General features: G+C 44.4%; 2 protein-coding genes across 2 annotated transcripts; one reads left to right on the top strand and one right to left on the bottom strand.

Annotated features, from left to right (window-relative positions):
• Positions 1-41,145: 41,145 nt before the first annotated feature.
• FEV (FEV transcription factor, ETS family member) lies at positions 41,146-80,079 on the bottom strand. Its single transcript, XM_040441536.1, has 4 exons — positions 80,029-80,079; positions 74,986-75,016; positions 60,530-60,601; positions 41,146-42,091 (listed from the first exon to the last, which is right to left on the bottom strand). The coding sequence occupies exons 1-4, from the start codon at positions 80,077-80,079 to the stop codon at positions 41,556-41,558; spliced, it is 690 nt and encodes a 229-aa protein (XP_040297470.1). The 3' UTR covers positions 41,146-41,555.
• A 7,217-nt stretch (positions 80,080-87,296) lies between these two features.
• CRYBA2 (crystallin beta A2) lies at positions 87,297-89,957 on the top strand. Its single transcript, XM_040440295.1, has 4 exons — positions 87,297-87,454; positions 87,622-87,763; positions 88,028-88,170; positions 89,750-89,957. Exons 1-4 carry the CDS (start codon positions 87,297-87,299, stop codon positions 89,895-89,897), a joined length of 591 nt encoding a protein of 196 aa, XP_040296229.1. The 3' UTR covers positions 89,898-89,957.
• Positions 89,958-112,952: the final 22,995 nt, after the last annotated feature.

The raw sequence follows: 112,952 nt of genomic DNA, 5'->3' as shown, positions 1-112,952 counted from the left end.
ATTATAGGTCAAAAGTTCTGTGCTGAGTAATTTCATGATGCATCTTTACAGTGATCAGAGCTCTGCTTTTTTAGGAGCTTCAATTCCTAAGTGTAGACATCATAAACAGTGTCTGCCTGCAGCCACCACAAGGGGGAGCTCAGGCGCTTACTGCAGACTTTATTAGGAATGAGTTGGTGTATGAGCTCCCCCTAGTGGTGGCTAAAGGCAGACTAAATTTCATCATTTTACTCTTGGGGTTTGGAGCCAATGATGCTCTGACTTGTGCAAAGATTAAATGATTCAGAACAGAAAATTGAACCTTTACATTAATATTTTCTAGAAAATGTTCAGTAGCACCAAGTAATGTCAATCTCCCTGGGTAAAGCTGGAGTGCAGGCACAGGATGTACCCATCATATGTAATAGTTTGTGCTTTGCACTGGCCACCTATGATGCCAACCCCATGCGCCCACAACAATTGCTCACCCAATCTACTCTACCTTGTGCCAAGGCATTCGTTAACTCCCCACCATGGACTATACTGGCCTAGAAAAGACAGTCCAACTGCCGCTTCCAATTATCTTCAGTTTACTATCACTGAGATTCTCCTCCATATGGTTGCCACATACACAAACATGGCTTCCCTGGAGACCTCCTACCCCTCCCTGTCCTTGTACTCAACCATCGTCCCGTGATCCCACTGGGAGAGCAGAATAGAAAGTGAGAAGTCATCGTCACCATGTTATTTCCCTCCTCCACATACACAGAGATTCACAGCCGCCATTCCACGCATAACCAATCTATATATACTGGAGCAGGGATCGGCAACCTTCGTCAAGCCAGCTGTTGTGAAACTACAATTCCCAGCATGCTCTATTCTATTAGCGTTCTAAGAAGTATGCATGCTGGGAGTTGTAGTTTCACAACAACTGGAGTGCCAGAGGTTGCCTATCCCTGTACTAGAGGATGAGGAGTAGAGCGTACGAGATTACAAGGACGGTGCATTGATACGATTAGTAAATACATCTTTTAGTAAGGGCATCTTTTCTTAGAACTCTCTGTTGTTTGGTTCCTCTGTTATTCATCATGAATAAATTGACAAGTGATCATTATCATTCTTGCCTATAGGAGTCTTTTCCTTGCTACTGTCAGGCCGTACAGTAAAAGGACTGCTAACCTTCTGGGTTTTTTCAAACAGTTCCATGAGGAATAACAGAGGAACAGCACAACATAGAGTTCTAAGACGCTCCAGGCATCAGGAATTTAAGAAACAAACAATGTCAAGTAATTGGAAATTAAAGCCACTGACAGGAGAGGTGAAAAACATTAATTGCCTCGCCATAATGGAGCCCGTCAGGGGGATATATTACGTAGCGAGTGAACAGTCAGTGCTGGAGGCAGGAGAGATGGACAGACGTAAGGATCTCCAGAACAGCCGGTCCTGTAGGTGCTGCCGGTGTATAGTGGTCAGTACCTAACAAAGGTGGTCCAAGATCGGACAACCGGTGACAGGTTCCTGGACGTCCAAGGCTCATTGATGTGTAGGGAGAGTGAAGACTAACCCGTCTGGTCTGATCCCACAGAGGAGGTACTGTAGAGCAAACTGCTAGCAACGATATAAGGTGTCAGGACACCATTCCTTATTCTCAGGGGTCTCTGATGCTCTCGTGAACATCAGAACTGAAGCAATGGAAGAAGATGGCCTGGTCTGATGAACCATGCTACATCAGGTATGCCCAACCTGAGGCCCTCCAGCTGTTGCAAAACTACAACTACCAGCATGCCTGGAACGCCTACAGCTATTAGGGCATGCTGGGAGTTGTAGCTTTGCAACAGCTGGAGGTCCGCAGGTTGAGCATCCCTGTGCTACATCATGTGGACAGCCAGGTGCGCCATTTACCTGAGGAAGAGATGCCACCAGGTGCACTATGGGAAGAAGGCGGCCCGGTCTGATGAATCACGTTACATCACACGGACGGACAGCTGCGCGTTCAACACTTACCTGAAGAAGGGATGCCACCAGGTGCACTATGGGAAGAAGGCGGCCTGGTCTGATAAATCACGTTACATCACATGGACGGACAGCTGCGCGTTCATCACTTACCTGAAGAAGGGATGCCACCAGAAGAAGACAAGTTGGTGCAGGTAATGTCCTGCTGGAAACCTTGGGGCACATTTATTAAGCTCGTTTTTTTTTTGTTTTTTTGGAGTAAATATAAACAGGCGTATTGGCAACGTCTGTCTTTAATTTGTGTCTCATTTGTTATACAGGTTTTTCTTTTTTGGTTTAGGTCTGACCTCTAGTGGTTATTTTCTTGTAAGACAGGTTCATATTCCCTAAGACTTGTCTCATTGGTTTGCATGTGAAATAAACTGAGCAAGTGACTGGAAAAAAGTTGCATCTCTATCTCTTTCAATGTAAGAAAATTGCACCTACACAGGTTTAAAAAAATTAGCAAAAGTTAAAAAAACTTCTGAATTAGTTTTACAACTCAAAATAGGCGCAGCAGGCACAAATTCTTCCAAAACAGGCGCAAAATCAGTTGGCAAATACGACTTAAAGAAATAAAACAGTCAGAATCTGGCTTTTTACTCATGAAAACAGGTGCAGACACCATAGTAAATGTGCCCTGCTGGCACCATGTGGATGTGACACCTAGCACCTACCTAACACTGTAAGGTCATGTACCTCCTTCATGATAGTGGTGCCCCCTAATGGCGGTGCCCTCTTGTTGCAGGATCACGGCGCAGCCACACTGTAAACACTGACCAGGAACGGGGAACATGACACAAAGATGAAGGTGATGACTTGTCTCCAGCTTCCCAGACCTCAGTCCGATGGTCATCTGTGGGATCTATGGAGCAACGTACAGGATCAGATATCACAGGACACCTCCGAGGTCTTGTGGAGTCCAGAGAGGGGGAGGTATAAGGTATTAGGTTTTAATGTTATGGCTGATGGGCATATTGTTCTTTGTTAATTGGACTTATGTTTCATTATTCTGTGACAGAACGTGTTCGCACCAGATGCTGAGATGAGGCTTTTCTGTAAAGGTGTCGCTGAATTCTGCGCGTTGAGCACATGGTTCTCACTCTGCAGATTGCTGGGAATTATCACCTCATTTGCAGAGTGAAGGATGATGGGGGTTATTCCTTTTGTCTTAAAGCGCCGGTCACTGCAGACGTTTGTCCCATGTGTCCCTGCGAATCTCCGAGGAATTCCTACATGCAGCATGTATTATAGCTAAGAGTGTATAGCAGGGGGGATATGGCGTCTGCACCCACATTGGCCGGGCGTGTTCCTGACGTTTAATAATTAGTTCATCGGCATCTCCTTCTGCTCCAGAATTTGTGCAATAGAAGCAAAATGAGAGGTTCGCCTCCATAACAGCAGCGCAGGAATGAGTCATGTTATGTACAGTAGATGTGAAGTGAGTGGGGAGTAAAAGCAAGGGGGCTAAGAGCAGGATCCCCAGCAGCACAGAGTACTTCAGGAGAAGAGTGTGCTGATATTTGTGGTAATGTCATAGTTTCATAATGGAAGGAGCAGGGTATCACAGCTGCACAGAGTATTTCAGGAGAGGAGTGTGATAATTTTGAAGTAAGGTCATAAATTGTGAGTTTCATAATGGAAGGTATCACAGCTGCACAGAGTATTTCAGGAGAAGACTGTGAATAATTAGAGATGAGCGAGTTTTTTAAAAAATTCGATTTGGCCGGTATGACATGCAGATGACAGGCGTCGCTCTTAGAATCACTGCACACTTCACTTATTTGGGCAGTCACGGGGCCAAAACTGACCAAATAACTCAAGTGTGAACTCAGCCTTACAGGTCGATGTTAGCGCCACGAAGAAGCGCGCTCCTTTTACACCGCCATCAGCTGATTCCACACAGATGTCTACAGAACCTGTTCTATTAAACGCTTATACAAGTAGAGCCCCCGACAGAGTGCAGAGGGGGTCAGCAGTAAGTTTGTGGTGACGTCACTGATTATTTTGCCCTTCCTCTGATCCGTCAGAACAATAACCCCCAAAAATCGGATCCTGTCTGTTCCGCATACGCCTTCGCTCGGTCAGCATTTGGTCAGTAATCCATCAGTATTGCTAATGCCCAAAAAAACAGGAGTGGATCCAAAACAGAGATGACCGAGTCAACCATTGAAGAACCACTGGATTGCTGGTCAAGACACGACCGCTAGATGACACTGGGAGCTCAGGCCTCTCGCTGCGACTCCTGCTGCCGCGCTCCCTTACACTGCTGCGACCTGTGCCTGCGCCGGAAACATTTCACTTCACCCAGGCCCGGCGCTACCATAAGGCAGACCAAGCGGCTGCCTTAGGGCGCACCCGGCGCAGAGAAGGGGTGGGCGGAAAAATGTACCTTTTTTTTAAAAAATAAATCACTTGCGAGTACTCGAAGTAGTACTTGCGCCGCAGCGCCGCCGGGTGCCCAACCCAGCCTGTGTGTGCGTGTGTGCCGTGCGGTCCCAGCGTCAGCTCTCACAGGGTCAGCAGGGGGTGTGACTGGCGTGGCGCCGCGGCGTGCGTCGGCGGGCAGCAGCAGCTGGAACTGGAGGGAACTGGTGACTCATGCTGTGACTCACACACAGCCAGACTGCCGACTGGTAGGCGATGATGAGCGCACGCAGAGCGCATAATGTTTATTACTGTAACTTACACAACATTAATGGGGGGGTGGATTGTCTGTAGTCTGTGCCAGTGCCATGGTGGGGGAGAAATGTGCCATGGGGGGGGGAGAAATGTGACACAATAGGGGGTCATGGGGTTGATGTATGTAAAAAGGAGGGGGTGATGTGCCATGGAGGGGGAGAAATGTGACATGGAGGGGGAGAAATGCGACATGGAGGGGGAGAAATGTGAAATGGGGAGCTGATGGCGGACAATGGGGGCCTGATGGCTGACATGGGGGACTGATGGATGGGGGCTGATCTGAGGCATTGGGGGTCTGATCTGAGGTCTGATTAACATTGGGGGTCTGATTGCTGGTCTGACCTGAGATGTAATGGAAAATATTTTTTTCTTATTATCCTCCTCTAAAACCTAGGTGCGTCTTATGAGCTGGTGCATCTTAGAGGGCGAAAAATCCGGTCCTCAAACCAACGATTGTCTGAAGCAGAGAGAAGATATCAGGACCACACAGAGGAGAAGCCAGCTGCTGCAGACGGGACCAGGGCCAGGTGAGCTGCGAGTGCGGGGGGGGGGGGGGGGGGGCACCAAAATGTAGCTTCGCTTGTGTTGGCAAAAATCCTTGCACTGGCCCTGACTTCACCACACAACGGCTAATAAACCCTTTTTTTCCCACTAATACAAGCCAAAAAATGCTTTAGAACATATACCTGCACCGCACAAGGGCAAATAAGACATAGAAATATTTCCTTGTAATAACCCCTGTTAATGGCGGTATCACACGGCACTTTCACCCCAATAACAATAAACGTTTGCTGGAATTACAGAGCTGTATAATGGCAATTTGGGTCCGCAGTCAGTGCAGCAAGGTGTAATAGGATTGTTCCTATTCCCCAGGCTGTAACCTTCCCTACTGAACCCCATTCTACATAAATGCTGTGGAATGATTCCGTCTAGAGATGAGCGAACTTCTGTTTTAAGTTCGGCGTCTAAAGTTCGGCTTCCGGTTAGCGGAGGATCCCGATATGGATTCCGAATTCCGTTGTGGTCCGTGGTAGCGGAATCAATAATGACCATTATTGATTCCGCTACCACGGACCATAACGGAATTCGGAATCCATATCGGGATCCTCCGCTAACCGGAAGCCGAACTTTAGACGCCGAACTTAAAACAGAAGTTCGCTCATCTCTAATTCCGTCCTATCCTTTCTCTACACCTTGAATAATCTTTCCCTGCACTGGCAAATCGTTTTTGTAGCACAATGAAGTCCTTCCTAGCACTGTCCCTAGCGCCTTCTGACGTCTCTCCCTGCACTAAGTACACTGGAAAATGGCAGAATACAAGATGGCTGAGGGTATTTATAGGGCTGTGACATTACAGGGCTGGCTGGCTGCTGATTGGCTGCATGCATGGCATTATGGGTGATCCCACCTTCCCAGAGTTCCTTGCTCCATGTCATCAAACGTTACGAAGCGTGAGGAAATTCGGATTCGTGCAAATCAAATTTTTCCTGAAATTCGGATCGAATTCCACTTCGTCAACTTCGATTCGCTCATCTCTAGTGATAATCTTCTGGTAAGGTCATAAATTGTGAGTTTCCGAATGGAGGGAGCAAGGTATAACAGCTGCACAGAGTATTTCAGGAGAAGAGGGTGTGGAGTAACACAGGACCTCAGGAAATGACTATACAGGGTTTGTTTGTAGTCTGTAACCATGGAGACACATAGGAATGCACAAAAGTTGTATACAAAAACGGTGATAGATTTTTAACCCCTTCACTACCGAGCCACTTTTCACCTTAAATCCCAGGCTGATTTTTGCAAAAGGTGATAACTTTAAACCACTTTTACTTATCCAGGCCATTCTGAGACTGTTTTCTCGTCACATATTGTACTTCATGACACTGGTAAAATTGAGTCAAACAATTTCATTATTATTTTTTTTTTTAAATACCAAATTTACAAAAGATTTAGAAAAATTAGCAAATTAGCAAATTTCTATTTCTCTACTTTTATAATAGATAGTAATACCTCCAAAAATAGTTATTACTTTACATTCCCCATATGTGTACTTCATGTTTGGATCATTTTGAAAATGACATTTTATTTTTTTGGGACGTTATAGAAGGCTTAGAAGTTTAGAAGCAAATCTTGTAAGTATACAGCCGCTGATTACCCTGAACCTTTATATATTAACAATGCCTACAATTATAGATAAGATTATATACAGTGAGCGGGGCCCGTGTAGTAGAATACAGTCACTGCACGGGCCCCGCTGTCATTATAAAACCAGATGCCGGCCCCCAGCCCCTCCTGCCTCTCAACTGATACACCCACCACGCGGCATCGCGGCACGGCGTATCATTGAAAATTCGGGGGAAATGCAGCATTCGCCCTATAAGACGCATTGCTATTTTTCCCCCACTTTTGGGGGGGGTGCGTCTTATAGGGCGAAAAATACGGTAACAGCTAAACAAAACCCAAAATTTATTACCCTGAATCTGGAGTTTACAGAAACACCCCATGTGTGCTCAAAAACTGATGTATGGGCACACAGCAGGCTTCAGAGTGGAAGGAGCAGCATATGGCTTTTGGAGAGCAGATTTAGCTGGAATGGTAATTGGGAGCTTTGTTGCATATGAAGACACCCTGAGGTGGCCCTACAGTGAAAACCCCCAAAAAGTGACCCCATTCTGGAAACTACACCCCTCAAGGAATATTTCAAGGTGTGTAGTGAGCAATTTGACCCATCAGGAGTTTCACAGAATTTGGAAACGCTTGGCTGTGAAAATGAAAAATTTATATTTTTTCCAGAAAAAGTTGCTTTACACCCACATTTTTCACTTTCACAAGGGGTAACAGGACAAAATACACCCCACATTTTGTTCCCCATTTCCCCCCCGAATACGCCAACACCCAATATGTGCTCATAAAATGATGTATGGGTGCATGGCAGGGTTCAAAAGGGAAGTAGCGCCATAGGGCTTTTGGAGGACAGATTTAGCAGGATTGGCTTTTGGGAGCTATGTCGCATATGAAGACACCCTGAGGTACCCCTAAATTGGAAACCCCAAAAAAGTGACCCCCTTCTGGAAACTATACCCCTCAAGGAATATTTCAAGATGTGTAGTGAGAACTTTGTCCTCACAGGGGATTCATGGAATTGGCTGTGAAAATTTTTAAAATTTTTTTTTCCAGAAAAATGGACTTTAGGCCCACATTTTTTCACTTTCACAAGGGGAAACTGGAGAAAATGCACCCCCTAATTTATTGCCCATTTTCACCTGATTACAGCAATACCCCATATGTGATTGTATACTTCTATATGGGCGTACCACAGGGGTCAGAAGGAAAGGAGCACCAAATGGCTTCTGGAAGGCAGATTACAGGCGCCATCTTGCAATTGAACACACCCTGAGGTACCTCTAGAGTGGAAACCCCCAAAAAGTGACCCCATTCCAGAAACTATACCCCTCAAGGAATATTTTAAGGTGTGTAGTGAGCACTTTGACCCATTAGGCGTTTCACAGAATTAGGAAACGCTTGGCTGTGAAAATAAAAAGTTAAAATTTTTTACAGAAAAAGTTGCTTTACACCCACATTTTTCACTTTCACAAGGGGTAACAAGACAAAATGCACCCCACATTTTGTTCCCCATTTCCCCCTGAATACGCCAACACCCCATATGTGCTCAAAAAATTATGTATGGGCGCACAGCAGAGTCAATATTGATTTTGCTGACCTGAATTGGCAGACATGTATTTTAGGAGCCATGTAGCATTCAATAAATTTCCTGAGGTCCCCAGAAATTAAAAACCCCAAGAAGTGACCACATTTTGGAAAGATCACCCCCGTATGAATATTTTAAGGGGTTGAAAGGGCACTTTTGACCAAACAGGTGTATTACAGAAATTAATATGTAGAGGTTGGTGAAAAGTGGATATGTAAGCTCTGTGGACAAAATCAGATATAAAGTGGTAAAATTACACGGTCCATCAAGAATGAAATTATTGATAGATTCTAAAATAATCCTTGATGCACAGGCCAGGTTTTTCAGGGCAGGTTTCGCAGTGGTAAATGGTGTCTTTCCTTATCCCCCTTATGGAACACACCCTGCATGTTTTTTGGGTCCTTCCCTTCCTCGCTGTTTGGGGGACTTTACCAGGAAAAGGTTGGCCTGGTACAACTCGGGCACCGTAACTTGCAGAAATACTGGGGCCCCCCGATTGCTTGGTTAGAAAAAATTAGGGCCTTTATCACCACCTCTTGAAACTGTAGGAATGTTTTTGGATGGCCTCTAGATTTAAAAAGCACAAACGCATTGTACAGCGCCATCTGTACGAGGTGCACGGCCAGCTTTTTGTACCACACTTTTGTTTTTCGTGTGGCATTGTAGGGCGTCAGAACTTGATCTGAAAGATCAACCCCCCCCCCCCCCCCCCCCTACTATATTCCCACTAACTCATAGGACGGGGGGCATTCTGGGGGTTCAATCCGGGTGTCCCTCCCTTCGTAAACCCGGAACTTGTGAGTGTACCCAGAGCTACAGATTTTATACATTTTTATGCCATACCTTGCCCGCTTGCTGGGCAGGTACTGGCGGAATCTTATCCTCCCTTTGAAAAGTAATAGGGATTCGTCTACGCAGACATTTTTCTCTAGGGTGTACACTCCTGAAAACTTTGCGTTGAAGTGGTCAAGGATCGGGCTAATTTTATACGGACGGTCAAATGCGGGGTCATTCTGGGGCGGCCACTGTGCATTATCGCTGCAATGCAAAAATTTCAGGATTGCTTGGAATCGATTAATGGCCATGGCATTACCGTAAATTGGAGTGTTGTACAAGACATCCGCACTCCAATACTGAGTAATCTTTGGTTTTTTAACAACGCCCATATGCAGCAAGAGCCCCCAAAAGGTCATCATCTCTGCTGCATTTACTGGGGTCCAACCTTGGGGTCTAGCATAGGGCAATGTGGGGTTCTGGGAAATAAATTGCTGAGCGTATACATTTGTTTGGGTTACCATCAAATTTATTAAATCTTCAGAGAAAAAGATTTAAAAAATTCAATTTCAGTGAAGCCCGTACAATCTATCTGAATTCCTGAGCTCAGGAATTTGGGGCTGATAATCGTCAGGGGGTGGGGTCCATATGGGGTCACTGGGGACTGCTCCGCTGCTACCCTGGGGCGCCTTCTAGAGGGTCCCTCATCAGCGGATGATGATGATAATGATGAGGGGGTAGAGGAGTAGAGGAAAGCGGCATCCTCTTCTCCCTCACTGGCCGACTCAGTATCAGAGGCAAGACACGCATATGCCTCTTCAGCTGAGTGAACTCGTTGGGACGGACGGCCATTTTTATTTTATTGGGGTGTAAAGTGTGAAATGTGTAAAACTTTATTTAGTGTGGGGTGTGTATGAGGTGCTTTCACATGTGAAGGGGCTTGTAATAAATTGGAAAATAAATTTAGGAGAAAGGAGAACAAAAATTAGCAAAAAACGAATTCTTTTCTGCACAAAAAAAAAGTCTCTTCTGTACAAAAAAAAGCAGTAAAACTGAGCAGACGCGATCAGTAATGATCGGTGCTCAGTGGTTGCAAAACGCACGCAAGCACATGGTGCGTTCGTGCAAAATCCTAAACTGACACTAACTGAAATCGATTTATATATATATATAAAAACTAACTACCTACCACTAACTGCAGGTCTATTTTCATAGAAAAAAAAAAAATGTGCAGATGTAAATGAGCACACTAGTTATCGGTGCTCTTCTATATATAAGTAAATATAGAGCTCCATATATATTTTTATAAACCCCTAACTACAGTTTCTTCTTATTGACCAAAAAAAAAAAAAAGGAAAAATTGGCTAAAAAATTAACACGGATGTAAAAAAAAAAAAAAAAAACGATCAAAAATAATCCCCAGATGCTGATCAGGCAGGTATGGCACGCAGAAAAAGTTGTGCAGAGCTGGAAAATTGTAAAAATAAGAATAAATTAAAAAACGCACGGACCAAATGGTGTCCGTAAAAAAAGGATGGGGGGTTTAGGAAGGTACAGGAACAGGGACGGAGGGTGGTTTAGGGATCTAGAACTGCTGCAAATGGAAAAAAATAATCACTGCAGCAGTTCCAGATGTTCTTCTTTTCTTATTTCTTCTTCTTTACAGGAACAGTTGAAGTCGCAGTGGTGGTGCACCACAAGTCCCAGCAAGCCAAGCAGCAGCCCAGAGGGACACAGAACCTCTCTGCATGCAGTCACCAGCTAGAATGGCTGCATGCAGGGAGGTTCAGCCTTTTCCTGTGCAGCTGTAGCTCTGCCATTGGCTGGAGCGTTGTTCCTGGCAGGGAACGCCAAACACTGACCAGTTCAGCGCCAGTCACCCCTGTACAAACCCTGTTCCACCCCCCTGAAGCTTCCTCGATGAATGAAAAATCATCCGGAGCTGCGATTGGCTGGTCTGCAGAAATCGGCCAATCGTAGCGATCGATGTTGCATGGGGGCGGAAAAACCTCCCTGTACCCCTAGGGAAGGGATGGTTGCCTGCAGTCCTGAGCAGCCATCGTCACCCAGTCACCGAGCGATTTCGCTTAGGGACCGGGTAAACACCGCGCCGTAGCTGTACTGCGCTGGTATTTTGCACCTAGTTCGCAGCGCCGTACAGCTACGGCGCTGGTATCAAACGGGTTACCAAGACTGTTTGCAAATTCACCTTTTTTGTTCATAGGTTCCTGGTCTTAACCCCTTCCTGCTCTATAATACTACATAATGGCAGGAAGGTAGTTAGTGAACAGCGCTGCACTATTATGACGGCGTGGGCTCAGGAGCTGTTCCTACGCTATTGTTTTTTAACCCCTTAAATGCTATGGTCAATACAGACTGCGGCAACTAAAGTGGTTAGAGATAAGGAGGAGCGATTGCAGGGTGCCGAGGGGCTGCCTTGTACAAAAGCCTGTTAGGTCTTTTCCTTTGGCGCCTGTCCGTGAAAGAACTGATGCTGTGTTATTAGCGAGTTCTAATTCTGCTCTAATTGTCACTTTTCTTTCCCTTTTCAATTATTCACAACTGATTTACATATACGCAGTCTGTCCGATATTGACTTATCAGACTGATGCAATAAAGTCTTCTCCATCTGTACACATTAGCCAGCACTTTATTTTTTGCTTGACAACAGCCCCCTTACACGTCAGCGCAGATTTCCTTATTCCTTTCCCAGCAGGAGAGGCTGTCGATCTGCTTCCGCTCATTCCACACACACACGCATTTCATTCACAGGAATGGGAGAGCAGAAAGCAGAAGGATCTGCGACTGACTCAGCGGCTGCCTCTTGTGTTGCTGGGGAAGGACAGATCAAATGCATCCGGTTGCATTATTATCTCTTGCAGGAGCAATGTCATTAGAAGAAGATCTGAATTAAATTTATTACCCCCCATATGTTTTCCAGGAATACTTTATTGGTCTCATATATCTATAGGCAGGGTCACGATTATCCAGATAATAATCAAGTCAAAAGATACTAAACCCAGTACTATAATAACAATGGATGATCCAGACCTAATACTTCTAGTGTCTAAGGGCTTGTTACCATTGTATAATCCTCTGTGAGCTGAATGCCTGGGCTGATACATTTCACCTGTTTTGATACATTGTATCAGAGAGAATTATACCACTGAATTATTTAAAGGGAACCTGTCAGCAGATTTGCACCTATGACACTGTCTGACCTGTTACATGTGCACTTGGCAGCTGAAGGCATCTGTGTTGGTCCCATGTTCATATGTGTCTGCATTGCTGAGAAAAATGATGTTTTTAGTTATGCAAATGAGCCTCTAGGAGCAACGAGGGCGTTGTCATTACACCTAGAGGCTCTGCTCTCTCTGCAACTGATGCAGAGAGACAAGGTCAGGCGTTATAATGTTTTAAATGGCTAGACCTGTCAATTAAAATGCAGAGGGTGCAGCAGTTGCAGAGAGTGCAGAGCCTCTAGGTGTAACGGCAACGCCCCATTGAAGTGAATGGGGCTTCAGTGAAAAACACATTGCACCCGGAAGCAAGTCCAGATGCAATGCATTGGTCAATGATGGTTGCTAGGAGATCTTGTTAGTAAACCTTCAGTTTTTATCACGTGCGTAAAAAACACTGAAAAAGCTGAACGCAATCGCAAAAAAAACGGACTGAACTTGCTTGCAAAATGGTGAACGCATCCGGACCTAATCCGTCACGCCTGTGTGAAAGAGGCCTTAGGGTGCCTTCACATGTGGCAGGTTTTGTGGCAAAAAATTCCCAGACTGAAAATCAGTTGAATGGGGCAGCAAACACGTGGATTTCTGCAAGCCCCATTTAGAGCTCATGCACACGACCGTGGGGCAGCCACATGCGTATCGCGGACCCATTCACTTGAATGGGGTCTGCGATCCGCATCCGACGGTCCGCACCGCAAAAAGGTAGTGCATGCACTACTTTTTTGAGGTGCGGAGGCACGTGCAATAAACCCACGGAAGCACTTCGTAGTGCTTCCGATCCGTTCCGCATCTCCCGGATTGCGGACCCATTGAACTGAATAGGTCCGCGATCTGTGATGCGGGATGCACACGGCGGTGCCTATGTATTGCGGGCCGCAATACGGCCATGGCCGGGCAACGGCCGTGTGCATGAGCCCTAAGGTAAATGGAACAGATTTTCAGTAGCGGAAATTTCTGCCACTGACATGTCGTAGATTTTTTCCGGTTGCCTCAAGACCGCTGGCCCAGCCCCATGATAGTGAATGGGGCCGGAGCGGACTTCCGGCGGCATGTGGGCACTAGCGGCAGCACAGATCCGGCAGGCTGTTCACCAACCGGAACAGCCTGCCGGAGAAGGCTGCCGCTAATGTGAAAGTAGCGTTAGGGTTTATTCACAGGTCATGCTCATTTTGCATTTTTGCTGTATTTTTCAAAAAAAAAGCTGTCAGAAAAGAAACAGCTTTGCTGCGATTTCGGAAAATTGTGTCAAAACAGTAAAATGTCAATAAACCGGTTGGATGTTGTTAAAACTGCAGCACAAACCACAGAAGAAAACTGCTATTTTTGACATGGCCACAGGTAAAAAAAAAACAAAAAAAAAACCCCATAAGTCTATGTAAAACCGCAGCAAAAAAAAAAATTGTTCAATGTTTTTCCAATGTTATGTTTTTATGGGGTTTTAATTGCACCAAACCATCTGTGATGCAGCAAATGAAGAAAGTATCCAAGGCAGACACTTTATTACCAGATTATTCAATGTTCTTTAGATTCATTCATGCAAACGACCGTATTTTGTTTCCGTGTCCGATCCGTTTTTTTTGCGGATAGGATGCGGACCCATTCATTTCAATGGGTCCGCAAAAAACGCGGACAGCACACCGTGTGCTGTCCGCATCAGTATGTCCGTTCCGCTGCTCCGCAAAAAAATTGTGCATGTCCTATTTTTTTCTAGTTTGCGGACAGGGATAGGCATTATTACAATGGATCCGCAAAAAAACGGATCCGCAAAAAAAACGGATGCCATACAGAACGTCATCCGTTTTTGATGTGGATCCGCAATTTGCGGACCGCAAAACACATACGGTCGTGTGCATGTAGCCTTATTTTGTTGCTTTGCTTTTTTTTTTTTCCATCAGGTGAATTCTGCCTGAGCTCAGATCTATAAAGCCTTTGTTCTTCCAGGCTCTAAAGAGTTAATGTAACAATACCCTGCCAGAAGAAAAGCTTTTAGTCAAGGCCTTCCATGATCAATATTCTGTGCACTCCGGCAGTGGTTATGAAGGGCTTAAAAGGAAATTCAGTAAGAAATTATGAATCAACAGCACATGGCATCGGGGAGCAGAGCAGCTGATTGGCTGCAGTTTGCTGCAGTCTGCTCTGAGCAAACAGCATGGCCATGAGTGAAAGGTGCAGAGCAGCCTGCTCCTAGTCCTCAGCCTGAGCATCATACAGGACTGCGGAAGCTTCCGTGTTTCCATGGTGATGCTATTCCAGGAGGTGCATAGATGTGTAGGTGGAATCCATAGGGGATAACATTAGTGTGTCACAGGGAGAGAGGCGTTTTTTTAGCCAACACAATGCAAAAGAAACCGAAAGGTTTCGCTCTGTGCGGAAAAAAGGTGTGGCCGAAACAACAAAATGGGGAAAAAAGAGAAAATCACAATGATCTGATCATTAGAGGGCTTTATCCCTCAAATTTTTGGGAATCGACAACCAACTTTAGTGTCATGTCTTTAAGAGAAATGACAGAATAACACTAAAGAAAAGAGGTATTTCTGGAGCACAGAAGTGATAATAACAATATAATTACTGTACTAACAATATCAACCCCCCTAGGTGCAAAAATATAATACTGCCCCCTATGTACAAGAATATAACTACTATAATACTGCCCCCTATGTACAAGAATATAACTACTATAATACTGCCTCCTATGTACAAGAATATAACTACTATAATACTGCCTCCTATGTACAAGAATATAACTACTATAATACTGTTCCTATGTACAAGAATATAACTACTATAATACTGCCCCCTATGTACAAGAATATAACTACTATAATACTGCTCCTATGTACAAGAATATAACTACTATAATACTGCTCCTATGTACAAGAATATAACTACTATAATACTGCTCCTATCTACAAGAATATAACTACTATAATACTGCCTCCTATGTACAAGAATATAACTACTATGATACTGCTCCTATATACAAGTATATAACTACTATAATACTGCTCCTATGTACAAGAATATAACTACTATAATACTGCTCCTATGTACAAGAATATAACTACTATAATACTGCTCCTATGTACAAGAATATAACTACTATAATACTGCTCCTATGTACAAGAATATAACTACTATAATACTGCTCCTATGTACAAGAATATAACTACTATAATACTGCCTCCTATGTACAAGAATATAACTACTATAATACTGCCTCCTATGTACAAGAATATAACTACTATGATACTGCTCCTATATACAAGTATATAACTACTATAATACTGCTCCTATGTACAAGAATATAACTACTATAATACTGCTCCTATGTACAAGAATATAACTACTATAATACTGCTCCTATGTACAAGAATATAACTACTATAATACTGCCTCCTATGTACAAGAATATAACTACTATAATACTGCTCCTGTGTACAAGAATATAACTACTATAATACTGCTCCTATGTACAAGAATATAACTACTATAATACTGCTCCTATGTACAAGAATATAACTACTATAATACTGCCTCCTATGTACAAGAATATAACTACTATAATACTGCCTCCTATGTACAAGAATATAACTACTATGATACTGCTCCTATGTACAAGAATATAACTACTATAATACTGCTCCTATATACAAGAATATAACTACTATAATACTGCTCCTATGTACAAGAATATAACTACTATAATACTGCTTCCTATGTACAAGTATATAACTACTATAATACTGCTCCTATGTACAAGAATATAACTACTATAATACTGCTTCCTATGTACAAGAATATAACTACTATAATACTGCCTCCTATGTACAAGAATATAACTACTATAATACTGCTCCTATGTACAAGAATATAACTGCTATAATACTGCCTCCTATGTACAAGATTATAACTACTATAATACTGCTTCCTATGTACAAGAATATAACTACTATAATACTGCTCCTATGTACAAGAATATAACTACTATAATACTGCTCCTATGTACAAGAATATAAGTACTATAATACTGCTCCTATGTACAAGAATATAACTACTATAATACCGCTACTATGTACAAGAATATAACTACTATAATACTGCTCCTATGTACAAGACTATAACTACTATAATACTGCCTCCTATGTACAAGAATATAACTACTATAATACTGCTTCCTATGTACAAGAATATAACTACTATAATACTGCTCCTATGTACAAGTATATAACTACTATAATACTGCCTCCTATGTACAAGAATATAACTAATATAATACTGCTCCTATGTACAAGAATATAACTACTATAATACTGCTCCTATGTACAAGAATATAACTACTATAATACCGCTCCTATGTACAAGAATATAACTACTATAATACTGCTCCTATGTACAAGAATATAACTACTATAATACTGCTTCCTATGTACAAGAATATAACTACTATAATACTGCTCCTATGTACAAGAATATAACTACTATAATACCGCTACTATGTACAAGAATATAACTACTATAATACTGCTCCTATGTACAAGACTATAACTACTATAATACTGCCTCCTATGTACAAGAATATAACTACTATAATACTGCTTCCTATGTACAAGAATATAACTACTATAATACTGCTCCTATGTACAAGTATATAACTACTATAATACTGCCTCCTATGTACAAGAATATAACTAATATAATACTGCTCCTATGTACAAGAATATAACTACTATAATACTGCCTCCTATGTACAAGAATATAACTAATATAATACTGCTCCTATGTACAAGAATATAACTACTATAATACTGCTCCTATGTACAAGAATATAACTACTATAATACTGCTCCTATGTACAAGAATATAACTACTATAATACTGTTCCTATGTACAAGAATATAACTACTATAATACTGCCTCCTATGTACAGGAATATAACTACTATAATACTGCCTCCTATGTACAAGAATATAACTACTATAATACTGCTCCTATGTACAAGAATATAACTACTATAATACTGCCTCCTATGTACAGGAATATAACTACTATAATACTGCTCCTATGTACAAGAATATAACTATTATAATACTGCTCCTATGTACAAGAATATAACTACTATAATACTGCTCCTCTGTACAGGAATATAACTACTATAATACTGCTCCTATGTACAAGAATATAACTACTATAATACTGCTCCATGTACAAAAATATAACTACTATAATACTGCTCCTATGTACAAGAATATAACTACTATAATACTGCTCCTATGTACAAGACTATAACTAGTATAATACTGCCTCCTATATAAAAGAGTATCACTTGGAGATACCCCGCTGCGTGACCCCAGGGACAGATACAGAGATATTATGTAACTTGGCCTTTTAGACTTATAATTTGTTTACTTACTAACCAGGACTCCAGCTCTTATAGACCAGTAATTCTCTTGATTTTTTTTATCGGTCCAGTGACTTTTTAATGGTGAATCAATTAATATTTTTTATACAATTCCAGGGAGCCCTCTGGCTTCTCCTCTTCATTCTGGCCCTGCTTGTTCATGTATAGTAGTTTGACAAATATGTCAGAATTCTGGTTTATTTGCCTCCATAGTCTTTATCTATAGACCCTGCAATGGCTGCAATCAGGCTCATCACACGGGTCACAATCACCAGTCACATGCAACTTTGTTGCAAATTTTATACAGTCCCCCCCCCCCCCTATTCTTAATAATGCAGCATTGAAAAGTGAATCACCTCCCACTGAAATGAATGAACATTGTCCATTCATGGGACAGCAGGCTCCTTGCGTGCTTCACTTTAACCCTTCGCTTTCTATTGGCCAGTTGCCTGGCGCACTAATTGGCTTAATGATTTAGTAATCACGTGTTGCCGCCTCTGGTTTGGGTCTGTTAAGGAGACAAGCGGAATTAAGCAGCTTTGATTCTCATGGCTGCAGTTAGGAATAAATAGATTTTGGAGTAATCCTCCATGGGTCCACGGCACCTCGGCCCAGGAATAGAACAGGAGTTCCCGGTGACACGGCCACTGACAGCGCCCCCTTTACTTCGGAGCTTTATACATTAACTATTAACTCCTTCAGGACCTAAAATCTAAATATACTAAATTTCAAAAATAAAACTACAACTCCCAGAATGCTTCTGTCAGGACCTTGTAGAAGTTGCAGTTTCAGAATAGCTGGAGAGCCATAGCCATAGCTCACCGACTTGTAATGGACTATTATTTGATGAGGGGTCTACTGTACGTAGAAGAGAGAAGGGACCCCATAGCTAAAATTGTCAAAATGCTCCCCCTCCCCCCGGACCGTCACACCCCTGCAACGGGACGGGAGAATTCAATGCTTGCTCAGACCCTCCTCTTCTGGGATCTGTTACCTGCAAAGAGGGGCACCCATAAGAAAGGATAGAGCGGTCACATGTCCCATGACAGCTGCCTCTATGGTCCATCTTATTGCACACCTACAACTCTCAGCATGCCCAAGGCTGCGATTCAATGTCTCAGAGGGGTTATCCTTTTAACTTTTACATTTCTAAGCAAGTGATGTGCCATTTGCAGCATTTTAGCTTTTGCAAAACTACAACTCTCAGCATGCCCTGAAGAACTTTCTAATCCAGTAGACCTAGATTTGGAAACTCAAGCTATTAACCAATAAAACCAGTCTTGTCCTGGGTACACAGAGGGTTAAATAGGTTGCGCTGTGCGAAGCCGAAGTGGAGCACAGACCCTTTGTACCATGCATGCTGCCAGCCTCTCCTGTACATTGCTATAGCAACTGATGGATGTGCTTCAGGACCATGGATAGCGTCCTTGGCTGCAGCATGGGCTTCATCTGTTTCATAGATGCGGAGGATAGGAGTATTGATTGCAGCCTCTGATTTCAGCTGACAGTGCTGATATATGAAGAGGATCACCCATCATCTTCCATGTATGTCTTACATGATATATACTGTTATGTCCATATCAGGGGTGATTCTATCTGCGCTAGTAATAGCCTGTCACCCCGGGGCACATTTACCATCACACAGGGTACTTAAAGTCACTCATAACCTCAACACAACCAGTTAACTCGTTCAGGACCCTGGGATTTTCCATTTTTTGCGTTTTCGTTTTTCACTCTCCGCCTTCCCATAGTCCTAACTTTTTTATTTTTCCATTCACATAGCCTTATGAGGGCTTATTTTTTGCGGGACAAGTTGTACATACCATGTAGTAGGGAGCTGTAAAAATGCAAGGTTTTTATTTTATTTTTTTTGCACTGTACACTATGCAGTAAAATTGACCTGTTATCTTCATTCTCCAGGTCAGTACGGTTCTAACGATACCACACTTGTATAATTTTTCCTGCGTTTTAATACTGAAAAAAAAATTAAAACCTTTGAGGAAATTTTTTTTTTCAGAACCATATTCTGACCCCTATTTTTTGTAGCTCTGTGCACGGGGCTGTGTGAGGGCTCATTTTTTGCGGGACGATCTGTTCATTTCAGTGATACCAATTTTAAGTGTGTGAGACTTTTTGATCACTTTTTATAAAAAAATTATTGGGTAGTTGAAGTGACAAAAATGGCAATTCGGCTGTTTTTTTCCCGCTACGCCATTTGCGGTATGCCATTAATATTGTTATATTTTAATAATATGGGCATTTTCACACGTGGCGATGCCCATGATGTTTATTTTTTTTATTGGTTAAGTATTTTTATTTTAAGGAAAGTGGGGTGATTTGAACTTTTTTGTTTTTGTTTTTATATTTGTAAAAACTTTTTTTACTTTTTTTAAGTCACCTTGGGTGACAATAACTAGCAATCATTCCATTGCCCATAGTTTTCAGTGATGGCTAAATAGCCATCATTGAAGACTTCATTTGCACTATAGCACTACAAGGTTGCCACCTAGTGGCCTGTATTGAAATAGACGTCTAATTGACTCTGAAGCCTGCTTGAGGCTTCGGTCAATTAGCGCAAGGTAACAGGTCCCCCGGTCTCAGCCGGGGAACGCTGTTACCGTGCCGGAAGCGCGCGACTTCCGGTTCCGGTCTGCGCAGATGCCGTGGTCACATTTGTCCACGGCATCTGAAAGGTAACATGTATGCGATCATCCTTATGGCTGATCGCATACATGTGCCGTGGGTCTCTGCTAATTAAAATTGTCAGAAACCCCGCGGCTAAGGCGCCCCCACTGCACGCGCGAGCGGGCACCATGTTTAGGGATCGGACCCAAGACGTACAGCTACGGTCCTTAAAGGGTTAAACCCCAGAAAAGATTAAAGGGTGTGTATTATTTTGCAGCCATTTGGTTTATTGCTCCAGTGCATCTAAAATGTAAACAAGAAACAACTTTACAAATAATCTCCTTCCAGTTTGTGTAAACAACTTCTGTGTTACCTATGTGTCTCCATGGTTACAGACTACAAACAAGCCCTCTGTAGTCTGAGCCATGTACTACTCTGCCTCTTCCTCCTGATAACCCACAGACAGTAGAAGAGAAGCAGAAGAAAGAGATGAACGCATGACCTTCGGATCAGACCGCACAGGGTTTGTTTGTAGTCTGTAGCTATGGAGATATGTCGCTCTGCACAGAAGCTGACAGGTGAAGGGTTGCGTTCCCTACATACTTCGGATTGACAGAGGGCCTGGGGATATAAGGACCCCACCACTTTAAAACTGATGGTCTACTTTAAATCAGGCTATCAATATTTAAGTAATAGATATCCCCTTTAAATAATTCTGAAACAACTCTTCCTTGGAAGTGCTGCAGACATGGGAAGGCCACATTTGGTGCCACAGATTTTTCACGTTAAAGTTTTTTGGGAAATAAATAGTAACCTGTATATTATTTTCTAATAAACGGTTTGCCTTTTCTTACTTTTCAATATATCTGCTTCCTGAAGGTTTGTTACAATTGTCCCCTGTCTAGATAATTCTCTAAGAGCTACAAATTGTAACAGTCAGAACAAGATGGGCTGGTTTTAAGTCTCTGTACATAAACAAGGATGTTTTCATTCACTGACAGCCAGCAGAGATCTTGAAATTTAAAAAAGGCTATAACATGCCACCACCATGGCTACATTTTATTATACCACACATTATATATACATACTGGCGAGACAAATGTGGGCGGCAGATACCCACATAGCACAGACGTTACACTGAAACAAATCCCATGCTGTACGTGTTGTATTGTGAGAATGGGCGCTGTAATGAAGCCGTTATCATCTGCGGCTCAATGACCAGTCACATATCATTCTGCTGCGGACAATGGGAAGACACTTCATTGTGAGTAATTGAGAGATTTCTCTATTCAGCTGCTGTTTTATGGACGGTGCTGGACTCAATGAAGGCCCGGAAAGATGGATGCTCTGTACTTACTGCACTTACCTGAAGGATCTTCATCTAGATCACTGGCCTCTAACCCGGGGACAAGCGCAGCACAAATCTCCCTCCTGTCCTGATCACTGGCATGCCTACCTACCACAGAGGCAGAATATGTTACTGCTGTGGTCTCAGGGGGCTCAAGCTCCATCACAATGTCATTGCATCCCCTGCATTCGCCACTAGAGGGAGCTCACTACATACCACTTTTATACAACTCCCCATTTAGTTCAATACGGTGTGCATCCACATGCAGTGAGCTCCCCCTGGTGGTGGCAGCAGGCAGACAAAATGTTATCCTATAAAGGGGTATTCCAGGATTTTAGTATTAATAGCCTATCCCCAGGATCGGTGAGGGGTCTGACACCCTGCATGCCCACCGATCAGCTGTTTTAGAGCTTCTCTGTCCATTGTTTAGTTGTCAGAAGGGGTTAATGCCGTCCTCCTCCTATTGAAGTGAATGGGAGCAGCAATTGCAGTAACCAGTTGGGTCCACTACACAAGCGCGGAAGCTACTTTAAGGCCTTGTTCACATCTGTGTCTGCTTGACGTCCATGTTTCATCTATGTAGTTGTCTGTGGTGAATTCGCATTTGGTCCTTGTGTCATAAAAATCTATCCAGCTGAAAAGATCATGGGAGACATCAGATTTAAATAGACCCTTTTTATCTGGATGATCTCTGTTACTATAGAACAAATCCCTCCTTTCACGTTGTGTGTGAATAAGGGCTTTATGTAACACATCCCTAATCCCCCGCTATCTCAGTCTTTTAGTATTTATCTATATTAGATAAGGATACGATTTTAAGGAATATTTAGAAAAATAGTTGTAAGTGTGGAGCAAAAAGATCAAAAACTATTGGGAATATTATTTCACGTGTTGTTTTTTGAAACAGGTCAAACCCTATGTATGTGAATTGGCTGAGGTGGGTTCACCCCATGCGGTAAAAAGAGAGGCGGTTTATGTAAACACATGGTGAAGACTAGAAGTCTTAAAGGGAACCTGTCACCATTAAAATGCAAATTAAGCTATAGGCAGCATGTTATAGAGCAGGAGGAGCTGAGCAGATTGATAGTTTATATATACAGGGAGTGCAGAATTATTAGGCAAATGAGTATTTTGACCACATCATCCTCTTTATGCATGTTGTCTTACTCCAAGCTGTATAGGCTCGAAAGCCTACTACCAATTAAGCATATTAGGTGATGTGCATCTCTGTAATGAGAAGGGGTGTGGTCTAATGACATCAACACCCTATATTAGGTGTGCATAATTATTAGGCAACTTCCTTTCCTTTGGCAAAATGGGTCAAAAGAAGGACTTGACAGGCTCAGAAAAGTCAAAAATAGTGAGATATCTTGCAGAGGGATGCAGCACTCTTAAAATTGCAAAGCTTCTGAAGCGTGATCATCGAACAATCAAGCGTTTCATTCAAAATAGTCAACAGGGTCGCAAGAAGCGTGTGGAAAAACCAAGGCGCAAAATAACTGCCCATGAACTGAGAAAAGTCAAGCGTGCAGCTGCCAAGATGCCACTTGCCACCAGTTTGGCCATATTTCAGAGCTGCAACATCACTGGAGTGCCCAAAAGCACAAGGTGTGCAATACTCAGAGACATGGCCAAGGTAAGAAAGGCTGAAAGACGACCACCACTGAGCAAGACACACAAGCTGAAACGTCAAGACTGGGCCAAGAAATATCTCAAGACTGATTTTTCTAAGGTTTTATGGACTGATGAAATGAGAGTGAGTCTTGATGGGCCAGATGGATGGGCCCGTGGCTGGATTGGTAAAGGGCAGAGAGCTCCAGTCCGACTCAGACGCCAGCAAGGTGGAGGTGGAGTACTGGTTTGGGCTGGTATCATCAATGATGAGCTTGTGGGGCCTTTTCGGGTTGAGGATGGAGTCAAGCTCAACTCCCAGTCCTACTGCCAGTTTCTGGAAGACACCTTCTTCAAGCAGTGGTACAGGAAGAAGTCTGCATCCTTCAAGAAAAACATTATTTTCATGCAGGACAATGCTCCATCACACGCGTCCAAGTACTCCACAGCGTGGCTGGCAAGAAAGGGTATAAAAGAAGAAAATCTAATGACATGGCCTCCTTGTTCACCTGATCTGAACCCCATTGAGAACCTGTGGTCCATCATCAAATGTGAGATTTACAAGGAGGGAAAACAGTACACCTCTCTGAACAGTGTCTGGGAGGCTGTGGTTGCTGCTGCACGCAATGTTGATGGTGAACAGATCAAAACACTGACAGAATCTATGGATGGCAGGCTTTTGAGTGTCCTTGCAAAGAAAGGTGGCTATATTGGTCACTGATTTGTTTTTGTTTTGTTTTTGAATGTCAGAAATGTATATTTGTGAATGTTGAGATGTTATATTGGTTTTACTGGTAAAAATAAATAATTGAAATGGGTATATATTTGTTTTTTGTTAAGTTGCCTAATAATTATGCACAGTAATAGTCACCTGCACACACAGATATCCCCCTAAAATAGCTAAAACTAAAAACAAACTAAAAACTACTTCCAAAAATATTCAGCTTTGATATTAATGAGTTTTTTGGGTTCATTGAGAACATGGTTGTTGTTCAATAATAAAATTAATCCTCAAAAATACAACTTGCCTAATAATTCTGCACTCCCTGTATATATATATATACAAGAAAGAACAAAGAGAGGCAGCACCGACTTAAATTGCAAAATAAAAAATAAAAACCGGGTGCACACTCAATGTGGACAAGCTTACCCAATATATAAACTGTAAAAGCGAGCAGCACTCCAACACGTAATAAAGTGAAAAAAAGAAAGTTTATTCACCCAACTTTCTTTTTTTCACTTTATTACGTGTTGGAGTGCTGCTCGCTTTTACAGTTTATCTATATATTAGTTTTATGGGGAAATATTCAGTAAAACTTGTAATTTATATATTTATATTCCTGCTCATTCTGGGTTGTGAAGTTCAGGAGGCGGTCCTATCTGTGATTGACAGCCTGACCTCTATGAGGAGGCGGTCTTATCAATGATTGACAGCCTGCCCTCTATGAGAAGGCGGTCCTATCAGTAATTGACAGCCTGCCCTCTATGAGGAGGCGGTCCTATCAGTTATTGAAAGCCTGACCTCTATGAGGAGGCGGTCCTATCAGTGATTGACAGCCTACTCTCTATGAGGAGGCGGTCCTATCAGTGATTGACAGCCTGCCCTCTATGAGGAGGTGGCCCTATCAGTGATTGACAGCCTGCCCTCTATAGAAGGCGGTCCTATCAGTGATTGACAGCCTGCCCTCTATGAGGAGGCGGTCCTATCAGTTATTGAAAGCCTGACCTCTATGAGAAGGCGGTCCTATCAGTGATTGACAGCCTGACCTCTATGAGGAGGCGGTACTATCAGTAATTGATAGCCTACCCTCTATGAGGAGACGATCCTATCTGTGATTGACAGCCTTCCCTCTATGAGGAGGCAGTACTATCAGTGATTGACAGCCTGCCCTCTATGAGGAGGCGGTCCTATCAGTGATTGACAGCCTGCCCTCTATGAGGAGGCGGTCCTATCAGTTATTGAAAGCCTCCCCTTTATGAGGAGGCGGTCCTATCTGTGATTGACAGCCTTCCCTCTATGAGGAGGCGGTCCTATCTGTGATTGACAGCCTTCCCTCTATGAGGAGGCGGTCCTATCTGGGATTGACAGCCTGCCCTCTATAAGGAGGCGGTCCTATCCGTGTTTGACAGACTGCCCTCTATGAAGAGGCGGTCCTATCCATGATTGACAGCCTGCCCTCTATGAGGAGGCGGTCTGATTTATGATTGACAGCCTGCCCTCTATGAGGAGGTGGTCCTATTTGTGATTGACAGCCTGCCCTCTATGAGGAGGCGGTCCTATTTGTGATTGACAGCCTGCCCTCTATGATGAGGCGGTCCTATTAGTGATTGACAGCCTTCCCTCTATGAGGAAGCGGTCCTATTAGTGATTAACAGCCTGCACTCAATGAGGAGGCGGTCCTATCCATGATTGAGAGCCTGCCCTCTATGAGAAGGCTGTCCTATCAGTGATTGACAGCCTGCCCTATATGAGGAGGCGGTCCTATCTGTGATTGACAGCCTGCCCTCTATGAGAAGGAGGTCCTATCAGTGATTGACAGCCTGCCCTCTATGAGGAGGCGGTCCTATCTGTGATTGACAGCCTGCCCTCTATGAGAAGGCGGTCCGATCTGTGATTGACAGCCTGCCCTCTATGAGGAGACGGACCTATCAGTGATTGACAGCCTTCCCTCTATGAGGCGGTCCTATCAGTGATTGACAGCCTGCCCTCTATAAGAAGGCGGTCCTATCTGTGATTGACAGCCTGCCCTCTATGAGGAGACGGACCTATCAATGATTGACAGCCTGCCCTCTAGGGCTGTGTATACAGAGAGAGCCGTCAATCACTGATAGGACCGCCTCCCGGACTTCAAAGCCCAGAATGAGCAGAGATATTAGTGTATAAAATACAAGTTATAGTGAATCTTTTCCCATAAAACCATATATCAATCTGCTCAGCTCCTCCTGCTCTATTACGTGCTGCCTTCAGTTCAGACACCATGTGACAGGTTCCCTTTAAATCAGTGCATCTTGGATAGGATTTTCCTAGCAGGTGATTTATAAATTGTGATTCTATACATTGTTTGTGTGACGCGTCCAATATGTGAACATCACCCGCACTCTTAGAAAGAGGACAAGGGAGCAGCTTTTTTATATAAATAATTCTTCAACCAGACATTTGTCCGGAGCTGCAGAACATTTAGCACAGGTACAACAGAGTAATGTGAACAGTCTTCAAGTGTTTGCAATTGAGAAGGTGTGAAAGCCGTGTCGAGGTGGAGATTGGATGGCCACAGGGAAGCCTGCCGGATCCTGACTTCAGATACTAGATGTCCCAAAGGTATGAATATCAAACCTGCTCTATCTTATATATACCGGTGATATTAATGAAATGTATCGTCAGTGAATGATTACAGCATGATTTATGTGATATATTTCTTTTGCATGGTTTGGGATGGAAACAGTTAAATGGGTTTACCAAGATTTTTTTTTACTGATGACCTATCATCAGGATAAGACATCAGTATCTGATAGGTGGGGGTCACCGGGGTCATCTGGGACACCCGCCGATCAACTGTTCGAAATGGCAGCGGTGCTCTGTGAGCGCCACAGCCTTCTCGTACCTTTTCCTAGGCCAGTGATGACACGTTCATCGGTCACGTGGCCCAGAAGCAGCTCAGCTCCATTCAAGTGAATGGGGCTGAGAGCGAATCCAAGCACAGCCACCATACAATGTACAGCGCTGTGCTTAGTAAGCTGCGAGAAGGCCGTGGTTCTCACAGGGTGTCGGACCCCCAGAGATCAGATACTGATGACCTATGCTGAGGATGGGTCATCAGTATAAGAATTTTTTAGGTGATCCAACACCCCTATGATAGCAGATTATTTTCCTATTTTGTGCGGGTCGTGTTATGATTAAAAGCCCTTGTTTGAGGCGCGAAACGAGTCACTGTCCCGGGATGTACTGTACTGATTTTAACACATGGAATAAAGAAGTGTTTTTAATCGCCGAGTCCTTCATTGCTGGAGTTTCCGGTTTATGTTCTTGTATCCAATGTTTCAGTGCAGATACAATGTATCAGTCGGGAGTGTAGCCTGTTCAGCGGATTGTGTAGACTGGATACAATTGTAGCAAATTCTCAGTAAACATAAATGATCACCTAATACACTGCGTGCAGAATTATTAGGCAAATGAGTATTTTGAGCACATCATCCTCTTTATGCATGTTGTCTTACTCCAAGCTGTATAGGCTCGAAAGCCTACTACCAATTAAGCATATTAGGTGATGTGCATCTCTGTAATGAGAAGGGGTGTGGTCTAATGACATCAACACCCTATATTAGGTGTGCATAATTATTAGGCAACTTCCTTTCCTTTGGCAAAATGGGTCAAAAGAATGACTTGACAGGCTCAGAAAAGTCAAAAATAGTGAGATATCTTGCAGAGGGATGCAGCACTCTTAAAATTGCAAAGCTTCTGAAGCGTGATCATCGAACAATCAAGCGTTTCATTCAAAATAGTCAACAGGGTCGCAAGAAGCGTGTGGAAAAACCAAGGCGCAAAATAACTGCCCATGAACTGAGAAAAGTCAAGCGTGCAGCTGCCAAGATGCCACTTGCCACCAGTTTGGCCATATTTCAGAGCTGCAACATCACTGGAGTGCCCAAAAGCACAAGGTGTGCAATACTCAGAGACATGGCCAAGGTAAAAAAGGCTGAAAGACGACCACCACTGAACAAGACACACAAGCTGAAACGTCAAGACTGGGCCAAGAAATATCTCAAGACTGATTTTTCTAAGGTTTTATGGACTGATGAAATGAGAGTGAGTCTTGATGGGCCAGATGGATGGGCCCGTGGCTGGATTGGTAAAGGGCAGAGAGCTCCAGTCCGACTCAGACGCCAGCAAGGTGGAGGTGGAGTACTGGTTTGGGCTGGTATCATCAAAGATGAGCTTGTGGGGCCTTTTCGGGTTAAGGATGGAGTCAAGTTCAACTTCCAGTCCTACTGCCAGTTTCTGGAAGACACCTTCTTCAAGCAGTGGTACAGGAAGAAGTCTGCATCCTTCAAGAAAAACATGATTTTCATGCAGGACAATGCTCCATCACACGCGTCCAAGTACTCCACAGCGTGGCTGGCAAGAAAGGGTATAAAAGAAGAAAATCTAATGACATGGCCTCCTTGTTCACCTGATCTGAACCCCATTGAGAACCTGTGGTCCATCATCAAATGTGAGATTTACAAGGAGGGAAAACAGTACACCTCTCTGAACAGTGTCTGGGAGGCTGTGGTTGCTGCTGCACGCAATGTTGATGGTGAACAGATCAAAACACTGACAGAATCTATGGATGGCAGGCTTTTGAGTGTCCTTGCAAAGAAAGGTGGCTATATTGGTCACTGATTTGTTTTTGTTTTGTTTTTGAATGTCAGAAATGTATATTTGTGAATGTTGAGATGTTATATTGGTTTCACTGGTAAAAATAAATAATTGAAATGGGTATATATTTGTTTTTTGTTAAGTTGCCTAATAATTATGTACAGTAATAGTCACCTGCACACACAGATATCCCCCTAAAATAGCTAAAACTAAAAACAAACTAAAAACTACTTCCAAAAATATTCAGCTTTGATATTAATGAGTTTTTTGGGTTCATTGAGAACATGGTTGTTGTTCAATAATAAAATTAATCCTCAAAAATACAACTTGCCTAATAATTCTGCACTCCCTGTATAAAAGACATAATAGTGATAGTGACAATATTACACTAGACAGCTGCTAATACTCGGAAGGACTTGCATATGTCCTCACACCCCCAGTGGCTGTTTGCTTCCTATCCTGCTGCTGACATGGAAAGTTAATAGGATTGTGCAGATTATGAAGGGCAGGACGGTGCACGTTCTTTTCTTAGGACCATGTGAGATATAACAGGATTCTTACATAATTACCCAGAAGAAACACCGACCAGCTATTAACACAGCAGAGTCCTTACAGCGGGGGTCTCTCCAGCAGTCGCACAACTACAACTCCCAGCATGCCCTAACGGCCTGCAAATCACTGGTGTAATTAAAGATAATTGGTCGATTTATACAAAATAGATTGAATACCAGTTGCCCCAGTGTCCATACTGTCTGTATATTTTAGAGGGACATTACTGACTAGGACCATTAGTACTGGGATTCCAAATTATGCAGAATTCCCAATTATTGGACGTTTGCTCCTTTATATGGACTGTGCACATGCTGAACCAACATTTACATGATGGGTGTGGAGCAGGAGCTTACATGGAAGGGGCCTGACAGCAGAATTCAAAATGGGGTCCCACCTCTTGCAGGGGTTCACACTGTTGCATGTCAATATTAAAGGATAAAGGGCGCAGGGCTTGCTTGCCCCCTACTTTGTTTATTCCTTATAGTACAATACTGGGGGTAACTGCTTAGGTTGAAACGAACCTGCTCTGGCCCTTATAGCAGCCGTATGGTATCCCTTACATACATACGGTCGTGTGCATGAGCCCTAATGCTGAGACTGTACAAGAGCCCATAGACTTTAGAAGAATTCAGTGAGACCTGGCGACTATCTAATGAGTATGAGGATGTCCTAACCCTGCCCTGATGGCAGATTTAGGGGAAAAGAGGGCTGGGCATGCTGGATTTCAACATGTTCAATCCTTTGTTCCCTTGTGAGACAAGCTGCTGCCAGAGATTAAGATGTATGATAGTAATAGTGTCCGCATAACAGTAAAACTTACAGCACCCCCATAACAGTAACAGAGACCCCATAACAGTAACAGAGACCCCATAACAGTAACAGAGACCCCATAACAGTGGGGAAGAAGACTAAGACGAATGCATTGGGAGCTGCTGGTGCCAAATATCTCATGGGACACAAGTCTGGAGGAGCTGGAGGACCACCGAGTGATGACAGAGGCTTCTGCTGCTGCTTCCCTTTGGTCTACATTGTGGAGGTAGCATGGATTATTTGTGTGCATGGAGCGCCCTCTAGTGCCAGAATCCAGGTACTGACCAATCACTGCAGGTTTTACTACCATGGATGAGTTCTTCAGATAATATTCTGTCCTTCATTACTTTTACGGCCACAGTAACTGTGAGGACTCCTGCACATGACCATTTTTCAATCTGCAAACCAGGGAACCACAAAATACAGATACCAGCCGTGTGCACTCCGCATTTTCAGCAGTTAGCATTTTTTGTGGATCCATAGAAATGAATCGGTCTGCGTGCAGTCTGCAAAACATGCGGATCATACACAGAACCAAGCTGTGGTCTTCAGCATGAGGCCTAAAGCAGATCTACAGGACCATTTACTGAGGCCCCTCCCCGTAGTGAGGCCCCTCCCCTTACTGACCTTTCTCACTTTACTGAGGCTCCTCCCTTAACTAAGGCTCCTCCTCTCAGTCTACATGCAGCAGTTCCCTTACTGTAATGGAAATCACCTCTCCATGAACTGACTTCGTGCTGCTCTTATGCACAGCAGTCAATCTGAACAAGCATAGCTGCAGTGTAAAGCATGGGGGCAATGGAAGAGTAGCAGCCTGAGTTTCTAAAGAGACAGGAGGTGGATAGCATGTTTTCATTCATTTCAATGGGTGCAGTGCTGCAGTTACCAGCTTTAACTTCAAATCGGTGGGATTACAGGTGTTGGACCCTGATCAGATATTGATGGCCTATCCAGAGGAAGGGCCATCAATATTATAATCCTGGGCAACACCTTTAAGGGCGCCTTCACATATGAAGTAATTCTCTGCTATGGACAAATAGGTGACCTGCAATACCACATACAGCCTATGCACAGGGGTGGCACTGTTTCTGGAACAAGGCCACCATGTCTTTCTAATCCTTTAAAGGGGCTTTCCCAGAATTTTTTTTATCATTTACCTCTATCCATAAGCACTACTGCCCCATTCAGTCTGTAAGGAAGTGATGGAGATAGCTGAGGACACATGCACGACTGCTGCTTCATGTAAAAGGGGGGCACAGGACCCTCTCTCTTGATAGGAGGGGATCCCACTGATCGGACCCTCAGCAGTCATACACTCATCATCCATCCTGTGGCTAGATGGTAAATGTTTTTGTGGGACAATCAGACCCCCACCAATCCTAGTGATTTACCATCACTGCATGAAGTGGGAATATTTGTCTCTCCTGCCTCAGTCACACGTCAGTGTTCGGTCAGTGATTTCCATCAGTGATTTTGAGCCAAAACCAGTAGTGGGTCTAAACACAGAACAGCTGCAGATCTTTCCCTTATACCTTATGTCTGTGGAGGCTCCAATCCTGGATTTGGCTCGAAATCACTGATGGAAATCACTGACCGAACACTGATGTGTGAATGAGGCTTAATAGAGAACTAACTCCTCAATACTATTTCTTTATGGTAGAGCAGAGTATATATGTAAATCTCTATAAGAGTCTAACATGATATAGACTGTATTATCCCGAGACCATGAGCACAATTCTACTGCCTTAACCATCATAGTATGGTATCACCCAGCTGAATATATATATATACACTTCATTATTACTAGTACATGGCAGAAGAGTATGTAGGTATTGTATTATTACCAGTAGACGGCAGCACAGTATAGATGTCTATAGGGTCTTGGATGATGGGTGTTGTATTATTCTGTCACAACCAGTAGACGGCAGCACAGTATAGATGTCTATAGGGTCTTGGATGATGGGTGTTGTATTATTCTGTGACAACCAGTAGAGGGCAGCACAGTATAGATGTCTATAGGATCTTGGATGATAGGTGTTGTATTTTTCTGTGACAACCAGTAGACGGCAGCACAGTATAGATGTCTACAGGGTCCTTTATGATGGGGATTATATTATTCTGACTACCAGTAGAGGGCAGCACAGTATAGATGTCTATAGGGTCCTTTATGATGGGGATTATATTATTCTGACTACCAGTAGAGGGCAGCACAGTATAGATGTTTCCGTCATTTGGGGGATTGTATTATTCTGTGGACACCAGTTTAGTTATAGAATAAAGCAATACTAGTATATGCCATGTGTTACAGGGGGAAATGTCACACTACTAGGATCGCTGCGGGAAATGTTATGGGGGTGTTAGGCTATGTCATCATTATGACTGACCGGACCCTCCACCAGTCCTGAGAATGAAGGGTCTGAAGTTCTGCTGTGGCCCCGTGTCACCTTCACTGTTCTTCTCTGCAGGTGTCCTGGACCCGAGATATTTGGTGAGTTGCTTATGGCCTCATTCACTTGAATGGACTTACACTGCAGTTCTCTGCACAGTAGGTGTCAGAGGCAAGAAAACCGATCAAAAATGCCCCCCCCCCCCCCCCCCCCCATGCCAATTTCTTAACCTAACCCCTTTGCCACAATAAAAGCGCTCATTGCCCATGGTCCTTCTGCTGCCCCCACCCTGGTGCTGTCTGAGGCGATCGCCTCACCTGGCCTCATTGGTGGTGCACCCCTGGATACAACTGTAACAAATTCTCAGCTGTGAGAAGTATTATGTCTGTAGAAGTTTTCAGCCTTTGGTTGTAAATAAGGATAATCCAAGAACCTTTCCTTCTACGACAGGGATGGCCAACCTGAAGCAAGACTACAACTCCCAGCATGCCCACACTGCCTACAGCTATTAGCCTACAGCAGGGCATGGTGGGAGTTGTAGTTTTACATCAGCTAGAGAGCCGCAGGTTGGCCATCCCTGTTCTACGATGATTACATTTTTCTACGGGTAACAGGAAATCCCTTTAAGTGTTTACTTTGTATCCAGTGAAATCGTTATGTGGAGCAGAATACAAGGATTCCATGATTTATGGAGTATACAGAGTATCAGATACATTGTATAAAGGGGAGATACATGAATCATTAGTCACATATCTGCCTGAGACACGATGTGCGGCAATATTGGGGGCAGCAGTGACCCGTTCCTCCCTCCTGTGACACAGGCACAAGCCTGGCGGAGAACTAGACCACGGTGACCACATGTTCTTCCTCCTCTTCTACGCTGCCATCCATAGTTATAGTTCCTGGTGGCTCCGAGGTCAGCACTGGTGCCATGGGGTCCTGGGTCGGAATCAGACCGGAGCCAACCTCTGCATGGAGATTGTATGTTCTCCCCGTCTTTCCCTGGGCTTCCTGCAGGTTTTCTGGTTTCCTCCCACACTCCAAAAATATACAAATAGGCAAAACTGGCTCCCTTTGAAATTGCCCCTCGTGTGTCCTGGGGTTGGGCACCTATATGGCTGCCACTGACTTCCCAGGGAGTCACTAGGGCCTCACCACTATCCCTGCGCCTTCAGTCAAAAGTGCATCACAAAAGTTTGTCATTTATTCTTTAAAGTCAGGCACAGATGACAATGGACAGGAGCATAGCCATAAGGGATGCAGCTGTCCCCAGGCTCTGGTGCCTTATGGTGCCCAGTGACTAGAGATGGCCTTGCGGTTCACCCGGCGGTCGTTTCGCGGCGAACTTTGCTCACTCGCAGTTCGCCGAACAGGCGAACATATGGCGATGTCCGCCAGTGCCATATTCTTTTGCATTGTGCCGAACTTTGACCCATGAAACATCCATCAGGTGGGACAGGACAGCCAATTGAGACGTTTCAGCACATGGACACACCCCCTACCCTATAAATAAACCTGATCTGGCCGCCATTTTACATTCAGTGTTTTGCCAGTGTAGGGAGAGGTTACTGTGTGGGGCAGGGACAGGCTGATAGGGACACCAAAAGCTAGCTAATAGGGCCACAAAAGTCCTTTTAGGGACTGGTATAGGTGTGCTATCGATATGTGTGATATACTGAGGGGTGTGATATACTTATAATATACTTTCTAACATAGAAATTATATTATAGTGCATTTGTATTGTGCAGCGGTTGTGTGCGGTTCTGCTGCGATACCGCAGCTATACAGAGGGACAAACGCTATTGGAACAAATAATTCCAAGGCCTGCGATATACCGGCTTCCACAAATACTGCTCTTCTCTAGGGACTTTGTCACAGGTTTATTTAGAAAATGACAGGCAGAGGAAGAGGCCGTTCCGCAGGGGTGGTAGGGGTCGGGCAGGTTGACCAGGTCGGAGCCTAAGTGGAAAGTTGGAGAAGGTGCGTGCGATTACGTCAAAGGACGCACCAGAGTTGGTTGAGTGGCTCACTGAGCCTTCTACCTCTGCACCCTCCTCATCCTCTGTATCTGCACCCTCCTCACTCTCTGCTGGGTGCACCCCCAAATACACCACCACCACCATATTCCCTCCACTCCAGTCACAGGAATTATTTTCCCATCCATTCCCAGACCTTACCGATGCGCAGCCTTTCTTGGCATCGGGTCAGAAAGCGGAGGCATCAATGGCAGCCACTCAGCGGTCTGACGACAGTACCCAGATCAGCCCAAGGAGGGTGGTCCCCGCTGTTGCCGCCAACTCCGAGATCTCTGTCAGTGGTGGTGAAGGTGACGATGATGACGTGTCGATGGACGTCACGTGGGTGCCCACAAGAGAGGAAGAGGAGGGGAGTTCAGAGGGAGAGACAGAGCAGCAGATAGGGAGGAGAAGGAGGAGAAGCAGGGAGAACTCGCAGGGCACAGGAGGCAAAAAGCAGACTGCAAATGTATCTGGAGCGAGCCATCCACCATGCACGGTCACTTCTGGCGCTCCCAGGACGCCGGCACATGGCTCCGCAGTGTGGGCTTTTTCTAACGTGTCCGCTGCTGACATAGTGTCGCCATCTGCAGCCTGTGCTGTCAACGCATAAGTCGCGGTAAGCCCAACACTCACCTAGGGACGACCGCCTTAAGAAGGCAACTGGCCTCCCGTCACCGAGCCCAGTGGGAGCAACAGAACCAACAAAGACACTACTGGTGCTCCACGTCCTGCCTCTTCTCCTTCTCCTCCCATTTGTCCTCCACTCCACCTTCCACTGTGCCGTTGTCGCGTTCATCTGGCAGAAGGCAGGCTTCCATGGTCCAAATGTTTGAACGCAAAAAGTTGATGACGCCGGATAACCCTCTTGCCCAACGGCATCCCAGAGCTATATGGCCACGTTCAGCGGCAAGTGAATCTATCTCTGGCACACAGTGTCGGTGCCAAGATACATCTGACCACAGACACGTTGTCTAGCAAACACGGGCAGGGAAGGTATATAACTTTCACTGCCCACTGGATGAACCTTCTGACGGACGTCAAGCATGTAACCCGTGGCACCCGTGTGTATTTGGTGTTACCGCCACGGATTGCATTCTGAGCTGCCTCTTCTTCTCCTCCTCCTATTCCATCCTCCGTCTCCTCCTCGGCTGACTCCTTCTTTTCCACTGCACCCCCCCATCTCCTATTCGACGTGCCAGGTGAGACGTTGCCATGCTGTGCTGCGGCTGTTGTGCCACATCGGTCCTGCACTGCTTTCAGCTCTGCGGTCACAGGCCGATCAGTGGCCGACCCCGCTCAATTTGACAGTTGGTAAAGTGGTGTGCGACAACGGTGCCAATCTGCTGAGCGCGCTGAAACAGGGCAAAATGACACACGTCCCGTGCATGGCACACGTTCTGAACTTAGTCGTGCAGCGATTCGTTGCCAAATACCCCGGGGTCCAGGACGTCTTGCGGCAGGCCAGGAAACTCTGGCCATTTTAGAAGATCTTACATGGCCATGGCTCGCCTTGCTGACGTTCAGCAGTGACACCACCTGCCCGTCAGACGTCTGATTTATGACAGCCCGACGCGCTGGATCTCCACCTTGTATATGCTTCATAGGCTGCTCCAGCAGAAACGTGCCGTTAACGACTACCTGTACGAACTCTGCGGCAGGACAGGATCTGGGAGCTTGGTTTCTTTTCACCGCGCCAGTGGCTGCTCATGTGCGACGCATGCAGACTTCTGTGGCCATTTGATGAGATCACAAAACTGGTCAATCACAGCCAGGGCGCCATCAGTGACATCGTACCTTACGCCTTCTTTCTGGAGCGTGCATTGCGTCGTGTCATTGATCAAGCCGTCCAGGAGCAGGAAGATGGAAGATGAGGAGGTTGCAATGCTGAATGAATTCCCAGGGGGGGCTACTCCATCTGAGACAAGTCAGCAGGAGCCTGAAGAGGAGTCAGAGGAGGATGGTGCCGGGGAGGAGGAGGAGGAGCAAGAAGAGCAGGCTGTGAGGGGGACTTTAAACTTTTCGGGGATCCCTGGTGTTGTCCGTGGCTGGGGGGAGGAGACCGAGGACAACATTATCCTGGGTGATGAGCAGGAGCCAGGGTGCTCCACCGCTACCAATTTAGTGCAAATGGGGGCCTTCATGCTCCAGTGGTGGAAGATGGATCCCCGTATAAAGAACATAAAGGGCAAGGACCAGTACTGGGTGGCAACGTACTTAGACCCCCGGTACAAACACAAAATGGTGGACATGTTACCAGTATCACAGGGGGCTGTCAGAATGCAGCATTTCCAGGCCTTGCTGCGAGAGATGCTGCATTCTGCTGTTGCGGGCGCTGGCAGAGGAATTTCCACCCACGGAGAAACAGTTGCAGGTACCAATCCTACCGCTCCTGCAAGAAGAGGGCGGTTTGAAGATGTGTTGGTCACTTCGGATATGAGGTCATTCTTGCAACCAACCCATCGACAGCCGCCCTCCGGATCCAGCCTCAGAGAACGCCTAGACCGACAGGTGTCCGACTACATCGGGTTAACGGCCGATGTGGACGCTCTGAGAAGCGAAGAACCCCTGGACTACTGGGTGTACAGGCTTGACCTGTGGCCAGAGCTGGCACAATTTGCCATGGAACTCTTGGCTTGCCCCTGGTCGAGTGTCCTGTCCGAAAGGACGTTCAGCGCAGCAGGGGGAACGTGACCGATAAGCGCGCTCGCCTAGCTCATGACAGTGTGGAGTACCTCACATTTCTAAAAATGAATGAGGCATGGATCTCGGAGGAATTCAACACCTGTGACGACCACGTTTAATCGAATTTCCTCATGCCAGCCCACAGATATCCGCCACCACCCAGAACAGAGAATGGTCCTTGTCTTATGTAAATACAGCGGCATAAAAGGCCTTTTCTGTCCAGTGAATGCCTAATTTTTGGGACCTCGGATGAATTCAACATCTGTGATGACCACGTGTTATCGAATTTCAACTATTATCTTATTTTTTTTTTTCAAGAGGGGGGATTTCATTAGCCATGTTTTTAATCCAATTTTATATTTTTTGTTCTTTTAAACATATGTATTTGACATGTATTTGTACTGGCCTGCAGTAAAATTGATATCCAATGACCGTCTAATATACCTCCAGCCACATAATCACTTGATGTTTTCTGTCCGGTGAATGCCTAATGTTTGAGGCCTGTACTCCCGTGGCCTAAAATAAATTTTTTCTAGGCTCCAGCAGGGCACATTTTTGAGAGTTTCCCTTTAAGATGCATAAAAATGGCCTCTGATTAAAATACATATTTTTTGTGGGAATTTTTGCCATTGATCCCAGCCGATGTTCGTCCATCACTACCAGTGACCCCTTTATCACATCAGAGGATGGCAGATCCGCCTGGGCCCCAGCACAGATTGAGTATTGGGGCCCAGGAGCTTCAGTGGAAACCAACAGCTCAAACCTGCAGAGTATCATAAAGCAGAAACAAATCCATTGAAAATGTCAACATTTATTATTATGGTGTTTTTTTTTACACAAAAACATTCATCATATATACGTATATATGTTATCTGACTGCTGCTATACATGGCTGCTGGAAAATATAAAGCATGTAATACGGGGAAAAATGTGGGCTCTGGTAAGTGATGCATAGAAAGTAATGGTACTTGACAAATTTAGCTCTGCTACATCAGTATTTAATATAATGTATTGATATTGGTAGAACAGAGGGGTCTTCAGACTTCGAGTCCAGGAAAGCCGACCTTACATGCTCGGATGTGACAGCCCATAATAGTAGAGACATCGACCAGTGCACTTATCTCAGCTCATCCAGCGCTGCCCATAATATCTAATGCGGCATGGGAGAATTGCATTGTTTATCCATCGTGATAGAAAATGGGGGTGAACTGACGCCGCTGCAATCATCGATCTTCATGCACAGCTGTTTTGTGGTGTGGATTTGCAAGATGTAACCCTTTTATAATGTACAGATCTGCAGTACATTTGCAGTTCAATTCCTCTGCAATTTCAATATCTCTGCTTGCTGTTCTTTTTTTTTTTTTTTTAATACCACCAGAGGCTGAAAACCCTGTTTGTAGAATTCTACATAGTGTAGACAATTATCTGTGATCATAGAATGAATATGAGCAACAGAAATATCTCTCCTGTACTGACAGTTTGTAACAATGTATCAGTGCAGGTAAAATGTACCAGACTAAAGTCCAGACAGTTTAGCTCTAGATCAGGGATGCCCAACCTGTGGCCCTCCAGCTGTTGCAAAACTACAACTCCCAGCATGCCTGGACAGCCTACAGCTATTAGGGCATACTGGGAGTTGTAGTTTTGCAACAGCTGGAGGGCCGCAGGTTGGGCATCCCTGCTCTAGATAAAGTGGATGCTATTGTAACAAACTCTCAGAGGTAATAGGTGTATAAAGGTTGTCTGCACATAAACTCTTCTATTTACTGACAGCATGCAGAGATATTGAAAATGGTGAGGAATTGAAATACAAAGTATATATATATTTTCTCATTATATGCCGGTAAAGCTTTATATAATTAAAACAAAAACATTTAACCTCTCTCCAGCCTGAAGCACCCTATAAGTTACCACATCGATGACATTTGTCCGTATATATAATATAATGTGAAGTGACTACAGGTCCTCATATCCATCAGTCTGACCTGTATATCTACAGTCTATAGTAATTTCACAGCTGTAGGCGTTTCTGTCACTTCATACTTCATTTTATTAGTGTGCAACCGAGGGTAGAGGGGCTGAGCTCAGTGATATAAAGTGTATTGACTAGTATTTTCATCTAAAAGGCTGTTTAAATACTACTGCATTTTCATAGAGAAAGCCTGTGAGTCCTGCAACCCTGCCTCCTTATAGAGGAAGCCTGTGAGTCCTGCTTCTGTGTCTCTACACAGAGAAGGCATGTGAGTCCAGATTCTCCCACATACTTATACAGAAAGCAAGTGAGTCCTGCTTCCCCTGACTAGTCATAGAGAAAGCCTGTGAGTCCTGCTTCTTCTGCCTCTTCATAGAGAAAGCCTGTGAGTCCTGCTTCTTCTGCCTCTTCATAGAGAAAGCCTGTGAGTCCTGCTTCTGTGTCTCTTCACAGAGAAAGCCTGTGAGTCCTTCTTCCCCTGCCTGCTAATAGAGAAGGCCTGTGAGTCCTTCTCCTGTCTACTCATAGAGAGAGCCTGTGAGTCTTGCTTCCCCTGTCTACTAATAGAGAAAGCCTGTGAGTCCTGATTCCCCTGCCTCTTCATAGAGCCTGTGAGTCCTGCTTCTTCTGCCTCTTCATAGAGCCTGTGAGTACTGTTTCTGCTACATCACTATAGGGAAAGCCTGTGAGTCTTGCTTCTCCTGACTACTCATATAGCCTGTGAGTCCTGCTCCCCTTCCTCATTATAGAGAAAGCCTATGAGTCCTTCTTCCCCTGCCACTTCATAGAGAAAGCCTGTGTGTCCTCGTTCCCCTGCCTCTTCATAGAGAATGTCTGTGAGTCCTACTTCCCCTGCCTCTTCATAAAGCCTGTGAGTCCTGCATCCCCTGCCTTCTCAAAAAGAAAGCCTGAGTCCTATTTCCCTACCTCTTCATAGTGAAAGCCTGTGAGTCCTGCTTCTTCTGCCTCTTCATAGAGAAAGCCTGTGAGTCCTGCTTCTTCTGCCTCTTCATAGAGAAAGCCTGTGAGTCCTGCTTCTGTGTCTCTTCACAGAGAAAGCCTGTGAGTCCTTCTTCCCCTGCCTGCTAATAGAGAAGGCCTGTGAGTCCTTCTCCTGTCTACTCATAGAGAGAGCCTGTGAGTCTTGCTTCCCCTGTCTACTAATAGAGAAAGCCTGTGAGTCCTGATTCCCCTGCCTCTTCATAGAGCCTGTGAGTCCTGCTTCTTCTGCCTCTTCATAGAGCCTGTGAGTACTGTTTCTGCTACATCACTATAGGGAAAGCCTGTGAGTCTTGCTTCTCCTGACTACTCATATAGCCTGTGAGTCCTGCTCCCCTTCCTCATTATAGAGAAAGCCTATGAGTCCTTCTTCCCCTGCCACTTCATAGAGAAAGCCTGTGTGTCCTCGTTCCCCTGCCTCTTCATAGAGAATGTCTGTGAGTCCTACTTCCCCTGCCTCTTCATAAAGCCTGTGAGTCCTGCATCCCCTGCCTTCTCAAAAAGAAAGCCTGAGTCCTATTTCCCTACCTCTTCATAGTGAAAGCCTGTGAGTCCTGCTTCCCCTGCCTCTTCATAGAGCCTGTGAGTCTTTCTTCTGCTGCATCATCATAAGGAAAGCCTGTGAGTCCTGCTCCCCTTCCTCATTATAGAGAAAGCCTATGAGACCTTCTTCCCCTGCCACTTCATAGAGAAAGCCTGTGTGTCCTGCTTCCCCTGCCTCTTCATAGAGAAAGCCTGTGAATCCTGCTTCCCCTGCCACTTCATAGAGAAAGCCTGTGTGTCCTGCTTCCCCTGCCTCTTCATAGAGAAAGCCTGTGAATCCTGCTTCCCCTGCCACTTCATAGAGAGAGCCTGTGAGTCCTGCTTCCCCTGCCTCTTCATAGAGAAAGCCTGTGAATCCTGCTTCCCCTGCCTCTCCATAGAGCCTGTGAGTCTTTCTTCTGCTGCATCATCATAAGGAAAGCCTGTGAGTCCTGCTTCCCTTGTCTATTTATAGAGAAAGCCTGTGAGTCTTGCTTCTCCTGCCTCTTCATAGAGAAAGCCTGTGAGTCCTTGTTCTCCTGTCTACTCATAGAGAAAGCCTGTGAGTCCTTCTCCTGTCTACTCATAGATAAAGCCTGTGAGTCTTGCTTCTCTAACAGGTTCTCATAGGCTTTATCTGTGAGTCCTGGCAGCAGTTAACAGCTTTTTACATGAACATACTAATAGAAAGTGATGTATCCATGAGCTCAACCCATCCCCCTCTATCCCATCTTGCCCTCAAACAGAGATCTGACAGATGCACGTCAATCATATTCACATAGCTGCTGTTATTGGGCTTTCCACAAGTGATTGACTTAACATGACTGACTGGTGACCTGTGCACTTATTTTGAAAGATTTTGGACGATGGCCCGATCCTCACCAGTATCTGGCAAACAGGGAGTTAATGGTAATGCACACTCATGTTGCCCACACTGTTCATGGAGCTAAGGTGAGAGGTGGACATTGTGCCAAACCCGCCAGGGGCAGGCTGCAGGCTGTGACTGGGGTACAGAGCTGAGGGGGTGCCAGGCCAGTATGAGAATCCAGCTGGTGAGACCCCAGAAGTCATGAGGTTCAGCTTGGAGAGGCCAGGGAAGGGTAAGTGTGGCAGATTGCTCTGGAACTTGTAGAGAGACTGTTCAGTGCTGGGTGCAGACTGGCACACCTGTGCCAAGCCATGGAAGTCAAACTTATAGGCATATCTCTTGCCATGGACCTTGGCCATGATGTTCTTGTCGTAGTAGTAGCGCAGGGCTCGGCTCAGCTTGTCATAGTTCATGTTTGGTTTGCTTTTCCTCTCCCCCCAGCGTCTGGCAACCTCATCTGGATCAGTCAGCTTGAATTCTCCATTGGTGCCTTCCCAGGCGATGCAGTTGGCATTGGAGTGGTCAGACAGGAGCTCTAGGAGGAACTGCCACAGCTGGATCTGTCCGCTGCCTGCAGGAGAGACGGATACAGGTCAGATCTACCAGTAAGGATGGGCACAGAAATCATAGGGCCCCATAGTGAAGCTCTGAATGGGCCCGTCCAGGAAAAAAACAGGGGAAAAAACTTGAAGTACATGTACAGGATATATGTATTATAGACGTACGTTACTACAAGGAACACTGGAAATGTGCAGGTATTTCCAACTTCTAGGTGCAGATCATAAGTATAAATGCAGCAGATCTGAACTTGGCTTATAAAGAATGGATCAGAATAATGGCTGAATAATACTACCATATTGTACTTAAAAAATGACCATATAGTGTTGGTATAATGGTACTACAGTGTATATAGTATATAGTATGCACAAATGCTCAGAGCGATAGTCAGATGGCACAAGATCACTGCCACACGCAGGACGCCATGGAGGACGCCCGCACCACCTTTCTCTGAACAATGATCTTGTACCACAACAGCATACTCGTCCCCTGAGGAGTTGGCAGATGCCGATGAAACGCGTCGGGACATTTGTTTGTGTATTATAGGGCGTCGGTGTGACTCTATATCTGTCTGATGAAGCTAGGCAGGAACAGCCAGTTGCACAAGTTGTATATGTCAAGGTGATTATTTTTCTGATATTCAGCAGCGTCAGGGGTGAATTGACCCTGTTCACATCTGTCTGACAAAGCTGGGCAGTCAAAAACGGACAAGAGGGATGTTTTAGGGCTTGAAAGTGAGGTTTTATATATAGGCAGAATTAAGGACACCTAGGGTAAGAGACCCAGCATTGTGTCCCTCTGCCTATTTTTTCCTCTCAAACTATAACATACTACTATCTCTAGATTGGGTTGTCTTGTATGAGGAAATAATTTTGCAGCTAGCAGTTGTTTTCAATGCAATATAATTCTTGTAACATTATGGGCCTATTTTTAAACTATATTATTAAATGTTAAGTTTTAACCACCTCAGCCCCCAGTGCTTAAACACCCTGAAAGACCAGGCCACTTTTTACACTTCTGACCTACACTACTTTCACCGTTTATTGCTCGGTCATGCAACTTACCACCCAAATGAATTTTACCTCCTTTTCTTCTCACTAATAGAGCTTTCATTTGGTGGTATTTCATTGCTGCTGACATTTTTACTTTTTTTGTTATTAATCGAAATTTAACGATTTTTTTGCAAAAAAATGACATTTTTCACTTTCAGTTGTAAAATTTTGCAAAAAAAAACGAGATCCATATATAAATTTTGCTCAAAATTTATTGTTCTACATGTCTTTGATAAAAAAAAAATGTTTGGGTAAAAAAAAATGGTTTGGGTAAAAGTTATAGCGTTTACAAACTATGGTACAAAAATGTGAATTTCCGCTTTTTGAAGCAGCTCTGACTTTCTGAGCACCTGTCATGTTTCCTGAGGTTCTACAATGGCCAGACAGTACAAACACCCCACAAATGACCCCATTTCGGAAAGTAGACACCCTAAGGTATTCGCTGATGGGCATAGTGAGTTCATAGAACTTTTTATTTTTTGTCACAAGTTAGCGGAAAATGATGATTTTTTTTTTTTTTTCTTACAAAGTCTCATATTCCACTAACTTGTGACAAAAAATAAAAAGTTCTATGAACTCACTATGCCCATCACGAAATACCTTGGGGTCTCTTCTTTCCAAAATGGGGTCACTTGTGGGGTAGTTATACTGCCCTGGCATTCTAGGGGCCCAAATGTGTGGTAAGGAGTTTGAAATCAAATTCTGTAAAAACTGACCAGTGAAATCCGAAAGGTGCTCTTTGTAATATGGGCCCCTTTGCCCACCTAGGCTGCAGAAAAGTGTCACACATGTGGTATCGCTGTACTCAGGAGAAGTTGGGCAATGTGTTTTGGGGTGTCATTTTACATATACCCATGCTGGGTGAGAGAAATATCTTGGCAAAGGACAACTTTTCCCATTTTTTTATACAAAGTTGGCATTTGACCAAGATATCTATCTCACCCAGCATGGGTATATGTAAAAAGACACCCCAAAACACATTCCTCAACTTCTCCTGAATACAGAGATACCAGATGTGTGACACTTTTTTGCAGCCTAGGTGGGCAAAGGGGCCCATATTACAAAGAGCACCTTTCGGATTTCACTGGTCAGTTTTTACAGAATTTGATTTCAAACTCCTTACCACACATTCGGGCCCCTAGAATGCCAGGGCAGTATAACTACCCCACAAGTGACCCCATTTTGGAAAGAAGAGACCCCAAGGTATTCGCTGATGGCCATAGTGAGTTCATGGAAGTTTTTATTTTTTGTCACAAGTTAGTGGAATATGAGACTTTGTATGAAAAAAAAAAAAAAAAATCATCATTTTCCACTAACTTGTGACAAAAAATAAAACATTCTAGGAACTCGCCATGCCCCTCACGGAATACCTTGGGGTGTCTTCTTTCCAAAATGGGGTCACTTGTGGGGTAGTTATACTGCCCTGGCATTCTAGGGGCCCAAATGTGTGGTAAGGAGTTTGAAATCAAATTCTGTAAAAAATGACCAGTGAAATACGAAAGGTGCTCTTTGGAATATGGGCCCCTTTGCCCACCTAGGCTGCAAAAAAGTGTCACACATCTGGTATCTCTGTATTCAGGAGAAGTTGGGGAATGTGTTTTGGGGTGTCATTTTACATATACCCATGCTGGGTGAGATAAATATCTTGGTCAAATGCCAACTTTGTATAAAAAAATGGGAAAAGTTGTCTTTTGCCAAGATATTTCTCTCACCCAGCATGGGTATATGTAAAATGACACCCCAAAACACATTCCCCAACTTCTCCTGAGTACGGAGATACCAGATGTGTGACACTTTTTTGCAGCCTAGGTGGGCAAAGGGGCCCATATTACAAAGAGCACCTTTCGGATTTCACTGGTCAGTTTTTACAGAATTTGATTTCAAACTTCTTACCACACATTTGGGCCCCTAGAATGCCAGGGCAGTATAACTACCCCACAAGTGACCCCATTTTGGAAAGAAGAGACCCCAAGGTATTCACTGATGGGCATAGTGAGTTCATGGAAGTTTTTATTTTTTGTCACAAGTTAGTGGAAGATGAGACTTTGTATGAAAAAAATAAATAAATTAAAAATCATCATTTTCCACTAACTTGTGACAAAAAATAAAAAATTCTAGGAACTCGCCATGCCCCTCACGGAATACCTTGGGGTGTCTTCTTTCCAAAATGGGGTCACTTGTGGGGTAGTTATACTGCCCTGGCATTCTAGGGGCCCAAATGTGTGGTAAGGAGTTTGAAATCAAATTCTGTAAAAAATGACCAGTGAAATCCGAAAGGTGCTCTTTGGAATATGGGCCCCTTTGCCCACCTAGGCTGCAAAAAAGTGTCACACATCTGGTATCTCCGTACTCAGGAGAAGTTGGGGAATGTGTTTTGGGGTGTCATTTTACATATACCCATGCTGGGTGAGAGAAATATCTTGGCAAAAGACAACTTTTCCCATTTTTTTATACAAAGTTGGCATTTGACCAAGATATTTCTCTCACCCAGCATGGGTATATGTAAAAAGAAACCCCAAAACACATTCCTCAACTTCTCCTGAATACAGAGATACCACATGTGTGACACTTTTTTGCATAGGGCAGGGTGGTCAGGACAGTCAGGACAGAAATAGCGGGTGTCACGCCTTATTCCACATCTTTTTCGGGGTGACGGTTGGGTTGAGGTACCAGGAACGACACTGGGGAAATGTCGCTCGTGTAGACGGCTAACTACACTGGTGGATGGGGCCACGGAACCTCCTGGGTAAAGGAGGTTCTCGATGATCTCTTCCTGGAATTTGAGGAAAGATCGTGTTCTCCCAGCCTTACTGTAGAGAACAAAACTATTATATGCAGCCAATTGAATTAAATATACAGACACCTTCTTATACCAGCGTCTGGTTCTGCGGGAAACTAAATACGGAGACAACATCTGGTCATTGAAGTCCACCCCTCCCATGAGCGCATTATAGTTGTGGACACAGAGGGGCTTTTCAATGACACGGGTTGCTCGCTCAATTTGGATTGTCGTGTCTGCGTGAATGGAGGAGAGCATGTAAACGTCACGCTTGTCTCTCCATTTCACCGCGAGCAGTTCTTCGTTACACAAGGCAGCCCTCTCCCCCCTTGCAAGACGGGTGGTTACAAGCCATTGGGGGAAGCCCACGCGACTAGTTCGCGCGGTGCCACAGGCGCAAATGCGTTCTATAAACAAATGCCTAAAGAGGGCCACACTTGTGTAGAAATTGTCCACATAAAGATGGTACCCCTTGCCGAATAAGGGTGACACCAAGTCCCAGACTGTCTTCCCACTGCTCCCCAGGTAGTCAGGGCAACCGACCGGCTCCAGGGTCTGATCTTTTCCCTCATAGATCCGAAATTTGTGAGTATAGCCTGTGGCCCTTTCACAGAGCTTATACAATTTGACCCCATACCGGGCACGCTTGCTTGGGATGTATTGTTTGAAGCCAAGGCGCCCGGTAAAATGTATTAGGGACTCGTCTACGCAGATGTTTTGCTCAGGGGTATACAAATCTGCAAATTTCTGGTTGAAATGGTCTATGAGGGGCCGAATTTTGTGGATCCGGTCAAAAGCTGGGTGGCCTCTGGGACGGGAGGTGGTGTTGTCGCTAAAATGCAGGAAACGGAGGATGGCCTCAAATCGTGTCCTGGACATAGCAGCAGAGAACATGGGCATGTGATGAATCGGGTGCGTGGACCAATATGACCGCAATTCATGCTTTTTTGTCAGGCCCATGTTGAGGAGAAGGCCCAGAAAAATTTTAAGTTCGGAAACTTGGACTGGTTTCCACCGGAAAGGCTGGGCATAATAGCTTCCCGGGTTTGCGGTTATAAATTGTGTGGCATACCGGTTTGTCTCTGCCACGACTAAGTCCAAGAGCTCCGCAGTCAAGAACAGCTCAAAAAATCCCAGGGCCGAACCGATATGAGCCGTCTCAACCCGAACTCCAGACTGGGCGGTGAAGGGGGGAACTACTGGTGCGGCTGAAGTTGGTGACTGCCAATCAGGGTTTGCCAGCACCTCAGGGATTCTAGGGGCTCTACGGGCCTGTCTGTGCGGTGGCTGCGACGGGGTAACTACTGCACGTGCCACCGTACCAGCTTCAACTGCCCTTCTGGTGCTCGCCACGTCACCATGTTGTACGGCAGTGCTGGTACTAGGTCCAGGGAGGGCTGCGCTGCTGGTGTATGCCTCACCACGTGATCCGGCAGCGACAGCCCCACTCTGCTGCTCTTGAAGCGGATCCTGCGCAACCTGTGGTCTAGCGACATGGGGCCGGTTACGCCTGGTGCTGCCAGGGACCTCAACCTCCTCGTCCGAACTTTGGGTCAGACTGCCACTGCTCTCTACAGGTTCATATTCTGACCCGCTAGATTCGTCAGATGAGGGTTCCCACTCCTCATCCGACTGGGTCAGAATCCTGTAGGCCTCTTCAGAAGAATACCCCCTGTTTGACATTTTGGACTACTAAATTTAGGGGTATTCCCTGAGACTACCCAAGAAAAAAAGCAAGCCTGTCTTACAAAGGGGAGGCTAGCGAAGTACCGGAGGCTGCTGCGGTTGATAAAAAATATCAAAACTGATTTTTTTATCGCCGCAGTGCGTGTAAAGTGAATGTGCAGTGATCAAAAAATATATATTTTTGTCACTGCGGTGGGGCGGGCGTGGGTGAACGCACGTGTGGGCGAACGATCAGGCCTGATCGGGCAAACACTGCGTTTTGGGTGGAGGGCGAACTAAAGTGACACTAATACTATTATAGATCTGACCGTGATCAGTTTTGATCACTTACAGATACTATAAAAGTACAAATGCTGATTAGCGATACACTAATCAGCGAATAAAAGTGACTGCGGTGCGGTGGGCTGGGCGCTAACTGACGCTAAACTACCTAACCAAGGGGCCTAAACTATCCCTAAAACCTAACAGCCAATACTAGTGAAAAAAAAAAGTGACAGTTTACACTGATCACTTTTTGTCTTTCACTAGTGATTGACAGGGGCGATCAAAGGGGTGATCAAAGGGTTAATTGGGGTGCAGGGGGGTGATCTGGGGCTAAGGTGTAGTGTTGGTGTACTCACAGTTCAGTCTGCTCCTGTGCTGGATCCAACCGACGAAAAGGACCAGCACAGGAGCAGACAAGCCATATAACAGATCATATTTACTAATATGATCTGTTATATGGCTTGTGATTGGATTTTTTAAAAATCGCCAGCCTGCCAGCCAATGATCGTTTCTGGCAGGCTGGTGACGAACTTCTTCTTTAACTTTTGCCGGCCCGCGATGCGCATGCGCGGGCCAGCTTGGAGCGAAATCTCGCGTCTTGCGAGATGACGCGTATATGCGTGACTCTGCGCAGCGCTGCCACCTCCGGAACGCGATCCTGCGTTAGGCGGTCCGGAGGTGGTTAAAGGCTACTACTGTAGAGTTGAGTGGACACCTGTATGTTCGGGTTCGGCAGTTTTCGGCCAAACTTGAAAAAAAAGTTTGGGTTTGGGACCCGAACTTGACCCGAACTTGACCCCGAACCCAAACCCAATTGAAGTCAATGGGGACCCGAACTTTTGGGCACTAAAATGGCTTTAAAATAGTCCTGGAAAGGGCTAGAGGGCAGCAAAAGGCATCAAAATGTGCTTAAGAGCATGGCAACTGTTCTGCAAACAAATGTGGATAGGGAAATGACTTAAAATAACATAAAATACAGAAAAATTAAAAATAACAATCTGGATCTAGGAGTAGGAGGTTGAGGAGGCGGTGGATGGGTGGATGTGGCGGTGTAGGTTGACGTGGTGGTGTAGGTGGAATCGGCGGTGAAGGAGGAATATGTAGCCAACACTGATTTGTGTTATTTTTTTATTTTTAAATTGGGGTATCCCCCAAAATATTGGGACATATAACAAAATAAAACAAAGAATAAGTGCACTTGAGTACAAGACTGGATGGTTGAGGCTGGTATAAATGTCTATTCTGCACAAGGTACGGACAAGTCCTGTGGGATCCATGCCTGGTTCATTATAATAAACGTAAGCTTGTCCACATTGGCTGCGGCCTGTGATAACGCTCTCTGCCGTGCTAACCACACGTTCACACTATACACTGGCTGCAGGGCAGGGCAGCACCTCCAAGGCTGACAAAGCTTCTCCACATTTGGGCCATGCTAACCCTGCCTTCTCAGGTGCTGGCGGTGCCCGGGCTGCGTTGGCGACCTCTTCCTCCTCCTCTGCCTTCGCCTTGTGCTTCCACTGTGCCCCCGCTGTCAGGTGGGAATGCCATCATCAGCGTGCGCTTGTAGTCGCGCATCTTCTGATCAGTAACAGATGTTTTCACTAACTTTAGTTCCCTGTCAGCAATGCAGAGCAGGGGTTCATTCACGGCAAAAGGGGGATCTTGTCACCCAGCAATAGAACAGAGGATTTTGAGAGATTTAGGCCCCTGTCACCCAGGCTCAGCAGGGGTTTGTATACGCCAAAAATGGTAAAATGTCACCCGACAATTGAAAATAAGATTTTTTTCAATTTAGGGCACTAAAATTGGCCCTTTTTTTTTAATTAAAATGGCTCTAAAATAGTCCTTGGAAAGGCTAGAGGGATGTAAAAGGCAGTAAAATGTGCTTAAGAGCATGGCAACTGCTCTGCAAACAAAGGTGGATAGGGAAATAACTTAAAATGAAATAAAATAACTAAAAATTACAAATGATTAACCTGCAACTCAGAGAAGGAGGTGGTGAATGTGGGGTTGTAGGTGGAGGCAGCAATGGAGGAGGAGGAGGCAGCCAACAATGTTTATTTTTTATTGGGGTAGGAAGCCCCCAAAATATTGGGACAAATAAAAAAAAAGAAAACAAAGAATCATTGCACTTGACTTGAGTACAAGAATGTATGTTTGATGGTGGTATAAATGTCTATTCTGCACAAGGGATGGACAGGTCCTGTGGGATCCAAGCCCGGTTCATTTTAATGAACGTGAGCTTGTCCACGTTGGCTGTGGACAGGCGGCTGCGTTTGTCTGTATTGACGCCTCCTGCCGTGCTGAATACACGTTCAGATAATACACTGGCTGCAGGGCAGGCCAGCACCTCCAAGGCGTACAGGGCTAGCTCTGGCCATGTGGACAGTTTGGAGACCCAGAAGTTGAATGGGGCAGACCCGTCATTCAGTACGTGGAGGGGTGTGCACAGGTACTGTTCCACCATGTTGTTCAAATGCTGCCTCCTGCTAACACGCTCCATATCAGCAGTTGGGGCTGGTGGTTGCGGCGAGGTGACAAAGCTTTTCCACATCTCTGCCATGCTAACCCTGCCTTCTGAGGAGCTGGCGCTGACACAGCTGCGTTGGCGACCTCTTGCTCCTCCTCTGCCTTCGCCTTGCGCTTCCACTTGTCCCCTGGCGTCAGCCGGGAATGTTCTCAGGAGCGCGTCTACCAGCGTGCGCCTGTAGTCGCGCATCTTCCGATCACGCTCCAGTGAGGGAATTAAGGACGCCACATTGTCTTTGTACCGGGGATCCAGCAGGGTGGCAGCCCAGTAGTCCGCACACGTTAAAATGTGGGCAACTCTGCTGTCGTTGCGCAGGCACTGCAGCATGTAGTCGCTCATGTGTGCCAGGCTGCCCAGAGGTAAGGACAAGCTGTCCTCTGTGGGAGGCGTATCGTCTGCGTCCTCCGTATCCCCCCAGCCACGCACCAGTGATGGGCCCGAGCTGCGTTGGATACCACCCCGCTGTGAACATGCTTCAGCCCAATCCTCCTCCTCATCCTCCTCCTCCTCGTCCTCCAGTAGTGGGCCCTGGCTGGCCAAATTTGTACCTTTGTACCTGGCCTCTGCTGTTGCAAAAATCCTCTTTCTGAGCCACTTCTAAAAGACTGGCCTGAAAGTGCTAAAAATTACCCCTCTTCCTCCTCTTCCTCCTGGGCCACATCCTCTTCCATCATCGCCCTAAGTGTTTTCTCAAGGAGACATAGAAGTGGTATTGTAACGCTGATAACGGCGTCATCGCCACTGGCCATGTTGGTGGAGTACTCGAAACAGCGCAACAGGGCACACAGGTCTCGCATGGAGGCCCAGTCATTGGTGGGGAAGTGGGTCTGACCCGTGCGTGCTGCAGCTGAAACTCCACTATGGCCTGCTGCTGCTCGCACAGTCTGTCCAGCATATGCAAGGTGGAGTTCCACCTGGTGGGTACGTCGCATATGAGGCGGTGAGCGGGAAGGCCGAAGTTACGCTGTAGCGCAGACAGGCGAGCAGCGGCAGGGTGTGAACGCCGGAAGCGCGAAACAGACGGCCCGCACTTTATGCAGCAGCTCTGACATGTCGGGGTAGTTGCGAATGAACTTCTGCACCACCAAATTCAGCACATGCGCCAGGCAAGGGATGTGCGTCAAACCGGCTAGTCCCAGAGCTGCAACGAGATTTCGCCCATTATCGCACACCACCAGGCCGGGCTTGAGGCTCACCGGCAGCAACCACTCGTCGGTCTGTTGTTCTATACCCCGCCACAACTCCTGTGCGGTGTGGGGCCTGTCCCCCAAACATATGAGTTTCAGAATGGCCTGCTGACGTTTACCCCGGGCTGTGCTGAAGTTGGTGGTGAAGGTGTGTGGCTGACTGGATGAGCAGGTGGAAGAAGAGGAGGAGGAAGCTGAGTAGGAGGAGGAGGAGACAGGAGGCAAAGAATGTTGCCCTGCGATCCTTGGCGGCGGAAGGACGTGCGCCAAACAGCTCTCCGCCTGTGGCCCAGCCGCCACTACATTTACCCAGTGTGCAGTTAGGGAGATATAGCGTCCCTGGCCGTGCTTACTGGTCCACGTATCTGTGGTTAGGTGGACCTTGCCACAGATGGCAATGCGCAGTGCACACTTGATTTTATCGGATACTTGGTTGTGCAGGGAAGGCACGGCTGTCTTGGAGAAGTAGTGCCGGCTGGGAACAACATACTGTGGGACAGCAAGTGACATGAGCTGTTTGAAGCTGTCTGTGTCCACCAGCCTAAATGACAGCATTTCATAGGCCAGTAGTTTAGAAATGCTGGCATTGAGGGCCAGGGATCGAGGGTGGCTAGGTGGGAATTTACGCTTTCTCTCAAATGTTTGTGAGATGGAGAGCTGAACGCTGCCGTGTGACATGGTTGAGATGCTTGGTGACGCAGGTGGTGGTGTTGGTGGTACATCCCAAGTTTGCTGGGCGGCAGGTGCCAACGTTCCTCCAGAGGCGGAGGAAGAGGCCGAGGCGGCGGCAGCAGCAGAAGAGGCCGAGGCGGCAGCAGAAGAGGGAGCAGTAGGACGTGTAGCTGTGGCAGAACGGCCACTTCCTCTCCCTGCACCAGAGGCTCCACCACGACCATGACCGCGTCCCTTATTAGATGTTTGCCTCATAGTTAGCGTTCACAAAGCAAAGTAAAAAGTGGTTAAGTCTGTTAAAAATAATTAACCGCCAATATAAACCCTGATGTAGGGTATTGCACTCTATATTTTTTTTTAAAACTCTATATGACAGCGGTATTTCTGGCCTAAATGTGACAGTCACTTATGCACGTCTAATCCCAGATGTGCAATATATCAGAGGGGTTTTTCACCCCAGTAACCAAAAAGCAGTATTTCTGGACTTGCAGATATCCTGTGCTGTTGACTATCGTTGCATAAAATGGCTGCCTATCATGTATTGATATTGACAAACTGAAGAAAAAAAAGTTCATTTTCAGCAGTGGTTGGCTCAGGGCCTAAAACAATTGTGCTCTGCACCCACAAAACACTTTTTCTGTAGATCGCTGAGTACATAAACCAGTTCTTCATAGGATTTCTCCCTGATCTCTCCCTCACAGCAGCTGCAGCCTCTCCCTACACTAATCCGAGCAGAGTGACGGGCGGCACTACGTGACTCCAGCTTAAATAGAGGCTGGGTCACATGCTGCACTGGCCAATCACAGCCATGCCAATAGAAGGCATGGCTGTGATGGCCTTTTGGGGCAAGTAGTATGACGCTTGTTGATTGGCTGCTGTGCAGCCTTTCAAAAAGCGCCATAAAAATCGCCGAACACCGAACCCGAACCCGAACTTTTACGTAAATGTTCGGGTTCGGGTCCGGGTGCCGAAAACCCTAAAGTTCGGTACAAACCCGAACTTTACAGTTCGGGTTCGCTCAACTCTAAAGGCTACCCATTATTTGTGATCTGTTATACAATGCTTACAATAATACTACTATACCGTGCCTAAAATAATACTACTATACTACTACACCGTGCCTAAAATAATACTACTATACCGTGCCTAAAATAATACTACTATACTACTACACCGTGCCTAAAATAATACTACTATATCATGCCTAAAATAATACTACTACACCGTGCCTAAAATAATACTACTATACCGTGCCTAAAATAATACTACTATACTACTACACTGTGCCTAAAATAATACTACTCTACCATGCCTCAAATAATACTACTATACTACTACACTGTGCCTAAAATAATACTACTCTACCATGCCTAAAATAATACTACTATACTACTACACCGTGCCTAAAATAATACTACTATACCATGCATAAAACAATACTACTATACTACTACACCGTGCCTAAAATAATACTACTATACCATGCCTAAAATAATACTACTATACTACTGCACCGTGCCTAAAATAATACTACTACACTGTGCCTAAAATAATACTACTACACTGTGCCTAAAATAATACTACTATACTACTGCACCGTGCCTAAAATAATACTACTATACTACTACACGTGCCTAAAATAATAATACTATACCGTGCCTAAAATAATAATACTATACTACTACACCGTGCCTAAAATAATACTACTATACCGCGCCTAAAATAATACTACTATACTACTACACCGTGCCTAAAATAATACTACTATACCATGCCTAAAATAATACTACTATACTACTGCACCGTGCCTAAAATAATACTACTACACTGTGCCTAAAATAATACTACTACACTGTGCCTAAAATAATACTACTATACTACTACACCGTGCCTAAAATAATACTACTATACCGTGCCTAAAATAATACTACTATACTACTACACCGTGTCTAAAATAATACTAATATACCATGCCTAAAATAATACTACGATACTACTACACCGTGCCTAAAATAATACTACTATACCGTGCCTAAAATAATACTACTACACTGTGCCTAAAATAATACTACTATACTGTGCCTAAAATAATACTACCACACTGTGCCTAAAATAATACTACTACACTGTGCCTAAAATAATACTACTATACCGTGCCTAAGGCTACTTTCACACTGGCGTTTTGGCTTTCCATTTCTGAGATCCGTTCAGGGCTCTCACAAGCGGTCCAAAATGGATCAGTTTTGCCCTAATGCATTCTGAATGTAAAAGGATCCGCTCAGAATGGAATAGAAAAGAGAACGAGAGAGGTTCTTCATAGGGAAGATCGTCCTGACTCATGCAAGGCTGGCCTGTGGTGGAGCTTCTCACCTTAGGGGGTTGCGCTAGGAGCACATTTGCCTGTAGTGTGATCAGTGCCACCAGGCTTAGGGCTCTTTCACACTTGCGTTCTTGTCTTCCGGCATAGAGTTCCGTCGTCGGGGCTCTATGCCGGAAGAATCCTGATCAGGATTATCCTAATGCATTCTGAATGGAGAGAAATCCGTTCAGGATGCATCAGGATGTCTTCAGTTCCGGAACGGAACGTTTTTTGGCCGGAGAAAATACCGCAGCATGCTGCGCTTTTTGCTCCGGCCAAAAATCCGGAACACTTGCCGCAAGGCCGGATCCGGAATTAATGCCCATTGAAAGGCATTGATCCGGATCCGGCCTTAAGCTAAACGTCGTTTCGGCGCATTGCCGGAGCCGACATTTAGCTTTTTCAGAGTGGTTACCATGGCTGCCGGGACGCTAAAGTCCTGGCAGCCATGGTAAAGTGCAGTGGGGAGCGGGGGAGCAGTATACTTACCGTCCGTGCGGCTCCCCGGGCGCTCCAGAGTGACGTCAGGGCGCCCCAAGCGCATGGATCATGTGATCACATGGATCACGTCATCCATGCGCATGGGGCGCTCTGACGTCATTCTGGAGCGCCCCGGGAGCCGCACGGACTGTAAGTATACCGCTCCCCCGCTCCCCGCTCCTACTATGGCAACCAGGACTTTAATAGCGTCCTGGGTGCCATAGTAACACTGAAAGCATTTGGAAGACGGTTCCGTCTTCAAATGCTTTCAGTACACTTGCGTTTTTCCGGATCCGGCGTGTAATTCCGGCAAGTGGAGTACACGCCGGATCCGGACAACGCAAGTGTGAAAGAGGCCTTACCCTTCCATGTAGCAGCGTGCCAGGCTGAACATCAGAGGAGGAGAGAAGAATGGGATACAATAGCAGAGCGAATGAAGTAAGTACAGATGTGTTGGTATGATTGAAGTATTTTTATTTTTTTAAGTTGTGACAGGTAACACATTTTGGGACCAGAACTAGAAAGATACATGCAGGTAAGTATACAGAATTTAAACATACAATATGGCAGAAAAAGCAGCAGGGAGGGAAAATGCAAATGAGAAACAGGTAAATAATTAAATAGTTAATAATTGTATTACATAAATTAATAACTAAAAATTCATTCAAACAATAAATATTATCAATGGATAATGGTAAAAAATGTCAATTCATTGGGACAATAAAATATAGTAGATGAAGATTACACATGATTAACTTACTAATATGGTTACTCTGTCAGTACTATATAGAATAGTTAGCATATTAGGCTACTTTCACACTTGCGGCAGAGTGATCCGGTAAGCAGTTCCATCGCCCGAACTGCCTGCTGGATCCGGCAAAACGTATGCCAACTGATGGCATTTGTAAGACTGATCAGCATCCTGATCCATCTTACAAATGCATTGACCGGAATGACAGATCCGGCATTCCGGTATTTTGAATGCCGGAGTCGGCACTAATACATTCCTATGGAAAAAAATGCCGGATCTGACATTCAGGTAAGTCTTTTTGGCCGGAGATAAAACTGCAGCATGCTGCGGTATTATCTTTGTCCTGATCAGTTAAAAAGACTGAACTGAAGACATCCTGATGCATCCTGAACGGATTTCTCTCCATTCAGAATGCATGGGGATAGGGCCTCATGGACACGACCGTTGTTTGGGTCCGCATCGGACATTTTGGCGGCTCGGATGCAAACCCATTCATTTCAATGGGGCCGCAAAAGATGCGGACAGCACTCCGTGTGCTGTCCGCATCCGTGGCTCCGTTCCGCGGCCCCGCTAAAAAAATATAACATGTCCTAAAAATATAGCATGCCCTATAGAAATTAATGGGTCCGGATTCAGTGCGGGTGCAATGCGTTCACCTCACGCATTGCACCCGCGTGGAAAACTCGCCCGTGTGAAAGGGGCCTAAGTTAATCATGTGTCCCGTTTAAATACTGTATTTTATTGTTCCAATGAATTGACATTTTGTACAATTATCCATTGATACTATTTATTGTTTGAATGAATTATTTATTCATGTATGTATTATAATTATTAACTATTTAAATATTTACCTGTTCAACATTTGCATATTCCCTCCCTCCTGCTTTTATTGCCAAATTCTATGTTTAAATTCTGTACACTTACCTGCAGGTATCAATGTTGTTCTGGTCTGACAAAGGGCATTCTAATCCCAAAACGCATCACCTTTCACAACTTAAATAAATAAAAATACTCCAATCCTACCAACACATCTGTACCTTTGTTGCACTGCTATTGTTTCCTGTTCTCCTCCGCTCCTCTGATGTTTAAAATAATACTACTACACTGTGCCTAAAATAATACTGCTACACCGTGCTTAATACAATACTACTGTACCATTCATAAAATAATACTGCTACACCATATCTAAAATAATACTATTATACCATACCTAAAATAATACTACAATATGCCTAAAATAATACTGCTACACCGTGCTTAATACAATACTACTGTACCATTCATAAAATAATACTGCTACACCATATCTAAAATAATACTATTATACCATACCTAAATAATACTACACTGTGCCTAAAATAATACTACCACACTGTACCTAAAATATTACTACTATACAGTGCCTAAAATAATGCTACTACACTGTGCCTAGAATTATTATATTACACTGTGCCTAAAATAATACTATAAACCATGCTTAGAAAATACTACCATACATGCCTAAAATAATACTACCACACCGAACCTAAAATAATACTTCCTCACTATGCCTAAAAAACTACTTGTACATCCTGCCTCAATTTATACTACCACACAACGTCTATATACCACCATACAGTGTGTGTATATATACTGTATGGTGTATACACAATTGAATGTGTATACAGAGATAGCTGTCAATCACTGATAGGACCGCCTCCTTGACTCCATAGCCCATAATGAGCAGGAATTTACATGAATAAATGACAGACTCCGTTAAATAAATGACGGAATCTTTTTCCCCATAAACCTACATATCATCTGCTCCTCCTGCTCTATAACACGCTGCCTGCAGATTGCACTGCCTTTTTATGATGACAGGTTCCCTTTAATACTATGCAGCATGTACTGCTAAATAATGTAAAATGACTTAAGTGTATCACAGGGAAGAGCTGCATGTTGACACATCGTGGAACTATTACGTCTGTGAACCAGTCTAGGAATACACACTAAAATCTAGGATGAAATCTGTGTCTCCTTTAACGTCCATGTACGGGATAACATCCATAGGCCTCATGCACACGACCGTATGTATTTTGCGGTCCGCGAAAAATGGATCCGCAAAAAATAGGGATGACGTCCATGTGCATTCTGTATTTTACGGAACAGCCGGCCCCTAATAGAACAGTCCTATCCTCGTCAGTAATGTGGACAATAATAGGACATGTTGTTGTTTTTTTGCAGAACAGACATACGGAAAGGCACACAGAGTCACTTCTGTTTTTCCGCATGCGGTCTGCAAAAAAACTGAACTGACACAAAAAGAAAATACGTTCGTGTGCATGAGGCCATAACAAGATGGTCAGTGGTTCATCCGTGAAGATGTCGGTGAAGGATCCGTGTTTGTCCCTGTGTCTGTTTTTGATAGTTTCCAGAGCATCTCCTGCTAACTGACCATGAAAACTACTGACAGAACCCGGATGGCATCCATGTTGTGTCGGTGGTTTTCATGGACCCATGACGGACCCATAATCATGGACAAAATAGGGCATGCTTCTGTGATGTCACCACAGAGAAATGACTAATGTGTGAAGTCACACAGTAAAGTCAGTGATGAAAATCCATCAGCATGCCTGGAATTTAGATTTCGATTTTTACTCTTTTAGAAATGGTTTGATACAAATAAAGACTCCAAGTCTGCGACAAATTCTTCAGTGACCTCTGTGGTTTTGATATTTGGATGTGGGACTTTGTGAGGATTTAGGAATAACTAGAGGGGTGATTGCAAAGATTCTTGGGACTCAAATCCTCCTAACCTGACATTTCTATTGAGATATTTTGCCAAATTGGAATATAATGGAGCAGAATTATTTCCTTTAAACATCTGCTTCTAATCCAGGCATCTAATAGAATGAAGCCCATAACTCAGGTTACAGGGGGTCTGGGTAATAATACTGCATGGGGGCTGTTATCTGTTGCCTTTAATTTCACCAACAATAATCGTACAGAAGTATCAGATATTAATATTATCCCCATTACATTTCTGTGACTTCTCTCTGCAGATCCCCCCAGCATTTCCATGGTACTTGCTGTCAATGCTGGAACTGGAAAGAACCTGCAGTCATCTACATCTACACCATCCAATATACATCTACACTATGCAGGATGTAATTATCTGTACAGAGAGCAGAGACCATCATGGAGACCTGATATTCATCACATTCATATAATCTATCGGAGAGAAAATGATACAATAACCTGTAAAGAGCGAAACATAAACTATGTATACTATCTATGTACCTATCTAAAGTCTGTCTATCTATCTATCTATATTCTATTAATCTAGATTTTATCTATCTCTCTCTCTTTCTATCTATCATCTATCTCTCTATCTATCATCTATCTATTTATCTATATTCTATTAATCTATATTGTATCAATCGATCTTCCTATCTATGCATGCATCTATCATCTTTGTATTATCTATCCACTATATATTTACCAGTGTGTGTATATATAATTTATATATCTGTATATAAAACTGTATGAATATACCTTTACCTAATACTGCATGTATCTGACTAGAAATATATATATATATATATATATATATATATATATATATATATATATATATAATGTGACATGGCACCAGTAGCCCATATAGGTGGACAGACTAATACACATCTGATTTTTGTATAATAAATGTATCATTATTATTCTTTTATATTATTTACCTTTTTACATTGTGATCATTGATTTGAAACTTAATAAATATCTGCATTTGATGCAATTCCTGATGATAGAGTGCCTGTTAATATTATATATATATATATATATATATATATATATATATATATATATATATATATATCTGCTACTCAGTTTTCAGCAGGGAGTATTTGTTAACTGCAATTCCCAGTTCTTTAAATAATCTTTAAACATTCAATAATGATAGTTGCAACTAATAGTAGTAATAATAAAATAATTATGTTAAGTTATATTTATTGAATTTTTGTTTCATTTATTCATTTATGTAAAAAAAATAACATTTATATAAATATAAAATACTGACTAATCATTCCTAGCAGCCTCACAATATGATAACATTATCCGTTGCTGTCCTGTGTAGAATCAGCCACTGACGCAGTTACAATGTTACCGTCAATAATATTTTAAGTGCGGAATCTGTTACATTGTGGTAAAGGAATACACTGATGGAATATCTGAACAGTCAAATAATGATTATTACTATTAATGATATTGTTAACAATAACAACATTTAATGAGAAGCAGTTTATAATATTACAGTATTTTGGCCGCAGGTGCCCAGAACCCATAATTCAGTCTGAATAATCCCTGAGATACTTGCCTTTCATACATAAAGTGAATTCCAGAATATTTCTAAAGCTCTGACACAAAACTTCGTCCAGATTTCTCCCTCTGCACATATCACTTTCAATTTCAAAATAATAAAATTACAAATGAAGGACAAAAAAATATGGTAGTTCGTCTCAGTCCCGACTCCCGACTCATCCTGCTACATTTCTCATAACTGACAATGTCCCGATACCTGTCTCTTTTTGTCCCCCCATGTATGTTGCATTATAGACATATATTATAAGATTATTATATTCAGGAAGAAATGATTATTAATAAATTATTAATAACATGAATTCCATAGAAACCTCCTGAGACATTTCTGTTCTCACCTTTCTGGACCCCGGCAGAGAATGGCCTCCAGCTCTGAGTCTTTTCCTTCAGGAAACTTTCACCTACAGGATCTGATGCCAAGAAACATCGAGTTTATTATGTGGAAGAAAGATCCGCGGGTCCCTCCGGACCCCAACAGCACCCCTAATTCTGTCCGCTACCCTGCAGTCTGTGAGGGACCCCCATATTACTGGGCTCCCTGTAGTTTGGGGTCTCTCAGCCGTTTGCCCTTGTTTTTGTGATCTGTTTGTGGGTGTTGCAGGGGGTTGTAAAGAGTCATCTAGTATGGAGGTGCCCCTGGTAAGTAGGTGTCTATAAGGTGTTTCTATGGTTTGTGGGTGTCCCACTGGTTTGTGTGGGTGCCCCAGTAGTTTGTGGGTGCCCCAGTAGTTTGTGGGTGACATCTGGTTTGTGGGTGTCCCTCTGATTTGTGGGTGCCCCAGTAGTTTGTGGGTGTCCCTCTGGTTTGTGGGTGTCCCTCTGGTTTGTGGGTGCCCCAGTAGTTTGTGGGTGTCCCTCTGGTTTGTGGGTGTTCCTATGCTCAGGCTGAGAGTGTAAGGGGAGACGCCAGGAAACGCGTCCAGGAAAAAGGAAATCCGACTTCACAGGGAAGTTATAAGGAGTCGGCGGCGGGAGAGGAACTGGAGGAAGGGAGAGGACAGGACCGGGAGGATATGGGTATCGGGGCCATCAGAGAGTGAAGTTACTGGGGTGTCAGGTAATAACGAGACAAAGAGGAAAGCGGGGTGTCAGATATGGAGAAGAGGAGCATAGAGGGTTGTCGGAAATTGAGAGAATGAGGAGCAGGGTGTCGGGTCTATCAGAGAATAAAGATACCAGGGTGTCAGACTTTAATTAGACATAGTGGAAAGTGGGGTGTCAGATATGGAGAATAAGGGGTTAGAGGGTTGTCATATAATGGGGTGTCTTCTGGGATTAAGGAGGTTGGGGTGTCAGGTCTGTGAGGGGGGTATAATGGGGTGCAGGTCTCTCGGGGACAGCGGGTATTGGGGTGTCTGAGATACTGGGCGGCTGAGTGACAGATCTATAACGATCTGCTGGAGGGATCAGGACTGGGGGTAGCAGGATGAGGACTGGGGCAGCAGGATGAGGACTGGGGGTAGCAGGATGAGGACTGGGGGCAGCAGGATGAGGACTGGGGGCAGCAGGATGAAGACTAGGGGTAGAAGGCTGAGGACTGGGGGTAGCAGGATCAGGACTGGGGCAGCAGGATGAGGACTGGGGGCAGCAGGATGAGGACTGGGGGAAGCAGGATGAGGACTGGGGGGTAGAAGGCTGAGGACTGGGGGCAGCAGGATGAGGACTGGGGGGCAGCAGGATGACGACTGGGGGAAGCAGGATGAGGACTGGGGGGCAGCAGGATGAGGACTGGGGGTAGCAGGATGAGGACTGGGGGCAGCATGATCAGGACTGGGAGGCAGCAGGATGAGGACTGGGGGCAGAAGGATGAGGACTGGGGGTAGCAGGATGAGGACTGGGGGCAGCATGATCAGGACTGGGAGGCAGCAGGATGAGGACTGGGGGCAGCAGGATGAGGACTGGGGGCAGCAGGATGAGGACTGGGGGCAGCAGGATGAGGACTGGGGGCAGCAGGATGAGGACTGGGGGTCAGTAGGATGAAGACTAAACCAGAGAAGGTCCTGTGGCTGGAATCAGGATGGGGGTGACCAGAGACAACTACTGGGGGGCAGAGAAGGACCATGACGGATGATGGCACAGAAGACTCGGCAGGTAACGTAACGGAAAATACAAGAAAAGAAGAAACCTAATAATCCAGGGGTCGGGGCCATCAGATGTCAGAAGTTTCAGGTGCCCCCCTCACCCCAAAATCCAAACTTTTTGAAGCCCCCCTCCCCAATCCTGGTGCCTCTACCTGTGAGGTACATGTTGAGCAGGAGCTGGGATCCTCCGCCCTGAGCCATGGAGCTGAGCACTGACACCCAGGGGCCACGCACCCAGTGATGAGCCCAGTTCTTAATGCCGGGACTATTGTTATTAGATGCTGGAGGAGGACCAGGCAGAGGAGTCAATGGGGAGAGATGAGAGGAGGCAGATAATCTCCAAGCAACAGGCAGAGATGCTGCAGGATGGGGCCCCTACACCCTCCCGGGCCCCTCCCTGCTGCTCCCATCATCATTTCCTGAGCAAAACTCTTTTTAATTAAAGAGCCATCTGACTGTGTCCTGTTCACACACAGCGGCCGCCTCTTATCAGCTCCATCTGAGGATTAATAAACTTTGCAGTTACTCGGGTGATGCCCCCCGCCCGCCCCCTATTTTACGCCCGTTAACTCTTTGCAAACAGCAGCCAGCGTCAGAGATGAGGCTGGTATTGATCTTTGGGTATCTCAGCATGCTTCATTGACTCTGAGACAACAACCTGATGGAGGAATCATGTCGGGAACAGGCCATAAAGCTGTCGTTAGAGAGACTTCAACCCCCATCCTGCCACTAACAGCTCCCCCACCCTTTGTGTGCCAGGGCTAAGGTGGCAGCCTGTGATGGCCCCCCTCTGTATGCCAGGCAGCAGGGCTGTAGGGAGGGGGAGGGGATCTTCTGTGCCAAAAATATAGAAAATATAGAGTTTAACCCATTGCATCCCTTAGCTGTGGACAGGGGCATACAATGGGAGCAGGGGGCCCCAAACTCAGAAGGGGCCCACCCAGGAGGAGGACTAAAAGATTTAAAAGGGGTTTTCCCATCTCAGACAATGGGGGCATATTGCCATTGTCTTATAGGTGCGGGTCCCACCTCTGAAAAAGGAAGCCTGAAAGTTGTGGAGGGCGCACTGCGCTTGCGCAGCCGCCCTCTATTCATTTCTATGGGGCCGCCAAAAATTTCCATCGGCCCCATAGAAATGAATGGGATCAGTGGCTGCGCAATCGCGGTGCGCTCCCATTCACTCCTATGGGGAGAGCGCTTGGTGGTGTCCGGGCCCAGTGAAACCCAGGGTCCTGCAGACATCACCTTCCCCGATCCGTTCTGGGTGTAGGTGCGGGTCCCGCGCCTATCAGACAATGGGGGCATATCCTAGTGATATGCCCCCATTGTCTCAGATGGGAATACCCCTTTAATGTCAAGGCCCCCTCAATAGTATTATATAAAGTGACATGACATACAGTATATATATATATATGTGAGGAAACAAAGTGGCTGCTGGGCCTGGTCTGGGGGTTGTGAAGATTTTTTTTTATTATTATAATTTTTTTTGGGGGGGGGGGGGGGTTTCATTCAAAAATTTGCAGCCATTTCTAGTTACATCACTGGCTGTAGGGTGGGTGACATCCAATATGGCTTCCAAAGGGATGCTCCTCCAGCTTCCTGAATGACAGCTCGTCCTGGTTATGATGACATCAACTCCCAGCATCCCAATATAACTGGGCTTTGCCCATCAGGAACCTAGGAAAGCTGGGTGACAACCTTTGTAGGAGCTGTCAGGGCAACCATAGGACCTGTAGCTCCGCCAGTGTCCTGTCTGCTTACAGTATGCATTGTCACCAAACCAAGGTCAGCTGCTGGAGTCTTGGAAAGCTGGGTGACAACTCTTGTGGCTGGTGGGTTGCTTTGTGCTATGGTGGCCCTACTGGTTGTCACTCACAGTAGAAATGGTTGAAATGACCTTTTGCATGGCATGACAGAGGACAACTCTGAGCTGTAGTACCAGACTGAGCCACAGGAAGAAGAGTGGCGCTGTGTCCAATGCTGCAGTAAAGGGACCCCATGTTTCAGCAGACTGGTGGGGGACCCAGCAATCCCACATTAAGGTGTATAGACTGGTTTTGCAACAGCTGGAGAGCCATGGGTTAGAGATCTCTGCTCTGCAATGTGATAACGTTCAGCTGAGGCTGGGTTCACACCTGAGCGTATTCGATAAGCGCTTTTTATAGGCGTTTTTATCGGGCGTTTTTAATGGGCGGAAACAAGCAAACGCCCATTTAGGCACATGCCCGCTTAAGTCTATGGGCGGAAACGAGCGACAATACGCCCCAAAGCAGCTCCTGTACTTCTTGGGGCGTAGGGCGTTTTACAGCGCATCCGTACGCGCTGTAAAACGCTCAGGTGAGAACCATGCCCATAGGGAAACATTGGTTTTTGCCTGTTGAGCGTTTTACAGGAACGCGCTGTAAAAACGCTCAGGTGTGAACCCAGTCTCAAGGACAGGCTGTAAACCGAGATGTGGTCTGGACTGCAGTGTGGCCTGTGTGGCCACTAGAGGTCAGAACATGTGATGCAATATATTGAAATGATGTCTCACTGCCTGATGACACTGTCTCCTTGAACAGCCTCTGTCAGCATGATCAACCCTAATAAACCAGGCACTCTGCCTGGTAAGGTTAAATATGCTGATGCTGATTAAAACTATACTTTTCTTTTGTCTGAAAGTTAAAAAGCTGCAGAGATATGTGTTTTTATTCATATGCAAATGAGAAAGTTGGAGCACCAGGGGCGGGGCTGAATGCTTGGAGCACTGCTTTTGTTACACCCCCGTGCTCTGCACACTCCCCCCTCCCCTTGATTGACAAGGCTAGACATCAGCATGCTAAGCACAGGTGTCCTAGCATGTACATATCATATACACTACTTACTATAGCTGTACCATGTTAAGAATAGAGGTTTTCTCTGCTTAGAAACCTAATACATACTACAGCTCTGCCCTCAGCATGCTAATGTCTAGCCCTGTTAATCAGGGGGAGGTGGAAGCGTGCAGAGCACAGCAGTGTTAGGCTACTTTCACATCTGCGTTTTTCTTTTCCGGTATTGAAATCCAGCAGAGGACCTTAATACCGGAGGAAAACGCTTCTGATTTGTCCCCATTCATTGTCAAGGGGACAAAACTGAACTGAATGGAACGGAGTCACCAGAATGTATTCAGTTCTGTTTGGTTGCATTCTGATGCCAAGGAAAAAACCTTGGAAAATATATATAATGTTTGCATCTATTGTGTTAGTGTTTTCCATGATTTTTTCCTTCTAAATGTTGCCATGTAACATATTCAGTTATCATATCGTGCAGGATGTTTTCTATCTTTTTCTGTGATTTTTGCATTCCCATGCCAGACAGAAAACCGCTGCAAGCAGTGTTTTTCAGTCCGCGATGTGGTGAGCAAGACAGATCCTGCATGACACACGATGTCTGAATACATTCGCGAGATTATTCATCAGTGCGAGTGCCGATCTTGTTCTACACAATATAAGTCAAGGATGCCGGATCCGTTTTCTCGGACACAAAAGAAAACAGATCTGGCGCCCATTGACTTACAATGGTTTTAATGCCGGATATACAATAATAATACAACCGGATCCATTCATAAAGGATACAGCCGTTTGTATTATCAATAACGGAAGCGTTTTTGCTAATCCATGACGGATCCAGAAAAAACGCTGGTATGAAAGTAGCCTTATAAAAGCAGTGCTCCAAGGATTCGGCACCTGCCCCCCCATCCTCTTCCCTGGCGTGCCAACTTGCTAATTTACATATGAATAAATAAGGATACCCTCCTTTTATCCGTATGTTAATCAGCATCATGCTACCAAGCAGTATGCCTGGTTTAACCCTTTCCAGATCCGCAAGTCAATTTACGAGCGCATCGGGAGCCAAAACCGCCGGGTTTTTGCCGTTTTACACAGCAGAGATCTGGGGCTAATGTCTGCCAATCATGGACATTTAACCCCTCAAATGCCATGGTCAAGTGTGACCATGGCACCTGGGAGCGCTAAAACCAGGAGCTTCCCCGCCCAGTCCGCCTTCCACTGGCTGAAATCTGAAATCGGCATTTATTGGCAACAAAGAGAGAAAGGCGCTCATAGGGTGAATATGTAAAGTACTGATTTCCTTCACTTAAGGGAGGTAATTTGCTCACCTGTTGGGGTTGCACCAAATTGGGTGCAACCACAGTGAGGGCTGAGAAAAAATAGGAGTTGGTTGCTGCAGCCGGACTTGTCCAGTCACCCTTAGGTCGGGCCAAACTGCCAATCGGGTGGATGTAGGAACTGTAGAATTGCTGGACCATAGAAGTCCAGGAATAAACTGAATTTACTTCTACCTTGGTTGTGGTTTCGCGCTCTCCATTGTCCGCATATCCATTGGACTTCTATGGTCCAGCAATTCTACTGGCTGAAATCGGGGAAGGCGGCCTGTACTAGTAATAGGCCTAAATTCAAATCACTCCCTTTCCCTAGAATAATTTTTTTTAAAAAAAATTAAACATGGACACTGGCACTTTTGAAAATGCCCATACTATTAAAATATAAGAATATTCATCCCATACCAGCATGGCATCCTGTTACATCATCTGCATGGCATCCTATGACATCTGCGTGGTTCCTTACTATCTCTGCCCGCTCCCTGTGACATCTTGTAATGACTGTAGATAGGGACAGACAAGGACAGTGAGCCCTAAGGCTAGAACCCAGCCTGCTTTCCCTAGCTACTTGCAGTGCAAGCCCTAGATAGCTAGACCGCAACTGGTCAACGGTCCCTATACTATTTGAGTGCAGAGACAGACAGACAAACACCAGAGTCATATGTAAATGGGTCAGAACCAGACAAGCTATGCAGTACACACGAGAGACAGAGAGTGATCAGAAGACAAGCTGAGGAATGAGCAATAATCAGCACAGGAACAAGGAACACAGCTAGGGAGTCCGAGACTACACTGCCAGGACGCGGCACCAAGTCCCATTGACTCAGCTCTCCATTAGTCAGCACACAGGAATAGAGCAGCCGAGGGCTCTATGACATCAGCTTGGGGCATTATATTTATACTGTATCTATGTACTTAAATTATTAAATATATTTTCTTTTTCTCACAAGGTTTTTTTTTCCCAGACATGTATAGCAGATCCACAGATATAGGTTTCTTATGTCCCTTGTATATCCAGAACAGGAATCTCCATTCACTTCTATGGTAGTCCTGATAATCTATGAACATGCTTGCTATGTAGCTCCCATTAAAGTAAATGGAGAGAGGCACGCACTGCCCTTTATTTATTCTTCACCTAGAAGGCATGTGCAGTGGATGACCCCTGCTCTGGAAATAGGTGCAGGATACAAAGGTGGGACCTACATCTATCAGACATTCATGGCATGTCTTGTACATACACCAAGAATGTCTAAGGTGGGAATATCCCTAAAGAATAGATAATTGTGGTTACCTGCAGCGACCACTAGGTGGAGCTCATTCACTGTTAGCCGTCTACATCTATATGGAGTAAGCTCCCTCTAGTGGCAGCTGCAAGCAGGCAGAACTTAAAGCATTTTACTTAGTTCAGTATGAGCCCCCTCTCACAATGGCCGTTATATGGTCTGTCTCTATAGAATGTATATAACTGGCCATCTGTATGGCTCCTTATAACATCTGTCTACATGGCTCTCTGTGATATGTCTGTTTCCGTCTACCACAGGGATCAGCAACCTCTGGCACTCCAGCTGTTCTTAAACGACAACTCCCAGAATCCTCCTTTCACTTCTATGGGAGTTACAATAACAGTCGAGTAAGTTTGCATGCTGGGAGTTGTAGTCTCACAGCAGCTGGAGTGCGAAGGTTTCTGATCCCTGCTCTAGCAAGATCTGAAAAATCTTCTATTGATCAGATCCGGAATGAACCTCTCATGCTGACATCTCAATGGAATTAGACAGTTCTATTATTTGTGAATACATTTTGCCTTTTGCACTATTAATTTAAATTTAATTTTTTTGGTTATTTTTTTTAAAAATAACTGTACAAAAAAAGTCACAATTACTTAAATATACGTATTTATTACTAACAACATGATCATTAGTGACAAGGACACAGAATATAGATCCCCTGGGATCAGCCGTGAGCGACACGCATATCTGTGTGATGGATATTGGTAGAAGAATCCTTTGTTCCAGCAGCAGGCGCAGAGAATGCAGAATGTGAACGCTCGCTGCCTGCGAGATGCATCAGATATAGCCGCTGCCTGTCTGCCATGAATAGCAATGGCGAAGATCTTTATCTGACTCTGCTCCGGCAGGATATAGCACAGAACTATGGACAAGCTTCTAATATCCAGCCTGTCAGCAAGGGAAATGATTGAGAGCCCTAACATTACAATCCAGAGAGAAAATAGGAAGCTCCTGGGTCCCAATGCAAAATCTATTATGCAACCCCCAACTAACTAGTGTTCCTTTATGTGGAATAGGGGACATGGGGCTCTCTTAGGCACCCGGATCCAGATATGACAGCACCTTTCCTTTGTCCTGGGCCAATGAAGTGTCAGACTATTTTCCTGTAGACGGGGCAGGAGGAAGAACTTTAGGTTCATAGGAAATGTTCCTCTATAAAGAGGTGGCAAAAATGCAAAACTTTCTACCAGTGCAAGGAGGTGAAGCTTCCTATACTGCGCTGCCACCTAGTGGTAGGTTAATATTACCACACATCACTCAGCTACCTGTAAATCAGACTAAAAAAGTGACATTAAGGCCTCAGTCACACGGCCCCCAATGCACAGGCACTGTCCGTGCAGCTGCCGCAACGTATCCGTAAAAAAAAATTAAAAATACATTTTTTGCGGTGCTGAGGCAGGGACAGAAATCCCACAGAAGCACATCGTCAGGGGTGCACCTAGCTTTTCTGCTGCCTGAGGCAAAAACTGAAACATTGTTCCCCCCTTTCCCAATAGCAATTTCTTAATCTAACCCCTTCCCTTCAGCCCATGGCCCCTCAGCTGCCCCCCCTCTTGCCCCTACCTGGTGCTACCTGGCCTCATTGGTGGTGCCCCCCTGCACTCCATAGCGAGCACACAGCCAGTGCCCAACAGCCGTGTGCATGAGGCCTAAGGGCTCAAGCATACTAACGTATTTTCTATCCATGTCAGTTCCATTTTTTTTTTTGCGGACTGTATGCAGAACAATACATTTCAATGGGTCTGCAACAAAAACGGAAGTTACTCCTTGCATTCCGTTTCCGTATGTTTGTACGTCCGTTCCGCAAAAAAATAGAACATGTCCTATTATTGTCCACATTACAGACAAGGATAGGACTGTTCTATTAGGGGCCAGCTGTTCTGTTCCACAAAATACGGAATGCATCCAGACATCATCCTTTTTTTTGCGGATGCATTTTTTGCGGACCGCAAAATACATATGGTCATGTGTATGAGCCCTAAGGGCGGGTTTGCATTCGTGTTAATAAATTCTGTTATAGGGTTCCGTTATATCAGAGTTATAATGGAATATAATGGAATTTTAGGACGTAATACTAGTCCTGCGACTGGACTTTTTTTCCCCATCATGAATAATGGAAAAAAAATGGACCCATTATATGTGCCCATAGACATGTACTGTATTAAAATGGAATGCCTCTGCAAGGTTTCTGCTTTGCATTCTGTCCTAAAAATTCGTCCTAAGGCTTTTGCGGTCTGAAAAACACTGATCCGCAAAAAGTACGGATGACGTCCTTTTGGCATCCGTATTGCATCTGTTTTTTTTGCGATCCATTGTAACAATTCCTATCCTTGTCCGCAAAACGGACAAGAATAGGACATGCTTTATATTTTCTGTGGGGCTACGGAACGGACATACGGAGCTGTCCGCATTTTTTGTGGACCTATTGAAATTGTTTCCCATGCTATTTGTATTGGAAGACAAGGCTGGATCTAGACTCACAGTCCTGGCTGCAAAGGAATATGATCTCCAAGACTATTCTGAATAATATTTTTACTCTACTTTACAATACATCATTTATCCTTTATTATACTCCAGAGCTGTACTCGCTATTCTGCTGGTGCAGTCACTGTGTACATACATTACTCATCCTGTACTGATCCTGAGTTACAGCCTGTATTATACTCCAGAGCTGCACTCACTATTCTTCTGGTGCAGTCACTGTGTACATACATTACATTACTTCCTGTACTGATCCTGAGTTACATCCTGTATTATACTCCAGAGCTGCACTCACTATTCTGCTGGTGCAGTCACTGTGTACATACATTACATTACTTATCCTGTACTGATCCTGAGTTACATCCTGTATTATACTCCAGAGCTGCACTCACTATTCTGCTGGTGGAGTCACTGTGTACATACATTACTTATCCTGTACTGATCCTGAGTTACATCCTGTATTATACTCCAGAGCTGCACTCACTATTCTGCTGTTGCAGTCACCGTGTACATACATTACTTTACAGTTTAAATGGGGCCAAGTTGCAATACCAGACACGGTCTATGTACATGAGTGGCGCTGTTTCTATTTAAAATATATATAAAAAAATATTTTCTAATCTTATACAACTTGCATAAAAGTCAATCAGATTATTAGAACATTCACAATGGCGCTCCTTTCACTGTCCGCCGCCCCCGAGGGATGACTCCTGCTTCCCAGACTTGCTTTAGCTGCCTGTGTTTTACATTCATCAATCACAGGCAACTTAAAACAAGCCAAGAACACAAGAGGGTTCAGAGCCGCACCTTGGGCTGGAGTAACCGAAATCTAAGTGGAGTCTTATTCATCCCCCAGGATGCTCTGTGTCCGGGCTCCAGATTTCAGCTCTTCAGATCTTGTAGAAAGAAGCTTATAATTGTGATAAGCCATGCATGGCGGCATCTGATACTGAGACCTATTACTATTGCAGCAGCGGGGGAGGGGTGTTCGCTGCTCGGCGCGCCCTGGTGTCGTGCAGCCACGTGGATGTTTACTCCCGTCCTGTGTATGGAAAGACAGTGCAAACACCAAAGTCATAGACAAAGCCCATGTTATACCAGACATACCTATCAACAGCAAATATCACATCACCCTGACGCTCACGGTTTTACTGTTTTACGTAAATCACTGTTTAATGGAAAATTCAGCAACTTTCTCATAGACTTTGTTTTTTAATTCCTCAAATCAATAGCTCAAAATCTCTGCTTGCCATCAGAAAATAGAAATCGCCTTCTTTCCTTCCAAAGGCTGGACACCTGTACAGACCTAATTCTTCTCTCAGCTGAGGGTTTGCTACAGTTGTATCCAGTCCAGACAATCTTCTGTGAGCTGAACACATCAGCAGCACACCTCCTGTTACAATGTAACAATGCAGGTAAAAGGTATCGCTCTGGAAGATTTTCCAAACCTGATACAAATGTAGCAAATCGTTAACTGTGAGCAGTAGGGATGGTATGAGATTTTGCCTCTGGATGAGAAGAATGTTCCCATTCACTGACAGCAAGCAGAGAGGAATTGATAGTGCTAACATGTTAATTCCATAATTTATAGTTATAGTGAGATGTTGCTCATGCAATTCCCTGACTTAGGGCTCATGCGCACGATCGTATGTATTCTGTGTGCGCTCTGCATTTTGCGTAATGGAACAGCTTGGCCATAATAGAACAGTCCTATCCTTGTCCGTTATGTGAACAATAATAGGGCAAGTTTTTTTTTTTTTTTAGCGGAATGGAAACGGAGTAACTTCCGTTTTTTTTCGCGGACCGATTGAAATGAACGAATACGAAAAGAAAATACGTTCGTGTGCATGAGCCCTTATAGTGCAGCTACATTGTATCCATGTCGGAAGATTTACGCTAAGGCTACATGCGCCATACTTTATAATGCTAGCCTATGGTGTCGCTCTGCGACATGCTGCAGCTGCAACTTGACAGTCGCACAAAAATCCATCTTGGATGGATTTTTTACGACTATCGCGTCACAGTCCCAGCACGTCGCATGTCACAGTGCGATACCCTAGGCTAGTATAATAAAATATGTCGTGCAACATTACTGCGAAAAATGTCATCGTGTAGCCCCAGCCTAAGGGGTGAAATCCTGTTCTGCGCAGCTGGGTATCCTGGACAGACAGGATATCGCCCTTTCCCCACGGACCCCTCCCTGACCCCACTTCCTCATTATACACCTGCATTGGGTGCGGCTTTCATTGTCTTTCTTGTACAGAATGTAAAACAATCAGGAGCCGTGTGACCGTGTCCTGCAGAGTCCAGGGGCCCCTCGTCTATAGGGGCCACACAATGGCCTCTACATAGAGCTTTCTGGAGACCGGTCAGCTCCATTCTCTCTGGAAAAATAGGGGATACTCCGGGCAGGGGGGGGTGGGGGATGATGGGGTCAGACTATTTATCCTGAAAATCTAAAAAACTAAAAACCTGCAATTGCCTCAGATCAGACCTTCTGTTTCTTACCAGTTTTGAATTCAGAAAATCAAAAATTTGGTCATAAAATGAAACCTGTCTCAGACAGTCATCGTAATCTACCGGTCGCGCTGTTTTGGGGCATTTTATAGGCGTCTATCATGCCTTTGGATATAATCACCATATAGGAAAATTGCTTAAAGGGGTATTCCAGTTGTTACAAGTTATCTCCTATCTACAGAATAGGGGGTAATGATTAAATCAGTGGGGGCCCCAGTGTGAACTAGGAACCCCGTACCCCTCGGAGCCCCTTGAAATGAACGAGTGGCAGGCTGGACATGCAAACTGCCAGTCTATTTATCGCTAGGAGAATTCCGGAAATCGCATAGCGCTGTACTCAACTGCCTCATAGAGATGAATGGAGCAGCAGTGTGCGTGCTCGACCTGCCACTCTGTTCTCTTCAGTCGGCCCCAAGGGGTACGTATCGATGAGGTCCCAGTGGTAGGACCCCCACTGATCTATACCTACTGGATAGGGGATAATGTGTAACATCTGGAATACCCTTTCAAATCACAATTCCCATAATATCACATTACTATTATTATTTATTATTATTAACGCGCCATTCATTCCACGGCGCTGTATATATATGATGGGAGTTGTAATTTTGCAACAGCTGGAGAGCCACAGGCTGGGGAACATTACTCCCTGCAGATGATGTCCATTGATGGCAGCCTGCAGTCTTGCTCCCATTTGCTGACTGCAGACTGTTATACACTGGAGTCCTGGAGGGCCTAAATTTCCCCAGATGCAGCTATAGGGAGGCTTCCTGACATTATTATAGGGAACTGCTATTTAAGCAACTTTCCAAAAATTGCAAAACCAACAACAATGCCTTGTGCTGGCCGCAGATGTTAGACACAATGTGTCATTTGCTACAATGTAACATTCGGCTGCTGTGATAAAATTCTGCAGTAGCCGGACTAGTACATGTGAATGTCCCTGCAGCTGCTTAGTACTACATGGCCCAGCATGCCCTGAAGTCCACCAGGATGTGCTGATCCTCAAATAAGAAAGCGCTGAAGATTACACATTTACCTCAGAAGCTGTCAAAGCTGAAAGAAAGCAGAAGCTGTAAATTGTCAGCTCTTGTGGTCAGGGGTCGCGCTTACTGTTAGGCCTCATGCACACGACCGTATGTATTTTGCGGTCCGCAAAAAACGGATCCGCAAAAAATACGGATGACATCCGTGTGCATTCCGTATTTTACGGGAACAGCTGGCCCTTAATAGAACAAACCCTAATGGACAATAATCGGACATGTTCTATTTTTTTGCGGAACGGAAATACAGACATGCGGAAATGTAATGCACACGGAGTAACTTCCGTTTTTTTTGTGGACCCATTGAAATGAATGGTTCCGCATACGGTCCGCAACGGAACAGACACAGAAAGAAAATACGTTCGTGTGCATGAGCCCTTTTTTCCCCCCAGTAATTAAAGCTGAATCAGTGTATAATGAAATGTTCTGCAACTTTCTAATTTTCAATATCTCTGCTTGCCGTCAGTGAGTGGAAACATTCTAGCTCCCTTTCATAGACTGAAGACCTGTCACAGCCTAATAGTTCTCACAGCTGAGAGTTTGTTGCAGTTGTACCCAGTCTGGACAACCTTCTGTGAGCTAAACACAGCAGCAGCACAAATTCTGTCCCAGTAGTTTGTTACAATGTATCAGTGCAGGTGAAGTGGAGTTTTTATAGTTACTCACAGAGGATTGTCTAGCCTAGCAAGCAGTTTAGCTGTGAGAAGTGTTAGGTGGTAGCCAGTGCATGTAAACAAGAAAGGTTAATTTGTTGAGCGCAAGCAGAGATCTTGAAAACGGGAAAGGACAGAAACACAGAATATATTAGAAGAGGTTCTGCAGATGTGACAGGTTACTTTTCATCTATGGTCTATGGCAGGGATCTCCAACCTGTGGCTCTCCAGATGTTGCAAAACTACAACTCCTGATTGGAAGCTACTGGTCTATGGTGGGAAATTACCAACTTCAGCCAATGGAAATCTGTTCTGTCACCAGCAAAATCTATCAGACATTGGTGGTCAGGAATTTCCCAAATGCGCTGATTCTTGCTGCAGAAAATCGTCCTTAAGAAAATTGCAAGAAACCATCTAATCGTATGTAATGATCACGACTGCATATGGGAATGTCAACCTGACGGCGGCGACACCTCGGTGACCAGATGGATACCATGTAGCAGAAGACTGGCCTCCATATGTTCCCCTGACCTGGGCCATATAATACATGGTATAATTGCAGGAGCCACATGTGGCCGAAGGCTATACTCACCTCCAGCGTCAGAGATGCACTGAGGGGCCACCTGGAGATTTCAGGGAGTCTGCAGGTGCCCTGTCACAGTTGTGCCCTGGGCCAATAGCAGGAGGTGGCAGATCCGGGAGTCACTGTGTAAAGGAACGTGTTTGCATAAGGGGAGAGGTTGTACGTTCCGCCCTGACATGGAGAATTAACCATTTCTTCCCCTTCTAGTAGTACAGGACCGGTTAAGTCATCATCATACCTACACATCTCCAGTTCAGAAAAATCAACTATCATATCAATAAAGTAAAATTCCTTCAATCCGGCATTGATTAAACCTGGTCAGTGCCAGATCATTGTTGGATTAGGCTACATGCACATGAACGTTGTTTGTTTCTTTGTGTGTCCGTTCCTTTTTTTTTTTGCGGATAGGATGCGGACCCATTCATTTCAATGGGTCCGCAAAAAATGCGGACAGCACACCGTGTGCTGTCCCCATCAGCATGTCCGTTTCGTAGCCCCTCAAAAAAAATAGAACATGTCCTATTCTTGTCCGTTTTAGGTATTGTTACAATGGATCCGCAGAAAAAAACGGATGTTGAAAGGAATCCATGTTAAAACGAATTCTGTTTTCTGCTAAGTTTCTGTTCTCTGTAACCATGAATCTTATCTCTTTGGCACTACTCCCGGACAATACCTCAAATATGGAAGTTCCGCTTTTTGCTCTATTTGCCTGTAGAATAGAACGTGTTAATATATGATAGGTTGAATAAATAACTTACGTTGATATGCTAATAAAGGGGGGTAAAACCTCTCTATATAACCTGTGTGCACTAATAATAAACTTCAGAGCGTTCCTTCAGTACATCATTGTTGTGTCTGTTATTCCCTACCGAGTGAAACGCTCTCCTGACGTCAGAACAAGACTCAAACCAAGCCGATACTAGAAGTTCGGTACCAGGGGTACCAAGTGGGACGTTGAGATTTCCTATCAGATGTCATCCGTTTTTGTTTTTTTCCGGACTGCAAAACACAAACGGTCGTGTGCATGTAGCCTAATAGGAATCTATTGATATATCACTTGTAAGGGTACAGCATCTTCAAGAAGAAAATCAAAATTAAACCTTAGCTTCTTGGGTGTCTGTCTTTCATGATTTTTAAGATCTCTGCCTGCTTTCAGTGAATAGGAAAATTTGTGTTTACATCCAGAGGCTGGGGATGTTGAAGGAGCTCCGCACCTGTGTGATCAAGACATGATGAAGACAGGCCGTACATTCTGGACCTTTTATGTCCACTAGCAGCAGAGATCTTGAAAAATGGCAAGTAATTGAAATACAAAGGATGTGAGAAAGTTGACGAATTATTCATTGCCTAGTGATTAAAGGGTTATTCCAGTAATAAATTATCACCTCTCCACAGGATAATTGCTAGATAGATGGGGGTCTGACCGCTGGAAGCCAACAAATCCCTAGAATAGGGGTCTCGTGCCAAAGAGGAAGGCCACGCCACTGTTAGGCCTCTTGCACACAAACGTTTTTTTTTTTCCGTTTACATTCCATTTTTTGCGTTCCGTAAACGGACCATATACGGAACCATTCATTTCAATGGATCCGCCCAAAAAAAACAACGAAAGGTACTCCGTATGCCTTCTGTTTCCGTATTTCCGTTTAAAGATAGAACATGTCCCATTATTGTCCACATAAGGCCCCTTGCAGACGAGCGTCTCTGGATAAGGTCCGGATGCATTGCGGGTGCGATGCGGAAAACCCGCGCGAGTAGGTACCCAATTGCAGTCAGTTTGACTGCGATTGCGTTCCGTTGTTCAGTTTTTATCGCGCGGGTGCAATGTGTTTTGCACACGCGTGATAAAAAACTGAATGTGGTACCCAGACCCAAACTTCTTAACAGAAGTTCAGGTTTTGGTTCAAGGTTGTGTAGATTGTATTACTTTCCCTTATAACATGGTTATAAGGGAAAATAATAGCATTCTGAATACAGAATGCATAGTACAATAGGGCTAGAGGGGTTAAAATAAATAAATAATTTAACTCACCTTAATCCACTTGTTCGCGCAGCCGGCATCTCTTCTGTCTTCTTCTTTGAGGAATAGGACCTTTGATGACGTCACTACGCTCATCACATGGTCCATCACATGATCTTTTACCATGGCGATGGATCATGTGACTGACCATGTGATTAGCGTAGTGACGTCATCAAAGGTCCTAATTGTATAACACTCCAGCATAATGCTGGAAGTACAGGACGGGAGATGCCACATACTCACGCTGCAAAGTCCAATGAGTTGAACTCGCTCGTCTGAAAGCGGCCTAAGGGATTTGTCCAAGATGGCTGCTTTCTTCCAGAAACAGTGCTACACCTGTCCATGGGTTGTTTCTGGTATTGCAGCTCAGCTTCAGTGAAGTAAATGGGTCTGAGCTGCAATACCACATACAACCTTCGAACAGATGTGGCGCTGTTTTAGGTAGAAGGAAGCCATGTTTTTCTAAGCCAGTACAGCCTCTCAACTGATAGGGATACATGTAATCTCCATAAGTGAGGTCCCTTTCTGCCAGGATTCATGGTGACTGCAGATAAGCAGATGTTTATACTGTATAATGGAGTCTTTGTAGCAGAGACGTGTCCATATTTACATGTTATTTTAGGGAATTTCCTTTATGTTCCATGTTGATTGTGGAAGATCCTTCTAGAATGTTTTAATGTGTCAGGCAGTAGAGTGAAATGGGCATCGACTGGTTAATGTCCACAATGTGACTACTCAAAGCAAATAGTATAAAAGTGACACTCCGCCTTTGATTAACAACAGTCAGATAATGTGAACGCCAGCGTTTACGTAACAATCTTCATTTACTTGTCAGTTTTCAATTGATTTTCAGTTCATTTTGATCTAAAAACCATCAACAAGTTGCTGTTGACGGATCTCGTTATGTTTTTGCTTATCCATTCACTTATGTATGAATGAAGGCATCGAATTAAAGGCACTTTTATCACAGTCTGACTCATAATCACATAAATACAGTGTCGGACTGGGGTGCCTAGGGCCCAGCAGTAAAATGTATTTTGGGGGCCCACCGTACGGAGACATATAAATATTACCTGCTCACACAGCAGCAAGATGCTACCAGATGACTGAATATGGGGGTCCCTGCAGTGACTCTGAGAAGGCAGGTCCTGGGGAGAAGAGGACACTGGTGGCTTTCCTCTCTGACTAGAAGTCATCTCAGCTCTGATCGTGTCTATAATAATAAGGCTCCATTCAGACGGCGGCAAATGGGTCCGCATCCGTTCTGCAATATCAGGAACGGGTGCGGACCCATTCATTCTCAATGGGGCAGAACATAGTGTGCTCTCCGCATCCGCATTTCCGGAGCGCGGCCCCGAACTTCCGGGCCGTGGCTCCGCCAAAAAATAGAACATGTCCTTTTCTTGTCCGTAATTGCGGACAAGAATAGGAAGTTCTATGGGGGGTGCCGGCCGGGTGTATTGCGGATCCGCAATACACCACGGACGTGTGACTGGACCCTTCAACTGGATAATAAATAATAAACTGTACTAAACCAATACACATCATAGAAATTCCATATCTCAACAGCAGCTTATTTGATGGTTTTGCAAAATTTATGAGATGGCAAAGATTAGGGCTCATGCACACAAACATATCTTTTGTCAAGGTCCGTCCGTTAGTTTTTTTTGCGGACCATATGCGGAACCATTCACTCAAACGGGGCCGGAAAAAAAATAGAAATGAATTGGTGTGCGTTCTGTGTCTGTATGTCCAAAAATATAACATGTCCTATTATTGTCCACATTACAGACAAGGATAGGACGGTTCTATTAGGGGCCGGACGTTCCGTTCAGCTGGTATTCGTGTTTTGCAGATCCACAATTTGCGGACAACGCTCGTGTGCATGAGCCTTTAGGATGACCTGTTCACCGCCCGGCAGCTATAGTGTTAATCCCCTGATTGCTCTATTGCTTGTGTTTGCATTAGGGGTTGTAGGATGTGTAATATTCAGGCAGGGCTGGCGTGAGCGCTCGGTATACCCGGGCAAGTGCCAGCGCCCACTGCTCCTGGGAGGCCCCAGGGCCGCACCACTATTTAGGCGAGGTGAGACGATCATTGGCGTGTACGTCCTGCAAGATGCCACAAGGGGGCCCACTGAGACTTTATCGCCCAAGGGCCCACATGAACCTGGAGCCGGCCCTGTATTCAGGTCATGCTGCTTAGGAATGTTATACTACACATTGACTCCAAGATATACATTCAAGGGGAGGTTGCATTGGGGCCCTTGGACATAGGGGGCCCGACCCTGTTTGCTCTCATCCCATTTGTTTTTAAGTGGTGAGAACCTGCGCAGGGCCCTTTCCTGTAACATGCATTGTTACCAGGTACCACCCTTAGGGCTCATGCACACATCCATGTTTTTTGTCAGCATCTGATCCACATTTTTGGTGGGTCGGATGCGGACCCATTCACTTGTAGGGGGCCACAAAAGATGCAGACAGTACCCCGTGTGCCGTCCGCATCTGTATGTCCGTCCTGCGGCCCCACAAAAAAAAATAGATGTCTTATTTTATAGACAAGGATAGGACTGTTCTATAGAGCGCACGTGGCTGGTATCCGTGTTTTGCGGATCTGCAATTTGCTGACTGTAAAATCCATGTGCATGAGCCCTTAGGCATATCTCTACATAGGCTTATTATATACCATTATATTATTCACCTTTAGGCCCCATTATAATACAGGATGACCCATGAAAAAGTCGCCCGCCTCCAGCGACAGTAGGACGAGATGAACGAGCAAGTGGGTTGTTTTTTTAAATGACCCACAAGTCCCAGTAGATGCAGAAAGCGGTCGCTGTCCAGGTCTCAGCGTCTTGGGTCCGGTCGGATTCTGTTGGCCGATACGGCTTGTGATGCAGCAGATGGAGTTTGTGATGTTCTCCTTGAGTTCCTCCAGGGGATGTGGATTGTTAGCGGACACATTCTGTTTCCCCTCAGATAAAAACGGCATGTGGACAAGTCCGGGGAAGGTGGCGGCCATAACCCCTCGCTCACAGCTCGCTCCTCCGTAAACAGTTCATGACCGCGTCCAGTGAGCTCCGCCATGTTCCCCATCTGGTTGCAAAAAGCAGGACATTTTTACTTCTGGTGTCTTGTCGGCAAAGGACTCTTCCTTTTCCTTAATCGATCGGCTTCGCACATAGTCTTCCACAATCACTATTCGCCGTTTCGTGGAGAACACCATCTTTCTGACACAATAGGCCACTTTTATCAAACTGAACTAGCAGAAGGGCCGGCTTCGCTCGGGTGTATTTCATCTTTTTCATTTAATGTTTGTGTGTCGGTAAAAGATATCGACGGTATCCCCCATAACAGTGACCTCTACAGCACCCCGCCCCTTTAACAGTGAACTCCACAGTCCCCCACTACTTTAAAATGGAACCTCCACAGCATCCCATCCCCTTAACTTTGACCTTCACAGCAACCCGCCCCTTTAACAGTGAGTTTCACAGCACCCTACTCCCTTGACAGTGGCCTCCTCAGGAACCCACCCCCTTAACAGTGACTTTCACAGTGCCTGCCCCTTTAATAGTGACCTCTACAGTACCCGCCCCTTTAACAGTGACCTCCACAGTGCCCGTCTCTTTAACAGTGGCCTCCACAGTGCCAGCCCCTTCAACACTGACCTCCACAGTGCCGGCCCCTTTAACACTGACCTCCACAGTGGCGGCCCCTTTAACACTGACCTCCACAGTGCCGGCCCCTTTAACACTGACCTCCACAGTGGCGGCCCCTTTAACAGTGACCTCCACAGTGCCGGCCTTTAATGCTAGACCTACACGACGACATGTGTTGCAAGAATTTTGTCTCAACAACTTTTATAATGATAGGCTATGGTGTCGCACTGCGACATACTGCGACACGACAGTCACAAGAAATCCACCCAAGATGGACGCATGTAGCAGTGTAGTTGTGCCCTATTTGTCGTGCGAATTATTGTCGTCTGTAGCCCTAGCCTAAAGCTGACGTACAGCAGTGAAGAAAAATGGCTGCTCTGTGTCCATGCGTGTGTGCCGTTGTTAAATGCGCATGTGTGGCGCGCCGGTCAATCGGCACACATGCACTGACACCACCTGCACCGTTTATACCTGCGCGCCTGGCATGTACAGGGGGGAGAGCGCCCGGCGCGTAGAGCTGTCCGGAAATAAAGGGCCACATAACTTGGGGGGAGGGGGCTGTGTGTGCTGCACTGTCAGGGCTCCCCCAGTACCCGATTCTGGAGCTAATGGTCGCTGCAGGGGCAGAGATTGGTCGGCCGCAGTGGGAGACTCTCGGTGCCCGCTGGACGCCGCTGTGAGAGTGTCCCAGGGACTGTGGCCACGCCCTGGGGGAGGTTTTGGGCTACGGACCCTCCTTCCTCCGAGCCTCGGGTTCTCTCATGGTGTAATCAGGAGGACGGCGGAGATAAGTCGTTGAGGAGCTGCAGCACCCTGGACTCCGTGCCCCGTACGCTGGAAGCCGGTCTCAGGTGAGAGCTCAGCCCTGGGAACCCGTACAGGGCCTGCTGGGTAATGACACGTCCCCGCGGACAGCGCGCTCCTCCACTTCTCGGATGACAGCCCGCAATGTAGTGTAATCATGGTGGAGTCTGTCCGCTGTGGAGCCGCACACCCCAGCCAGTAGATCCTCTGCACAGAGTGCGATCCAAGGCAGTGCCGGGTGTAAGAGGCGCCATAGAGAAGAGATTATGCCAGGTGTACTGCCAATGAGGATGGGTCCCCAGTGCCGGTCCTGCCTACGCCAGCGGCGATGATTGGGCGGCGCGCAGGTGTGGAGCGCCCTGTCCTCATTGGTCGGCACGCTGTGGGCGCTGCAGGCGACGTGTGTGCTGATAGGTCACCGTGCGTGCTGATAGGTCACCGCGCCGCGCGTGCGCATTTAACATTGGCACACACGCACTGACACATCGCAGGCACAGAGGGCTTTTATTATATAGGAGATACTATAGTGAAGGAGGGAGGTATATAACACAGAAGCCTTGTGTGAGTGCTCAGGGCTGCATGTCCGTGCGTGTGTGCCGATAATTGAACTGTGAATGCACGGCGCGCCGTCCAATCAACATATGGCGCTCCACTCACCACCCACACCAGCGCCCTGCCCAATCACCGCCGCCCACACCAGCGCGTACGGCGCACCGACCAATCATCACACGGCGCTACACGCACCGCCCACACCTGCACGTCGGCCAATCACCGCCGCCGCTTGCAGGTTATGGTGTGCTCTTCACGTCGGAGCGCGGCCATTACTGTTCGTGCATCACACAGCTGCACAGTCCCAGCACTCTCAGCCGCTGCCAGCAATCTGAGCCAGCAGTCTCAGCACCACCAGTCAGTGCCAGCAGTCTCAGGCACCAGTCAGTGCCAGCAGTCTCAGGCACCAGTCAGTGCCAGCAGTCTCAGCACCACCAGTCAGTGCCAGCAGTCTCAGGCACCAGTCAGTGCCAGCAGTCTCAGCACCACCAGTCAGTGCCAGCTGTCTCAGCCATCAGTCAGTGCCACTAGTCACAGTGTCAGCAGTCAGTGCCAGCTGTCTCAGCCATCAGTCAGTGCCACCAGTCACAGTGCCAGCAGTCATAGCCACCAGTCAGTGCCAGCCGTCTCAGCCATCAGTAAGTGCCACAGCCACCAGTCACGGTGCCAGCAGTCTCAGCCACCAGTCAGTGCCAGCCATCTCAGCAATCAGTGCCACCATTTACAGTGCCAGCAGTCTCAGCCACCAGTCAGTGCCAGTCATCTCAGCCACCAGTCACAGTGCCAGCAGTCTCAGCACCACCAGTCAGTGCCAGCCGTCTCAGCCAGCAGTCAATGCCACTAGCCACAGCCACCAGTCACAATGCCAGCAGTCTCAGCCACAGACAATAGTCACAGTGCCACCAGTCTCAGCCACCAGTCAGTGCCAACAATCTCAGCCATCAGTCAGTGCCACTAGCCACAGCCACTAGTCACAATGCCAGCAGTCTCAGCCACAGCCAACAGTCTTGGCGACCAGCCATAGCCACCAGTCACAGTGCCAGCAGTCTCAGCCATCAGTAAGTGCCACAGCCACCAGTCACAGTGCCAGCAGTCTCAGCCACAGCCAATAGTCACAGTGCCACCAGTCTCAGCCACCAGTCAGTGCCAACAATCTCAGCCATCAGTCAGTGCCACTAGCCACAGCCACTAGTCACAATGCCAGCAGTCTCAGCCACAGCCAACAGTCTTGGCGACCAGCCATAGCCACCAGTCACAGTGCCAGCAGTCTCAGCCATCAGTAAGTGCCACAGCCACCAGTCACAGTGCCAGCAGTCTCAGCCACCAGTAAGTGCCAGCAGTCTCAGCCATCAGTAAGTGCCACAGCCACCAGTCACAGTGCCAGCAGTCTCAGCCACCAGTCAGTGACAGCCGTCTCAGCAATCAATCAGTGCCACCATTTACAGTGCCAGCAGTCTCAGCCACCAGTCTGTGCCAGCCGTCTCAGCCACCAGTCACAGTGCCAGCAGTCTCAGCACCACCAGTCAGTGCCAGTCGTCTCAGCCATCAGTCAATGCCACTAGCCACAGCCACCAGTCACAATGCCAGCAGTCTCAGCCACAGCCAGCAGTCTTGGCGACCAATCATAGCCACCAGTCACAGTGCCAGCAGTCTCAGCCACCAGTCACTGTGCCAGCAGTCTCAGCCACCAGTCAGTGTCAGCAGTCTCAGCCACCAGTAGCTGCCAGCAGTCTCAGCACCACCAGTCAGTGCCAGCCATCTCAGCCATCAGTCAGTGCCACTAGCCACAGCCACCAGTCACAGTGCCAGCAGTCTCAGCCACAGCCAACAGTCTTGGCCACCAGCCACAGCCACCAGTCAGTGCCAGTGCCATTTAATATAGACTGCTCCTACTAATGTTTATGCACTACTGTTCTAGCGCCCATTATTGTAACAGGCTTAATGTCTAGTCCTATTATATCATATCATATTATTCAGGATCAGGCTAGGTGTACACGGCGACATGTGACATGCTGCGATTGTGACACGACATTCTGCAAATGTTGTGTCGCAGCTTGTCACATGTCGCAGTGCGACACCATAGACTATCTTTATGAAAAAATGTTGTGTGACTTTGGTGTGACATGAATGTCACACGACACATGTTGCAATGTAGTTGTAACCTTATTTTTGCGTGAAAATCTGAAAATGGGTTCATTTCTACGCCAGCAGCTAATCTGTATGGGTGGTCAGAGCTGCTGCATTACCTTTTTGTTACCAGCAGGGGACGCAGTAAAGCTTTGCATTTGTCCGCTCTGCTGGAACGTAAAAAAGCATGAAGATTAGAGACATTTGTCACAATTAATAACGAGACTTATATTTCCTAACACAGTAATTAAAGCAATAAACAATCCTTTATTTGTAAACAGATCTGATTCTGATAGTCCAGCATTTATGCCGGAGAGAACAATGCAGATCTCTGTTCACACTTGACATACTGACTTCTGTTTATCTGTGGATTTTTTTAATCGATATAACTTTTTGTAGTAAAGAGCAGCTTAACGGATTTGCAGAGTTTTCCCAATATCCTTTCTGTCTTGGATGCTCGGTTTCTTTAGTCCAGAGCGCTGCTCTCTTCTCCCGTATACACAAACTTACCTGTCTGTTGCCACCACTAGAGGGCGATCTATATACAGCACTTATTGACTGCATATAGATTGCCCCCTAGTGGTGGGGGCAACCTGCATACAGCTTCTGTTTGGATATATTTATACTCCCTGCTCTTAATACAGTTCTGATAATGTCCCTTTAAATCCCTGTTCCCTGCCGTCCCCTCGGTCGACCTCTCTGGGCTCCAGCGCTGAAGGTGCCAGAGCAGCAGGACTCAGAATCAACCTATTGTGTCTGATCCTGGACAAACATAACACAGCAGTTTCTATTGTTTTGTCCTGATCCTCTATTACAATGGCCCAACCGAGGTCTGGCCTATAGCACGCTGCTGTGCCCCCCACCCTCTCACCCTATTCTTTTTCCCTCACCCCAGGCTATGCTGAGTGTGCAGCCCTGATCTGCAGATTCGGCATTATCCAATATGTGTGTGGCTTTATATAAAGGCAGGAAGGCCACCCTAACAGCACCCCACTGCATCCAGTCCCCTCTATACTCAGGTAAGGCCTGCGCCGCCAAGCATCCACCCTGGCACCAAGTGATCAGAATGAAAATATTCTTAAAAATCTCATAATTCAGAATTTACAGCCAAAAGTCAGTTATAGTACACCAACGAATAGCACGTGAGGCCAAAACGGAAGAGAAAGATGCTTTAATATTAGGTTTTTATTATATTTATTGTCATTTTTATTATTTGGTTTAAATTATTTATATTTTGTAATTATTTGATGACATTTATTTTGCATTATTTTCACTGTATTTTTATATCTTATGTTTACTTTATTTTATTTCTATATATTTCCTCACTGTATTTTTAGATTTTATATTGATTTTAGATCTCTTTAGATCTTCTCATTTTACTTATTTTTACATTTTATATTCATTTCAGATTTCTTTATATTTTTTCATTTTATACATTTTTTTTAAATTGATCTTAGATTTCACTATATTTTGTTTTACTTATTTTTAGCATCCTTAACGTTTTCTCATTTTATTCATTTTTTTCGATTTTAGGGGTCATTCATGATGAAGTATGCCACTTTTTGGTGTACTTTTGTTGCAGATTTGAATCTGCAACTTTTCCCAGTTCACCCATCTAAAATGCCAGTCTTAATAAATGACCCCATTTATGTTTATTTTTATTGATCTTAGATCTATATATTACCTCGCTGTATTTTAAGAGTTGATATTGATTTTACATCTCTTTATATCTTCTTATTTTACTTGTTTTTAGATTTATAGGGGGTCATTTATCAAACTGGTGTAAAGTAGAACTGGCTTAGTTGCCCATAGCAACCAATCAGATTCCACCTTTTATTTTTCATTTAGGACAGTTCCTTTGGAAAATTTAAGGTGGGATCTGATTGGTTGCTATGGGCAACTAAGCCAGTTCTACTTTACACCAGTTTGATAAATGACCCCCTATATCTCTATTGTAGTTATTTTTAGTATTTTTTCATTGTATTCATTTTTTGCATTTTATATTTATTTTTTATTGATTTTAGATCTCAATGTATTTTCTCATATTTCTAGGTTTTATGTTTATGCCAGATCCATTTATATTCTCTCGTTTAATTTTTTTGTATTACACTTTATATTTATTTGAATTCGGTTTCCATTTCTAGACATTTTATCATTATTATTTAGATCTTCTCATTAGATCTTCTAATTTTATTTGATCTTTTTTTAGTATTATTTTTTTTTAAATACTGATATTTTACAATGTGATCTTGTTTTTTGATATTTCTTACCATTTCTGATCTCTGGTAGCTTTTTATGTACCTGATAAATCATAACAATGGGCCTCATGTATTTCATATGAGAAGAAGAAGGTTTCCAGTTTTGGGCAGCAATGGAGGAAAAATAAAAATAAAAATTAGTGAATGCAGCTTATAGTCATGCGCTCATGCTGCTCATGGTCACAATGTGCAGCTGCAGTCATGGCCGGAATGGATCAAATGTTAGTCAGCGACTAACTCTCAGGCAGGGCTCAGACTGGAAGATTGTATTGGCATTTTTGCCCACTGTGATATTCTTTTATGGCAATGGTCAGATAGGTAATGATAGTGAATGGTTAGTTATGCAGGATAATACAGTATTTTTTATTCTTTTTATATTATACCAAGCTCTAGTTTTGGTGTTTTGTGGGTTAATCATGTGATCTAATATTATTGACAACATCATAGATTTAAGCTTGGGACTGAGCAGTTTTCCACTGCTTGCCTTGACACTGGGACAGCAGCTAACTCCAGCCACCACCAGGGGGAGCACACTGCATAGAGATGTATTGCTCAATACCAGCAGTATAAGTCCATATACAGCAAGCGCCCTCTAGTGGTAGATGCATATAGCCAGAATTCTCGTCAAAGACACAAAAGATATAGCTATAGGGGGTGCAGAGGGTTCAGTGGTGCCTCTGCCACATAAAAAGTCACCAGTATTAACAATGGTGCAGGGCAGATAGGGTCGTATTACAGATTCTGCATTAGGGTGCAGGAGCCCCAAGCTTTACCTCTGCCTGCAGTGTTCTAGTCTGATAAATCGATATTAGGAATTGCCAGTTAAGCAATTCCCTTGTAATATGTAATATGTGCTTTCATAGATCTGACTCAGAACACTTTTATCTTCCTTCCTTAGTGGATCACAATGACCAGCCAGCCTATGGAGACCTTGGGTCAGTGGAAAGTTACCGTGTGGGAGGAAGAAAACTTCCAGGGCAAGAGATGTGAATTCCTCATTGAATGCCCCAGCATTATGGAGCGCGGATTCCGCAAAATCCGTTCCATCAAAGTCGAAAATGGCCCGTAGGTATCGCCCCTTGTGGCCAGCAGATGGCGCTAAAGCTACAGAATTCTGATGAATATTGCAACAAAATATCAGAATGTAGCCAAAAGTTACTAGAAAGTATCAATACTGTGATTGTGCCTCTCCATAGGGTCTAGTTATGACCCAGTTGTGTTCTTCTTACCAGATGGGTTGGGTTTGAGTACCCAGAATTCCAGGGGCAGCAGTTCATCCTTGAGAAGGGAGATTACCCTCGTTTTGACGCGTGGAGTGGAAACAGTGGCTACAGAACCGAACACCTTCTGTCCTTCCGACCTGTGAAATGCGCAGTAAGGAAACATCGCCCTTTTTGTCCTCACCCGATCCGCATTTATGTGGGTCAGATGCAGATGCGGAATGCACACGGCCCGTATCCGTGTCTTGTAGATCCGCAATTTGGAAAAGCAGCTACAGCTCTGTGCATGAGCCCTTATTGGCGCTGATCGGCCCACAGGAATGTAATGGTATCAGAGCGCCCCCAGCTGTCAGCTCCTAGTCCTGACCCTGGGCCACTGTATGGAGCATTTTACTTGATTTTATTTCATTTTCTGCAGAATCACAGCGACAGTAAAGTGACTTTATATGAAGGCGAGAGCTTCCAGGGCCGCAAGTTTGAGCTTAGTGATGACTACCCCTCCCTGCAGGCCATGGGTTGGTGCTCCAAAGAGGTGGCTTCAGTCAAGGTCAACTCCGGAGCGTGAGTATCGGCTTCTGCGGTGTCCCATCAAATCTAGATATATTAGGTTGTATAGGATAAAAAACCATGGCTGCCATGCCTGTCCACGGGTTGTGTCTGGTATTGGTAACAACCTACAAGGGAGAGGGGCTGAGCAGCAATACCACATACAATACCACATACAATACCACATACAATGGCACATACAATACCACATACAATACCACATACAATACCACATACAATAAATACCACATACAATACCACATACAATACCACATACAATACCACATACAATACCACATACAATACCACATACAATACCACATACAATACCACATACAATACCACATACAATACCACATACAATACCACATACAATGGCACATACAATACCACATACAATACCACATACAATACCACATACAATACCACATACAATACCACATACAATACCACATACAATGGCACATACAATACCACATACAATAAATACCACATACAATACCACATCCAATACCACATACAATACCACATACAATACCACATACAATACCACATACAATACCACATACAATACCACATACAATACCACATACAATACCACATACAACCTGTGGGCGCACATTGTTTTGGGAAGGAAGCAGCCATGTTTTTCTAATCCTGGACAATCCCTTTAAGGCCCAGTTCACACTTCAGTTATTTGATCCGTTTTTTCCATCAGTTATTGTGAGGCAAATCTCAGAGATCAGGTGTCAGGAAAGATCACAATAACTGAAGTGTGAACTGGGCCCAAGGATGTGATTGCATTCAGCCCAATCTTGCCACATACTTGTGAATTTCTTGGGACCATTCATCTTCTGCTATGTAACTATTGGTCTGTGACACCCCCCCCCCCCCCTTCCCTCACAAGATCAGAGCACTCCTCTCCTGAAATGCTCTGTGCTGCTGTGGGCCTTACACACCTCTCACTCTATATCATTTTACAAGATCAGAATGCTCCTCTCCTGACATACTCTGTGCTGCTGTACACCCTTCATCTTCCATTATTGAACTTTGGGTCTGTAAACCTCCCAAGATTAGCACCCTTTTGTCCCAAAATGCTCTGTGCTGCTGGTGAAACCTGCTCCCTCCACCTGAAAACTCTAGGTCTGTTGTCTCCCACTTTTCTCCATCTTCTCCTCGCATCGTGTCGTCTCTGCCCCAGGCACATGTAGCTCTATCCACACCAGCGCCATTATTTTAAGGGAAAGGTCCTCTCCTGAATTACTCTGTGCTGCTGGGGGCACAATGCTTCTTCCACTATGAAACTTTTTACTTGCCTTCGCCCCCTCCTCACACCATGTCTCTGCCCCTGTCACCCGTAGCCATCGCCATCACATTAATGGACAGGTCACTGCTTTCACACAAGATCAGCAGCACACTCCTCTCCTGAAATACTCTGTGCTGCTGGGGGCACAAGGCTTCTTCCACTATGCTCCTCCCAAGTGCCTTCACCCCCACCTTCTTATCTACACCCTCAGGCCACCTCTTCTGGTCACCCACCTTCACTCTTATCTGTGACCCGCTGTCACTTACCTGTCACCGCTCTTCTCCACAGGTGGGTAGCATACCAGTTCCCCGGCTACAGAGGCTACCAGTATGTGCTGGAGAGAGACAGACACAATGGTGAATACAGGAACTACAATGAATACAGCACTCAGGCTCACACCAACCAGATCCAGTCCATCCGCAGGATCCAGCACTAAGGACGACGCACAGCCCCCGGGCAGACCCCAACCCCATCCAGCGACCCACCCGAGCCGTGGAGTGACTACGTGCCCACAGTCATTGACAGCAATAAATATATCTTTACTGACAGCTTGTGGCTCCTGTCTTGTGTACTACATAACGCCCACTGACGGCCTCGGCACAGAACCTGGCGGTGATGTCACCATGCTGGGTCTGGTGATGTCATCATTCAGGTGAAGAATGTCAAAAGATGTCAAAGGAGGTATACGGGGGCAGTGGAGGTTGGATGATGGGAGAAGGTTCACCCATTCATTGACTGCCCAACCACTTACCTCTTATACAATAAATGTTATACTCTGATATTTACAGTGGACTCAGCACTCGGCCAGAATCCACAACATACAGTCAACAGTTTTGTGAATTTTTGTGCCATCACATATTAATTGCAAATTATAAATACTCCTCTTAATATAGATGGATCTCCAGATACAAACCTTCCAATAAATCACCACTAGGGGGAGCACGTGATCCACAAGACACAAGAAGCGTCCACACCAAATCTGTGTCCCACAGAGACTAATCTGGATTTAAAGGGGTTCTCTCACTTTAGCAAGTGGCATGTATCATGTAGAGAAACTTAATACAAGGAACCTACTAATGTATTGTGATTGTCCATATTGCTTCCTTTGCTGGCTGGATTCATTTTTCCATCACATTATATACTGCTCGTTTCCATGGTTACGACCACCCTGCAATCTAGCAGTGGTGGTCTTGCTTACACACTATAGGAAACAGTGCCGGCCTCTCTGATGGCCGGGACCATGGGACCGCACATAGGCTAGTGCTTTTTCCTACAGGGTGCAAGCACGGCCACTGCTGATGGTTTACAGGGTGGTCGTAACCATGGAAACAAGCAGTGCATAATGTGATGGAAAAATGAATCCAGCCAGCAAAGGAAGCAATATGGATAATAACAATACATTAGTAGGAGCCTTGTATTAACTTTCTCTACATAATAAATGCCACTTGCTGAAGGGAGACAACCCCTTCAATGTGATCTTCATAACAAAGTCATCAGATCACAAGACACCATGAGACGGCACAAAACTTCTAAGGTACAGGTTTATATTAACATAAAGGGAAAAAGTCAAACGTTCATTACCATATAACACGATTATTACAGTATTATATATACTTGTACATATGAGGCAGTATTATAGTAGTTATATTCCTGTACATAGGAGGCAGTATTATAGTAGTTATATTCTTGTACATAGCAGCAGTATTATAGTAGTTATATTCTTGTGCATAGGAGCAGTATTATAGTAGGTATATTCTTGTACATAGGAGCAGTATTATAGTAGTTATATTCTTGTACATAGGAGGCAGTATTATAGTAGTTATATTCTTGTACATAGGAGGCAGTATTATAGTAGTTATATTCTTGTACATAGGAGCAGTATTATAGTAGTTATATTCTTGTGCATAGGAGCAGTATTATAGTAGGTATATTCTTGTACATAGGAGCAGTATTATAGTAGTTATATTCCTGTACATAGGAGGCAGTATTATAGTAGTTATATTCTTGTACATAGTAGGCAGTATTATAGTAGTTATATTCTTGTACATAGGAGCAGTATTATAGTAGTTATATGCTTGTACATAGGAGCAGTATTATAGTAGTTATATTCTTGTACATAGGGGCAATATTATAGCAGTTATATTCTTGTACATAGGAGGCAGTATTATAGTAGTTATATTCTTGTACACAGGAGGCAGTATTATAGTAGTTATATTCTTGTACATAGGGGGCAGTATTATAGTAGTTATATTCTTGTACATAGGAGGCAGTATTATAGTAGTTATATTCTTGTACATAGGAGCAGTATTATAGTAGGTATATTCTTGTACATAGGAGGCAGTATTATAGTGGTTATATTCTTGTACATAGGAGCGGTAATATAGTAGTTATATTCCTGTACATAGGAGGCAGTATTATAGTAGTTATATTCTTGTACATAGGAGCAGTATTATAGTAGTTATATTCTTGTACATAGGAGCAGTATTATAGTAGTTATATTCTTGTACATAGGAGCAGTATTATAGTAGTTATATTCTTGTACATAGGAGCAGTATTATAGTAGTTATATTCTTGTACATAGGAGCAGTATTATAGTAGTTATATTCTTGTACATAGGAGGCAGTATTATAGTAGTTATATTCTTGTACATAGGAGCAGTATTATAGTAGTTATTTTCTTGTACATAGGAGCAGTATTATAGTAGTTATATTCTTGTACATAGGAGCAGTATTATAGTAGTTATTTTCTTGTACATAGGAGCAGTATTATAGTAGTTATATTCTTGTACATAGGAGCAGTATTATAGTAGTTATATTCTTGTACATAGGAGCAGTATTATAGTAGTTATATTCTTGTACATAGGAGCAGTATTATAGTAGTTATATTCTTGTACATAGGAGCAGTATTATAGTAGTTATATTCTTGTACATAGGAGCAGTATTATAGTAGTTATATTCTTGTACATAGGAGGCAGTATTATAGTAGTTATATTCTTGTACATAGGAGGCAGTATTATAGTAGTTATATTCTTGTACATAGGAGGCAGTATTATAGTAGTTATATTCTTGTACATAGGAGGCAGTATTATAATAGTTATATTCTTGTACATAGGAGGCAGTATTATAATAGTTATATTCTTGTACATAGGAGCAGTATTATAGTAGTTATATTCTTGTACATAGGAGCAGTATTATAGTAGTTATATTCTTGTACATAGGAGGCAGTATTATAATAGTTATATTCTTGTACATAGGAGGCAGTATTATAGTGGTTATATTCTTGTACATAGGAGGCAGTATTATAATAGTTATATTCTTGTACATAGGAGCAGTATTATAGTAGTTATATTCTTGTACATAGGAGCAGTATTATAGTAGTTATATTCTTGTACATAGGAGCAGTATTATAGTAGTTATATTCTTGTACATAGGAGCAGTATTATAGTAGTTATATTCTTGTACATAGGAGCAGTATTATAGTAGTTATATTTTTGTACATAGGAGGCAGTATTATAGTAGTTATATTCTTGTACATAGGAGGCAATATTATAGTAGTTATATTCTTGTACATAGGAGGCAGTATTATAATAGTTATATTCTTGTACATGGGAGGCAGTATTATAATAGTTATATTCTTGTACATAGGAGCAGTATTATAGTAGTTATATTCTTGTACATAGGAGCAGTATTATAGTAGTTATATTCTTGTACATAGGAGGCAGTATTATAATAGTTACATTCTTGTACATAGGAGGCAGCATTATAGTGGTTATATTCTTGTACATAGGAGGCAGTATTATAATAGTTATATTCTTGTACATAGGAGCAGTATTATATTAGTTATATTCTTGTATATATAGGAGGCAGTATTATAGTAGTTATATTCTTGTACATAGGAGGCAGTATTATAATAGTTATATTCTTGTACATAGGAGCAGTATTATAGTAGTTATATTCTTGTACATAGGAGCAGTATTATAGTAGTTATATTCTTGTACATAGGAGCAGTATTATAGTAGTTATATTCTTGTACATAGGAGCAGTATTATAGTAGTTATATTCTTGTACATAGGAGCAGTATTATAGTAGTTATATTCTTGTACATAGGAGCAGTATTATAGTAGTTATATTCTTGTACATAGGAGGCAGTATTATAGTAGTTATATTCTTGTACATAGGACGCAGTATTATAGTAGTTATATTCTTGTACATAGGAGGCAGTATTATAATAGTTATATTCTTGTACATAGGAGGCAGTATTATAATAGTTATATTCTTGTACATAGGAGCAGTATTATAGTAATTATATTCTTGTACATAGGAGCAGTATTATAGTAGTTATATTCTTGTACATAGGAGGCAGTATTATAATAGTTATATTCTTGTACATAGGAGGCAGTATTATAGTGGTTATATTCTTGTACATAGGAGGCAGTATTATAATAGTTATATTCTTGTACATAGGAGCAGTATTATAGTAGTTATATTCTTGTACATAGGAGCAGTATTATAGTAGTTATATTCTTGTACATAGGAGCAGTATTATAGTAGTTATATTCTTGTACATAGGAGCAGTATTATAGTAGTTATATTCTTGTACATAGGAGCAGTATTATAGTAGTTATATTCTTGTACATAGGAGGCAGTATTATAGTAGTTATATTCTTGTACATAGGAGGCAATATTATAGTAGTTATATTCTTGTACATAGGAGGCAGTATTATAATAGTTATATTCTTGTACATAGGAGGCAGTATTATAATAGTTATATTCTTGTAGATAGGAGCAGTATTATAGTAGTTATATTCTTGTACATAGGAGCAGTATTATAGTAGTTATATTCTTGTACATAGGAGGCAGTATTATAATAGTTATATTCTTGTACATAGGAGGCAGCATTATAGTGGTTATATTCTTGTACATAGGAGGCAGTATTATAATAGTTATATTCTTGTACATAGGAGCAGTATTATATTAGTTATATTCTTGTATATATAGGAGGCAGTATTATAGTAGTTATATTCTTGTACATAGGAGGCAGTATTATAATAGTTATATTCTTGTACATAGGAGCAGTATTATAGTAGTTATATTCTTGTACATAGGAGCAGTATTATAGTAGTTATATTCTTGTACATAGGAGCAGTATTATAGTAGTTATATTCTTGTACATAGGAGCAGTATTATAGTAGTTATATTCTTGTACATAGGAGCAGTATTATAGTAGTTATATTCTTGTACATAGGAGGCAGTATTATAGTAGTTATATTCTTGTACATAGGAGGCAATATTATAGTAGTTATATTCTTGTACATAGGAGGCAGTATTATAATAGTTATATTCTTGTACATAGGAGGCAGTATTATAATAGTTATATTCTTGTAGATAGGAGCAGTATTATAGTAGTTATATTCTTGTACATAGGAGCAGTATTATAGTAGTTATATTCTTGTACATAGGAGGCAGTATTATAATAGTTATATTCTTGTACATAGGAGGCAGCATTATAGTGGTTATATTCTTGTACATAGGAGGCAGTATTATAATAGTTATATTCTTGTACATAGGAGCAGTATTATATTAGTTATATTCTTGTATATATAGGAGGCAGTATTATAGTAGTTATATTCTTGTACATAGGAGGCAGTATTATAATAGTTATATTCTTGTACATAGGGGCAGTATTATAGTAGTTATATTATTGTACATAGGAGCAGTATTATAATAGTTATATTCTTGTACATAGAAGCAGTATTATAGTAGCACCCTTGCTGTTGATTCTCCATGCTTCTGGCACTATATCCATGGGGATAATTGACTATTCATACATTATACACATGGAGATCTCATTACGTCCATCCATTTGATGGGGCAGGTAGCAGTGTGATGCAGGATTGTGGCTGTCCCTGCTCATTTATTGTCTTATAATATGTATCATGTATGTCTTTTATGGATATTGAATAAAATTGATTTGTATTTTCTCATACCGGTGTGTCATGCACTCTTTTTCTTTATTGTGGTATTAAGTAATTGCGGGAGTGTACCGTTTATACTTAAGACCGCAGGTGATTTAAGGAGCAGTATTATAGTAGTTATATTCTTGTACATAGGAGGCAGTATTATAGTAGTTATATTCTTGTACATAGGAGCAGTATTATAGTAGTTATATTCTTGTACATAGAAGCAGTATTATAGTAGTTATATTCTTGTACATAGGAGGCAGTATTATAGTAGTTATATTCCTGTACATAGGGGCAGTATTATAGTAGTTATATTCTTGTACATAGGAGCAGTATTATAGTAGTTATATTCTTGTACATAGGAGGCAGTATTATAGTAGTTATATTCTTGTACATAGGAGCAGTATTATAATAGTTATATTCTTGTACATAGGGGCAGTATTATAGTAGTTATATTCTTGTACATAGGAGCAGTATTATAGTAGTTATATTCTTGTACATAGGAGCAGTATTATAGTAGTTATATTCTAGTTCATAGGGGCAGTATTATAGTAGTTATATTCTTGTACATAGGAGCAGTATTATAGTAGTCATATTCTTGTACATAGGAGCAGTATTATAGTAGTTATGTTCTTGTACATAGGAGGCAGTATTATAGTAGTTATATTCTTGTACATACTGTAGGAGCAGTATTATAGTAGTTATATTCTTGTACATAGGAGCAGTATTATAGTAGTCATATTCTTGTACATAGGAGCAGTATTATAGTAGTTATATTCTTGTACATAGGAGCAGTATTATAGTAGTTATATTCTTGTACATAGGAGGCAGTATTATAGTAGTTATATTCTTGTACATAGGAGCAGTATTATAGTAGTTATATTCTTGTACATAGGAGCAGTATTATAGTAGTTATATTCTTGTACATAGAAACAGTATTATAGTAGTTATATTCTTGTACATAGGAGCAGTATTATAGTAGTTATATTATTGTACATAGGAGCAGTATTATAGTAGTTATATTCTTGTACATAGGAGCAGTATTATAGTAGTTATATTCTTGTACATAGGAACAGTATTATAGTAGTTATATTCTTGTACATAGGAGCAGTATTATAGTAGTTGTATTCTTGTACATAGGAGCAGTATTATAGTAGTTGTATTCTTGTACATAGGAGCAGTATTATAGTAGTTATAGTCTTGTACATAGGAGCAGTATTATAGCAGTTATATTCTTGTACATAGGAGGCAGTATTATAGTAGTTATATTCTTGTACATAGGAGCAGTATTATAGTAGTTATATTCTTGTACATAGGAGCAGTATTATAGTAGTTATATTCTTGTACATAGGAGCAGTATTATAATAGTTATATTCTTGTACATTGGAGCAATATATTCTGCATCATAATCAGTTTTCTGTGCAGTATATGACCCATTCCTACACAATATTAGTTTTTTTGGGTAACCTGAAGGGGAGAGGTAAGGTCCATATAGTGGTGAACAGCGCTACTTTCACACTCGCGTTTGAGATCCGTTCAGGGCTCTCACACACGCGGTTCAAAACGGATCAGTTTTGCCCTAATGCATTCTGAATGGAAAAGGATCCGCTCAGAATGCGTCAGTTTGCCTCCGTTCCGTCTCCATTCCGCTTCGGAGGCGGAAACCAAAACGCTGCCTGCAGCGTTTTGGTGTCCGTCTGATGAAACAGAGCCAAACAGATCCTGACACACAATGTAAGTCAATGGGGACGGATTAGTTTTCTATGACACAATCTGGCACAATAGAAAACGGATCCGTCTTGGCTATGTTAAAGATAAAGATCCTTTCTGAATGGATTCAGACGGTTGTATTATCTGAACGGATCTGTCTGTGCAGATCCATGACGGATCCGCACCAAACGTGAGTGTGAAAGTAGCCTAACCCTGCAGGTCATTAGCTAAACAACCTGGGTAGTGGGTGCAAACATTTATTTAGCTGCAGCTTCAATGACAGATGAATATATGATATCGCAGTAATCCAGGATACAGTGATCTCTATGTGCAGATTTAAGCAGGGACATCTGGTAGTCACCCCGCGGTCAATACGACCCAGTAGCTTGTTTTGCAGCTGCTGATAGTAAACATGAGCGGTTTTATTTTTAGATACCTGTGATATGGTTTTCATGAGGAGATGTGAAAATAAGTCTAATGCTAGGTTATTAATGAATTATCAGATGACAGAGGGATAATGGCAGGGCGCTCACAGTTTGGAGGTTCTACCTCTGCTTGCTGATATGCTAAGCACAGACTTTCTATCAGTTCTGCTCCCCTATAGAATTACTTTGCTCTAATTTGGGTAAAAGTAGATGCTTACGTCTATATATTGTGCTGTATATATGTGTATGGGGTGGAGGTGAGCCCGTCCGGTCCAATCCCACACAACAGCTTGTACTGCTGGTGATAGAAAGTGTCAGGACAGGCAAGACATTGCAGCTTAGTGTTCATGGGTCTGAGCACTCACAAACCGGCCAGAGCGCCCATGCTGAGCCCTGTCCACTGCCAAAAGGGCCTACAATGGGCCCCCTATAGTGCCAGTATATATATAATGTCCCGCCATAGTACAAGTATATAATGCTCCTCCATCGCCCCTGTTGTTACTGTATATAGTATAATGCTCCCTCCACCCAAGTGCTAGTATATATATATAATGCTCCTCCCACCCTAGTGCCTGTATATAATGCTTCCCCACCGTAGTGCCAGTATATATAATGCTCCCCCACCCTAGTGCTAGTATATGATGTTCCTCCCACCCTAGTGCCAGTATATATAATGCTCCCCCACCCTAGTGCTAGTATATGATGTTCCTCCCACCCTAGTGCTAGTATATATGATGCTCCTCCACTCTAGTGCCAGTATATATAATGCTCCCTCCACTCTAGTGCCAGTATATATAATGCTCCCCCACCCTAGTGCCAGTATATAATGCTTCCCCACTCTAGTGTCAGTATATATAATGCTCCCCCACCCTAGTGCCAGTATATATAATGCTCCCCCACCCTAGTGCCAGTATATATAATGCTCCCCCACCCTAGTGCCAGTATATATAATGCTCCCCCACCCTAGTGCCAGTATATATAATGCTCCCCCACCCTAGTGCCAGTATATATAATGCTCCCCCACCCTAGTGCCAGTATATATAATGCAACCCCACCCTAGTGCCAGTATATATAATGCTTCCCCACCCTAGTGCCAGTATATAATGCTCCCTCCACCCTAGTGCCAGTATATGATGCTCCTGCCACTCTAGTGCCAGTATATAATGCTCCCCCACCCTAGTGCCAGTATATGATGCTCCTCCCACTCTAGTGCCAGTATATGATGCTCCTCCCACTCTAGTGCCAGTATATAATGCTCCCTCCACCCTAGTGCCAGTATATGATGCTCCTGCCACTCTAGTGCCAGTATATAATGCTCCCCCACCCTAGTGCCAGTATATGATGCTCCTCCCACTCTAGTGCCAGTATATGATGCTCCTCCACTCCCTTCCTAGATGCCCCAAGTACGCCATTGCTTAGGGTACAAAAAAAAACAAAAAAACAACTAACCTCACTCCCGTTCCCCATGGATGCGCTGTCTGCTTGTTTTGCGGAGCCATTGAAATGAATGGGTCCTCAGACAGACCTAAAGTACAGTCCTTGCTCTATACAGCATGGATGGCGAGAGGCTCTCTATCGCCATCTGGTGCTCATAAAAGGTATTCTTTTTAACCAGCTGTTCTATGATCTATTCCTGTAGCAACCGAAGTCATGAAACCTGGTATAAAAGATACATCCCCATCTATGTAATGGAAAATGACTGTCATAAATGACTTATTCAGCTACAGCTGGTTTTCCTGGGAATGGCGCAGTCAGGTGTAGCGGCCGGGATGGGTGCACTTCTGTTCCTCAGTTCCGCGTTATCAGGCGATTGGTGACAACAGGTTATTATGTCCTTTGTCTCTCAATGAATAATTAACAGATATTTCTTGCTGTAGGTGAAACTGTCAGAGCGGCTGACGGGGGCGGGGGGTTGGCGAGAACAAAGCGATCTGCAGGTGACGTGTACGAATCATACAGAGGAGCATTTATCTCACTGCCTGGAATACATGCAACTAAGGCTACATTCACACTAACGTATTTTGTGTCCGTTCCGTTTTTTTTTGTGGATTGGATGAGGAGCCATTCATTTCAATGGGTCCGCAAAAAATGCATCTGTAAGTCCGTTCCGTAGCCCCGCAAAACATATAGAGCATGTTCTATTTTTGTCCGTTTTGCGGACAAGGATAGACATTGTGACAATGGATCCGCAAAAAAACGGATGTAATACGGATGCCAAAAGGACGTCATCCGTATTTTTTGCGGATTAGTGTTTTGCAGACCGCAAAACACATACGGTCATATGAATGTAGCCTAAGGCTGAGTTCACAATAAGGCCTCATGCACACGGCCGTATTGCGGCCCGCAAACAGCGGTTCCGCAATATACGGGCACTGGCCATGTGCTCCCCTCATAACGGATGTGGACATATTCACTTGAATGGGTCCGTAATCCGGAACTTGTTCTATTTCTTTACAGTGCGGACAGATCACGGACCCATTCAAGTTGAATGGGTCTGGATCCGTCGCGGCTGCCGCACAGATGGGACCCGTGCTTTGGGGACCGCAAATTGCAGTCCCCAATGCACGGAACGGCCGTGTGCATGAGGCCTAACTGATAGAAATAACTGATCAAATAACTGAAGTGTGAACAGGACCTAACTGGAGAAATGGTGATCTCACGTCACTGTGGATGGGATTTCATGGGATGCCGCCGCGCAGGGTACTGCCGCCATGCTGGGGGCTTATTGCTGTGCATAGAGTGTCAGTCCTGTACATCCACAAGACGCACCCCAAAGGCTTTGGATCCTGTCCCTCATAGACACTTACCGGTAATAAGTAAAGTAAGGTCTATTGGCTTCTTGGAAAGTAAAGTCTGTAATTGGATTGAGAACTGGCTGAGGGACCGTGTCCAGAGAGTTGGGGTCAATGGTTCCTATTCAGAACGGTGCCGGGTTATAAGTGGTGACTTCCACTTTTCAAAGCGCTGGTGCCGCCTCATCTGGAATACGCAGTCCAGTTCTGGGCACCAGTCCATAGAAAGGATGCCCTGGAGATGGAAAAAGTACAGAGGAGAGCGACTAAACTGATGAGGGGCCTGGAGGGTCTGAGTTATGAGGAAAGATTAAAAGAATTAAATTAATTTAGTCCTGAGAAGTGACGTCTAAGGGGGGACATGATTAACCTATAAAAATAATATATAAATGGGCCATACAAAAAATACGGTGAAAAATTGTTCCATGTAAAATGCCCTCAAAAGACAAGGGGGCGCTGCCTCCGACTGGAGAGGAAAAAGTTCAGTCTCCGGAAGCGTCAAAGCTTCTTTACTATAAGAACTGAGAATCTGTGGAATAGACTCCTCCGGACGTGGTCACAGCAGGAACGGGGGACGGGTTTATAAACGGTTTAGACGAATTCTTAAAGTAAACAACATTAATACTTATAAAAAGGTGTAGAAATCTGAGTCTCACTTCCTTCTGGGATTCGTGTTCTCACCAATCGCTTGGTTGAACTTGATGAACGTTTGTCTTTTTTCAACCGTATAAACTATGTAACTATCATATGGTTCAGCTGCAATTGACCTACTTGCTGATGGTTTCCATTTGGCAACAGGGTTTTTCTTACCTAAACACAAAGTAGAAAGAGAAGAAAAATAAATGAATACAATAATGTTATAGAGTCAGTGGTAATTTTGATGTCACAGCCGCTCACCTGACTGAACCCCACGTGTGATGTCACAGCCGCTCACCTGACTGAACCCCACGTGTGATGTCACAGCTGCTCACCTGATTGAACCCCACGTGTGATGTCACAGCTGCTCACCTGACTGAACCCCACGTGTGATGTCACAGCTGCTCACCTGACTGATCCCCACTTGTGATGTCACAGCTGCTCACCTGACTGAACCCCACGTGTGATGTCACAGCCGCTCACCTGACTGAACCCCACGTGTGATGTCACAGCTGCTCACCTGACTGAACCCCACGTGTGATGTCACAGCTGCTCACCTGACTGAACCCCAGGTGTGATGTCACAGCTGCTCACCTGACTGAACCCCACTTGTGATGTCACTGCACCTCATGCAGGGGTATAGACCAATGACAAAGGTTTCCTGTACAATTTTTGGGCTCCTTGATTCCAGCTCTTAATCTGATGACATTGGGATGCTAGCTATAGATCACGTCATTCAAGACCCTCCAGAAAACCCCTCACCCCTGCATACATCCACCAAACATGGATAAGAAGGAGCAGAGCCTCGGGTATGCGATCTAATAGGCAGAAGGAACCGCTGCTGTTTTTAACCCTTGCCTTCAGGCTCCTGGGCGCCACTTATCTCCGGTAGAAACATTAGGATTGAATACCATCAATAAACAGATTCAGATTTAATGGTGGACCCCCAGAAGGCTAGTGCCGGAGCTGGGTTAGGGGGTGATACTTCAGTATAAGGATCACTAGTACTGTGGTCGCTGTGACACCATATGGGGGGATAATGAACCAGCACTGGGAGGGTTGGGGGTCTGGCATGATCACTGTCAGGACCCTTCCCCTACATATAGGTAAGGGCGCATGCTAATGACCGTATGTATATTGCGGTCCACAAAAACAGATCCGCAAAATAACGTCCTTTGTGCATTCCGTATTTTGCAGAACAGAACAGCCGGCCCCTAATGGAACAGTCCTATCCTTACCTGTAATGCGGACATACGGAAACAGAATGCACATGGAGTAGCTTCCGTTTTTTTTGCGGACCCATTCAAATGAATGATTCAACAAAACAAACGGAATGGACACGGAAAGAAAATACATTGGTGTGCATGAGCCCTAAGCCGGTTGTCAGGCTCATGTCTGCCTCCTCCGTGTTCACTTTTACCTCGGTACGCCTCTGACAACCGTGCACTATGGTGTAAATGTGCAAAGGGAAATGCGGCGACTGTGCGGCAGAGGGAGAGACAGAACAGAGCCGGTACCATCGCAGGAACATGCCCTTGTGCACGGCGGGTTACCAGGATGCAGGACGGCTCCATGTTATTGTGATTAGACTGAGCAAACACCTGCTCGGAGCGGAGATAAACAGCAGCAGGTGCGCTTCTGTGTCAGCACGGGGTGGGGGCAGGGTGCGACTCCAGAGCGGCACAGACCTCGCCAGGTTGCCGGCCATTTGATGAGAAAATGTGCCAATTACTACATTATACAGTGGACATAGCACATTTACAGCAAGATAGCGAAATCCTGGCGGCGCAGAATACAGGCTGCCATTATTGGTGGTCTGTAGTCTACCTGAGTGTCAGCAGATGTCGTTAACAGGGAGGCACTGGTTACACAGTTGACATCGCTAGACAATTCAGAAATTTGCTACTTTCTAATAAACATTTAATTTCAATTCCTCACCATTTTCAAAATCTCTGTTTGCCGTCAGTGAATGGAAACAGCCCTTGATTCAGTGCCCTGCGTTGGTGCAGATATACAGCAGTGTGTTTCTATTTCAGTTGGACATGACACGCCTATAGCCTCATCACGTGAACACATGTTTCCACTGAATGACAGCAAGCAGAAGTTTTAACAATGGATCCACAAAAACGTAAAAAGTTGCAGAATGCTTTATCGTACGATCATTACGTTTTAGCAACATAAAACTAATTTAATCAGTTATAAAAGGTTATACATGTGCGGCAAATGGACGCATGCAACATCTGCAGAGCCAAAAGTCATGTGACCACGGTTATAGTTTTAGGTTTGGGCCGTGGCCCCCAGCTGTTTATAATAGCATACTGGCAAGTTATATGGAGCATTTATAATATAAGCTGCAGTAAGACCAAGTTCACACTTCAGCTATTTGATCAGTTATTTCCATCAGTTATTGTAAGTCAAAAGCAGGTTTGGGTCAAAAACACAGAACAGGTGCAAATCTTTCCCTTATCTCTGTGGAGGCTTCACTTCTGGTTTTGGCTCGCAATCACTGATGGAAATAACTGATGAAATGTCTGAAGTGTGAACTTGGCCTAATATTTAATAAATAATCATCTACTATTTTCTGTCCACAGCCTCCATGCAGACGTATGTGTCGTCGTGGCTAGAGGAGGATTTGGGTGTCCTTGTAGATGGTCGATCAAATTACTGCACAATGTCAATCGGCTGCTTCTAAGGCCACCAGGATATTGTCATTATACGAGGCATGGACTCGCGGGGCAGGGATGTGATATTACCACTTTACAAAGCGTTGGTGCCGCCTCATCTGGAATACGCAGTCCAGTTCTGGGCACCAGTCCATAGAAAGGATGCCCTGGAGATGGAAAAAGTACAGAGGAGAGCGACTAAACTGACGAGGGGCCTGGAGGGTCTGAGTTATGAAGAAAGATTAAAAGAATTACATGTATTTAGTCTTGAGAAGAGACGTCTAAGGGGGGGACATAATTAACCTATACAAGTATATAAATGGGCCATACAAAAAATACGGTGAAAAGCTGTTCTATGTAAAATGCCCTCGAAAGACAAGGGGGCGCTGCCACTGACTGGAGAAGAGAACGTTCAGTCTCCAGAAGCGTCAAAGCTTCTTTACTATAAGAACTGAGAATCTGTGGAATAGACTCCTCCGGACGTGGTCACAGCAGGAACGGGGGACGGCTTTAAAAAGATGAATTCTTAAAAGTAAATGACATTAATGCTTATGAAAATGAGTCTCACGCCCCTTTTTCTAATATTTGCGTCCCCACCTATCCCTTGGTTGAACTTTATAGACTTATGTCTTGTTTCAACCGTAATAATGATGTAACTATAGATTTAAACAATAAAAGTAATGTAGTTTCAAAGCTGATTTAACCCCTGAGGACCACGTGCTATGTACTTTGAACGTAGCACCATACATGTGGGCTTGGTGCAGGTATATGACTGGAGCATGGGGTTCCTTACTCAGGCATAATACTCACTCCCAAGACCACCCAACCACAGGGAATAACCCAAGAGAGGGAGTTACCTTGCCCCACTCATCTTCCACATGGGTGAATCTGAATTCCAGATGAACCTATCAGAATGTTTTTGGAAGAAACATACACAGACATGGGAAGAACATACAAACTCTGGGCAGATCTTTGTTCCATTTAAACCCAGGACTGCAAAGCGATAGTGCTAACCACTGGGCCACCATGCTGCATATACTGTCCATAGGAAAAAATACACGCCCCAATACAACCCACGGAGAGCATTAGGGGACTGGGACGTGGACAAGCTCCAACTCCACAAAAGCTTTTAACTGCATCAATACTTCTCCCCCTCTTGGTCAGGACAAGAGCTCTTTCTCCCACTCTAAACCTCCCAGGAGCTGCATCCACACTGATAATCTGCTGAGATCACCAGGATCGGAGATAACCATTTAGTACCACGTAAGAGGGTACAGAGGGAGTAGGCTCCCTTTGCCACCCCATTGATGCAATCTGAATGTGTCTTGCAGAAATCCATGTGCTTGCTGATAAAATTGCCGTGGTCAGTTGAATGGAAATGATTAACATTTTTTAATCAGTCCAGGATACCCCAAACTCTGCATGTTTTGCCCGATATACCTGTTTTTCATGTCAGCACTTTCCTTCCCCTGTTCTCAGCATCACTGCATCCTGGCAGGATGTTTACACACAGAACTTCCTGCTTTCATCAGCTTCCTGCTGGGTTTGCTCCCACACTGTCCCTCCCCCACACCCGTACAATCCCTCCCCCTCCATGTTAGTTAGGTGAAACAAACCCTGTGAAACATTACAGAGCGACGTATATTGGATTAAAACAGGAAGTAAGCCAAGTAAACATCCTGCCAGGATGCAGTGATGCCGAGAACAGGAGAAGGAAAGTGCTGACAAGGAAACAGGTATAAGGGGCAAAACTGTGCAGTTTTAGGGGTTACTTTGGGCAGATAAAAAATGTCATTATGGGAATGGAGAACCCCTTAAGGCCCTTTTAAAGAGGAGAGAATTGGCCAAACACTTATTCCTGATCATTGGCCCAATTAACTATAGCAGCGATCAAACAACCAATCACTAAACTGTTGGCTGATCATGCCTTTTACATTATGCCTGCCTAAAAGTCATTAATGTCGGCAGCACATCACCCTGTGCAAATAAGAGCGTGCTGCTGATAATGTGCAGATTACAAGGGGAATGAATGATCATAATAGCGATTGTTCATTCCCCATACAGTTTGCAATGCCCCATGTAATGGTCTTTTAAATGAGTGACAATCAACTTGTTATATTTTTCAATACACACTCGTTCTGGACTGAAACTTGCCCTTGTATAAGGACCACAAGGGCCCCTTCATGTACAAATTTGTTCTGGTGATTTTTGCTCACTAAAAAAAACCACCATAGAAACTGCTTGTGTGTTTTTTTCAAACTGTATGAGGTTTTTATGTAGCCTAATGAACAAAAGTGCCAGTAGCAAAAAAAAAATAAAACTTTTGAGTCCTATATTTCATAATTCCTATCGATTTTCAGCCAACATCTGGAGCTGCTGTTTTTACTTCAAAAAATGCACACACAAAAAACACAAAATGTCACTAAAATCTCAAAAGTGCAGAAAACATCATAAAAACCTATATGTGACCACAATCTGACAGAGAACAATAAGGTAATAAAAAAAAGGATAAAAAATCAAATGGTCATACATTAAAGGGAACCTGTTATCAACTTTATGCTCCCCATACTAACGGCAGCATAAAGTAGAAACAGGAGAGTTGACTTCAGCGTCTGTCATTTATAAGTTAAAAGTAAGTGGTTGCCGAGAACCAACATCACAATCATTGCAGACTGGGCCTGGAAAAGAGTCCCGGCCACCTGAGAAGAGTTATTCATGAAGACCTTCCCCCCCCCCCCCCTTCACCCGCTGATGACTGACAGTCTCCTACCTAGTTTTCTCCCTTTCTCTCTAGGAGAGAACTGCCAATCATCAGCAGAAGGGCCGGAGAGCAGGAGATTAGGAATAACCAGGACTCTTCTCGGGTAGATTTGACTCTTTTCAAGGCCTGGGCTGCAATGATTATTTATGATGCTGGTTCTTGGCAACCACTTACTTTTAGCTCAAGAGTGACACACCGCTGACATCAGCATTTCTGTCACTATTTTATGCTGCCCTCAGTAAGGTCAACATAAGGCCTCATGCACACGGCCATTGTTTGGGTCCGCATCCGAGCCGCCGTTTCTATGGGGACTCCATGTGCTGTCCGGATCCGTTGCTCCGTTCCGTGGCCCCGCTAAAAAAATATAACATGTCCTATTCTTGTCCACGCTTTGCGGACAAGAATAGGCATTTATATTGAAGGCTGTCCGTGCCGTTCCGTAAATTTCAGGATGCGCACGGACGCCATCCGTGTTTTGCAGACCGCAGAACACACCACCGTCGTGTGCATGAGGCCTAAGGTGGATGACAGGTTCCCTTTAAAGAACATGTAAAATAAAAGTTAAAGGCTATGATCTCCTTCAGGGTTTTGTTATGATTGCATTTGACTCATTTTGGGCAAAAAAAAATATTTTTTATTAAAAAGTTTCTAGTTTTTGTCCTACGGGGTCAAGTTTTAGTTTGTCTGTAGAGGGTCTTGCTTTACGTGGAGCCATCAGAGCAGCAATCTGACCGTTAAGTGTGAAACTGAAAGCAAGATACGCTGCAGACAGACTCAAACTTAAAGGGGTTGTCCAGGTTCAGAGCTGAACCCGGACATACCCTTAATTTCACCCCGGCAGCCCCCCTGAGGCTAGCATCGGAGCATCTCATGCTAGATCGCGCAGGGCAAGGTCTCTTTTGTTTTCAATTTACTGTCTAGGGCAGCGCTAAATCCCGCCCATCAGTGCCGGTGATGTCATCGGGCTTCCTGGCAGCCCCATGGAGATGGATCTCCAAAAAATGCCTTTGCCCTGCGCGATTTAGCGCAGGGCAAAGGAGAGCATCGGAGCATGAACTGCTCCGATGCTCCTGTCAGGGGGGCTGCCTGGGTGAAAATAGAGGTATGTCCGGGTTCAAGGGGGACAACCCCTTTAACCTTGTCGGACAAATCTGGAAAATTTTTAATAAAGACCTACTAAAAAAATAATTTTTAGCCCAAAATGAATAAAATGCAACCATAAAAAAAATTATAGCATTCATAGCCTTTAATTAAACTGGTGAGAAAAAAAATCCAATGTTTTCTCAATGTTTTATTTTGGGGAAAAAAATATTTAAAAAGTACACACGACCCAATTTATCCCACACGGTGAACACCCTATAAGGCCCCTTTCACACGGGCGAGTATTCCGCGCGGATGCGATGCGGTAGGTGAACGCATTGCACCTGCACTGAATCCGGACCCATTCGTTTCTATGTGGCTGTTCACATGAGCGGTGATTTTTACGCATCACTTGTGCGTTGCGTGAAAATCGCAGCATGCTCTATATTCTGCGTTTTTCACGCAACGCAGGCCCCATAGAAGTGAATGGGGTTGCGTGAAAATCGCAAGCATCCGCAAGCAAGTGCGGATGCGGTGCGATTTTCACGCATGGTTGCTAGGTGACAGTCTATTCACTGTATTATTTTCCCTTATAACATGGTTATAATGGAAAATAATAGCATTCTGAATACAGAATGCTTAGTAGGTGATCAATTGAGGGTTAAAAAAATAAATAAAAATTAACTCTCCTTCTCCTCTTGTTCGCGTAGTTCCCGGTCTCTTCTTTACTTCTCAAAAGATGAACTATCGGCTAGGACCTGTGGTGACGTCAGATCACATGCTCCAATCACATGGTCCATCACCACGGTGATGTACCATGTGATTGGAGCATGTGATCTGACGTCACCAAAGGTCCTTTAGCCCACAGCTCATCATTAAAGAAGTAAAGAAGAGACCGGGAACTACGCGAACAAGAGGAGAAGGTGAGTTAATTTTTATTTATTTTTTTAACCCTCAATTGATCACCTACTAAGCATTCTGTATTCAGAATGCTATTATTTTCCCTTATAACCATGTTATAAGGGAAAATAATAAAATCTACACAACACCTAACCCAAGCCCGAACTTCTGTGAAGAAATTCGGGTTTGGGTACCAAACATGCGTGATTTTTCTCACGCGAGTGCAAAACGCATTACAATGTTTTGCACTCGCGCGGAAAAATCGCGGGTGTTGCCGCAACGCACCCGCACCTTTTCCCGCAACGCCCGTGTGAACCCAGCCTAAGGCCTCTTTCAGACGGGCGTTGCGGGAAAATGTGCGGGTGCGTTACGGGAACACCCGCGATTTTTCCGCACGACTGCAAAACATTGTAATGCGTTTTGCACTCGCGTGAGAAAAATCACACATGTTTAGTACCCAAACCCGAACTTCTTCACAGAAGTTCGGGCTTGGGATCAATGTTCTGTAAATTGTATTATTTTCCCTTATAACATGGTTATAAGGGAAAATAATAGCATTCTGAATACAGAATGCATAGTAAAATAGCGCTGGAGGGGTTAAAAAAAAATAAAAAAAAATTTAACTCCCCTTAGTCCACTTGATCGCGATGCCCGGCATCTCCTTCTGTCTCCTTTGCTGAACAGGACCTGTGGTGAGCATTCATTACAGGTAAAGGACTTGTGGTGACGTCACTCCGGTCATCACATGATCCATCACCATGGTAAAAGATCATGTGATGGATCATGTGATGACCGGAGTGATGTCACCACAGGTCCTTTACCTGTAATGAATGCTCACCACAGGTCCTGTTCAGCAAAGGAGACAGAAGGAGATGCCGGCTACGCGATCAAGTGGACTAAGGTGAGTTAAATTATTATAATTTTTTTTTAACCCCTCCAGCGCTATTTTACTTTGCATTCTGTATTCAGAATGCTATTATTTTCCCTTATAACCTTGTTATAAGGGAAAATAATAATGATCGGGTCTCCATCCCGATCGTCTCCTAGCAACCGTACGTGAAAATCGCACCGCATCCGCACTTGCTTGCGAATGCTTGCGATTTTCACGCAACCCCATTCACTTCTATGGGGCCTGCGTTGCATGAAAAACGCACAATATAGAGCATGCTGCGATTTTCAGTGCGGGTGCAATGCGTTCAACTCACGCATCGCATCCGCGCGGAATACTCGCCCGTGTGAAAGGGGCCTAAGGCCTCATGCACATGACGTGTTTTTTCACTGTCAGTGATTTGGCTTCAGTGGTCCGTGTCCGATTTTGCTTCAGTTGTGTTTCCTTGTGTCTTCCTTTTTTTTGTCTGACAGGGGGAAAAAAAGGAAGGTTAATGAAAAGTGTAATTTTATTGCACCAAGTTCTTGTAGAAAAAAACGGACACGGATGCGGACACGGATGACATACCAGTTGTGCATCCGTTTTTTTTTACTTGAATGGGTTCGTCCTCCGTTTTCCACTGACAAGAATCATGGATCACGGACGCGGAGAAAAAACGGAGGACTCAGTTTTTTTTCACAGCTCCATAGAAATGAATGGGACCTCCGCTAAACTGTGAAAAATGACAGAACGGACGCGGATGCACACAACGGCCGTGTGCATGAGGCCTAAGTGTAAGTCAAACGGATCCGTCCTGACTTACATTGAAAGTCAATGGGGGACGGATCAGTTTACAATTGCACCAATATTGTGTCATTGAAAACGGATCCGTCCCCATTGACTTACATTGTAAGTCAGGACGTATCCGTTTGCAAGCTGCATTTTGATGTCCGCCTCCAGAGCGGAATGGAGGCGGAACGGAGCCAAACTGATGCATTGTGAACGGATCCTTATCCATTCAGACTGCATTGGGGCTGAACTGATCCGTTTGGGGCCGCTGGTGAGAGCCCTGAAACGGATCTCACAGGCGGACCCAGAAACGGCAGTGGGAAAGTAGCCTTTAAAAAAAAACTAAAGACAATTGCAACATTCTATAACAACTTGTTACAATTTATGGTTGTCAATGATGGGTGGAGCCTCATATTCATTTCTATGAAAGACAGAAGTGGTTGTCACTACTAAGAAGTGTCTGAGATGTCCCCCGGCCGCTCCTGTAATTCAGCTTGTGTGGATTTTAGGAACATCCTTTCACAATGTAACACAAATCTAATAATAATGTGATAATAGACGGAGATGCATCCGAGAAGATCTGTGTCCAGGGCACGAAAGGAGAAAACAGAAAATGGTTTTGTGCTGAAACTGAAATATAATTAGAGAGATCTCTGGAAGCCGCGCTGCGTGGCGCGGAGCAGACCCGCTCTGGTGGCTCCAGGTACAGATGGAGGAGATTTCAGGGGCAGGTGCAGCTGCTGACTAATAACAGCCATGGTCGTCTGCCCTGCAAAGTGTCTGTGGATGGAAACCTGAAAGGACTGACAGGAGACGCAAAGGTTACTTTCACACTAGCGTTTTTGCTGGATCCGGGTTATATAATACAACCGTCTGCATCTGTTATGAACGGATCCGTTTGTATTATCTTTAACAAACCCAAGACGGATCTGTCATGAACTCCATTGAAAATCAATGGGGGACGGATCAGTTTCCTATTGTGTCAGAGAAATGACGGAAAGCAAGCTGCGGTTTGCTCTCTGGTACGGGAGCGCAACCAAACGTAACAAAATGCCTTTTGGAGCTTTCCGTTCTGTTCAGTTACGTTTTGCCCCCATTGACAATAAATGGGGATAAAACGGAAGCGTTTCTTTCCGGTATTGAGACCCTATAACGGATCTCAATACCGGAAAATATTAACGCTAGTGTGAAAGTAGCCTAACACGACTATTCACATCGCTACCTCTGCTGCCACAGGCAGGGGGCCATCTGCATCCTTAAAGGGGTTCTCCACTTTAGAAATCCCTTTTATATAGAAGAATTAACTGATCACTGCTGATCTACTGACAGTAGGTGTTTGATTTCTCTGCAGCGCCACCGCAGGGGAAATGAAGTATTACACAGTTGAAAACATACAGATGAAACTCAAAAAATTAGAATATCGTGCAAAGTTCATTTATTTCAGTAATGCAACTTAAAAGGTGAAACTAACATATGAGACTCATTACAGGCGAAGCGAGATATTTCAAGCCTTTATTTGTTATAATTTGGATGATTATGGCTTACAGCTTATGTAACCCCAAAGTCCCAATTTTGAGGTCCCCTTTGCTCAGGGGGTATGGATTAATTAGCGGACTAGAGGGTGACACTTTGAGCTGAGAATATTCAACCTTTTCACAAAATTCTAATTTTAAGCTGCATTAATGCAATTCCTTTTAATTTGCATTACTGAAATAAATGGACTTTTGCACGATATTCTAATTTTTCGAGTTTCACCTGTACACCCCCCTTAGGGCCATATCATACAGAACTGCACCGATTGACACATTTTCATATAATGCTCCTGAAATGGTCCTAGCCAGTCAGCATTCACATGGCCAACAAACTCATTTTCTGAAATACTCTGTACTGCTGATGCCATGCCATTCGATTGGAAGACATTGGTAGTACTTTTTTTTATTTCTGGTTATACACCTGGTGTCTTGTCCACGGGTGCACATAGAGGGGAGGGGCTCCATAGCAAAGATTATAATGGGCCCCCTCACAACATGGGACAGCAGGACCTGGTGCTTGTTTGCCCCTATCTCCTTTTCATGACTCTTAGGCCTCCTGCACTCGAACGTAAGTGCTCCGTGCCCGTGCTGTGGACTGCAAATTGCGAGTCGCAATGCACAGGCACCGACCGTGGGCCAGCCGCATGTGGATCGCGACCCCATTCACTTAAATTCACTCCGCGACTCCGTAGTGCTTCCATAGGGTTCCGTTCCGTGCTTCCGTCCAGCATCTCCGGATTTGTGGACCCATTCAAGTCAATGGGTCCGCATCCGTGATGCGGAATGTACACAGAACGGTGCCCGTGTATTGCGGATCCACATATGCGGTCCGCAATATGGCAATGGGACACCTACGTTCGTGTGCAGGAGGCCTTAGGTTAATTCCCACTTTCTGTGCACAGCCAACTGATCCGGGTCCCCTTTCTCTAAGGGCCCCATAGCACCTGCACACATACTAGCTTCCCCTTGTTATTTGCCTGTTACCTAGAATGTAATGACAGTCCAGTCAATCAAAACCTCCTAGACGATGGTACAAAATCTATTCAATTTCCCTGCAGCGCCCCTGCAGGAGAGATGAAGTATTACACTAATTCCATTTCGATCAATGTGTCATCTGTGTATATCATATCATCAAGTCCTCCAAGGTTTAAAGGTGAAGGCCCTGAATTGGGGGCCCCTCACCCCTCTATTAACTTAGAATGTTCTAATAAGGTATCTGACAACCAGTTTTCTATTGATCAGTTGTCAACAGTGAAATCAAGTTCCGCAATTATGTGACCGCATTGGCCTTGATGATACGTTATCTCGGCACCATGGGTGCACTAAGCTGACTGTGGGAGCGCTCATCCGCAGAATACCATCCAGATATAACATAC

Source organism: Bufo bufo, chromosome 7 (genome assembly GCF_905171765.1).
Source record: "Bufo bufo chromosome 7, aBufBuf1.1, whole genome shotgun sequence".
NCBI lineage: Eukaryota > Metazoa > Chordata > Amphibia > Anura > Bufonidae > Bufo > Bufo bufo.
The sequence above is the reverse complement of the archived record's forward strand: the minus strand, read 5'-3'. Positions and strand labels throughout refer to the sequence as shown.

Coding starts and splice junctions, on each gene's coding strand:
- FEV (XM_040441536.1), bottom strand. CDS start 80,079: ATGGCGGAGCTCACTGGACGCGGTCATGAACTGTTTACGGAGGAGCGA. Junction 75,017..80,028: donor TGTTTACGGAGGAGCGAGCT/GTGAGCGAGGGG, acceptor TGAAATCTCCAG/GTGGCCCCTCAGTGCATCTC. Junction 42,092..60,529: donor CTCTGCCGGGGTCCAGAAAG/GTGAGAACAGAA, acceptor TCTCTCCTGCAG/GCAGCGGACAGATCCAGCTG.
- CRYBA2 (XM_040440295.1), top strand. CDS start 87,297: ATGACCAGCCAGCCTATGGAGACCTTGGGTCAGTGGAAAGTTACCGTG. Junction 87,764..88,027: donor TCCGACCTGTGAAATGCGCA/GTAAGGAAACAT, acceptor CATTTTCTGCAG/AATCACAGCGACAGTAAAGT. Junction 88,171..89,749: donor GTCAAGGTCAACTCCGGAGC/GTGAGTATCGGC, acceptor TCTTCTCCACAG/GTGGGTAGCATACCAGTTCC.